Source organism: Gopherus flavomarginatus, chromosome 2, assembly GCF_025201925.1.
Source record: "Gopherus flavomarginatus isolate rGopFla2 chromosome 2, rGopFla2.mat.asm, whole genome shotgun sequence".
Classification (NCBI taxonomy): domain Eukaryota; kingdom Metazoa; phylum Chordata; order Testudines; family Testudinidae; genus Gopherus; species Gopherus flavomarginatus.
In genome coordinates this window covers 83,448,615-83,592,793 of record NC_066618.1, presented here as the reverse complement: position 1 = coordinate 83,592,793, position 144,179 = coordinate 83,448,615, and the positions used below count along the sequence as shown (strand labels likewise).

The 144,179-nt window shown below is 40.3% G+C and overlaps 1 protein-coding gene across 2 annotated transcripts; it reads left to right on the top strand.

Annotated features, from left to right (window-relative positions):
• The first annotated feature begins 24,812 nt into the window (after positions 1–24,812).
• Positions 24,813–133,751, top strand: LARS2 (leucyl-tRNA synthetase 2, mitochondrial). Of its 2 annotated transcripts, XM_050937928.1 has the most exons (21): positions 24,813–24,935; positions 27,150–27,396; positions 32,061–32,189; positions 48,570–48,661; positions 54,917–54,977; positions 66,240–66,329; positions 69,482–69,625; positions 80,715–80,822; positions 84,430–84,589; positions 87,988–88,092; positions 91,844–91,959; positions 92,877–93,160; positions 96,674–96,772; positions 99,877–100,014; positions 101,929–102,032; positions 103,756–103,938; positions 107,902–108,071; positions 108,657–108,734; positions 110,764–110,875; positions 121,342–121,469; positions 131,458–133,751. In XM_050937928.1, the coding sequence occupies exons 2-21, from the start codon at positions 27,172–27,174 to the stop codon at positions 131,635–131,637; spliced, it is 2,706 nt and encodes a 901-aa protein (XP_050793885.1). In that variant the 5' UTR covers positions 24,813–24,935; positions 27,150–27,171; the 3' UTR covers positions 131,638–133,751. The 2 variants fall into 2 exon arrangements, with proteins under 2 accessions (XP_050793885.1, XP_050793886.1); XM_050937929.1 differs by lacking the exons at positions 121,342–121,469; positions 131,458–133,751 and adding an exon at positions 112,989–113,559.
• Positions 133,752–144,179: the final 10,428 nt, after the last annotated feature.

The following is a 144,179-nucleotide window of genomic DNA, read 5'->3' as shown; positions in this document are numbered from 1 at the left end:
GCAATAGTGGACAATACCAACCACCAAGCCTGCAACAATGCTAACAGGGAAATGTCCTATGTATTTTCAACTGGATAGTGAGGCCTTCTGCAATGCGATTCCTCAGAGTGAATTGCACTTGAACACACTCATTACAAAGAGCAGACACAATCTAATGATGCACAATGAGAACATAATGCAGCCCATAGGAAAATGTGACTTTTTAGTAACTAACCTGAATAACAACAGATGGAACCAACTGAAGTTGGTGGAGGTGGACGGTAAGCACCATAGACCTCTCTTGGGGAATGCATTGATACAAGCCTGGGATGTGATCAAAGTGCAGCATCAGTAGGGTGACCATATTTCACAAAGGGAAAATGGGACACAGCATGGCACTGATCCAAGCCAGTTGCCCGAGCCCCCCTTCAGGCTCCCTGCGTGATGGTAGGATCTCTGGAACCCTTCCTGCTCCCTGCACGAGCACAGCCTCCCCACTACAAACTGCTGGTACCATGGCTGGCCCCCATGCACGTTCCTCCGCACTGCACTCCACTTTTTTACAAAAGTGGGCATTTGTCCCATTAGCTCTTGATCAGTTGGCAAGAGCAAACGGGACAAATGCCCACTTTTGTCAAAAAAGTTGGAACGGCAGAGACAGAGCTTTAAAAAGGGACTGTCCTGGTCAAAACAAGATGTATGGTCACCCTAAGAATCAGAATTTTATAGCTGCAGTGCAAGAAGCAAAATGGACAATGGAAACAATTTTAAAAGCATATGAGGATGTCACAGATGCCTCGAAGGAAAGCTGAGGCTGGAAGTAGATCTCACGGTGAAACCTGTGTGCTTACCATGAAGAAAAATTCCAGTGGCACTAAATAATCCAGTTTGCAAAGAGCTCAAAAGTCTGCGGAGTAGGGGTATCATAGCACCTGCAGAGGCCAGTGCAACCTGGGTAAGCAGCCTGGTGAGGTAAAGAAGGACAACAGGCACTTTACACATCTGTATAGACCCAAAGCCACTGATGCGGGCATTGAACAGCTACCACTATCAACTGCCCACAATTGATGACATCTTGCCTGAACTTTTCAAAGCCAGAGTCTTTACGGTCTGTGATGTGAGGAATGGGTTTGGGCACGTAAGCCTAGATAAAGAGTCCAGCGTGCTGACAACCTTTGCAACACCATTTGTTCGCTGCAGACGGCTGCACGTACTGATGGGCACAAGCCCAGCACCAAAGGTGTTCGAGAGAAGACTCGCCCAAGTACTGGAAGGACTGCCTTGGGTGAAAATAATGGCAGATGATATTCTCACTTTAGGTGAAGGGAGCAATGATACCAAAGCTGAACGAAACTATGACAGAAAACTGAAAGCTCTTCCACAGCAATGCAGGGACAATAACCCAAAACTCAGCCTGGAAAAAATTGTGATTCAAACAGTGTGAGGTGACACACACTGAATATCTGCTCACAGCACATCCCAACAAGATCAAGACAATCAAAGACATGCCAGCTCCAGTGGATGTGAAAGGGGTACAGCACTCAGGAATGAAACATTTTCCATCCCAATTCTGTCCACACCTGGCTGCACTAGTGAAACCCATACATCAGCTCACAAGGCAGGATGTGGCGTGGGTCTGGGCACGTCCCCAACAGCAAGCATTTGACAACAAATGATAATGATTGTCCCTGTCCTGAAGTACTACCGGCCAGGAGAGCCACTGACATGCCAGTGAGTTGCATCGGTGAAAGCACGGGGTATAGCTCTTTTGCAGGAGCAGCCAATTGCATATGCCATAAGAATCCTTTCAGAGACTGAATGGGGTATGTCCAAACAAGAAAAGAGCTTCTGGCTGTAGTATTTGGAGTGGACCGATTCCATCAGTACACATATGGCCACTCAGTAGCAGTGCAATCAGACCACAAACCCCTAGAGACAATCATAGCAAAGCCCCTTCTTAGCCTTCCAAAGAGATTGCAGCACATGTTGATGCATCTCCAGTGCTACCAGGTGGAGATCAGATCCAATCCAGGATGATTACTGGTGTTAGCTGACACTGTGAGTAAAGCACATGTACTCAGTATCAGCAAGTTGTGGGAAGGGAATCAGGACATTGAATCCATTAACATGTTGCACTATCTCCTGGTTTCAAGAGCAAAGCTGGTGGAACTCAAAGAGGCCACAGAAAAGGGCATCCCACTACAGCCATTTGAGAGCAATACTGTCTATGTGGCCAGAAGACAAGAGCCAACTACCAGTAGGAGCAAAGCCATATTTTTTAAACAAAGATTAGATGAGTGTGTAGGATGGAATCATATTTTGAGGTCAGAGAGATGTTATCCTCACCTCATTACACAAGGATGTCATGCAAAAATATGTGCTGCAGACTTGGGCATAGACAGCTGACTTAGATGGGCTCCAGTGCATGTTTACCGATCAAGAACGAATACACAGCTCTGCTCCCTGATAGAAAGGTGTGACACCAGCCAGTCATGTGATTACCGCCAGCAGAAAGAGACTCTGTTACCACATGAGCTGTCCACCTGACTGTGGGAAAAGGTGAGAGCAGACTTATTTACCTTCAAGGAAAAGCAGTATTTAATTACAGTGAATAACTACTCAAATTTCTGGGAGGTGGGTGCCCTGTCTGATACAAGAAGCAAGTCAGTGATTGGAAAATTGAAGGCACCAACAACAGACTCCAATTTGCCTCAGAAAAATTAAAGTAATTTGCTTGCAAATGGGAGTTTGACAACCACACCTCCTCCCCAGTATACCCACAGAGTAACGGTAAGGCTAAGGTAAATAGCTAAGAGATTGTTACACAATGCTGTTTCTTCTGGTTTTGATTCTTTGTTAGCATTCTGGCACCCAGAAATACCCCATTACAGGGATTCCAAAACAGTCTGGTGCAGGCACTGTTGGGACAAAGGGCCAACCCTGCTACCAACGAGGGGAGACTTGTTGCAGCCAGATGAATGGGGACACTGATGAGAGGAGATGGCCAACAGAGAAAGCAGGTGTTGTTAGTGCTGTGGAGTGTTGCTGATGCTACAGCATTGTTATTGCTGCTAGTGTTGCTGTTCTTGGAGCTCCAGTGTTAGCTGTGTTACCGAAATAGGGTCTGCCTAGCTGAGAGCCAATTAACAGCCTGACAGGGATAAGGAAAAATGCTTTATTCTGCAGAAAAAGGAGAGCCTGTACCTTGGTACAAAAGACTCTGTCTTACACAAATTTCACAAACCTTTTATACACATTTAGACAAAGACCCTTGCGTGTTAATACTTGATTGGTAAGTGTAAAATCTCATGTTCCCCTTATCTAAGTAGAACTAACTGGTTTCGAGCAGGATCTTCTTGCCTTGAGGCAGGGAAAAAGAGATAGTGCAAAAATGCAAGCTACTGTGTCCATGAGCAGTACTTACTCTCCCCCCCCCCACCTACTGGCTGCTTGTAATCTATTAACGGGGGTCAGCCAGCTTTCACAGCTGCACTCGGGTTCACAGCCTTTGAGTCACACTATTAGTTATACCTAGGGTTCCAGCAAGGCCTACAGCAGGTACTAGAATACAACAGGTCAGCCCTGGAGTCAGGCACTCCTGTGAGGATTCAGCCTTTAGAGAGTGGACTAAAGGAGTGGTGAGGGGTGGAGTGGCACCCAGGTCATTTGAAGTGACTGCAAGAGAGATAAGTGATCCAAAGGAGTGGAAGACACTTATGAGCCAGTGGACGCAACACTGAGAGAGAACTTACAGAGAGACAACCATCCAGAAACCAACCCCACAGGGAGAGAGAAGACTCCACAGAGAGATAGTTTGCTGGCCTCTGAGTCAGGTGACAGGAAGACACACATACAGGAGCGGCGCCAGGGTTTCTGGTGCCCTAGGCAGAATTCGGAGAGGCGGCATTTTGTGCTCTCCCCACGGGGCGCAGGGGAGCTTCCGGTTCCCCTCCCATCGCGCCGCCAAAGAAAGACCCTCCGCCGAAATGCCGCAGGCGACAGAGGCAGTCATTGAGCTGCTCAATTGCCTGCCACTGTTTTCCGCGGCACATCAGCAGAAGGTCCCGGTGGGGAGCGCACAAAATGCTGCCCCCCAAACCCTGGAGCCCTAGGCATCAAGCCCATCTTAATGAAAATAACACCTCATTCAGTTTATTTTTTTATCAACCAAACATCACTTGTAACATATGCAGTGTATTGAAAATTGTGTTAAAATTGTGATTCTGTCGCTTTAAATTAAGTGACATTTTCTTGCTTCTGCTTGCATATAGGAGGCTCTGTAGAGAAGCATATGGTCAGGGTCAGTCTGCAGATAGTCAGCTTCGAATGAGGTGGGACGAGTTGTGCCTTTCTGTTTTAGGAGAAGCCTGCTTCGTCTCTCTCTGTTATTGTGTTCTTGTGTGTTAGGATTCTGAATTCTATTGCAAGCTTCCAGCAAGAGGATTTTCTGATTTTATCTAATTCCTCTTTCTGTATGAAACATAGCCCTTCACAGTACTTTTGAGGATCTGGGCCTTAGTGTCTTCCATATTAAATCAATAACAGGAGTGAAGTCCTGAGCAATTATCATGGAATCTCTGGCACTTCTATTTTACAAGGTCAAAACTCTAGCTGGGGGTAGGGTTTTTGGTTTTTTACATTTATTTTATTAATTCATTTCCTTTTTTTAAAATACTTTTTACATCACTGCTTAATCGATCCTCTGATTACTTGCTTGACTTTGTGGGGTGAACAGAGGGAGAGAGAGCCAATAAATGTTTTATCCACATAGAAAACCGCAAAGGTCAGAAGTACGCACTATCCTAAAAGAGGTTAATGGAAAAGGCAAACTCCTTAAAGTCACCTGAAATAATTTTCCTGCTATAATTTGAAGTGGTGCGGGGTAGTGAATATTTTTTTTCCATTTCACATGCTGATTTTGTAAACTTATTCTTCTATGGTAGAGGAAACCCTAAACATGGTTTTTATATACTGGATCAGCAGACGATGCTAGGAGAGCAAAATGTAAGTATTTATGGTAACTATCAGCTGGGGCCAAATTATAAGACTGCACAGGTATTTTTAAAGCATGTCTGTTTCTGTGGCAGAATACAGGGGCACTTCAGCAAGATACTTCACAGTGGAAATAATGAATTTTTTACAAGCCTTGTGTAGATAAAAAAATGTTAATGAACAAATTAGTGTAAATTCTGTGTAATCTCAAAGAAAAAAGGCTAAAATTAGGCCCTGTGAAATAATTTACTACCAAACTTCTGACTCAGAGTGAAACTGCGTTATACCACTGCTTCCCTATAGGGAAAAAGGGGTCAAGCAAACAGCTTTGCAGCCTTGCATAACCTGAGAAAAATCATAAGAATGCACTTCCCTTTTTGAGCCACACAGCAGCTGACTAGGAACTCTAACATATTTCTTCTACTCAGTTTCAAAAAATTAAGGAATGGATCAGTAGCATATTGCCTGTACATTTTCCATAATGTCCCAGGCTCTCTACTATTTAAGTGTGTGTGTGTGTATTTTCCTTTTTTCCTGTTTTATGTGCTTTTGTTATATTATGCACGAAATGGGGTAACTTCATTTGTTTCTTGGCTAACTTTCCTTTCCATCAGAATCTGCAGGTAGTATGCAGGAGAAATCTTGCTCTAGGTACTGTTCTTTTTGGATGGGGAAATTGTGGCAGAGAGATTAAGTGATTAGCTGAAGCCTACAATGGAAGCTTGTATCACAGATGGGATTAGAACTCAGGAATGCCTAGGCCCCTGTTCTTAGACCCCACAGTGGTAACTGCTGTGGTGGTTATTCATGGGGTTCATTGCTGACAATGGATCTAAGTGGAAAAAATTTTAGTTTTGATGCAAAAGAATTGAAATGTTAAGTAGCTGGGGAATAAGTCCTGTAGCATTAAGTGGTGTTGTGCATGCCCAGCATAAAATAACAGTTAATATCTTGGATTTTCATGGATTAACATGCTACTCAATAATGTAATTGTCTCTAAGGTTAAAACAGGCTTTCATGAGAGAACTGTATTTCCTGTTATCTCTTGAAGTGTTTGTCTCTGAGTTGTCCTCGGTTCACCCATAGATTTAATTTGGGTTTTCAGATGATCTTGGTTAACTTCATTTGATCTTGTCTGGCCTTCCTTTTGTTACAATTTGCAGATAGTTAAATGGGCTAAAATAAGAATTGAACTAATGGATAATATAGAGGTTTATGCTGGGTTTAGGGATTGAGCTCTCTGTTAAGTCTCTATTGTTGATGAAAGATGTTCTCTATATTCTTGTATATGATATAATACCTATGTCATTGTAAGCCTATACTGAATGTTATTGGCTTGTTCTCAATTGCACTTAGTTAGAATCACACTGTCTGCAATGTCCCAATGATAGATGGTAGGGGGAAATATTCCTTGTTTCTTATTTTTACTGTTTTCTTTAAGGTATACAGTAGTGGTTGCCAGCTGGAAGTACATGGGCAAGACTTTGCAGCCTTGTGTGGTTATAAAAATGTTATACAGACAAAACTACACAGGATCTTTTTAGGGGGCAAGACAAAGATGCCACATTTATTATAATAACAACTTGATTTATGACCAATAACTAATATTTTAATCCTTATACACACACATTATACCTAATACCTATACACACACACACACACACACACATACACATCCATCAGATGTTCTGCAGCTGCTGCAGTAGTTACCAGTCCTGAAGATAGCTTGAGTTCATGGCTTTATTGTGCAGCTTGGGTTTGTAGCTTGTGGTGGCTAACTGGCCAGGAAAGCCAGGCACAAGGATAAGCTGGGTGTCTGTTGGGCATGCACCGATGCCCTTCCATGTTGGCAGCAGAATGTTACTCTCCAAATTCTTCCATCTCACCCATCCTTTTTGTAGGCTTTAATTTGAATCCAGAGTCTATAGGTCTTGCTATGTCATGCTGCCTCTGGGTTTGGTGATTGATCACCCATCAATATCAGGCATGACTTTCAGCCTGGGACCTGGCTTTGATCTTCCTTCTATTGTACCTTTTTTTTTTTGAGGGTGGACTCTTCTTACTTTGTTAGGGCTCTTGTCTTCATCTTCAGCCGATGGTGTTCGAACTCTATTTCATCCGGACAGGCTGGGGCTGGACGTTGATTCCATCATCCATACATACCTCATCCACACATCTAAACTAAACTAATAAGATTACAGCAGGGTTTGCAGAAATGAAGGTTGGAGGAAGCTTTTACAAATGGGGTGAGCGTTTTAAAATAGGGTTTGAATTACAATATGGCAAACAGTGAACAGAAGTTACAATATGTAGTGAATGGTAAACAGAAGTTACAATACTGAAACAGTGCAAGTCTCAGTGATCTAACCAGGAATTGGACTGATAATGAAACTTACAAAGGCAGCAAACTGAACAGCTATGGCTCTTAACAAGCATCTTCATTGTCAATTAGCTAGTTTTTGGGGTAACCGGTTTTATGAATGAATGTTGTTTCATTCATAAAGCTTTATTAATGAAGTTACATTAATAAAGTGAACAATTAGAAACAATTTAATTTATCAGTTCTACAAAAAGATATCCACCCTGTTCCTCAGCATCTTCCTTCCCACCACAGAGAAGAACTTGGAATCCAGCTGTGTCTGTGTCAGACACTGAAAGAAGCTTCTCCAGATGGCATTGTTGCATAGTGTGGTGAGAAGTGGAATCTTGGATGCTCCAATTGCAGTCCATTCCTCCAAACACTTTGGGCTGGATTCACAAAGAAACTTAGGCATGATGACATTCAACATCATCATGCCTAAGCCCTCGTCCAGACTAACCCGCGGCATCGGCGGGTTAAAATCGATTGCTCGGGGATCGATATATCGCGTCTAGTCTGGACGCGGTGTATCGATCCCCGAGCGCGCTTACATCGATTCCGGAACTCCATCAATCCGAACGGAGTTCCGGAATCGACGCGGAGAGCCGCGGACATCGATGCCGCGCCGTCCAGACTGGTGAGTACCTCGATTTTAGAAATTCGACTTCAGCTACGTTATTCACGTAGCTGAAGTTGCGTATCTAAAATCAATTTTAATTCCTAGTCTGGACGTGGCCTTACTCTTAGGTGCCTAGAACATCACTGGGATTCACAAAAGCCTGAGTTCATCACCTACGCTCCCTGTACAATGAATGGAGAGAGATAGGCACCTTCAGCCATGTCTACATCACCAGTGCACAGCTTCAGTTCTGCAGTTGTGCAGCTGTAGTGTAGATACTTCTCACATCTACAGGAAGTTTTTCTTCCATCAATGTAGTTAATCTACCTCTCCAAGAGGTGGTAGATAGGTTGATAAAATCCTTTCATCTACCTATCTGGTCTACACTGGGAGTTAGGTTGATTTAAATATGTTGCCCAGGGCGTGAAATTTTGTGCAGCCATGAGCAATGTAACTAAGTCGATCTAATTTTTAGGTGTAGACCAGACCATCAAATGGAATCACAAAAATCAGCATTGTACGAAGCACTTCACTGAGGTAGCCAATGAGTGGTGCCAAGCTGAGCAGTGTGTGCTAAGACCTGCCCTTCTCTCAGATATAGGTGCCTAAGTCTGGGCTGCAGGAAGGCACCTCCCTCTGCTTGAGATTCTGAGCTGAAAACCCTCTCTTGGCAGTGGAGGAGGCAGAAGTGCTCCCTCAGATCTCTTAGCCCAGTCTAGCAGTTATCACAACATTTCTTTTTTTTTGGTGGCCTCAGAGAGCACCACCAACTCTTGCTGGTGGCTGGTATGACAATTTTTCTGCCACTCTGGGGGCCTTGCCATCCCTGGAAAGGTGGGTCAGGAATTCACCAGCTTCCTGGAGTCCCAGGTTCCTCTGGCACTGTGCACACCAGCTCCATGTGTGTCCAGAGGTGGAGGCTGACTGGTGCAGGGCACTGATCCCTACTGGCAGTGCCAGCAAACACCAAAGTGGCACATGCAGGATTAACAGCTGGGTGCTTCAGGGAGGGGCCAATGATTTGACACCCCCCCCCCGCAATCTCTGCCCAGAACACTGTCGTGGGTGCAAAAGATCCGCTGGTAGCCTCATTTGAGAAACACTACTCACCTAGGATTTGGGAAACCCTGGTTCAAGTTCCCCTTCTGCTTGATGAGGCAAAAGGATTTGAACAGGGGTCTACTACCTCCCAGAAGAATGCTCTAACCACAGGGCTATGGGATAGTCAGATAGGGGTGGGGCCTCAGTCTTTTCTATTGAAGGTGTTCCAACAGTGAACAACTAATGAAAGAATCATTGGGGAAGACAGAGAAAGAGTTTGTAGCCTGGTAATTAGAGCACTCACCAGGGAGAGGGGAGGCTCGGGATCCAGTCACCCTGCTCCAAAGACTTTTAAAAATATATATTCGATGTGGGAACAGCTTCCACAGGAGAGACTGAGGGAGCCCTACATCAGAACATCCCATAGCTGAATGGTTAGGGTACTCCCCTGAGAATGGCAGATCCCAGTTCAATTCCCTTCTAGTCGGGGTGAGGGTCGACTTGACCCATAGGTCTCCCACATCCCAAGCAAATACCCTAAACACTTGCCTAAAAGTTATGAGAGAGCTTCTCCTCCACCCCACATCATTTAGTGTATAAACTCAGCTATAGAGGCCCAGCCTGAAAGGCAAACTCTGAGTATGCTTACCAGATTAGGCCCACAAGTGAGTTAGGCAGGGGAATGCCCATCTTTCCCCTGTTCATGATCACTCCAGGGCTTAGGTATCTGGATGCCTGCTGCTGCTGCCCAGTGGCAGAAACAGAGGTGCCTGGGCTCTGTGACTTGCAAGGGGCCTGATTCTGGGATTTAGATGCCTAAAGTGGCAGTTAGGTGCCTAAATCCTTTTGTGAATCTAACCCTTACTACAAAGCAAAGTTCTGATTGTAGTAAGCACCACTCACAGCAGTAAATGTTTGCAGGACTGGGCAATTGTGTGTGCAGAGTGTTTATCAGACTATCATCTGAAATTTAGATTATAAAGCAACAAATAATACTGCTGTGTTTTATTTTCACATCCTCCCCTAATAAACTAACAGAAGAGTTGTAATATATCTAACATAAAAGCATATTTGTAGAACCCTCGAAATATCTGCAAACCTTTTTCTGGATCAGATGTGGACACAAATTTTGTATCTGCACAGGGCTCTACATATTTGTTTAGCACGAAGCTCTTCCATAAGCATTTTAAAGGGCAATTCGATTAGTTCAGTGTTATTCCAGATTATCTCTTGCTATAAGCAAATGAAATATATAAGTAGATTTTCAGAAAGAAAAAAATGATTTTTCCTGCAGTGAATGGATTTAAAAAGATAAGACAAAAGTCTGTCTAAGTGATTGGCTGTAATCTTGATGACAAGCTTGGAAAAATATAGGTCAGTATATTTAAGGAAAAATACTTTAAAAAAACAGTTTTAAGTAATTAATGTATTTAAAAAATGCACCAAAATTCTGTATTTAATCTGGTTGTGGTTTGACGTATTTTTAATGTTTCTTATAGCTTAGTAGCACAGAAAACACCCTCTGAGTTAGAGAGAGATTTTGCCACCCTTACTCACTCTGAGTAGTGCCTTCCTGGGTAATCCTTTTAAAATTAATGAAACTACTCACATAGTAATGTTGTACTAAGTGTGAGCAAGGGAGGCAAAATCTGTCTCTCAGTTGCTGCTAATATATTAAGTTGAAAACCAAATAAAGAATCAGAGTTTAATAACTTTACACTGAATAGCACTTTACCTCACAAGTAATCTCATTGACTTTAGTGGAGTAAGGTCAATTAAGAGGATTGGAATCTGGACACAACTTTCATTCAGCTTACCTTCCTATTTAACATCGCCCCTCTTTAAACTAACACATTTGTCCTGCCCTACTCAATGTGATTATTTCTATGTATTTTTGCCCTTCTATAAGAGCCATTGTTTTCTGGTCATTCCCTCATTGGAGGGCTGCTTTTATAAATGACGAGTCTAGTACTGTATATCTAGTTGGCTACTCCTAATGACTTTGGGCCTCACACTGATAACAGTTACTGAGCTTCAATCTAGACAGCTATCTAGAAGATTAACATGAAAGTTCCTTGAAAGCTACACTTCCAAACCAACTTAAGCAGCAGTGGCCCCTACCGCTGGTGATTTTTCACAAAAAAAACCCAAATGTACATCATTTTAAGGTTTGCCCTGATGCTGGATCCCAATAGTGGAATGTGTCAACTGTTCCCAGACAGCTGATTGATACTTGACAATCTGCAGCTGATTTGAAAATTCACATAGCCACATTGTAACTTATTCCTGCAAAGATTTGGGATGGAAAAAGTTGTTGAGAAACTCCAGACATCATCACTTAAGAAGAGCCAGGAAGAGACAATGGAATCAGTTTGCTTCTCCTTACACTGTGATAAATCAGGCATAATTCCAATGGACTTTAATGTAATTACATTGAAGTAAGAAAGGGTAGAATCAGACCCGTGCTTATTTTATTTTCTGTGGCACAGAGGTTATAATTGAAGTATATTTGATAGATGTACACAGCAAAGCTGAAGGCTTATATCTGGTAAAAATTATTTTTAGTGATGTAAGACACACAGATGTACAAAGAAAAAATATATCACCCAGCTCTAGCCACTGTATTATATAACCAGAAGTTGTTCATTTCCACTTCACTTGAACACAAGGGTAAAAAACATCGCCCCTCTTTAAAGCAGCAAAAGGGTGTAATCAGCAGAAAAAAAGTATTTCATGTTCCCTGTGCAAACTCCTAGTAACTACAATTATTAACTGCATTCTTTAGACAACTGGATAAGATGTTATTTTCCAGCCAGAGGTATGCTGCTTGTAGATCGTCTTTATGGACTTGTAGCAGGGCAGTAACCCCACTCCTGCCCTGAAGGGCTTAAAACAGCCCTGGGAGAGGGCTGTGGTAGGGCAAAACTTGGGCTGATTGGGGAAGTAGCCACAGCTGGGCCACGCCCCAATCAGGCCGCAGCTGGCCCTTATAAGAGGGCAGTGGACTGGGAAGCTGTCAGTCTCTCTCTGCTTTCAGAGTGTGTCGGTGGGCCTGGGTGCTGGGAAGCTCAGGGTACCTAGAGTAAGGTAGGGCTGGGGAGCTCCAGGCTGGCATCTCCCCAGGCTGTAGGGCCTTGTCTAAGGCCCTATAGAGGTACTGGCTTGTAGAGAAAGGCAGCAGGTCCAAAAACCCCTTGCCTGTGATGAGTGGCTTATATTGCAGTCTGACCCAGGGAGGAGGGGCTAGTTGGTGACTGGCTGTAGCCTACAATTGAGGTAAGGTGGGGATAGTGGGTGGGGTTTCCGTGGGGAGGGAGACCCTGAGGGTGAGGGGTTACTGCCAGGGGCGGCACTCCACATAATGGGGCACTGGAGTCCAGGGAGGGATGTGGGGGCCTATCATAACCTAGTCCCAGATTTGGACCTTAGCGTCCAAAATATGGGGGTTAGCATGAAAACCTCCAAGCTTAGTTACCAGCTTGGACCTGGTAAAGCTGCCACCACTCAAAAAATTAGAGTGTTTTGGGGCACTCTGGTCCCCCCAAAAACCTTCCCTGGGGACCCCAAGACCCAAATCCCTTGAGTCTCACAACAAAGGGAAATAAACCTTTTCCCTTCCCCCCTCCCCCCTCCAGGTGTTCCTGGAGAGAGACACAGAAGCAAACTCCGTGAATCTAAACAGAGGGATTCCACCCTCTTTATTTCCAGTCCTGGAAACACAAGCACTTCCCTCTTCACCCAGAGGGAATGCAAAGTTAGGCTAGTAAATCTAACACACACAGATTTCCCCCTGACTTCTTCCTCCCACCAATTCCCTGGTGAGCTGCAGACTCAATTCCCTGGAGTTCCCCACTAAAGAAAAACTCCAACAGGTCTTAAAAGAAAGCTTTATATAAAAAGAAAGAAAAATACATAAAAATGGTCTCTCTGTATCAAGGTGACAAATACAGGGTCATTTGCTTAAAAGAATATTGAATAAACAGCCTTATTCAAAAAGAATACAATTCAAAGCACTCCAGCAACTATAGACATGTAAATACAAAAAGAAAAACAATAGAAACCTTACTGCCTTACTATATTGTACTTACAACTTGGAAACAGAAGATTAGAAAGCAGGAAACAGAAATCAGTTCTCATAGCCGAGAGAGTGCAGGCAGAAGACCCCAGAACAAAGGACTCACACACAAAAAACCCTCCACTCAGATTTGAAAAAGTCTTGTTTCCTGATTGGTCCTCTGGTCAGGTGTTTCAGATTACTTCTTTCCAGGTGTAAGAGACATTAACCCTTAGCTATCTGTTTATGACACGTCCCCCAAATCGCAGACAGTGGGGAAGCTCACTGGCGGCGATTTCCTTCTAAAACTTTAAAATAAACAGATTAATACAACACATGCCCCTTTACATATACCACTAAGTATATAACTAACAGACTTCTACAGTGTAAGAACACTTTTTAACTACTGGATTCTGGGAAACTCTCACAGGAGAGTGCATCAGCTACTTTGTTAGAAGCTCCTGAGATGTGCTGAATTTCAAAATCAAAATCTTGGAGAGCTAAACTCCAACGAAGAAGTTTCTTGTTGTTCCCCTTGGCAGTATGAAGCCACTTTAGTGCAGCATGGTCAGTTTGTAGCTGGAACTGCCGTTCCCAAACATATGGGCGTAGCTTTTCCAGGGCGTACACAATGGCATAGCATTCCTTTTCACTGACTGACCAGTGACTTTCCCTCTCAGACAGTTTCTTGCTGAGAAACACGACAGGATGGAAGTTGTGATCTGTTGCTTCCTGCATGAACACTGCTCCTATACCACGCTCAGATGCATCCGTGGTTACTAGGAATGGCTTGTCAAAGTCCGGGGCCCTGAGTACAGGGTCAGACATGAGCATCGCTTTAAGCTGGGTAAAGGCCTTTTGACACTCATCAGTCCACTTAACTGCATTTGGCTGGGTCTTTTTGGTCAGGTCGGTCAATGGGGCAGCGATTTGGCTGCAGTGTGGTACAAATCGCCTGTAGTATCCGGCCAAGCCTAAGAAGGATTGGACCTGTTTCTTTGACCTTGGGACAGGCCACTTTTGGATAGCATCCACCTTGGCCTGTAGGGGGTTTATGGTTCCTCGACCCACCTGGTGCCCCAGGTAAGTCACTCTGTTTTGGCCTATTTGACACTTTTTGGCCTTAACAGTTAGTCCGGCCTGCCTGATGCGCTCAAAGACCTTTTCCAGGTGTAGTAGGTGTTCGGGCCAGGAGTCTGAAAAAATGGCCACATCATCGAGGTAGGCAACTGCATATTCTCCCAGTCCTGCTAGTAGACCATCAATCAGCCTCTGGAAGGTGGCGGGTGCATTTCGAAGGCCGAAAGGAAGGACATTAAATTCATACACCCCCGCATGGGTGACGAATGCTGACCTCTCCTTGGCAGGTTCATCTAGCGGTACTTGCCAGTACCCCTTGGTTAAGTCTATTGTAGAGATGAACTGGGCCCGTCCCAACTTCTGCAATAGCTCATCGGTGTGTGGCATTGGATAGTTGTCTGGACGAGTTACCGCATTTAGCTTACGGTAGTCCACGCAAAAGCGTATTTCCCCATCTGGTTTGGGTACCAGAACCACTGGAGGTGCCCATGCACTGGTAGATGAGCAGATTATACCCATCTGTAGCATGTTCTGGATCTCTTGTTCTATAGCAGCTTGGGCATGAGGAGAAAGCCAGTAGGGTGGGGTTCTAATGGGGTGAGCATTACCTGTGTCAATGGAGTGGTATGCCCGTTCAGTCCGTCCTGGGGTGGCTGAGAACAATGGGGCGAAGCTAGTGCACAGCTCCTTGATTTGTCACCGCTGCAGACGTTCCAGGGTGGTTGAGAGGTTCACGTCTTCCACGCCACCGTCTTTTTTCCCGTCGTAGTAGACACCGTCAGGCCACTCAGCATCCTCTCCCTGGACTGTAAACTGACAAACCTGTAAGTCTCTGGAATAGAAAGGCTTGAGAGAATTAACATGGTATACTTTGGGCTTTAGTGAGGAATTGGGAAATGCTATGAGTTAGTTCACAGTTCCCAGGCGCTCTTGGACCGTGAATGGCCCTTCCCATGATGCTTCCATCTTATGGGCCTGTTGCGCCTTCAAGACCATAACCTGGTCTCCTACCTTGAAGGAACGTTCTCTGGCATGTCTGTCATACCAGGCCTTTTGCTCTTCCTGAGCATCCTTTAGGTTCTCTTTAGCAAGGGCTAAGGAGTGTCGGAGGGTGCTTTGTAGGTTGCTTACAGAGTCCAGAATGTTAGTCCCTGGAGAAGGGGTAAACTCTTCCCATTGCTGCTTCACCAACTGTAATGGCCCCTTAACCTCATGACCATACACAAGTTCAAACGGTGAAAACCCTAAACTGGGATGTGGTACAGCCCTGTAGGCAAACAGCAACTGCTGCAACACTAGGTCCCAATTATTGGAGTATTCGTTGATAAATTTACGTATCATGGCCCCCAAAGTTCCATTAAACCTTTCCACCAGGCCATTGGTTTGATGGTGGTACGGGGTGGCAACCAAGTGGTTCACCCCATGAGTTTCCCACAGTTTTTGCATGGTCCCTGCCAGGAAATTAGATCCTGAATCAGTAAGGATGTCGGAGGGCCAACCTACCCTGGCAAAAATGTCTGTTAGGGCCAGGCACACAGTGTTAGCCCTGGTGTTGCCTAGAGCTACTGCTTCCGGCCATCGGGTAGCAAAGTCCACGAAAGTCAGTACGTACTGCTTTTCTCTGGGTGTCTTTTTTGGAAAAGGACCCAGAATATCCACAGCTACTCGCTGAAATGGGACCTCAGTTATGGGGAGTGGCTGGAGAGGGGCCTTGACCTGGTCTTGGGGTTTTCCCACTCTTTGGCATAGCTCACAAGACCGGACATACTTGGCAACGTCCTTGCCCATCCCCTCCCAGTGGAAGGACTTCCCCAACCGGTCCTTGGTTCTGTTCACCCCAGCATGGCCACTGGGATGATCATGGGCTAAGCTTAAGAGCTTCCCCCGGTACTTAGTTGGAACCACCAACTGTTTTTGCGGCTGCCATTCTTCCCGGTGTCCACCAGAAAGAATCTCCTTGTATAAAAGTCCTTGGTCTATAACAAACTGGGATCGATTAGAAGAGCTGAGAGGCGGTGGGGTGCTCCGTGCCGCCGCCCAAGCTTTCTGAAGGCTGTCATCTGCTTCCTGCTCAGTCTGGAACTGTTCCCTTGAGGCTGGGGTCACCAGTTCTTCCTCAGACTGTGGACTTGGGCTTGGTCCCTCTGGAAGCGATGTAGGTGATGGGGTTGTTTCCGTTGCTGGTGAACCGCTCTCCGCTGGTGCACCTGAGGCTATTTCAGGCCCTAGCTGAGCCTTTTGGGTATGGCTGTCTGTTGCTTCTGCCAGTTTTGGCTCGCTGGCGCCCTCTGGCGTTGAGTTTGAAGATGTGGTTGCAATTGCTGGTGCTGGTTGCTGTTCCAGTTCCGGGCCTGGGACTGGAGGTGTTGTGGCTGTTTCAGTGGTTGGCATGGTATCCGGGTCCACTACCTCTGTCTGGGTCTCTGGTAACACAGACGGGGCGTCTGTGGACGGCTCAGGAACAGGAATGGGTCTGGAAGCTTGCCTGGTTTGGCTACGTGTAACCATTCCCACTCTCTTGGCTCGCTTCACCTGGTTGGCCAAGTCTTCCCCCAGTAGCATGGGGATAGGATAATTGTCATAGACTGCAAAAGTCCACATTCCTGACCAGCCTTTGTACTGGACAGGCAGTTCAGCTGTAGGCAAGTCTACAGCTTCTGACATGAAGGGGTAAATTGTCACTTGGGCCTTTGGGTTGATGAATTTGGGGTCTACGAAGGATTGGTGGATAGCTGACACTTGTGCCCCCGTGTCTCTCCACGCAGTAACCTTCTTTCCGCCCACTCTCAAATTTTCCCTTCGCTCCAAGGGTATTTGAGAGGCATCTGGGCCTGGGGATCCTTTGGGTGATGGTGGTGTAATGAACTGCACTCGGATGGCGTTCTTTGGACAGTTGGCCTTGATATGTCCCAGTTCATTAAACTTAAAGCATCTTCCATCTGATGGGTCACTGGGTCGAGGTGAGTTACTGGAGACTGGTGAGGTGGAAGAATAGGGCGTCTGTGGCTTTACTTGGGTTGTATGTGGGGTCTTTGGCTGTCCTCGGTTGTAGGGTTTATGGTCGGTGTGCCCTCTGGAGTATTCGTTCCCCTTGACAGTAGCTTTCTTGCTTTCTGCCACTTCCATCCATCTGGCTCCAATCTCCCCCGCCTCAGCAAGATTTTTGGGTTTTCCATCTTGTATGTACCGTGTTATGTCCTCAGGAACACCATCCAAGAACTGCTCCATTTGTATGAGGAGGTACAGTTCTTCCAAGGATTTAACATTGTGTCCTGATATCCAAGCCTCATAATTTTTCCCAACGTAGTAGGCGTGTTTGGGAAATGACACATCTGGTTTCCACTTTTGGGTTCTGAAACGCCGACGGGCATGATCCGGGGTTATCCCCATTCTGTATCTGGCCTTGGTTTGAAAAAGTTTATAGTCATTCATGTTCTCCTTAGGCATTTCAGCTGCCACCTCTGCTAAAGGTCCACTGAGCTGTGGCCTCAATTCTACCATGTACTGGTCTTCAGGGATGCTGTATCCAAGACAGGCTCTTTCAAAATTTTCCAAGAAGGCCTCAGTGTCATCACCTGCCTTGTAGGTGGGAAATTTTCTGTGATGTGGAACCATAATTGGCGAAGGGTTGTTAGGATTGGCTGGCGCATTTAGCCCAGCTTGCGCTAAGTCCAGTTCATGTTTTCTCTGTTTTTCCTTCTCTTCAGTTTCTTTTTCTTGTTTTTCCATTTCCCGGCGGTAGGCTACCTCTTCTTCTTGTAGTTTTCTGTGGTGGGCTGCATTTTTGGCTTCTTGTTTTTGTAGCCTTTCCATCTCTTGTTTGTGAGTTGCCTCATCTCTGGCCATCTGTGTTCTGAGCAGTTCTATCTGTTTTTCCATTGCTTCGAGCTGTACTGCCTCTGGTTTTCGTGACATCTTGTTTTCTTGTGTTGGGGTGCCCTCCGGTGTTTATCTTCTGAACTGCAGGCTCCGTTGCCTCCTGGGGTCTGCCTAGCAACAGTGCCTTTTTCCCTTTCTTCCTCTAGCTAATTTTTTCAATGTAAAGTAAACCAGAAAAACCACTTTATTTGCATGTATATAGTGCTGGTATTTGACTCCTAATGGGAGTGCTATTGTGTGACAAAAGACCCTTAATAGTCTCTTAATGGTTCCTTGCTTAATATGCAAGCCACAACTGCCAGAGAGAGCAGAAAAAAAATTCTCTCTGGTTCCCTTTTAAAACCAAACTGTTCCTCTCTGCTGAAAAGCCCCTAGCAGAGAAAAGAAAAATATAATATTCCTACTGGCTTCTGGATTCTATCTTTCCCACAACGCTGCACACTATATCATAACCTAGCCCCAGATTTGGACCTTAGCGTCCAAAATATGGGGTCAAGTATCAGAGGGTAGCCGTGTTAGTCTGGATCTGTAAAAGCAGCAAAGAATCCTGTGGCACCTTATAGACTAACAGACGTTTTGGAGCATGGAGCATGAGCTTTCGTGGGTGAATACCCACTTCCTCAGATGCATGCTCCAAAACGTCTGTTAGTCTATAAGGTGCCACAGGATTCTTTGCTGCTTTTACAAAATATGGGGGTTAGCATGAAAACCTCCAAGCTTAGTTACCAGCTTGGACCTGGTAAAGCTGCCACCACCCAAAAAATTAGAGTGTTTTGGGGCACTCTGGTCCCCCCAAAAACCTTCCCTGGGGACCCCAAGACCCAAATCCCTTGAGTCTCACAACAAAGGGAAATAAACCTTTTCCCTTCCCCCCTCCCCCCTCCAGGTGTTCCTGGAGAGAGACACAGAAGCAAACTCCATGAATCTAAACAGAGGGATTCCACCCTCTTTATTTCCAGTCCTGGAAACACAAGCACTTCCCTCTTCACCCAGAGGGAATGCAAAGTCAGGCTAGTAAATCTAACACACACAGATTTCCCCCTGACTTCTTCCTCCCACCAATTCCCTGGTGAGCTGCAGACTCAATTCCCTGGAGTTCCCCACTAAAGAAAAACTCCAACAGGTCTTAAAAGAAAGCTTTATATAAAAAGAAAGAAAAATACATAAAAATGGTCTCTCTGTATCAAGGTGACAAATACAGGGTCATTTGCTTAAAAGAATATTGAATAAACAGCCTTATTCAAAAAGAATACAATTCAAAGCACTCCAGCAACTATAGACATGTAAATACAAAAAGAAAAACAATAGAAACCTTACTGCCTTACTATATTGTACTTACAACTTGGAAACAGAAGATTAGAAAGCAGGAAACAGAAATCACTTCTCATAGCCGAGAGAGTGCAGGCAGAAGACCCCAGAACAAAGGACTCACACACAAAAAACCCTCCACCCAGATTTGAAAAAGTCTTGTTTCCTGATTGGTCCTCTGGTCAGGTGTTTCAGGTTACTTCTTTCCAGGTGTAAGAGACATTAACCCTTAGCTACCTGTTTATGACAGGGCCCAGCAGCAGTAGGACATTGGCATGCAGAGGGTGCTCCAAGGCTGGAAAATGAGCTAATTCCCAGGACACCAGCAGGAGGCACTGCAGGAGTGAGTTTGCACTGCTACCGGACTTTCGAGTTTTCCTCCTTAGTTCAGTTTTTTTAATAAAACAATTATTGGCCCTATTTCTGGGCTGATGCCAGGCAAACACAAAGGAGAAGTAGAAACATTATAAAATTCCAGCTGTGTATTGCATAGCTAGATGTGTTTTACATATGCTGTGATAGTGCCCATTTGGATTCCTAATAAATATGATGGTAGCTTAGTCACAGCAGTGCTTGAACTGTCCAAGCCCTGATCCTGAAAATGCTTTACGCATGTGCTTATCTTTACTCAGGTGAATAACTTACTTCCATGATACTACAAGTGTGTAATGTTAAACACTTGCAGAAATGTTTGTAAGAGTGGGACCTAAAGATTTAGCATGGTTTGGGGACATGGTTAGGGTCCCATTTCCACTACTAAAAGGAAGGATTGTATAACTATCCAGACAAGGTGGTAGTTTAGCTGGACTCTTAATGCCAGCATGTGTGATGGGTTGTGGACATAATGTGTGATTTGTTTTCAAAACTGTATTTAAAGCCACTAGTTACTAGGGTGATTGGTACTAAGCAAGATACTATATTTTTCAGTAATTTTCTGAAGATGCTTTTTTGCTCCTTCCCTTCTGTCACAGTTCAGGGCATCTACTCCTATATTCCCACTCAGCAGTCCAGCAAGGGCACCCACTCTAGGCTCCTCACCTATCACCTCTCTTGGGTTTTTCCAGGTTCAACAGTTCCCTGTTGTGAAGCTCTTGGGGCAACCAGGGCAGTAAGTCATCTTGTCAACTGCCTTCAGCATGAGGGAGTCTTGCCTGTGCCAGCTAGCTGTTAGCTCACTAACACAACCAGCCTGTCAGCCACGCAACCACTCTTCTCTGAATGATAGCAGATATTGGTTGACAATAGATACACCTGAGTCCCTTCAAAATGTCCCCTCTTTGTATCATTAGATACCTGCAGAAATCCCAGATCCTCCGTTCCCAAAGGAACAGTGTACCCCCATTTACCAGTTTTACCTTAGACCACCAGTCTTGTATCTCACCCGGCACCTGAGTTTAACTGTAGTGAAAACAAGAGCATTAAAAAAAGTATAAGGTTCAAGAAAGATTCAAATAGAATCAAGTGAGAGCAATGGAAACAAATGGTTACATACAAAACACAATCATAAAATGCAAACTTGGGATTACACTTATTAATAGGTATCTTTCCTATTTCGTACAGTAGATTCTCACCACAAAGTTCAGTCTTTCTGCAGCATTTGGTAGTGCCAGAAGCCAGGACCAAATTTTTTATGAAGCACCTCCCTCTCATCAAGGTACCTACCCTGCTAGTGAATGGATTACTTTTGGGGGAATTCTGCACCAAAAAAATTAAAAATTCTGCACACAATATTCTAAAATTCTGCATATTTTATTTGTTAAAATAAGACAATATAATCATGCTGTAGTAAGTAGAGGCTCTGAGATATAAACCTTGGTATCAAAGGCCCGGTATGAGGCCTGAGGCCTGAACTAAAGTAATGGTCAAGACTTTGCTAACATAAAGCAAAGTTAAGCTGTGAGCCAGAGGCAGGCCCTGCTCACAGAAGCTGGCAAGGAAAGGGCTGATGCTGCAAGAAGATACATACCTAAAAGGTACTGAACACTAGATATCAGAACATTCACATACTTGCACATTCCACACAGATAACAAGGAACAGGCTGACCCATCCCAATAACAGGGCCAAAAGGGTAATATGATGGATAGAGTTGTTTTGTTCGAACCAACATGTACAAGGTGAAAGGTGGCACCTTACTATGTAGAGGGGTTGTACCTTGCTATGTAGAGGGGTTGCACCTCAATACGTCAGGAGTGTTGTATAACTTGTTTGTACCTGTGTATAAGAATGCATCCCTGGGGCAGTGTCTTTGTCCAGCCGAGGGGGCAGTGGAAAGTCCTGCCACTGACTGAGCTGAGTCCATTGTCAGAGAGCACATATGTACTGGCTAGTTGCACCTTAGCAGCACCTTGGACTACGTTTGCTGGGGAGCTGGAGGTTGTGTTTCTATTCAACAATAAACCTGGCCGACATGCCTTCGTACCTTACTAGAGTCTGTGGTTACTGGGGGTTCCTTTCGGGTCTGCTGTGTCAGCTATCTTCGAAGAGCTGGGACAGCACACAGAGGGAACACACGCACGCAGCCAAGTGATATCAACATTGAACACAGCAGAGCACCACACCGGTAGCATCTGACAACACATGCCAGTTTCAATTATTTTGATAATTTATTTCAAAATATGTGTCAGCAAATATGTCTGTAACAATACAGACAAAAAAGATTCAGGAAATGTTTTTTGACAAATAGATTCCTTACTAGGCATATTAATACAGAATGTTGAGTAATTCATTTAAACTACAATACAGAAACCTATTTCCCACATCCCTCAGAAGCGGTGCAAAGGTTTGGGGGAGTCGGGGTAACGGAGGAGCTGAGGTAGAGGGAAGTAATTGCTGGGAAGGAGCCTAGGTGTGAACTTGGGGTGTGTGGGTGGGAGAAGTATGGAACAGAGTTTTTTGTTTTTTGGCAGGATGGATTGTTAGGGAGCTTCCCCCAAGCAGATCCTACTTGACCCCTAGCCTCTCTTTCAGTCTGGCACATCTGCCCCAATCCCCTGCATTCTGGCTCCTCCCCATGTGTTCCTGCATCCTCCCCAGCCACCCGCTCATCCGCAGGTGGCCCTGCACCCCCCCTCAGCCACCCTTCCTCTCCATCCCTAAGTATCCTTGCACCGTCCACTCAGCCCCTGCCCCAATCTGTCCCCCCATTAGGCCTTCTGAACCCCAGTCTGTGACCCCCCCCAACAGCTCCATGCAGTTGGTCCCCCTCCATATCCTGTGCCTTCTGATCTGGCCCCACGGGCAGGGCACTATGAGGAACCTTTTCTCTTCCCTATCCGCTTTGGGGTTGCTCCCACCTAGGAGCAGCTGCTCTCTTCTGGTACCACAGTAGCCTGATGGGTGAAAGGTATAACTGTAACACCTCTCCAGCAGAATACATTTTCTGCAGAGAAAAAAAATTATACACAAGCGATTAATTCTGCACATGCGCAGTGGTGCAGAATTCCCCCAGGAGTAATGGATGCAGTGTCTTTCTCTATCATGTGATATACTGAATCAGTCTTTTGTCTTTATTCACAGACAGGGTGACCCCCCCTTTTCACTTCCAACTAGTTTCAATGCTTATGCTTTGTAGTTGATGGTTTTCCATTGACTTTTCTGGGTTGATGAAACTGGACAATTGAGTAATACATTATGTAATCAGCTATTGGGGGTGGGGGGTGATAACTCCCTCCTGTCTGAATACGCCATAAGCAAGACATATGATTTCCTAGTGACACTCTTTCACTCCAAGACCATAAGGGCATAATTTTCTACATAGTTACATTAGTCTTTAAATATTACCTGTACACACATCTCACAATAAGTTACAAGCTTTCAGCACAGATCTCACATGCTATCCTTTATGGATAAATACCATGAAAGTGGTATATTGGGTGTAGGAGTCGCTTGCAAGAACAGTAAACCCTTTGCCAGTTGGCACTAATTGGCCTTTGTCACATCTTCCCTCACAATGAGTTCCCCAGCAAGCCAGTCTAAGTAGGCCAGCATCTGTACTTTGCTTACAATTCAGTGTAATTATCCACAGCTGTAAGTTACCACACAACCCTTTCTAAGCAAGCACATTTATTCCTAAGGTAAAAAGTATTATGGCAACAACATATTAAAAACAATAAAAGAACATACACAGATACTAATAAGCTTATTAGAGATCACCCCAGCTCCAGTCTTGAGCTCTGGTAGGATTCAGTCCTTCAAACCCTACCAAGGGGGTTTTCAGTGGTCACAAGTTCATAACCGCTTTTGCTCAGAACAAGAAGTTCTATGCCTTTCCATTATACAGCTGGGGGAGCGGGGGTTGATATCCAGAGACTGAATAGGTAATCAGTCAGACAATGGTTGTCTCCTTCAGAAAGCTGGGTCTGGAAGTGGAAATTTGCATTTACCTCACCCCAGCTATTTCATAGGAAGCTTGCTTCTTTGCCTCAAAAATTCATTCTTGTCTGGCACATTATTTAAAATAGTCCTTTGATGCTCATAACACTTTCCAGAATTTACTTTGGCCACATATCTGCTTGAGAGAAGTTATGTACAATTCCACATTAATACGCAAACTTTGCAAATGAGACAAGGGACTCCACAGCTATTTAAACTTCATTCAGTAAGAGCTCCCAAAGATAGGCCCATTTCCTGCAGTCTCTCTCACAACTAGATTTTGGATTCAAAATCTCTAGCCAACTTTGTGGGTAAAGTTTTGGGTGAAGGCTGAGGCTGGATCTTATTTTATTTAAGCATTCTGCCCCTGCATGGGTAAAAGAGTGATGGGAGCGGGGCTTTTAAGTGCTGTGCTTTCTCCACGTCCCACCCCGCACTCTGAGGCCCCAGCATTTATTTTTAGAAAATAAATACAAGTACAAAATAAGGATCAGGGTTTGTTTCAGTAGCTGAGGTTGACCATTAAACGCCAAACGCAGTTGGATGAAGGGCTGCCTTGTAAGATTGTTTTGCTCCAGTCCCACACCCCTCCCCGGTGCCCTGGCTGCGATGCGAGACGAGGGGGCTTTGCACAGGTGCTGAGAACACACGCCCCACGCTCCAGTCGCACGGCTGCAGCCCTGTTCTGCAAGGGATCAGCGTCCCCGGAGTTTACACCTCCGGAGCTGGCTGCGGGCACCGAGCTTCCCGCCCAGGAAGCCCGGAGCAGCCCACGGGACGGTGACGCGGGTTAGGCTGCAGGTTCACTAGCTGGGGATGGGGCGCGGCTGCCAGCGAGTGAGGCGCCTGGGGCCAGGCAGCACCTCACTCCCCGCTCCCGTCACAGCCCGGGCCCCGCCCCGGCCGGCGCGCCAACGGCATCGGGATCCGGGCACGTGGGGGAGGGAGGCGGCCGGCGCACCGCGGGGGCTCCTGAGCGCCCGCCCCATGGCTTGGCGCGAGCGTGTTCCGAGCGGGGCCGTGCCGCGGGATGCGGTGGCTGGAGCGACCACAGTGACAGGGGAACCCCCCCCCCCCCGGCCGCCCAGAACCCCGCCCCTTCACCGTGGCCCCGCCCTTCGGCCCGCCTCTTCCCGGGGGCGGGGGTATCTGCGGTGGAGGCGGTAAAAACATGGCGGCGCCCAGCGCGAAAGCGGAAGGTGGCCAGAGCGCGTGAGAGGGGGCGGACGCAGCAGCCGGGGCTCGCGCGCAGGTAACACGATCCTTCCCTCCTCCCTCCGGCCCCCGCGCACAGACGTGGCTCGCGCCGACCCCCTGCTTCAGCATCGGCATAACGGCCCCGAGTCCCTACCGCCCCCACGCGACCTTCCCCGTAACATCCCCAACCGTCCCTGAGCACCCAGCTCCCTCCATAATGGCTCCCTGCCCAAACCGTCCCCCAGCCTGTAGGAGCTCCCTCTCCAGCACTGCAGCGAGTACCGCTCCCCCGCCAAGCACCCTCTGCCCAAAGCACCCCCACCCATAACCTCGACCCCTATAAGTACCCGTTCACCAAAGCATCTAACCCCAACACTGCTGCTCCAACCTGGAACCCCCATAACTACCTTGCAGAGTGTCCTCTTCCCAGAACTTCTACCCCACCCTAGAATCCCCATAACTACTCCCCAAAGCACCCCCATCCCAGAACCTTCCACCTGTAACCTAGAACCCCCAACCCTACCTTAGAACCCCCTTAACTACCACCTAAGGCATGTCCAAGCCCCCATCCTAACCTAGAACCTCCTGTAACTACTTCGTCTCTAAAGCATCCCATGTCCCCTTCCATCACCACACTGGTGACAAGCACTGGTGTGTAGTTAACTCCTCTCTCCCAAGCTGCTCACTCAGTACAATGTGCTTTCCCACATCTGTGCACCACCCGAGGCGTGGCTCCACAAGGTTTTATCCTTTTTTGTTCAGAACTGAATAAAGAGAAAATGAGTGTGTCAGTGATTTATTAATCATTATTATTTGTATTGCACTGCAATACAATTATTCAATTGGTGGGGCGGGACTTCTGTTTTTATCCCAATTAAAGATTTAGAGACCACACTGTAAATTAAATCTTTCAGGGTCTTGATTCCATTCATTCCACACGAATGGTTTTGTCTCTTCTGAGTGAAGGATTCAACTGCAATAGGTTCAATGGGAGGAACAAACCTGTGAAGCAGTAATGCTGAAGAAGACCACCTTTGGGGACAAGAGGAGAAAATAGTTTGCAGTTCAACAGAGCAGCAAAAGTGGTCAGTGTAGTTTTGAGCTGCAGCGGTAGAGACATCACATCATGGAATGAGGTGGTGGTAATATACCACCTGGCTTTTATATAGCACTTTACGAAGGAAGGCATTATCATTATACCCATTTTATAGATGGGAAAGCTGAGGTGAAATATGTCCACAGTCATCCAGAAGGTCAGGAGAACCCAGATCTCTTGAGTCCAGTGCTCCCTAGCCATTTTCTATATTAAAAAAACCTACACCTTTTACTGAATTGTTATACCACTACAACTTTAAAGGGCAAACTAGGCCTAAGGATGGAGAAGAATTGGCATGGTGCAAGGGATATCAGCAAGAGTAATGGGATGAGATTAAAAAGGGAAATTTAGGATGAATCTCAGGAAAATCTTCCTACCAGTGAGACACTCTATTTATTTATTTAAAGGCTGTGTAATATTCTCCTAATAAAAGTAGGAAAAGTTGTTAGCACGAGCAACAATCCTACATTGTCAAAGAGATAGACTAATAGGTCTTTATCGTCTCTGACTTCTTTTTGTGGTAACTGGATTGAGACTTCCAAAAGTGTGTGAAGAGAAGTTTCCATAACTTACCCATTGTCTGAGCAAATTGGGGCTCATCATTATTATCTTTCTCTTGACTTGTTGAACCACATCTGAAACTGAAGAGTTTAGTAGTAAGTTTTCCATCTAATCCGTGCAGGGGAGTAACCAGAGGCGAATGTCAATCTGAAATCTAGTAACCATAGTCCACCCCCCCGGCTTTTCAGCAGTTACAAACTGACTATATTTGAGATTGTTTTGTAACTCCCACCTTCCCCTGTCCTCATCCCAAATAACTATTAAAAATTAATAGTCTTTTCCAAATTCTGTTAGTTCAAATATCTGTAATCTCAGGGGGTTGATACTGATTTTTCTGGGAGATTGTAGAATGATTTCATCCCTTTAGGAAATAATCTAATACTGCCAAACTAGTTTTATGTTGGTGCCCCTCCCAGGGCCAGAGCCAGTTCTTTAAAGTTGACTGCTTTAACAACCCACACTAGAAATAGAATGCAAGTACAATCTGAAATAAACAAATATTGTTTAAACCATGCTTAATGTATGTTTCATTACAATAAAATTCTAATACAGATTTCTGCTGTAGTATTCATTGCTTGACCTTAGATTAAAAATTGTTTTTGTATTTTTCAGAACAGCCATTGTATCCTAAAACATGCAGTCTGCTTGGCAGAGATTTGGAGTTTGTTCCTCATGTCTGAAAAGGCAGCTAAATGACTTCATTAAATGGCAAAAGGGATTGATTCCAGGATGGATCAGATCTATTTACAGTGAGACGGGGAAGTGGGAAGGAAACTATGGATTGGAAACAAGAAAGAAAGTTGAGAAGTGGTGGCTTCCAAGAATGAAGGAACAGTTTTGCAAAACTTCAGAAACAGATGTAAGCATTTTGAGAAACTTGAAAAATTCATATTTGATTTTTTTCTCAAGGTGAAGTATTTTTGAAAGCATCAGTCTGGAGTACTTAACACTGTTTAAAACATCTACATTATCCCCTACTTAGCAAAAATATATCCTATAATAAACTATTTGAAAAAGTTATAATAAGAAAAGTGAATAAGGACACAATATGGTTAACAACAGACAAATTAATTTATAAACGTATGGCTCCCATTTAATAGCTTGCTTCTAAATAAAATTCATTGGCAGTAAAACCAAAAATATTTTTTTGTTTTTTTTAAAAATATAACTTTCATGCTAGTAGCAATAAAAACTTTCCGTGGTGCGGTGTAGTGGAAGCAATAGGATACCAAGAGATAAATACCAATAAATCACTCTGGAAAGAAAAATGGATGACTTAAAATGACCAGCAATTAGAAGGACCTTGAGAACACAGCTTTCCTGATTATGGACAAGAAAAAGCAAATAAGTGTGGTAATTCATGCAACAAATTTCTTTCCCCAACTTCTTAATAAATAATTACTCATTTTATAAGTCTAAATATGTGTATTCAGACTATTCATGTTCAGATTTATTTAAATATATACAGATGTCATTCTAGGGTTTATGAAGTTAGTTTTTCATCACTTCTAGGATTAGTTTTACAGAGGAGGGGCGAGTAATATTTGTAAAGTAGTAAAGCTAAAGAGAATAAGATGATTGTGGGCAGAGAGTCATGTAGCTTGCAATTCACACAATGACCAAAAAAGCCCCTTTGGGATTTTTTTTTTTTTAAGGGGAAACTTCTCAGTACCATAAAGATGCCAATAAATTGGAGGGAAATCAGAAAAACAACACAAGTAATTACAGGGCTTGCAGAATTCATATGAGGAAAGATGTAAAAACTAAGGCTCGATTCTGTAATCCGAGAACATGAGTGCAGGAGTCCTCCCATGCAAAAGGACTTTCATTGACTTTAGAGGGACTCTACTTAGGAACAGGGGTTCACCCATGGTGATCGGATTTCTAGGTTAGGACTTAAATGTGTACACGTTAGTAAAATGATGACTAAAGCCCTGATTCTTGTAATTCCTACAGCATGTGCTTAATTTTATATACACAAGTAGTTCTGTTAATTTCACTGGGACTACTCACATATATAAAGGTGGGTACATGTGTGTATGTAAGTGTTGCTGGATTGGGGCTGAAAGGTGACTGGTATAGGATGACTAGATGTTCTGATAAAATCGGGACTGTCCCGATTTTTAGGCATTTTGTCCCGCATCCCGATCAATGTTTGGTCCTGACACAATTTGTCCTGATATTTCGCACTCCTAGTGTTTTTGGTTTTTTTCCTTTTGTTTTGTTTTGCTGGGTGGACTCTGCCTTTTTTTTTTTCTTCCCCTCTGCCAGCGGGACTCCGGGGTTTTTTGTTTGTTCGTTTGTTTTTTTTTTCTCTCTCTCTCTCTGCCAGCGGGACTCCATTTTTATTTTTGTTTTTGTTTTGTTTTGTTTGTTTCCTCTCTCTGCCAGCAGGACTCCGGGACTCTGGTTTTTTGTTTTTTTTTTTTCTTCGTTGCCGGCGGGACTCTGGGAATCCACACTTTTTTTTTTTTTTTTTTTTTCTCTGTGCTGGCAGGACTCCACTTCTTTTTTTTGCTCTGCTGATGGGCCTCTTCCCCCCCCCGCCCCCCCGCATGTCCCAATATTTTCTTCATCCCATCTGGTCACTCTACTGTGGTAACTGAATGCAACAGAAGATAGCCTCAGTGTTGGCAATGTCTATGCTTAAAATGCCATAGTAGTGCTTCAGTGTAGACACTCGCTGCAGTGAAGGGAGCAATTCTGTTGCCGCTGTAGTTAATCCACCTCCCTGAGAGGCAGTAGCTAGGTCGACAGAAGAATTGTCGACCTAGCGCTGTCTACACCGGGGATTAGGTTGGCATAGTTGTGTGTCTCAGGGGCGGGGATTTTTCTCAGCACTGAGAGACATAGCTATGTCAGTGTAAGTTTTCAGTGTAGAACAGCCCTAAACAGAGAGAGGAATTGCTTAGGGGGTACTAGTACAAGGTAAAATCAAATGAGTTATATTTTAGGCTGACTATGAGAGAGGTTTTCTTAAAAGTGCTATCTGTTCTGCTGAGAAATAATCACCCAAAGGAAAGAGCAGAAACTTCCATTGTTTGAGGGTTTTTTTTAAACTGGTTTGGACAAAGCACTTAAAAAATACTGGTAAGAATCAATCCTAGATTGTGAGCAGAATGGTTTAGGAAGCTAAGACCCTATTTTCCATAGCTCTGTGATTGGAAAATACTTGAGGGTCTCACCCATGAGGGAGCCATTTTTAAAGTAAATCATTTCCCCTGAATAGTTTTAAAGAAAATAACAAAAAATGGAAAAACCCCTTTGAGATTATAAAATTTGTAAGGAATCAGTTTTCAAAGAGCAGTTTGGTTTCACTGACCAACTGCTAAATCTGTTGTCCCACTAATGTGGCTTGTTACATTTATATTTAAGGAAGCTTGTTTCTCAGTGTTTTCTATAATTGAAAGCATCCCAGGAACAATTAATGACTTAAAAAAAAATCCTCCCCACACTGTGAAGATCTTTGAATAACAATTTTAGTATGCTCTGTCTCTAATACAATTCCATGCAGGGACGGCTTCAGGCACCAGTGCACCAAGTGCGTGCCTGGGGTGGCAAGCCGCAGCGGGCGGCAGTCAGGCTGCTTTCAGTGGCATGCCTGCAGAAGGTCCGCCGGTCTGCAGTTTCGGTGGCAATTCGGTGGCAGGTACGCCGAAGGCGCAGGACCGGTGGACCTCCTGCAGGCACGCCACCGAAAGCCGCCTGACTGCCGTGCTTGGGGTGGCAAAATACATAGAGCTGCCCCTGATTCCAGGTTTCTTTTTCACTCTTATCTATGTTCAGTCACGTACCTGTAATCTCTCATTCTTCCTTCTTATTTGCTTCTCTTCTCCCCCTACCTGTCCTTTCTCAGGCAGAAAATAGAAGTCATTATATTGTCACAAAGATAGAGAGATGACCTGACTTGCATGAAGAGGGAAAATAAGATGAGAATTGTGTGTGCATGCCAGGGAAAGAATTGGTTTAAATGCATGCCTTTTTAGTATGAGACAACAATCTAGAAAGCATTTATAAATATGCAAAACTCAGAATTATTTTTAATATTTTTGTTCCATTCCTGGTGTTAATGTGACATTTAATAAAATCCAGTGTTAATGTGCTAGTTGTCTGTACTACCCCATTTTGATTCTCTTTAGTTTTGCTGTTTCCTGGGGAAACAAAAAGGAAAATCTGTAGGGGAAAATATATTTGGAAGAGAGTGTTTGTTAAATAAGAATACAGAGTAATATTCATAGTACAATAGAACCACATAGTTACAAACACCAGCGTTACGAACTGACCGGTCAACTACACACCTCATTTGGAACTGGAAGTATGGAATTAGGCAGCAGCAGAGACAAAAATACTATGATAGCTTTTAAAAAAATACAGTAGAACCTCGGAGTTACAAACACCTTGGGAATGTCAAATATAGTACAGTACTGTGTTAAACAAACTGCTAAAAAAAAAAAGGGGGAAAGCAGCATTTTTCTTCTGCATAGTAAAGTTTCAAAGCTGTATTAAGTCACTGTTTAGTTGTAAACTTTAGAAAGAACAACCATAACATTTTGTTCAGAGTTGTGAGTATTTCAGACTTATGAACAACTTCCATTACCAAGCTGTTTGTAATGCCGAGGTTCTGCTGTATTTTTTTTAGAAGATATCAGTATTTTTGTAACACCAGCATTTAAAGAATAATGGACCAGCATGTAAATTGTTGAACAATGGATATAATCATCTATATAGTGACCAAAATTAGATTGTGAACAATTTGAAGGGAAGATTAAAGTTGCAAATAAAAAAATCATAATGTTACAAATATTACGTTATTAAAAAAAAATCAGAATTTAAGTATTTTCACGTACTGTTCACTCTTTAGGCTGCCTTTATGTATTTTTAGTTTTTGCAATAGGAATGTAGTGATCAATTTCACTTTAGTTTGTAGTTAGTTTTTAGTCACCTTAACTTTTCACATTCTCATGCAGCAGCTCAGTGCTTTAGTAATTGGTTTGGAGACCCTCTAGAGGCATGTTCATTTGCTTTTTAAAACTGTTTTTTAAAAAAATAATTGAAACACTTCTGTTACTCTGGGCTTGGATTTTTAAGAAACCTAAAATCTGGTACAATTCTGACCTGACTGTTTTAAAATATAGCACAAATTACAGTTTTAAATGAACAGTCAAATCTTTTCCCCCCATCTTTTGTTATCTTGTAAAAGAATCTTTTGTAAAAACAGGTATATGCAAAAACCCCATGAATGTTTGCAGTTAACTTTTGAGATAAAACACTAGGTTTCAAATTCTCTGTTAATATAGATTGGTACAACCCAATTGAAGTTTGGAGCTCTGCCAGTTCATACCACCAGCAAACTTAACTTGGATATTTTTGATTCAAACCCTATTTTTGCCCTGCTGTATCATGACTTTGTTTTGTTTAATAGGCCTTTTTAGAGATTGTGTAACCTATAAACTGCTTATTGATTTATTTTTTCAAAATTAAATGCTAACCTACTTGGGTTTAACCTTTTTTTATTCTTCCTAGAAATCAAGACAAAAGTTTTATGTGCTTTCAATGTTCCCATACCCGTCTGGAAAGCTGCACATGGGCCATGTTCGTGTCTATACCATCAGTGACACAATAGCACGGTTCCAGAAAATGAGAGGGATGCAGGTAAGGAAAGATTTGCTGTACAGTAAATCCTCAGAGATATGAACAGCTTGGGAATGAAGGTTGTTCGTAACTCTGAAGAAAATTTTATGGTTGTTCTTTCAAAAGTTTATAATTGAACAATGACTTAATACAGCTTTGAAGGAAAGAGAAATACTGGTTTTTAACGTCTTAATTTAAATGAAACCAGCACAGAAAGAGTTTCCTTACCTTGTCAAACCTTTTTTAAACTTTCCCTTTATTTTTTTTAGTCATTTATGTTAACACAGTACTGTACTGTAATTGCTGTTTTTTTGTTGTCTTTGCGGCTGCCTGCTTGCATACTTCTGGTTCCAAATGAGGTGTAGAATTGACTGGTTGATTTGTAACTCTAGTGTTCATAACTCTGAGGTTCTACTGTAATTCATAGGCTCAGGAGCACACCCAATCATATATATAAATGTATGGCAAGTGCTGTACAGTTCTTAGCAGCACCCAAAATTTCAGGCCCAGAAAACACACCAATAGAGAACAGCACTGTTGCTGACTGTTAAAGTGCTCTTTCAAAGTCTCTGTCAACTGCATAGCTCCACACTGAGCTCTAGTAATGACCCTCATGTCTGGCTGTTCAAACTCAGTAGACAGCTTTCCACCTTCTCCCTTCATCCTTGTGGCACCTTGTACTCCTTTGCCTCTCAGATATTGTGCAGGATGCAACAGGGAGCTATAACCATAACAATATTTTTCTCACCGAGATCCAGTCTAGTGAGTAAACTCCACCACCATCTCTTCAATCTACCAAAAGCACATTCAACAGTCATTCTGCACTTGCTAAGCTGGTAGTTGAATTTTGGAACTATCTACTGGCTGGTGTATGGCTTCATGAGCAAGGGATAGGCTCGGTCTCTATTGATATTTCAGTATCACCAATGGTAATCCACCAGTTGGGAAAGAATGTCCCTGCCTGTAGCTCTTTGAAGAGTCCTGAGTTTTTAAAAATGTGAGTGTCATGCATCTTCTCTGACCAGTCCACGTTGATAGAAGTGAAGTGTCCTCATTGATCCACCAGTGCTTGCATAACCATAGAAAAATAGCCTTTTTCTGTACTCTGTGTCAAGGTGGGCTGGTGTCAAAATAGGAATATGCATGCTGTCTAATGCCTCACCGCAGTTTGAGAACCCTATTGCTGTAAAACCATCCACTATGTCCTGCACATTGCCAAGAGCCACAGTCGTTTGTAGCAGGAAATGATTCATGGCTCTACACACTTTCTTGACAACAGTCTCAATTGTAGGTTTCCCACTGACCAGCAGCAATCTGGAATTGCAAGTTTCCACAGTGTGATCACCAGTCTCTTCTCCACTGTCAATGCAACTCTCATTCTGGTGTCCTTGTGCTGGAGAGCTGGGGCAAACTCATCACACAGATCCAGGATTGTGGCCTTTCACATCTGAAAGTTCTGCCGCCGCTGCTCATCATCCCAAACCTGCATTATGATGTGATCCCAGCAGTCAGTGCTCGTTTCTCAGGCCCAGAAGCAGTGTTCCATCACTTGCAGCTGCTCCATGAACACCACCAACAACTTTGAATTATTTTTTGCTATGTCCTTTAAAAAACTGTCCTCGAAGAAACCATCAAGTCCCCCATTGTTGTGGTACGTCCTGTGGGTCTGCCAGTACAGAATAATCATGTGTCCTGTATGTGCAGTGTTCATGAGAATAGTGTAGAGCTCTGCAGGCTCCATGTGTCTGTCACACATGGTGGACAGCAACAAGTGCCACACGAGTTTGTGGGATATTTTTTAAAAGCATGAAAATTAGGGCATATAGATGGCGTTATGGGATGGAGAAAGTTGCGTGCTGTGCACTTAAGCTCCTAGGTCTCAGAAATCCTGAGTCATTTCTGCTCCACAAGAGGTGAAAATTTCCCCAAAGGCGTTGCACTGGACAGTGGCAGGTGGCACTTGGAATATTTACTTATGTTATACTGCACTTTGCATTGACACAAGCGCTCCATGTGATTGTACACTGCACTGATGCAAGCAGCCAAGTATGCATATGCCTGAGCAATATACAAATGCTGATGGTAGAAGATGAAGTTACTTGCATCAACCAAAGTTTGTAGTGTAGACACAGGTTGCTTCACTTTCATTATCTGAGGAGTTCTGAAAGGCTTTCCTCCCAACCAGTTTTTGTATGAGATAAAGTTTTTCAGACTGTGCATTCAACTTCTTTTTACCTTTTATGTGAGAAAAGACTATGTGAAGTGTATTAGAAGCAGTGGTTGCAGAACACTCTGAATTTCCTATGGATCTATAAATAGGCATATCTTTTCCTTTGTGTTAATCTGCTTGAAGATCTATTTATGACTAATGATGGGCAGCCAAAGAATTCAACCTTCACATACCAGAACAGACACAAAAGGTCTCTCAAATGATTTTCATTGTCTGTCAAACTCAGAGCTGTTGTGTCATGATGAACTTTTATATGAAAAGAAAAGTTCTGAAGTCTTTTTGAAGTTACCAGCCTTGCTAATTCCTACGATGTAGGAATCAATGTCTTTATTCCTGAATTTCTCATTCAGATTAATTTCTTGTCTGTTTTTTCAAGAGGCTGTCTCAGCTTCTAAACTTCTACAGATTTGCTCTGTGTGGTGATTACAACAGACAAGGGGTTGAGGGTTTTATTATATGTGGAATTTGAAAACAAGAAAAATAGCTTCATTTCATTATTTGACTGGGTTTTACTGAATATGCAGTAAATGAATGACAATTGTTAAAAAATAACAAACCAAAATATATCTTTGAATGCATGAATTGGAAAGATTTTTTTGTACTTTATATAGTGAAAAAGCAAATTTGGGTTTTGCAGGGCTATACATTTTTAAATCTCTTATTTTCCAGATAGAAATTCGTAACTTTTAATATTCAAAGCAAGTCTTATTTTGAAATGTTTTTCTTGGTGCAAATTTTAAAGTTAGAGAGCAATGCCATTTATACTTGGTTGCTTTCCTTAAGAAATGGATACAGTAGAAAGGAGAATCTTTGAAACAATGTCACATTTAAGGACTCTGCATAAAGATCATAGAATATCAGGGTTGGAAGGGACCTCAGGAGGTCACCTAGTCCAACCCCCTGCTCAAAGCAGGACCGATCCCCAACTAAATCATCCCAGCCAGGGCTTTGTCAAGCCTGACCTTAAAAACCTTTAAGGAAGGAGATTCCATCACCTCCCTAGGTAACCCATTCCAGTGCTTTACCACCCTCCTTGTATAAAAGTTTTTCCTAATATCCAACCTAAACCTCTCCCACTGCAACTTGAGACCATTATTCCTTGTTCTGTCATCTGCTACCACTGCAAACGATCTAGATCCAGCCTCTTTGGAACTCTCTTTTAGGTAGCTGAAAGCAGCTATCAAATCCCCCTTCATTCTTCTCTTCTGCAGACTAAATAATCCCAGTTCCCTCAGCCTCTCCTCATAAGTCATGTGCTCCATCCCCCTTATCATTTTTGTTGCCCTCCACTGGACTTTTTCCAATTTTTTCACATCCTTCTTGTAGTGTGGGGCCAAAAACTGGACAAGGTACTCCAGATGAGGCCTCACCAATGCCGAATAGAGGGGAATGATCATGTCCCTCGATCTGCTGGCAATGCTCCTACTTATACAGCCCAAAATGCCATTAGCCTTCTTAGCAACAAGGGCACACTTTTGATTCATATCCAGCTTCTTGTCCACCCCCTAGGTGCTTTCCTGCAGAACTGCTGTCTAGCCACTTGGTCCCTAATCTGTAGCAGTGCATGGGATTCTTCCGTCCTAAGTGCAGGACTCTGCACTTGTCCTTGTTGAACCTCATCAGATTTCTTCTGGCCCGATCCTCTAATTTGTCTAGGTCCCTCTGTATCCTATCCCTACCCTCCAGCCTATATACTGCTCCTCCCGGTTTAGTATCATCTGCAAACTTGCTGAGGGTGCACTCCACACCATCCTCCAGATCATTAATGAAGATATTGAACAAAACTGGCCCCAGGATCGACCTCTTGATATCGGCTGCCAACTAGACATGGAGCCATTGATCACTACTCGTTGAGCCTGATGATCTAGCCAGCTTTCTCTCCACCTTATAGTCCGTCCATCTACTTCTTTAACTTTCTGGCAAGAACACTGTGGGAGACTGTATCGAAAGCTTTGCTAAAGTCAAGGAATAACACATCCACTGCTTTCCCCTCATCCATAGAGCCAGTTATCTCATCATGGAAGGCAATTAGTTTAGTCAGGCATGACTTGCCCTTGGTGAATCCATGCTGACTGTTCCTGATCACTTTCCTCTCCTCAAAGTGCTTAAAAATTGATTCCTTGAGGACCTGCTCCATGATTTTTCCAGGGACTGAGGTGAGGCTGACTGGTCTGTAGTTCCCTGTATCCTCCTCCTTCCCTTTTTGAAGATGGGAACTACATTAGTCTTTTTCCAGTCATCCAGGATCTCCCCTGCTCGCCACGAGTTTTCAAAGATAATGGCCAATGATTCTGCAATCACATCTGCCAACTCCTTTAGCACCCTCAGATGCAGTGCATCTGGCCCCATGGACTTGTAGAACTATTCTTCTGTCTGATCCTGTCAGACAAGCCAGATACGCCACTAGTTCTAACCCAGAATATAAAAGAGATGAGTCTCTTTCTTAGGTAAAAAGGGGACTTGGGGGAGTGCCAGTGTGGTTTACAATGAGAAATCCTAAGCATGGCCATGCTTGGGGGGAAGCTGAGGCTGATATTTATGTTGTTCAACTTCTCAATAAAGGAAAACTCAAAAAACTACTGTTAGTTTGGACATTATATTGAGTTAGGAGCAGAGTCGGAATGCTGCTTGCTTATATAGGCATTATCTACTGGAGAAAGTTTTACTAATTTAAATAAATTGGTCTTATATTGACTTAGCTTAAATTGGAGAGGAGTTGACTTAAGTTAGCTCAATGTAATGCTTAACTAAGAGTGTCTACACAAGGGAATTACACGTATTTAACTAAATTAGTTTCTAAACCAATTTCTGTAAATACATCTGTATAATTTGGTCAGGTAGGTTGTGGGCTGGTATCTCTATGGGGACAGAGTTAAGCAGTTGGGGTACTATTTTGGATAAGTGCAACTTTAGTGTTTCATCTTTCCAGATTGCCAAAGTTTGATTTTTTTAAAATTTAAACACTAATGTAAACCAGTAATATTTGCCTGAAACCTTAATTTCATTTTAACAACTTTTTTTTTGGGGGGGGGGGAGTGGTTGGGAGGGGAATGTGTATTTGCTGCTTTCTTTCTTTCTCTGTTGCTTTGGGATTTCACTTTGATAGAGCACCAGTTGATGCAAATACCGTGTTGCACTTAATATGAACAAGCAGGGCTTCACTAGCAAGAGTCTTTGTCTTATTGCAGTACAGTAACACTAGCAACTTACTTCCATGTGTTTTTTCCAAGTGTAATGTCATATGAATATATAGTCACATTTGAACATATGGATGAATGATGTAATAACAAGGTTTCATTATATTACTTATCAAAAAGTATTTTTGTAGTGTATGAGGAGTCATTTGTGAGACCTGCATAGACAAGTCCTCAGCTCGTGTAAACTGGCATAGCCCTATTGAAGTCCATTTTATGTCCCCTGAGTCTCTGGCCCACAATCTTTGAGAATGGCTCCACTTATCCACAGTTCTCTCACTGGACTGTATGTAAACCTAAAGCCCTATCATGCACCTGGAATAGGTTGTTGAATAAATGACTTCTGGTGTAACATATCTGTAGGACAAGTTGTTTACTTTTTAATTATCGAAGACAAAATTTGAAGACAAAAATCTTAGCACAAACACCACAAACTGTGCTATTTCTAAAAATGTGTGCTTAAAGTAATACGGTAATACTGATGTTTCCCAGGTACAAGTACAGTTAAAATAGATCTTCAGATATGTAGTGTTAATTACAAATCTTGTTACAAAACTTAATTTAAAAATATGCTATGGAAAATCAATTTGTAGATTTAAACTTACAAGAAAAGCACTCTCTGAATAAACTAACTTCAAACCAAAATAAATTTAAGTTACTGCTTTATCTTCATTTCTCTCTGAATTTACACATACTCTTATGTGAGTTCAAAGAGAGAAGCTTTGCGGCAACCTCTGACATTTTCCTTTCTATATTTTTTAAAATATTGTTTTCTTTATTTTGAGGGTGTTGTGTCCTTTAGAAACCTTAGAATTACTCTTGACATTTTTTCAAAGTCATCCAACCTGCCTCCATTTGAGGAAAAAAATTCTATTGCACCATGCTATTGTTATCAAGGCAATTTAAATTATGATTTAATTCGCCACGTGAATAAGTAATTGATTTTAATCCACCTTTCCGTATGTACTATTTCTATTTTCTAAAGAGAGGTGCATTCTCATTGGTTGATATAGCCATTTAAACATGTTTATTTACAACTAAATAAAGTCTTTACACTGTAGTTATTTGCTACCTGGGAGGTATACAGTAACTATATACATTTATTTAAGCAATTATAAATCTTAATTGTCATGGTATAATTCCCCACTCTGAACCTTAGCGTCCAAAAGATGGGGTACCAGCATGAATTCCTCTAAGCTCAATTACCAGCTTAGTACTTATAGCGCTGCCACCAATCAGGAATTCCAGTGCCTGGTACACTCCGGTCCCCCCCAAAACCTGGCCCGGGGACCCCAAGACCCAGTCCCTCTGGATCTTAACACAAGGAAAGTAAACCTTTCCCTCACCGTTGCCTCTCCCAGACTTCCCCTCCCTGGGTTACCCTGGAAGATCACTGTGATTCAAACTCCTTGAATCTTAAAACAGAGAGGAAAATTCACCTTCCTCCCTCCTTCTCTCTCCCTGAGAGAGAAAGTAACCCTAACACTTAGCCCACGTCCAGACTAACCCGTGGCATTGGCGGGTTAAAATCGATCCCCGAGCGCACTTACATTGATTCCGGAACTCCATCAACCCGAACGGAGTTCCGGAATCGACACGGAGAGCCGCGGACATCGATGCCGCGCCGTCTGGACGGGTGAGTACCTCGATTTTAGAAATTCGACTTCAGCTACGTTATTCACGTAGCTGAAGTTGCGTATCTAAAATTAATTTTAATACCCTAGTCTGGACGTGGCCAGAGAGAAATTAACCTTTCTCTCCCCCCTTCCTTCCTTTCTCCCCCCAATTCCCTGGTGGATCCAGACTCAGTCCCCTGGGATCTCACCAGAATAAAAAAACAATCAGGTTCTTAAACAAGAAAAAGCTTTTAATAAAAGAAAATTTTTACTGTTTTTTCTATCTTTGTAAATTTAAGATGGAATATGTTACAGGGTCTTTCAGCTATAGACACTGGGAATACCCTCCCAGCCTAAGTATACAAGCACAAATTAAAATCTTTTCAGCAAAATACAAATTTGAACTCCTCCCAGCCAAATACACATTTGCAAATAAAGAAAACAAACATAAGCCTAACTCGCCTTATTTACCTAGTACTTACTATTCTGAGTACATAAGAGCCTGTATCAGAGAGATTGGAGAGAAACTTGGTTGCACATCTGGTCACTCTCAGAACCCAGAGAGAACAACCACCAAATACTAATAGCACACACACAAACTTCCCTCCCTCAAGATTTGAAAGTATCCTGCCCCCTGATTGGTCCTCTGGTCAGGTGACAGCCAGGCTTACTGATCTTGTTAACCCTTTACAGGCAAAAGAGATATGAAGTACTTCTGTTCTATTAACTCTTAACTATCCGTTTATGACATTAATATTTTCAGATTCTTATTTATTGTACAATTTTAGTATATTAGAAGATGTGAATGATGTATTGCTTATTTAGTAGATAATTAACTTTTTGTTCATAATATGTCTCAAGCTATATTAGGATGATAACTGGACTTTAAATACAGAAAACAGCATATAACAATTGTTTTTATTACCCAAAACAACCTTAAATGTTTTGGATACATAAACTTCTCATATCAAAATATGTTTCACATTAGTAACCAAATAATTTTTTAAACAGAGGGATTAACTGTAGCAAATGAATTAAATTGATTATTTCTGGTCAGTCTGGGACAATTTTCAAATATGCCTAAGTGAAAGTGACTGGAGCTTAAGTTTTTACTTGCATAAGTCTCTTGAAAATGTTGCATTCTCCTAACTTACATAGGCTGACCTATTGTGCCATGTTTTAAAGCCCTAGTTTGACCTCAAAAGTAATGTTTTCCCTCTGATTCTTTCTTTATACAGAAAAGAGCTGTAACGCTAACTTTTTTTTTTCGAGAAAGGCTCATGGATTAAGCCTATTTATTTTTATTGAAATGTTTTAAGAGTTTATAAAAAGTTATGGCTTTAACATATTTTATGTAAAATCAGATTTTATTTTAAACAGGTTTATTTTTAAAAACAAGAACTTATAATTTAAATAAATTAAAAATTCTGATTTAAATAAAAATATTTTTAAATTTTTTTTTCAAGAAATCAGTGATTTCTATCTACAGTGTTTCTAACAAATTCTTACACAGATTGATCATTTTTGTCCTTCCCGGGCCTGAGAATAATTCTCTTAAGAATCAGTAAACAGAGAGAGATCCAGTTTATTTGTTCACATGGTGTTATTTTAATAGAATCATAGACTGAAATTAATACAAGTGAGATTCAGTCATTTACAGGAAAACTGGAAATCATACTGTAGGAATAGTCTGAAAATTATTATAAGATTGGATTAGATGTCACTTCCAAACTAAACATTCCTCTGCATTGTGGCTGGATTTATTTTATTTGTACTTAAAACAAGTCCTAATAGATGGGATTCAGACTAACTGAACATTTCTAGTATCATTTCCACAACATCCCAAGGGAATTTGAAAATATTTTTTTCTCTTAACCACATCACAACTTCCTCCTTTTGAAATGACTTGAGTTTTTTGTCTTCCTTATGCCAGTGCTTTTGGAAATGTAGGCAGTTGATGGTATTGAAGAGGGATAAGCATATCTGTCTAAGTCTTATAATGGACTTGTCACCATGACATGTTATACCAGTGCACTTCAATTCTGATCTTCATTAGCCTTTATTTCTACTAGCTTCTCCTGAGGAAATGTTGCCCATTTTGTTAAATTGTTAGATGGTTCCTGTGTTTCAGATTAAGTGAATAGCACCATGTATATCTCATGTGAACTGAGTCAAATTTGAATCCAGTTTTCCAAAGGCAGATAACTAAGATGTTAATTAGCTGACTGACTCTTTCACATTAAAAAAAGAGAAATCGTTGGGGATGCAATTAAACATAAGAACATAAAAGATTAAGGATGTGAGACCTCTTTGTGTTGTCTAAGCAATTTTGGTTGTGTGCAGACATAGAATAAGACAGAATAATTTTGCATTTTTTATTTCTTTTGAGAACAAATATAGAAATAAATGAGAGCATTACATAAGCAGAGTTATTATGATGATAGAAGCCTGTGGGTTGATTTTTTTTTTTTAATTGGGCACTAGATTAGCAGAATGTTAATAGGCAACACTGTTGCAGAGAATTATTGAAATAGTGCTGCTTGCTAGATCATATATAGTAGTCAAATATTCACAATTTTAATGTTACCAGTTGTTCCTTGCCTGCCTGATTTTTAACTGTTACATATCTGCTTCTGTTAACTGGTAAATTTAAAAGGCAATTTGGAGACATGCTCAGAAAGAAAGCTTGTTTTTAAAATTTCATTCTCTCCCTAATGTGTAGGCAAATAGAGGAATGTAGGATTTGTCTTAACCTAGTAGACTATTGGTCCTTCAAATTCTTTACTGCTTAAACAAGACCCTTTGTTTTTGCCTGATGTTGTCTTCTCCTGCCAGCTTTAAAATAAATAAAAACAACATATAAAGTTTATTAAATGGATGTATTTTTGGCACTTATTGTAGTATCTGAGCACTTTAAGAAATTTCAGTCTTCATAATGGAATGCAGCACACCATATTACAGTGCTGTGACACGCTATTCCTTAGATACCAAAGACTTTAATAATGGAAACAAGCTCTTTGTTTCCTTTTAGCAATTAAGCAAAGGTCTTTGAATAGCTTTTCATGCCTTCTGTAGTCAGATTGATAGAGACATTAAGTTGAATATTGTTAATCTTGTATCATGAAGCACTTCTTGATTTCACCCAGTGGTCTCACACAGACATGAAATACAGTGTCTGACAAGACAGAACGTAAAGAGATTGCGCAGTTGAAAACCTTCTGAGAGAAGGGGCCTGAGAGATCTGTGAGAGGAATGGAGGGGACTATTTTAAATCTTCCTTGTCCAGTTCTGTAGTCATGTTAACAGGGCCTCCTGGTTAACAGTGACAAGTCACTGATAGAAGTGGTAGTATGAACCTGAGCATCTGACTTCTGCCCATTGTCCTGAGAACATGGACCACATCATGGGACTAGCACAGTTGCTGTGCCATGACCTAATGTTAAGCTTGATTCTTTGAAATCTAAAATATTTCAAGATATCACTTTCTCTTGGAATTGGCCCAACTGCACCCTTCTCAGGGATCTTTTCTAGAAAGAAGAGGCTTGAGACTATGTGGGGTAATAGTCAAGAACATGGTATGAAGTAACCGTTTTATTGTTGTAACTTCATGGGCCTTATATAAAATATCAAATGCAGATTACAAAATACCAGTCTCTGAATAGCTGTTGCTTCCTAATAATATGACTCTTTCACCATCAGATTAGTAAGTGTTAGGCATCCTGAGACTTGCAGAGAAGAGCCTGAGCTAGGAGAGAGATCGATTGTTTGTTTTCTCTTTACCTTGTGAGTAGGGAACAACTATCATCTGTGCTGAGAAGCCTTGTTAGGAAGGGGTTGTTGCTGTACTGAATGATCTCCCAAGTGAGCAGAGTTGGTCTGTTGGTTGTATAACCACAAGAAGTAGTGACCTTTGTCTTAAGTCAGCGTCAAGTCAAAGTATAAGAAAGTGATTGACTTTCTTGCATTTCATTTGTTTATCTGTAATGCTGGGGAAAATAGTGTGTTTTCTGACGGTGCCTGAATCACTATCTGTAGCTAAGGAACTGATGTGCATACACATGTGTTATAAACTGTTTTCTTCCTGTCCTAGTTTTTGTTTTTCCTTCTTTTTGTAAAATGAGGGGTCCTTATATTCTTTTCAGTATTATTTGAATTTGATGTATCTTCTGATATACAAGTAATGTGTCTATTTCATGCATTCTTCCCTGATTTCTACCCAGTATTTCACTACTGTAGAAATCATACTCAGCTGAATAGGCAGCTTTCTATTATGCTTTATCCATGTTAACTGAGTAGACCTTAAGTATAGTATTGAGAGCTGTGTGGAGACTGCTGCATTTTATCTGTAGATTCATATCCCTGAGTATGGTCAGAAGAAACAGACATATTACCATTCAGACAATTGCATTTCACAAACCTTTCAAATCCATTCTCACTATAGAGGTAAAAGCCAGTGAACTTGAAATTATTTTCTCTAATATATTGTGTGTGCTACATTAGTCTCTATGGCAACTATATAGATAGATCTATTCTGGAGTTTCACTTGTGGATATTTTTAATCTCTTTAAACTAAGGTTCCAGTTGGAAACCTCTAATGTAAATATTTCTTTGTTCTTTAATTTTAGGATCACCTTAGATAGCTGTTAGAGCAAATTATCTTTTATTGGTGAAATTCTTAAATTGATTTCCTAATGACTAGACATTCCAGAGGTTGATTTAAAAAAACCTGTGTGAGGAGATAGCAATACTGTACCATCTTCAGAAAGGTAAATATTAAACTCCCCCAAAAGTTGATGGACTTAATAGGAAGACACAGAGTACAGTGATTGCATGTTTGTTATTGTAATGAGAGAGACAAAGTGAGTGGGGTAATATCTCTTATTGGACCGACTTCTGTTGGTGAAAAAGACAAGCTTTCAAACTACACAGAGTTCTTCAGTCTGAAAAAGGTAATTGGAATGTCTCAGCTAAATACGAAGTGGGACAGATTGTTAAGCATTAGGAGTAAATGCATGTTGCAAGAGACCATTTAAGGTGCCGTGAGCAATTAGAACAAGCATAGGACAAGGAAGGGTTAGTTGGTTACAGATTGTTGTAATGAATCATAACAACAGTATCTTTGAGTCCATGATTTTTAGAGCCCAGCTGAGTTGTGAATTCAAGTTCCTAGGCTCATCTTTTGAAGATGGTGTGTGGATTTCCTTTGAGGATGAGGACTGATAGGTCAGATATAGAATGATTGCTTTGTGAAAAGAGTTTGCACATGGGTAATAGCATGTTTTTGTCTTTTATCATTCTTCTGTGAGTTCGTTCAAGAATGTAGTGATTGTCTAGTTTCATGCGCATAGTTGTTAAGGCATTTGATGAGGCATATCATGTTGTGATAGGCATGTATAGGACCCATGGACCTTGAAAGATGTGTTGTGAGGAGTATTAATCATTGTAGTGGTAGAGATATATCTGGAGGTTTTGCATCTGCTGTTATTGCAAAGTCTGATGCTGCTTTGAGTTCATCTCCTGTTGGGAGCTTACTTCTGATGATGAGCTGGCAAGGCTGAGAATTTGTTTGAAGGCCAAAAAAGGGAGTTCAGGAAAGATTTCTTTCAGGATGTGGTCTCCATCAAGTATGGGAAGTAATTGTTCAATGATACCCTGTGTGGGTTCCAGTGTGGGATGGTAGATGAGGACTAGGTGTGTGTGTGGTCAGTGGTTTTGTTTTGTTTTGTTTTCTGTGTTTTAAGCATGCTAAGTTATATATACCAGACTTTCTCCTTGGAGCATATTCTGTGGGATCTGAGTGCTGGGCTTTAGATAACAGGTTTCTTGGTGTGTCTGGGGTGGTTACTTGATCTGTGGAGGTGAGTGTGGTGATCTGTGGGTTTCTTGTATATAGCTGTATGTAGGATTCCATTGTTGGAAGCTGATCATGCTATCCAGGAAGTTGATGCTGGTGTGGGGGTATTCTAGAGAGAGTTTGATGGATGGGCGGTGGCAGTTGAAGTTGTGTGGAAATCTATGAGGGAGTTTAAATTGTCCAGAGGATGAAAATGTCATTGATGTATCTCAGGTATATCATTGGTTTCCTGCCACATTTTTTCAGAAATTCTTCCCTTAATGAAGTTAGCATATTTGAGAGCCATCCTACTGCTCGTGGCTGTTCTCATGGTTTGGACAAAGTGTTTATTGTGAAATGTAAAGTTGTTAGTGAGGATGAAATGGATGAGTTTGGCAATGTTTGGAGTGGATATCTGAGCGCTGTCCATTGTCTTGTTGATATTTGAGACAGACAGTGATGCTGTCCTGGTGAGGGATGTTGATATATTGTTGTAATGAAAATGTAGGGTTATGCTGTGGCTGTTAAGCAAGCTATATAAGGAGGGGGCTCCATGCTAGCTTGGGCAAACTGTTTCTGGGGCCACTGGGAAAAACACATGAAAGAACAACGACTGTGACCCCCTTTAATAGAATGTAGTATGTACTCCCTCTTCCTGCACTGGTCAGGAACATCACCCAGCTGCTCTGGGGGATCTAGCCAACAGAGGAGCTAAATTTTCCTGGTTCTTGCACTTGGGGATCATGAGGACTGAGGCTTTGGGCTGCTCAGCTGAGCAAAGAGTGGAAGGTTCATTGTTCCCAGATACAGATTGTCCCTTAATGTTTACAAAAAGGAACCCAGAGCAGTTATTCAGAAGTGTATTGTAGGCACATTTCTAGTTGTATATAATGATGGAGATTATAATGATGGGTGTGGGAAAATTGTAGAATAAAAGGCTATCTCACCAAATGTAGCGGCTCTTTCCATTGCAAATTCCTCAACATTTAAACAACAGTCAGGACTAAATGATGAGAGGACGCTTATCTTTAAGTGTCCCATTTAAAAAAAAGAAACCCCATTAAAAATCATTTAACAGAATTTTTAGTTAAGCAAAATTTTCATTTAATCTATTTTATACTAGCCATTTTTATTTTTTGAATGGCCCCAGCATGCTTAAAGGGCTGTTGTCACGTGGTGTCGGCCAAAAATGTGTACTGACATCAAATGGTTGTAATCTCAGGGAAGTGGAGAATGTATTTTTGTTACTAGGTACACCGCTACCCCGATATAACACTGTTCTCGGGAGTCAAAAAATCTTACCGTGTTATAGGTGAAACCGCATTATATCAAACTTGCTTTGATCCACCGGAGTGTGCAGTCCTGCCCTCCCGGAGTGCTGCTTTACCACGTTATATCCGAATTCGTGTTATATCGGGTGGCGTTGTATCGGGGTAGAGATGTATGTTTGAAAATCTGCTTGGTAACTGGAAAAGGCTACAACAAAAAATACAATATCTCTTGATTTGTTAGTGCATTGATTTTGTGTAAATCTATGCTCTGGAACTCCCTATGCTGTCTTGAGTCACAGTTAATCAACAAATATTCTTCCCAGAGCTGAGCACATTGCTTCTAATGTCATTGATGGAACTGGTGCACCAACAGAGGAATAAAATAGAGCAATATTAGTTTTTAATCAGTGTTTAAAACACGGGATGTTGGGGAGACAATATCGGTTAGATGCTGATGCTTACATACTGAGGTGGTGCTGCAGCCACCATGTAAATATCTAAGGGGAGTGCCTTTTGTTTTTGTTTGTGTTTCAAATGGGAAAGAACCACAGCTGAAGTCAGGGGATCATTTTTTGTTCACATGTTTGGTGGATTATGTCAAATTAAGAGTAAAAATAATTCAGAATAATAAGAAAAGGAGTGCTTGCACCTAAGAAATTAGTTCATTTTTCCGGATGGAGGTATTAGCATTTGTCTTCATATTCAACTTCTGATATTACTATTGCTGAGCTCCTAAGTCACTTCACTAGGCATTTACACTACTGGCTTGTTTGTCTAACTGTTCCTCTTTCTTTTTTTTACAGAGTTCTAAAATAACACAGGGAGATATTTACGTAATGATTATTTAGGTGGGAGGTCAAATTTTATGTCTTGCAAACCTTTTAAATACTATTCCTATGCCACAGGAATTGGCAGCCTTTGGCACGCTGCCTGCGAGGGTAAGCACCCTGGTGGGCCGGGCCAGTTTGTTTACCTGCCGCGTCCGCGGGTTCGGCTGATCGTGGCTCTCACTGGCCGCGGTTCGCCGCTCCAGGCCAATGGGGTCTGCGGGATGTGGTGCGGGCTGAGGGATGTGCTGGCCGCTGCTTCCCGCCGCCCCCATTGGCCTGGAGTGGCGAACCACAGCCAGTGGGAGCCACGATCAGCCGAACCCGCGGACGTGGTAGGTAAACAAACCGGCCCGGCCCACCAGGAGGCTTACCCTCATGGGCTGCGTGCCAAAGGTTGCCGATCCCTGTTATATCACCTGCTGCTGCTAATCTTTTATACGTAATAGGTCAGAGTTACTGAATTTGGTAACCTATTTAAAATAGTAAGAAACTCGGTCTCTTTTACAAAGCACATATCACTATACCATCCAGGCACATTTAACGGCAACATTACTGAAGTGTTAAGTTAAACCATTTTTACACTATTGTCATATATTCAGGAAAAGAAAAAAGCTTCTTGAATATACCGTGCTGCTGGCTAACTAATCAATTAGTTATCAGTAGGAAAGCTGTGTACAGATTGCACCACTTCAAATCAATATTTTTGTTTCTATAGTAAACTTTTTTTTTCAGTTGTCATTTAATTGTCATCTTTCTAAAATAATGTGCATAAAAGTCTTCAGCCAAAATTCCCAAGGTTGTTTTCACAAAATGTACTGAAAACTTTTTAGGGTCTCTGTGTATGTCTTGTGTTGCCTGTATTATATGGGGCTATTGGAAACTCTTTTCCTTCCCCCATTTCCCACTTAAACCAAAATAAAAAAATTGGATAAACAGGCATGCTCCAGTTTGGATCTGACCTAGAGCTATGCAAGAGTTTCTCAGATGTGGGAATTTGTGTCCAAACACACTTGTTCATCTTTTCACCCTTTTCTGGCACAAAGATTTGTAATACAACAGCTTCTTGCGACTCAGAATGTCAGTTGCTTTGTGTTTTGGCATAGTCAGACCATTAGACAAATTACAGAGGGTTGATATTGTCATTGTTAACCCATTACTGAAATAGTGACTGTGATGCACTATGAGTGATCTATAGATTAACTACTACTACTGCATTCATGCTCCGTATGTCACCAAACTACAGCAGGCAGACATAGCTCATATTTCCATTGAAGCTGAACTAGTCCCAGTGGGCACTTTTTGGAGTGACTCAAATCAGGGAAAGCAAATGCTGAAGTGTGAAACAGTTCATTATTTTGAGCCCTGAAGGTGTTACTAACGCCATTCCAGAACGTGACAAAGGATAACCTTTTTCATTATTGTTACAGGTGATAAATCCAATGGGATGGGATGCGTTTGGGTTACCTGCAGAAAATGCTGCAATTGAACATGGACTGCACCCAGCAAACTGGACACAAAGGTATTTTTTATCTACTTAGGTACTTATCAAATTCACAGTATAAATAATGAACTGTACTGTTGGTTAAATTTTAAAAGCTAAAGTATATCACTGTGATTTTATAAACTCAGGATGTGAACTACTCCAAATAGCAAGTTGTAGAAGACATATTAGCTGCATATTATAAATAGGACCCTACCAAATTCACAGTCCATTTTGGTCAATTTCACAGTCATAGGATTTTAAAAATTGTAAATTTCATGATTTCACTTATTTAAATCTGAAATTTCATGATGGTGTAATTGTAGGGGTCCTGACTCAAAAAAGGAGTTGTGTGTGTGGAGGGGGGAGAGGAGGTTGCAAGGTTACTGTAGCAGGGATTGCAGTACTGCTACCCTTACTTATGCGCTGCTGCCTTCAGAGCTAGGCAGCTGGAGAGCGATGGCTGCTGGCCAGGAGCCCCGCTCTGAAGGCAGAATCATCGCCAGCAGCAGCACAGAAGCAAGGATGGTATGGTATGATATTGAAACCCTTGCTTCTGCATTGCTATCTACAGGGCTGAGTCCTTAGTAAGCAGCTGCTGCTCTCCAGCCACCCAGCTCTGAAGGCAGCAGCACAGGAGTAAGGGTGTCGTGGTATGGTATTGGCACCTTTACTTCTGCAGTGCTGCTGGCAGTGGTGTTGCCTTCAAAGCTGGGCACACAACCAGCAGCCGCCGCTCTCCAGCCACCAAGCCTGAAGGCAGTGCAGAAGTAAGGGTAACGAAAGCACAACCCCCTTGCAACTCCCTTTTGGGTCAGGACCTCCATTTTGAGAAATGCTGGTCTCCCCCCTGAAATCTGTATAGTATAGAGTAAAAGCACACAAAAGACCAAATTTCACGGAGGGAGACCAGATTTCACGGTCAGTGACGCCTTTTTCATGGCCGTGAATTTGATAGGGCTCTAACTATAAATATGACATTTCCCAAACTCTGAAATCAGAGATAAGAATAAATACAAACCTGTTTATGCTGGAGAAAACTGTTAGTGTAGAGTTCATAACTGAGGGAGATGACTTCCCTGGCTGGATTTGCTGACATTTTCACTATCAAATTGGGGTTGGGAGATGATTGATCCTTTGTTTGGGCCTGACCCTGGGAAGTGACAAGCACCTATATTTCCTACTAAGTTCAGTGAGGGTTATGAATGTTCAGAACCTCTCAAAATTGGGCTCTCCTTCTCCTATTACTTATTGTTTGTTTGTTTTAATAATACTGACTAGAACTTTCTCTGACTAAATAAACATTAATTTTTGTAGATGATATGTCTACAAATCGCCTATCTGCAATTATTTTGTTTACCACCTAGAGCAGAGGTGGGTAAACTTTTTGGCCCGAGGGCCACATCTGGGTAGGGGAATTGCGTGCAGGGCCATGAATGTAGGGCTGGGGCAGGGGGTTGGGGTACAGGAGGGAGTGTGGGGTATGGGAGGGATGCAGTATGCAGGAAGGGGCTCAGGGCAAGGGATTGGACCACAAGAGGGGTGCGAGGTGTACGAGGGGGCTCAGGGCAGGGGGTTGAGATGCAGGAGGGATGCAGAGTGTGGGACAGGGCTCAGGGAAGGGAGTTGGGGTGCAGGAGGGGTTCATGGTGCAGTAGGGGGCTCAGAGGAGGGGGTTGGGGTGCAGGGTGCAGGAGGCATTCGGAGTGCAGGCTCCAGGGTGGCAGCGGTTTGCACTGGGTTCAGGGCAGGCTTCCTGCCTGCCTTGGCCCTGCGCCGCTCCCGGAAGCGGCCGGCACCATGTCCCTGAGGTCCCTGGGGGAGAGGAGGGCAGAGGGCTCCGCGTGCTGCCCTTGAATGCGGGTACCTCCCCCAAAGCTCCTATTAACCGCAGTTCCCCATTCCCGGCCAACGAAAGCTGCAGGGGGTGGTGCTGTAGGCGAGGGCAGCGTACGGAGCCCTCTCTCCCCCTAAAACCCTCCCCAGGGGCTGCAGGGATGTGGTGCCGGCTGCTTCTGCGAGCAGCCCGGGGCTCACGGCGGCATGGATGAGGCAGTCCCGCCGGCTGGATCGAAAGCCCTGATGGGCTGGATTTGGCCCGTGAGCCGTAGTTTGCCCACCCTGACCTAGAGGGTGTGGTGGACTTAACCATGTTTTCATTTTCTACTTTGATCTATTCCCTTCTCTGAAAACGTCTTCTGCGTGTACCTTTTCACATTCCTTGGACAAATACTGAGATTGTTTGATTCCTTACCCACTAAATATTAGAGGAGGCAGTGAAGAGTAATTGATTTTGTTAGAAATAACTAATACTATGCATTGGTAATTTATGATATTTGCATTATATTTATTGCTTGCATTTTCTTTCTACATTGTCTAGAGTAAAATATAGAAGAAAACAGATTGCCATCTAGCAGAACACTAGGCACTGGCTTTTGTTCTTTTTACTCTCCAGAGATGGAACAAAAGAAGGCCTTATACGTAATGCATGGCAGACAGTCAATTATGTACTACATAAAGATAGTTCAGAGGAAGTTATAGACTGCTGAACTCATAGAACATTGCACATACACTTGACTTTACTACATCTGCCCAGTGTATCCCCTCTGGCCAAATGTATATCTATTATTACCATAGATTGCTTATTGTGTTATCTCTGAGGAAGCTGGGCAGTAAATTGGTGATCACTATCTTCTTCCCACCCCCTCCACTAAACCTACTGTAGCCTGAATACGAAACAAGTCTGTCTAAGGTACTTGTATGACATCCATCATGGTAGTATCTGAGTACCCACAATCTTTAATGTACAATACCCTTGTTGAGGTAGGGAAGTTGTTGTTATCCCCATTTTACAGATGGGAAACTGAGGCAGAAAGAGGCTAAGTAATTTGCCCAACATTACACAGGAAGTCTATGATGGATCAGAGAATTGAACCTGGACGTCTTCTATTTTTGCTGCCCTCTTATTTTTAGATGTCCCTCTTCCCTAATAACTCAGCCTGGGCAGTTTTTGTTTCTCTTTTCCTTTAAGAGTAAACTGCTAATGAAGCATTTTATATTTATGTAGTTGAGTCCATACATCTCAGAAAAAAATACAGTGAAGCCTCTCATAACATTAATTTGCCCACACTCTGTATACTATCTGTCTATACATTTAAAATAACTGCACATATTTGTATTTATTAGTTAATGTGAGAGCCCTAGTATTGTTATGGAAGCCTTATCTTTAGCATTTCCTCATTTATTTCCCCTTCCCCCTTGATATGCTAATAGTTTCTGTTGACAAAGTAGTCAATCCTGTAAATCTCTTTAATACTGAAACGTGTAACATTAACTTGTTTAATATTTAAACACACTAGGACTATTATAACAGAACTATTTTTAAACAAATTAACAATTTGTAACCTGTCCTTTAAATCAGCTTTGGTACCCAATGACTGGAAGTTAGCTAATGTAACGCCAATATTTAAAAAGGGCTCTAGAGGTGATCCTGGCAATTACAGACCGGTAAGTCTAATGTCAGTACCGAGCAAATTAGTCGAAACAATAGTTAAGAATAAAATTGTCAGACACATAGAAAAACATAAACTGTTGAGCAATAGTCAACATGGTTTCTGTAAACGGAAATCATGTCTTACTAATCTATTAGAGTTCTTTGAAGGGGTCAACAAACATGTGGACAAGGGGGATCCAGTGGACATAGTGTACTTAGATTTCCAGAAAGCCTTTGACAAGGTCCCTCACCAAAGGCTGTTATGTAAATTAAACTGTCGTGGGATAAAAGGGAAGGTCCTTTCATGGATTGAGAACTGGTTAAAAGAGAGGGAACAAAGGGTAGGAATTAATGGTAAATTCTCAGAATGGAGAGGGGTAACTAGTGGTGTTCCCCAAGGGTCAGTCCTAGGACCAATTCTATTCAATTTATTCATAAATGATCTGGAGAAAGGGGTAAACAGTGAGGTGGCAAAGTTTGCAGATGATACTAAACTACTCAAGATAGTTAAGACCAAAACGGATTGTGAAGAACTTCAAAAAGATCTCACAAAGCTAAGTGATTGGGCAACAAAATGGCAAATGAAATTTAATGTGGCTAAATGTAAAGTAATGCACATTGGAAAAAATAACCCCAACTATACATACAATATGATGGGGGCTAATTTAGCTACAACGAGTCAGGAAAAAGATCTTGGCGTCATTGTGGATAGTTCTCTGAAGATGTCCACGCAGTGTGCAGAGGCGGTCAAAAAAGCAAACAGGATGTTAGGAATCATTAAAAAGGGGATAGAGAATAAGACTGAGAATATATTATTGCCCTTATATAAATCCATGGTACGCCCACATCTCGAATATTGTGTACAGATGTGGTCTCCTCACCTCAAAAAAGATATTCTAGCACTAGAAAAGGTTCAGAAAAGGGCAACTAAAATGATTAGGGGTTTGGAGAGGGTCCCATATGAGGAAAGATTAAAGAGGCTAGGCCTCTTCAGCTTGGAAAAGAGGAGACTAAGGGGGGATATGATAGAGGTATATAAAATCATGAGTGATGTGGAGAAAGTGGATAAGGAAAAGTTATTTACTTATTCCCATAATACAAGAACTAAGGGTCACCAAATGAAACTAATAGGTATCAGGTTTAAAACAAATAAAAGGAAGTTCTTCTTCACACAGCGCACAGTCAACTTGTGGAACTCCTTACCTGAGGAGGTTGTGAAGGCTGGGACTATAACAGCGTTTAAAAGGGAACTGGATAAATTCATGGTGGCTAAGTCCATAAATGGCTATTAGCCAGGAAGGGTAAAGAATGGTGTCCCTAGCCTCTGTTCATCAGAGGATGGAGATGGATGGCAGGAGAGAGATCATTTAATCATTGCCTGTTAGCTTCACTCCCTCTGGGGCACCTGGCGTTGGTCACTGTTGGTAGACAGATACTGGGCTAGATGGACCTTTGATCTGACCCGGTACGGCTGTTCTTATGTTCATGTTTATTGTTGAAACTGCTTACAGTAATACACTGAAACTAAACCCACATTTGCATTTCCTATTATTTTTATTTGTACTACATCATAAAACTACTAAATGTAAATAATTAATAATGAACCTCAGTTAAGTTGTCTATTGTGTGCCTCTTTTCCTCTTTTAAAAAAAACAGCAAACTAAGGCCAGGTCTACACTGGAAACTTTTGTATATAGGTCGGTTGTGGTGTAATTTTTTTAATGATACTTTTATACCAGCAAATGGCCTGGTATGGATGCAGTGGATGTCTCCCAAGCCCTAGGTGTGTGCCCTAGCCACTGGACCATCCTTTCTCTCTAACTAAACTGGAGTATTTCCTAACCAAAATAAAAAGTTAAGCATTTCCAGAATGTTAATTCTTACCTTTAATTTCCATAGAAATGTAAACATTTATGACCATCCTATTACGTTCCACATTGTTATGCCACGTAGGAGGTGCATATTTGGGAATACTCCTTCAATTCCCTCTGCCAGGATTGGTGGAGAGCTGGTGTGCAGGCCTCCATGCATTGGGAGGAGTGTACTGACCACTATCAAAGGGAAGATATTGTGGTGATTCTCTTCAGTGAAGAGACTTGAGAGCAAATAATGCCAATATTAGTTACATTTTTAAAGAAATTCCTTTGCAGTTTCTTGCATGCTACTCCTAGGAAATGGGAGGGGCTGCCTGTAAATATCCACAAAGCCACTGCGTTATCCACCTTCAAATCTCTTCTTAAACTGTGACTGCCATGATGCCTACAAATCACTCAGCAATGGTAAGGCAGTTGTTAAGATGATGTCACAACACATTATATTTATCACTGTCCTCTCAGTGTTACCTGGTGCTCCCTCTGTCTGTTTCGTGTACCCTCCTGATAGGTCTTGTCCTATATTTTGATTCAGTAATTTGAGGTAGGGACTATCTTATTGTAAGGTATGTGTACAGTCTGTAGCACTATGAAGCTGGAGTCTCTAGGTTCTACTGCAATACATATACTAAATAATAATGGGAAAGCATGTTCTCCAAAACTAAAAGTTGTCCTCTTCTCTTCAGTTACACTCAAGGTAATGGCAAAAATCAGGAGGCCTTTAAAGTGGTCACATACGAAGGATTTGCCTATTAGACAACTACTTCAGTTGGACTGCATGTGTAGGATAATGATATTTAGCAGTTCTGTAAGTGCCTTTGAGGGTCAAAGGGCTTTACAGGCATCTGATAACAAATGTATTACATAATCAACAATAGTTAGGAATATTCTTTAATACTCTTAATTGTTCCATATTTTTCTTTTTTGCAGTAATATTAAACACATGAGAGAACAGCTTGATGCACTAGGTCTGTCTTTTAGCTGGGAACGGGTAAGCTTTTTTCTCTTTAAGTGTCTGTTTTGTTTATGTATGAATATTATGCAAAATTGAATCTGTATAATTTTAAGTAAAATAGAAACTGTAAGACATAATCTGGGATGGTCACTGCTTCAGACTGTTACACAGCATAATTATACTTGAAACACATTTGGAAAACTTCATTGCCAAACTTTCCCCACTTTTGAGATACTCATTGACACCACTCTTTTCCACATAATGTGGGGGATGAAGGAAACACTCTTTTTCTTTTAGCATTCATCTCAGTTTTGCATTAGAATAATTCTTCCCTTTGGTTTTTTGCCTGTCTACAGTAGAACTTCACAATGCCATAATTAAGGCATTGTATCAATGGTTTTTATAAGCCCTATGTTTGTGTGCCCTAAAATATTACCTGTAAGCAAAAATTTGCCATATTTGCACTCCCTCTGTCCCCGCCTCACACCTTTTCTGTGGTTGTGGTTATCAGAAAGTAAATAAAAAGGTTAAACTTGTTTAAAAGACATGCTATCTAAATTTTTTAAATGGCTTTGGTTTATAAAGTAAAGAGTGCTAAGTGAATTCCCTACTATGATATGACACTATGGAAGAAAAGGATAAAATAGCTAATACATACATTGGCTGTTAGTCCATGTATGGTAAGAAATTGTTATAAGGACTGTACTACATCTATCAGTAAATATGTTAAAATTAGTCTAAAAAGTAAACCTAAGTGCTCTTAGGAACCTTTTCTGTTTGTTGGATAAATGGTTTTCCATTTAAATATTTTTCCAATATTGATTTATGTGGTAGTTTGTGGTATGAAATTCCTTATAGGAATTAATATGTGTTTAATTTTTAAAAGGATGTAAAGATATGATAGATCAGAGATGGAAAGGAAAAATTAGAAAGAATTTTTTGCTTATTAACCCTGCCTCTTCTCTCTTGTCTTAGGTGTGTGCATTGGAAATGTACACTATAGGATGTATGTATGGCCTTGCACAATATATAAAATATATCAGTCCAGTTCACAGAGTTGTGTATGGCCCAATGCATGCTTCATAAAGTGTGCATTGAATGAGGCAGGGCTGCTGTGCATTGTAAGATGTATATTTTCAGATGTGCTTTTTTAATATGCACATATTTATCATGTGCAGAGAGTGAAGAAACTGTTCAAAAACAATTTTTTTAAATGCTGGATTATTCTGTTGTTTAAGAGACTGTAAAGCACTAGCCTGTATTATCGTAGTTGTCTATATCACCACTGGAGCGAGAGTAGGAGGGAAGCACATTGGAAGCTGGAAGATCTGTTTAAAACAGAAGTGCTTGAGAAGCAGCTGTTACCAAGGCTTTTAAAGTAAAGAAAATCAGACAAAAGACTGTGCCATTATGGAGATAAGAATGAAAATTTTTTTATTTCTGAAGCACCATACATTGCAGGGTTATTGCATTTACCAATAGATTGAAGTTATTCACTACCTTTGAATTCTCAGTGGTAAACTTTAATTATTACTTTAGTATGATTCTGCATAGAAAGGCAGAGATGTTAATCTTGGGTTTTCATAGCAGGACTATAGCTCGGAAAAGAGAGAGGATTTGTTTTCAGCATGCCAGTATAAGACCTGCCCTCGATTTCCATTAGCCTTAGAGGTAAGGATGCTTAGTTACATGGATAAAGTCTCAGAATCGTGGCACCACATGTTGCAATGAGATCCTTGTTGCTGTTTTAGTGAGATTACAGTTCCCCTGCATAGCCAAGAAGTTGCTTTGGGAAGAACAGGCTAGGAGAGGAAAGTTCACCCAACACATGGTTCACATCTAAATGTTTCCATGCATTTGTAAGCTTTTTCATGTCCGAGAGAGATTTTCTATACATGTAATGAGGAAACTTTTCAAATCATTAAACCTTTGTGTGCCTACTGTAGTGTATCCTAAAGGGCTAAGTATACTATTGCAGATAGTCTTTCAGGAGAGGTAAGAACGTCCATCTACTATTTAGATCTTTTACATAACTTGAAGACATTGGCTAATAGATAAAACTGGCTATTTCTGGGATGTTGGAAACTGAAATGGGAAGGGTATACGGCTGTTGTGAGACAGGGTTGTCAAACTGAGTAAAGTGAGTCACACCTAATGTTCTTGTTATGGCCAGTTTGTGAGCTTTGCCCTCACCTTCCTAGGACAGCTTATTTAAATATATGCCCCCTTGTTAATTGCTGATGCTTCAGAGGTCTCTAAATATTTGTGGCAGGGTTTGTGACACAACCCTTGCATTGATGGGGTGATTTAAAATGTTTTAGGGACATTTTAGTTTATTGGTTTTTATGGAACATTTTCTGTAACAGGCTAAAAAGAATTAATTGAAATTCATAGAGAAGTTGTTACATAGAAGAAAGCAAGCTGATGAGTTGAGTATTTTGTTTTACTTAATTTCAGATGGCTGGCCCTTTGCAAATATTTAACTAGGATGTTAATGGCCTGAACAGCTGCTTAGAAATGAAGATACATACTTATTTAATGGAAAAATCAGCTGACATTGACAGAGACTCATCTCCTGAAAATGATGGGAAAAGAATCTTTATCATGGGTTGATCAAGCTACCCATGGCTCTTTGTCAAAACAGGAGTTTTCATTTTTTAGTGGAAATTTATTGATTTTGCTTAAATATGTACCTACTTTAATTTCAATAAAGCATGACACATAACAAATATACAGTAGACGAGCATGATAAAAAAGAAGTTAATAAAAGTGGAATTTTAATACTTAGTATATATGGCTGTGCTTAAAAAGCTGACTAAATATAAAATTATCTTTGGCTTTGCTGCAAACTCCTGTCCAAGACTAGTGGAACCCAGATGTGGTTTTATTACTGAACAGAGCTATGAAGTAGATAAGGAGATTTCCTATTGTGACTAGCTGCCTGAGGTCAGGCTCTTGTATCCTTGTTTTTATTAGTTTCTGTCAAAACTTGAAAGATACCTTTTAATGTTTCGGTTTTCATGTTGTAGTCAGCAAAATTGCACAGATAGAATACAGAAGGATCTCATGGCAAGCATTATAACATTATCAAAATTTAGCAACTTTATTTCAGAGAGCCAATAACTCAGATCTCGTAGTATCAGGGCCGGCTCCAGGCACCAGCCGAGCAAGCTGGTGCTTGGGGCGGCAGATTCCAAGAGGCGGCATTCCGCCCAAACCTTTTTTTTTTTTTTTTTTTTTTGCACTTTGTCGCTTCTGCTGCCCCTGCAGGATTTTTTCTTTTGGTTTGCTGCTCCTGCCGCCCTGTAGGGGGTGGCGGCGCAGAGGAGGGGAGCTGCTGGGTGCAGTGCCAGTTCTGCAGCAAGCCCGGCACGGCAGCCCGCATCCCTCCCTGCCCCCCAGAGCGGTGCGGAGCCCTGCCAGCAGGCGGCACGGCAGGAGGGGCTGTGTGGTGAGCGCCTTGCTTAAGGAAGCCCTGGCCGCCCCTTTCTTTCTCTCCCCCTCCCTCCCGTTAGCTGGGGTGTGCACTCTGCTGCCTGGGGTCTGCAGGGCTGGGTGTCCCCCTGCACCCGCGCTCCCGTCGCCCCGCAGGTATTTTTTTTTCTTTTTTGATTTTTTGTTTTTCTTCCCTTTGCTGCTCCAGCCAGGCGGCAGGTTGGTTTCCCGCAAACCCCACCCCCCCCCCCCCCCGGCCCTTTTGCTGCTCCAGCCGGGTGGCAGGTTGGTTTCTGCCCCCCGTTTGCTGCTCTGGCTGGCAGGTTGGTTTCGCGCCCCCTCTACCCCCTTCGCTGTTCTGGCCGCTGCGCAGGTTTGTGGGGGGGTTTTTTGTTGTTGTTTTTTTTGCTTGGGGTGGCAAAAAAGATAGAGCCAGCCCTGCTTAGTATATTTCCTGTATTTTAAACAAAATATTTAATGGAATTAGTGGAATACTGATTTTCAGAGATATTGAGCACCTGCCCTCTGAAAATCAAGCTCCTTTAAGATGTTGCAAGCAGGGCACCCAAAATCACTAGTCATTTTGGAAATATAGGTCATTATATAAAGTTGATGGTACTTTAAAGCTCAAAATTTTAGAAGACATTCGGATATTAGAAATTTAGATCTAGAGTGCCCTTTGGTAGGTAGGGACCTACCAAATTCAGGAAATTTTGGTCAATTTCATGGCCAGAGTTTTTAAAATTATTCAATTTCATTATTTTCAGATGTTTACATCTGAAATTTCATGGTGTTGTAACCATGTGGGTCCCAACTCGGGTGATCAGACAGCAAGTATGAAAAACTGGGACAGGGTGAGGGGTAATAGGCACCTATATAAGACAAAGCCCCAAATATTGGGACTGTCCCTATAAAATCGGATATCTGGTCACCCTAGTCCCAACCCGAAAGGCAGTCAGGCTGTTGCGTGGAGCGGGGGAAGGGGGATACTTCTGCCCCGCTGCTGGTAAGGGCACTGCCTTCAAAGCTCAGCAATAATGAGAGAAAATACTCTGAAAACCTATGCAGAGCATTCCATTTCTCAGTCTGTCAGAGTACTAAGTGTTCAAAAGCTGCATGTTTGAAAAACACACTCTAAGAGACTTTACAGATATTTAAAGAGTCAAAAGCATTCTAGTCATGCTTACCTGTTGTTGTCAAGGAAACCAGAGTTTTGGGATTCCTGGCAATAGGATTCTTCCAAAATACCATTATACTAGACAACTACCTCCCACTGTATAGACAACTTTCTGCCACTGTATAAACTGGCTTTTTAAAAAATTTCTTTTTAAGAACTAGTCAATAAAATTTTCACAGAGAAACACATCACCACCAACAAAAGATACAGACTTTGACATAACTCCCTCTCTTTCCATTTTGGGTTCCATCGAAATGAATGCACATTCTCATCAAGCCACCAATTCACAACTAGACAAATTATCGAATTGTAACTCTCTTCATCCTACAGTACAGTCTTCACTCAAACTTATTTGTGAACCATTTCAACCTGTTCATGTAAATTTTCATATAATTTTCATGTAAAAATAATATTCCTTTCTTCCTCATAGTAATTTTTAAAATATAGTAATTCTTTGATATTTTTCTGTAGTTTGATCATTTTAAAATAACCTTTAGTTTACTGCCTGGTTAAGAGTTTAACAGTATATGCAGTACCTACTAATTTTCTTCTCCATCATGGTCATTACTTGTGTCTTTATATCCATCTTAAAGATTTAGAGTCACATCTTTAGCTAAGTCAGCACAATTCCTTTGATTTCAGCTGAAGATCTGGCCTTTATTACTCAAACTGGGCTACTTACAGCTATTGGGTTTGTAATGTAAATACAATTTTATGAGGTTGTAAATCATTTTGGGAAGTGGATGAAATGCTGCTGTAGAAATGTTGGTTTGATAACAATTATGCTATATATGGTTGAATAGAAAAGGAAAATCTTGACATTGCACAGCTTTTAGTATGGAAATAAAATAGCTCAGAGAGTTACATTCTTCATTAACTTTGCATACAATGTAAACAACACATGAAAAAGGAGCTTGCAAGTCCTTCAGTAACAAATATTTAACTGCTAGGTAGGAAATGTACTTTGGTCCATCTCTAAAGATCTATGAAAACCAGGAAATTATTTTACTTCCAGCAATCTAGTTTCTACTTGGGTGTCAGAAAACCCATATGATGCCCAAATGGACAGGTCATGTATTAAAAACTGTTTATTTTTTAAAAACGTTTTGGAGAAATGCATCCAGATTTTTTTTGTTTGTTTCCCCTTAATAAGAGGAATTGCAAGTTCAGTGAAACTGTCTTGGTATCTGGATGTGCTAGGAAAGAGTGATTACTAATAAATTAAGAAATGGGTTCCCTCTAATTGAGTTATATATTATTCACAGAACTTAGCTGGGCTCACAGCAGGAACAGTTCTCTCTCTCTCAGGCTCCATATATTGCTGATATTAAAAAATAATACCCATGGAAATAGACTCATAGACTCATAGGTCAGAAGGGACCAATATGATCATCTAAACCAATATGATCATCTAAGGTAAACTTCAAAAGTGTTCTCTCTTTTTTTTTTTTAAATGCAAACTGCTTACGTTCATGGTTCAGTAATAGGAAATGGCATGTGTATAGCAGACTTTAAAATCACAGATGATTACATTATAAATTAAGGCACTTGAAAATCTGTTCATCCTTTACTTATAAACTGAATCTTGCATCAGAATTCTTTAGATCCTTGCATATTCAGCAACCTTAAATATGGATTTCCTCTTCTTCCCACGATACCTGAAAGCGGGCCAGAGTTTTGACCTGGGCTGGACTTTAAGCATATGTCTACGCAAGGATAAAAGACCCCCGGCAGGCCTAGGTCAACTAGCTAAGCCTGTGGGGATAAAAATTGCTGTGTAGATATTTGAGCTTCAGGATCCCACGTAGGATTCCAGAGCTTGAGCTCCAGCCCAAATTCGAAGATCTGCACAGCATTTTTGAGTTCTGCCAGACTGAGTAGGCTGACTCGGGCCAGCTGTGGCGATGCCATGGGTCTTTTATTCCTGTGCAGACAAACCCTAAGTCTCCTCTTGGAAATCCTAACCAGAGTCGATAGCTTCCAAAGCTGCACCCCACTCAACTTTAAATTAGCAATGCTGTTTATTCATTTAAATTGAGAATTTGTTTGCAACAGAACCTTTAACTGAACTTCAGACAATAGTGGTAAGGTGCCAATTAACTGATTGTACTAATTCCTCCAGCATAATTCTCCCTGGGTGGGAGAAGATACTGGGCATGAAGGGCCTAAGAAAGGAAATTCCTGGATAAGAATGCATTTTTCCTTTCCATGTCCAGCAGTCTGAACAGTGATATATTTCTAGCATTGAGTGTCATCCCTGAGATAGTACATTAACATTAACTATAAACAATGGTAAAGATACTTCTTGGTGAAAGTAACAGATATATTTGTGGCTAGCCAGTGGACAAAAGGGGGAACGGAAAACTGAGAGGGAGGAAAAAAGAAGAGGGGAGGATCTCTCCCCTCAAAAAACTCGTCAAACAACCTGGTGGATATTTGTCTCTAAATCTGTCACAGACACTGAGCAACACATGCAGTAGGCAAATAAAAAGAATATTTCATTTTTTGTAAATATGGTGGTGTTTTTAACATATATTCTGTCTCAGAAGCAAAAATGCTAGTCTTCTAATAGGTCAAAACACATTCACCTGAACTGCTTTGTGTTATGGCATTTTTTTTTGCCTTACCCCACCCCCAAACAAATGATTGTATGTATGTATTATATATTGGAGGACTGTGCTCACAAGCAGAGGAGCTAAATTTGATAGACTGCAGGAAGAATCCTGTCCTGTAGTTTTGCAGACTCATTTTATGAAAGCTTTTCTGGCTTTTTGTGTCAGAACAGCTGAAGACTTTCAAATCTGTGTTGGGATCATTTGAGGCAGCACAGATAAAACCTTTATTACACGTCTGTCTTTAATTAAAAATGTTAACAAACTAACAAAAGGATATTTCCAAATATAATTTTAGAGTTTTATAACTGGGGAATATGAGAATTTTATTTTCTCTAGAAGTCTTAATGTGCTAAACTAAAGGCAGAAGGATCGTATTTTCACATTGTCTTTGGGAGTGGTTCTTGGCTTGTCATCATCTGCAGTGACACAAATTCTTGCTGATCTCAAACCTTGTTCATTTTTTAGAAAGTCTCTTAATGATTGACTCTGTAATAATGTTGTTGCTCTACCTTTTTTATTCATGACATATAACTTCAGTCCTTCATGGTTATGATGTTAAATAAATTATGGGTTTGACTGATCTCTTTGCTGTTTGGTGATATGAGAGCACATCTGTTTCAGTAATGTATTCTCCTTCATCTCCTCATGAATGGCAAGCCAGGTCACCACCTACAGGAGAAAGTTCAAATGAGATTTTGTTTGCACCAGTTGAGTTTGTATTGTGTAGTTCTAAGTATGTTCACTATACCATTTTAAATTGAGAATGTCATCTCCTATAGTTTCAAATGATAACCTGCCCATCAGGATCAGATGGCCTCTGTCCATTTTATTACTTTTATCTTGACCTTTTTTGATAGCTTGTTTCAGTTAGTTTATGGGTATGAGGCTACTATCCTATCCTGATGTACAAAAAAAAAAGAAAATGTTCAGTTGGGACCGATTCTCCACTCTCTTGCATCACTGGTATTTACATGGACATAAGTACATTGACTTCACTGGAGTTATGCCAGTATAAAACTGGCATCACAGAATGGAGAACCAGGCTAAATTAATTGAATATGCAAATAATACCAAATGTGTACTGTATTGTCTGAGACATGGAAGTCAGGCTTTTCATCAAGTGGTCCATTTTCAGCACAGACTATGGAGTTTGTGGTGTTAAATCTTCACACACTGCTGGAAACTTACCATTAAATGTCTCTCTTCGGTCTTCAAAGCCTTATTTTTGGTGCTGAGACATATTTGCACAAAATGTATTAATTGTTCGTAGCTGTATGTCAATACTGAAATGTTAAAATTGTAGAAAATCAATAAAATTATTAGGCAGAGGTATTTCAAAGGCCTTTGAATGTCAACTGATGTTACACACGTCATGCCGCAACAACTATAACAGGGAGAAAAAAGGCATTATGTGGTCCATGCTTGTTGACATTTTTAAGAGTTTCTTGATCACATTTGCTCAGTTTAAAAGTGAAAAGTTGCTAGTGTTTTTCTAATTGCCAACCATGGAATCTGATAAGTCAAAATATGTTCTTTTTGGCTTCGTGACCGCTATGAGAGGCTGAATAGAATCCAGCTCACACTTCCATTGTTTTGCTGTTTTTGCAAGGCTAACAAAAAGAAAAGTAGTAGAAATGTATTTGTCCCTTAAGCAAGCACACATGAATCTAAAAGCACCCAGGCAGCAGATCTGTTGTGCAAGAAGTTGCCATTTGTATATAGTTACACTTTTCTGATCCTGATTCAGAGTTTGACAGAGTTCTTTTGCTCTTTTCATTTTGGCCCAAACTTGAAAAACTGGCCATGCCCATGAAAATTGCACTCATCATCCATTGCACCGAAAACTGGGATTTGCATGCACAGCAAATCTTTTTCCAACAACAATTTGGACTTTTAGTCCATGTTACTGAAACACTTTTTTATCTTTAAAGTTTTTTTAGAACTAGTGTTTTACAAAATATTGGACCCTATAAAGCATTTGGTTCTGTTGACTAAAGAGTTCTTGCATAAATATGTTTAAGTTTAAATTTTAAACTTTTATTTTCCAACACCATATTCCAGCAGGAGAAAGATTTATAGCTCTATTAGCCTTGCTTCATAGCACAAACATTGAGGTCTGAGTTGCATACCTATCAAGGTATTTGTTTGTATAACATATTAAAAGTACAGTGTGCTTTTCCTAACATTTCTGTTAATTTTAAACTATATTTCTTCCAATGTTTCAAAGGCACTAATCCTGAATGAGGCAAATTTGTGGCTAATTAAAAGTAGACTGTTTTTATTCAGTGGAGTGCAAAAAGTTTCTGAAAATTGTCTTAGGTGTAAAAAATGCTGTCCATGATATAGTCATCTGTCCTCCTCTTAACTTCTGCCCCTCTCCTATCTTTTTATGACATGTGGCTCTCAATCTCACTTTCCTCACAATCCCCCAGCACTGTGATTTCCTATCTGATCCCTTCATCTCACTTCTGCTTACTGTCACCTTCTTACACAACTTTCAATCTTAGATCACTTTGCCAACTAACCAAAATGACCACTTATTTGACCTTATCTTCACTAAGTATTGCTCCATCTTTGATTTCTAAATATGAGATCTCCTCAGCAGCTATCCTATCTCCTTCAACGAACGTTGCATGCTTATCCCCTTTTACCACCTCTCCGCCATATTCTTCCAGTCTGTCAACATGCACAACTTCTCAGCCTTTTCCTGTTCTCTTTCCCTCACTTCCGTGGTTCCCTTCAGTCCACTTTCTCCTCTACCCTCAACTTTTACCCTTCTCTTCAAAAGTAAAGTCCACTTGTCACCTCCCAGGGTGCAGTCCAGACCAGTGAATGGTTTCCACCACCTGCCATGCAACCTTGGGTGTCTCACGTTGCTTTGTTGTTGTAGCTCCCAACTTGGGCTACTCACAAACAGCCAAATAGCATGCAGGGGTCATCCCCTGAGTATCTGGTTGCTGTCCTGGTTAGCAAACACAAGCCATCCTCTGGCTTCCAGCAGCCTTGGTTAATACTTACAGGGTGACCCCAACACACTCCCCATCCCCAGTTTTCCCCAAAATGTGTGTTCTGCGCTGTCCAGCGCTCTCCTGGACAGTTCAGATATTATAGGTCTGTTGCCCCTGTAGGGGGTCAGTATGCAACAGTTTGCTACTCTAACTGGAGTTACCAAACAGTTCAGTTTAACCACCACACTGCATTAGTTCAGATTTATAAAATAAGTTTATTTAACTATAAAGTGAGAGATTAAGTGAGTACAAGTATAATGTGTTAGACAGAAATAGTTACAAGAGAAATAAATATAAAACATTTTCTAGTAGCTAAAACTTAACAAACTAGACTTGATTCAAGGTAAAATCCTTACCACAGGTTCCCAGCACCATTGCTGACCAAATTCTCAGAACAGGAACTCCTCCAAAGTCAGTGGCTGGTTCCTGTGTCATCTTAGGAGAAAGAGAGAGAGAACCTGATATGGTTTTGCTCCTCACTTTTATAGTCCAGTCACCCTTTGAAATGCATCTTCCTGAGTCTTACCCCTAGATAAATTTCCTTCTTGCTGTGAGAATGGAGATATGGAGTCTCGTGATGAAAGAGGTTCCATGTTGTTGTTTGTTAAAATTCAGATCGATCTGTTCCTGCCCACCCAAGAACAGCCGCTTGATGGATGATTGGCAATCTACATTGATAACACCTGGCTAGAGGTGTCGGCTTGTCCTTTGTCTTTGAGAAACTGATTTACCCCCTCTTGCTGCCAACTTCTTCAAGAAAAATCAACCAGATCCTTCCCATCCCACCCTATGGGCTGGAATAGCAGCATTGTATAAACTGTGTTGCAGCTCCCTGGGTTGGCTGTGGCTTGGTGTACTGAAGGGCCTTTCCCCACAAACCATGATTTCTCTGACTTTACACATGTGCGCTTTTCAGTCATGGTGCACATTTTCTAAATTAATTTAATACAGTACATATTTTCCCTACAGGTTGCAATTATTCATATGGTCTATTAAGTAAATCACTTGAGTTATGATGTAGCAGAAAGATAATAGAATGTTTTTTTTTTCCTTCTCTTTACAGGAAATAACCACTTGTTTGCCAGAGTACTATAAATGGACACAGTACCTCTTTATTAAGTTATTTGAAGCTGGGTTAGTCTATCAAAAGGAGGTAAGTGCAAACATTGACCTATACAATTATGTATATACCTTAAACTTAATGTCCTGAGTCACTCATACTATAGATAACATCTTTCAGGCTCTTCATTTCACATTCATTAAGGGGACAGATATCTGCATTACTGTGTTTTTGCTTTTGTATATCACTGTAAAAGATAAAATGTTAATGGGTAACTATCTTCCACTGCTAAGTATAATGGCAAGGCAAATCAATGATCTTTATTATCAAACTGGTGTACAGTGGCCATACGTGCAATATTGGCATGCCAAATTAATTATGTAGATTGAATTTGTTTATTTCTTGGCTCTTGATGTCATAAAACGACTCCTGCTTACTTAGGGTGTTCTCCTCCTCCTAGCAAAGTCATTGGAAGATTTGCCATTGACTTAAAAGGGATCAGGATTGATCTTAGCAGCAGTAAGACTCTTCAATCTGTGCTGACACCAGTTAATGCACATCTTCATCTCTGCCTCCAGAGATGCCTTAAACAGTCTGAAGTATCATTTATTGCAGTTATAAATGGAGTATTAGAGGAGTAACTGTGACTTTGCTAAGGCTATAAGGGTAGCCTTGAACGAAGATGGATGTAGAGCTCCATTCCATGACTGTGAATGCCAGGCCAGTAATTACCAGTTTACACATTGTTGAATTAGTCTGGGAACTGGAGTCAGTGAAAATTAACAGAGTCTGTCTCTGTCTTTCAGCCTCAGTAAAGAACCCAGTTTGTATTCATCACAACAGACTCCTGTCTCTTCTCTAAAGTAAGAGACTGCATGAGTTCTGAACACTAGTGGAAAGGATGCAGTAGTGAGACAGAAGGGACAAAACACAGCTTTAAATCACTGTTTATAACTTTCAACTACTGACTTACATGTGTTACTGCTCTATTTTTTCTTCATTGATTGTGATGGAGTTATCTGTTTGAAAAGTTCTGGATTGTGTAGTAGTGCTAATTAACACCACCGTCTCATGGCTAGTTTAATCATAATCCAAGATTTCAACATATATGCTTCTCCTCAATATCAGCAAACTAAAATCATCTCATTTCTTCTCAGCTTTGGATTGTAGGTATTTAACAAAAGAAAACTAGTTCATAATGATACTGCTTCATTTTGGCTTTTTAGCATGTTATTTTTTTTTTAATATGTCTGTTTTGTGTTCATCAATGTTTTGTTTTAACTTTGCAGTGGTCTAGGCATCTTGTTAGGGAGCGCTTTATAAATAAAACGGTCACTGTTTTTAGAGCCACTTTTACAATGTGCTGTACCATTATTGAAGATATGTATTTTGCTTGGCTTTGAAAATGGATTGTAATAAATTAATCTCGCATGGTATGATATTAAGTATCTTTTTAATTTCAAAAAAGTTTGACATTATTAGTAGGTTAGCGATAAAAGGTAGCTGAATCACATTAAGAATGAATTCCCATGGAATACTTGTATTCATGTGAGCTTGATTTGTAGATAGGAATTTAAATTTTTCATCAAAAATATCTATATTTAATTAATTCTGTCATTTATATTGTATAAATCAATGCAGGCAATCAGATGATGCATAAAAGTCACTGTTAATAACAATTGTATTCCTAAAGAGAAGGGAATCAAGCAGCTACATACTACAGTATTTCCCTTCACACAATTTGTGAAGTGGTTTTTGCTTTTTCCCAAGCACAGGCATTGTGTTTAAGAAGAAGAAAAAAAAAGTTTGGAAATGGGGATATTTTGAAAGGAGAATGATGATAAATACACAAAATGTAGTAACATGACAAAGAAAACCCTTATTTAGTTAAATTCTGAAATTTTGAGTCTTCCCCCTATATAATAGGTTTATTTAATTTATTTCAGATAATGTGTTAATGTGTAAAACATTGTGGAGCAGAGCTATTTTTCATTTTGACCGTAAGTCACTTTGAATAGCTCAGCCAAAGTTACTAAATGATGCGCTATATGGTGGATTGATTTTCACAGTTGTTATTATTCTTTTCTTGATATTTAAATTTCCGTTCATGTTTTTTTAAATAAACACCTGTTAGCATATCTCTTTCATTTACCATGCCATAAAATTCCTTCAATCTCTTATTATAAACAGTAGAGGTTCTAATCTTTCAAAATTACGCATGTCTTTTTCTGCTGTATGTAACATGCACTATTTGTGATTTAGGCTGAAACACAAATTGCATACTTGTGATTAGGGCTGGACTTGCACACAGATATTTTCTCCACTATACCATTTTGTACTTTCTAGTTTACTTGGATTGATATAAATAGGAGAGAGTGATATCTAAAATAGCATATATTGAGTAGTCAAATTCAGTGCAGGAAATTGTAATTCTGTTTAACTTTACAGCTGACCAGTATTACTTGAACATTTTTACATGTGATTCCTTATCTCCGGGATAGGCAACCTGTGGCACGGGTGCCGAAGGCAGCACGCGAGCTGATTTTCAGTGGCACTCACACTGCCTGGGTCCTGGCCACTGGTCCGGGGTGCTCTGCATTTTATTTAATTTTAAATGAAGCTGCTTAAACATTTAAAAAACCTTATTTACTTTACATATGACAATAGTTTAGTTATATATTATAGACTTATAGAAAGAGGCCTTCTAAGAACGTTAAAATGTATTACTGGCACGCAAAACCTCAAATTAGAGTGAATGAATGAAGACTCGGCACACCACTTCTGAACAGTTGCCGACCTCTGCCTTATCCTCTCAGGTTAGAGCTCTTTAGCTATAAATTATCCTCATACTTACCCCCAGAGCTTTTGGATCAGTACCAGCCTATTTAACTATATTCTTGCTCTGTAAAGCCAATAGTGTTTTTACTTCATTATTGAAGATAACAAATGTCCTTAGGTCAGTATACCCCCCGTTCATACAATCAATCCAAGTATGCATGTCTTAACTCTGTAGAAAGGTAGCAGGCTTCATTGTTGGGCTTTGAGTTCTGAAGAGCATAGTGCCCAATAGATCCCTAGTTGAATCTCAATTCATGGAGATGACTCTAACGGACATTTTTATGCAGAGATCACGGGAGCCTTGGAAACTATCTTTATACTGAGTACTGTCAATATCTGAGAAGTTAGATCCATTTTTTGTGACACACATACTAAAACTAGTACTTTGTTTCCTGAAACATTTTTAGGCCATGGTTAATTGGGACCCTGTGGATCAGACTGTTCTAGCAAACGAACAAGTGGATGAAAATGGCTGTTCATGGCGTTCAGGAGCAAAAGTGGAACAGAAGTACCTCAGACAGTGGTTTATCAAAACTACTGTTTATGCAAAGGTGTGAGTATGAGGGTTTTGGACATCACCCCATAAAATATCTCTTCAGGTCTTCATCAGGTTAGCAGGAGAATGTGTTATGCATGCGTGCATGCACACATTATTATTCTTATTTGCCTTTCTCCTCCTCCTCTGAAGTAAGAGATCTGAATACCTGGTTTAGGATTCAGCAGTGGAGAAGTCAAAAATAGGAATGGTTTGTTCTCATCAATAGATACTATTTGTTTATATCCTGTGTTTTATTTTTTTCTCATATATGGCCAGTCAGGAAGGTTAGATTTGCCTTTCACACGTGCTTCTTATAGATAAGGATCAGTGTTTTAAAATATATTTGAGTTGAATAACCCTGTCAGAGTCTCTTCTCCCTTCACTTGTCATGTGAATCTTCAGCTAACAGGGACTGAATAATCATTAATTATTTTTTTAAAATTCTTTTTCCTCCTTGAAGCTTCTATAAAATGTTTGATCATTACCCATGAATATTAACAGCCAAGGCAGATACTGTAGGTACACAGTCTTTCTGTTTATCTACATTCCTATTTTATATCCACTTTCCTTCTCTGCCTTACTATGTTTCTCCCTTTTTTCTCCTGGCTACTACTTTTGCTTAACCTCCAAGTATGTGCTTAAGTAACCCACCAAATAGCAATCATGCACAAAGGGTCAATGTGTTATGCAGTCCTCTTGGCTGTTGCATTGATCAAGTGTACCTTGTTTATGCACATAACATTTTTTAGCCTTCCAGTATGTCAAGAGAGATTTTTTGGTTTGTTTTTAGAATTGGTTATTGTTACTGCACCTGTATTAATTTATTTCTTAAAATAAAGAAAACAAAAATTGAACAAAAATGCTGTTTGCTCATATGGCACTTCACCAATGATGACACATTTTAAAGGGTAGAAAGAGTGACAATGCTTTAAATTTGTAGCAGGAACCCTTATATGTTGACTATGCAGATACTATTTTAGGTAATCATGACCATATTGTCTCATTTTTCAAAACTATCAGTAAACTTAAGATACTGTCAAGTAACTTTTATAGATTCTTTTTTTTTTAAAAAAGTAAATTTTAATTAGCTTTTTTGTTTTGACAAATTTCTCTGGTAAAAGTATAATGGGCTTAACTGATGGCATTGTTATTCAAACTGTTATCTGTGCATTTTAGAATCTTATTCTGAAATATTTAGTTACTATGGTTACTCAGCTAGGACTGTATGCAGATTCATTGAAAGAGCTATCTGTTAGTTATTTCTGACTACAAGTGTAAAATGGTACAGTTATTTTTTATGCACAGCTAGCTAAGTCTTCAAATAATGATACGTAAGGATGGCGTTTGTTAGCCCTACCCTCTCCTGAAGGGGTGCTATGAAAATTTCAATAACATTTTGATATTTGGTTTTAAAAACTCATCACTGAAGAGCAGAAAATAGATAAATTTCAAATGTTGCAAAACAGAAAACTTTGAAATTTAACTTTTTTTTCATGAATTCATAACCTTCTTTTTTGTCCAACTCTAGGGTGGTATATTTATACTTCATTTTAAAAATGTGGAAATTGGCAGGAACCACAAAATCCTGCCGTGGTTAGTTTATAACCAACTCTGAGAATTGCTCTCTCTGAGTGCATGTTTTTTAAACAAATGTTTAGAGGCACATCCTTCCCGTGGTACACAGGTTGAGTAGCTGGATAGTACATTACGAAGTTTTAGGCATAGCTTCCTACCCAACCCACGGATGGAGAAATGGTCAGTGAAGGGACCTCCCAGCTCGGCTGCAGCTTTTCCCTTGACTTGCCCTTACACCTAACAGTCACTTTCTCAGCATTGTAGGAAAACCCCCTCAAAGAAGGATTCCAGCACACAGGAGTTTGTATCTTCTAAACAGGGGTTAGGCATTCAGCCCTTCCAACATCCACAAACTGTGGAATCATGGGAGTTCCACTGGTGTCCCTCCATTTGTCACTTTTTGAGGTAGAGAGCTAAGTGGATGTCACTGTGAATGTATTCATGGATGCATATGGTTTGTTAAAGTGCATAAATTAAACCTCAGATATGAAGAAAAAGACAGCTGAGGAGCTGTCTAATTTGAGTGAGGCAACTGAAGGAAATATTTCAATGTTATTAAATACCAGATTGATTTGCCTTTAGAGTTAGAAATCTGTGCTCTGTGGTAAACTTATGATTGTGCTGTTAATACCAAGGACAAAAGAAATCTTAAAAAATATCACAGATTTTTTTTTAAAAATTGAATGCTTATTTCCTACTGTATGATTTTGTCTGCCAGTATTTAGAACAGCATTTCATGCTGAAAAAAGTGAAATTTGTGTGTGATGAGCACAAGTGGAATTAATAAAATCCTTGCAAGGAGAGAATGCTCAGATTAAAAGCAAATTCTGATTAACTTGTATTAATGGTTTGTTATGCCATAGAAAAGTATTGCAGTAATTTATTTGTCAGCAGTAGGGGTGACATCAAGAATGGACGTATAGGTCCAAATATAACTAGTCTTGTGTGTCCTGATTTCATGTTTCTTGAATATTTTTCTTGTTTTATTTCTGTGGTACTGTGCAGAATGGCTGCCTCTTTACTCCACAATAAAATAAAACCAAATACTGCCTTTTAGCGGAGAATGGATCTTGACAGTATCTCAGTTAAAGTGCATAATGTAAAGTAAAGGCTTAGTTGTGAGGAGAATAAAAATGTTGCCTTTAATTTTTCAGACTTTGGGATTTTATGCTTCCCACACTCAAGGTTCTGTGTCAGACTTACCATCCCTCTGGCTGAATGGGGCTGATACAAATCTCTTTGGAGCCCCTTACTCTTGAGTCATGTAAAGTACTATCTCCTGCACAGGGGCCCAGAGCACTGTCTCCACAGATCTCTTGGCACTTGTTAATGCAAGGAGTGAACCCATATCCCCCACATGGCAACACAGGAATTACTTGTAGGCATCCAGGCCAGGCTGTACTTTCAGGCTTAATATAAATAAAGTATAGCATTAAATGCTACAATATTATAGATCTAAATTCCTATTATACAATAGTAACTAAAGCAATGGACTTTAGGGTTACTGTTTTTAAATAGAAATGACTAATCTATTGCAGTGCTTGGAGTCAGATTAGCAAAATGAATATGACGTTTTTTCAGTTTTCTCCAAGTGGTACATTTTAGTATGTTTGTGACTAAAGAATATGGGGAAAAATTCGCTTCAGTGACATAAACAGAGAGAAAGCTGAATATTTTAGGAACTCTATTATCCTGTCTTTTGTAACTCAGTTGTTTATCTCAGTTGTATTTGGTCAGGCAGCAGTGTTTATTGACAATGAGTTACAGAATATAGAAAGAAGCAAAAACTGCTGAGAATTGAGGCCCTTGCTAGTGAGAGTTTGAAGCAGATACAGTACCAATGTTATTGCTCCTTGTGTGTGTGTGTATATATATATATTTTCAGGATACTTCACACTTGGTAAATAAGATTTAAGTGTGACCTCTTGTAGAGTAGAAAGAGGCAATTGAAGGTAGAGGAATAAAATAATAAGAGATTGGAGGGGGAGATTAAAAATCCAGTTCTGTAAGAAAAAAAATACATGAGTTGGAAATACTTCAGTAGAGCACTAAATAGATGAGATATGTGTAATATTATCTTTGTTTGCCAAAATATTGTTATATGTTAAATTTTAGCAAATGACTTTCTGTAGCATCATAATACTTGAATTATATTTAGTTCTCTATTGGGAGTATGGGTAAATATAGGTAGGAACTTAAATTTACCAGCTTAAATTTAACAGATCTTGAGTATACCCATGGCTTTCTGCTCATGTGATTTCAAACCCAGCACTTTTCCCCACTATTTTGTGTTTAAGTGTAAGACATTTTTGTTTATTAATAAACTGAATACTTTTGAAGTAAAATCATTTGCCCACTTCTTTCTGTTATCCTCTCTTATATTAGTGGAGCAGTTCAATCAGCCAATTTCATAAGTGTCAGCTGTAAATAGAATAAAAAGCTGGGAAGCTATTGGGAAAACCTTAGTTTTAAGTCCTCTGTACCCTGAATTTATTTGACTAGATTGCTATGTATAGGCTCTATTACCGTATAATACTTGGCTAGACTACCAAAATTTGACCTGGCTTTACTTTGACTTTGTTTCTGTTGAAAATTGTTGTTCATGCCTTGCATTTCCCCTGTCAATTATTACAATTCTTTCTTTTAGATATGCTTAAAATTGGTACTTTTTAACCTTCAGAAAGTCACAGAATGGTGCTACTCTCTTACTTGAAAGTGGGGCCATCTCAAGTTGATCATATTCTCACTGTCTTTAAATCTGCCCTTCTGATTTCCATAACCTTCCTTAGACTTGCACTATTCTAACTTTTTGATCTCATTTACCTTCCATTTTACTCACATCTCATTTACTGTACTCTTTCTTCCTGGTGTTAGAGAATTATTTTTCTTGTGGTGCAGTAGAGTTTCTATACTCCCAAAGTTTAGGAAAAAAAAAAAAGATTAAAAAATCTGAAAGGGGAAAAAAAAGGGGCACACAATCCAGGAGGTCTGAGTCCTCCAAATCCTCCCCTGCGGGAGGCGAGCTGTCTGGCTCTGATGCCAAACAGGCTGGGGGAAAAGGTTAGCAAAGGCTTTTTCCCCTGGAGAAATGTCAAGCCATGTACAGCAAGGTTATCTGCACGATTCAAACACAACCTCTGTAGGCTCCTAAGAGTGAGCCTCGCAGTCAATTTGTTCCCTCAAAACCCTCCCCAGTGGCAGTGATACCCCTTCATTCCTCCTTCCAGGGACTGAGTAGGGTGAATGGGGTAAGCTAGGTAAGGGCCAGCACATTAACAAGAACGATGTCAAGCTCCATAATGTTTCAGACCCAAAAGGCTCCATTGCTGAGATACCAAAGGCTGATGCTGCTGCAGCATCCCTCCCCAGGGATACGGTTAGCCCCTCAGAAGGGGAGTTCTGTCTCCGGACTTCACAGATAGGAAGATGGAGGCCGTTCTCAAACAAAACTTTGAAGCCTCCTCTACCGCCTACCGAATGTCCCTGGGAGCAGCTGCCTGCTTTGCAAGAGTATCTCTTCTGGCTGGGAGATCACAAACCCCTAAAGGAGAGAGTTCACCCTGACTTTGGCTCCATTTTAATGACTGTCTCTCTAGCAACAGTTTTGCTAGTGGGGCCGGTTTTGTCCAGTGTCAAAATTAATGATCTGGAGGATGGCGTGGATTGCCCCCTCAGCAAGTTTGCAGATGACACTAAACTGGGAGGAGTGATAGATACACTGGAGGTAGGGATAGGATACAGGGAGACCTAGCCATATTAGAGGATTGGGCCAAAATAAATCTGATGAGGTTCAACAAGAACAAGTGCAGAGTCCTGCACTTAAGATGGAAGAATCCCATGCACTGCTACAGACTAGAGACTGAGTGGCTAGGCAGCAGTTCTGCAGAAAAGGATCTAGGGGTTACAGTGGATGAGAAGCTGAAAATGAGTCAACAGTGTGCCCTTGTTGCCAAGAAGGCTAACTGCATTTTGGGCTGTATGAGTAGGAGCATTGCCAGCAGATCAAGGGACATGATCATTGCCAGGAGGGATAGGTCAGTGGTTTGCGCATCGGCCTATTAAACCAGGGTTGTAAGTTCAATCCTTGAGGGGGCAATTTGGGGCAAAAATCTATCTGGGAATTGGTCCTGCTTTGGGCAGTGGGTTGGACTAGATGACCTCCTGAGGTCCCTTCCAACCCTGATATTCTATGATTCTATTTATATTGTAAATTTCCTTCCTTCTTGACCAACCAAAGGGAGGAGAGTTCCATCTGGACAGAGGTACGCAGACTTTTTGCCCTGAGGGCCACATCAAGTTTCCAAAATTGCATGGAGGACCGGTTGGGCAGGCTGTGCATCCCCAAACAGCCAGGCTTGGCCCAGCCTTTGCCCCCATCCGACCCGCCCTGCTTCTCACCCCCTGATGGCCCCCCAGGACTCCCACGCCATCTATCCCTCCCTCCCTGTCCCGCTGAATCCCCTCGGACTCCTCACCCCTGATTGCCCTTGTCGCCCCATTCAACCCCTCCTCTCATTCCTGACTGCCCCTGCAGACCCCTGCCCCATCCAACCACCCCCAAACCCCTGCCCCTGAGTGCCCTCCCATCCTATCCAACCCCCACCTCCTTTCTGACTGCCCCCTGGGGACCGCTGCCCCCATTCAACCCCCCTATTTCCCACCCTCTGGCTGCCCTGACCCCTATCCACACTCCTGCCCCCAACCACCACCCCGAACATAGGCGCTGACTCTGTGGGTGCTCTGCACCCACCGGCAGCCAAGCTCCTCGCCCCAGCTCACCTCCGCCTCTGCCTCCTCCCCTGAGCGCACCCATCCCTGCTTCTCCTCCCAGCACTTGCCACCACAAAACAGCTGTTTCGCACTGTAACAAGCTCTGGGAGGGAGTGGGCAGCGCGGGTTCGTGGCGCGCTCAGGGGAGGAAGTGGGGAAGAGTCGGGGCTGGGGTGAGGATTTGGGGAGAGAGTTCAATGAGGCAGGGAGGGGGTGGAGTTGGGGTGGGAACTTTGGGGAAAGAGTTTGAATGGGGGTGGGGCAGGGGTGGAGTGGAGGAGGGGAGGGAGTAGAGCACGCACCAGCACCAGGGGAAGTTGGCGCCTGTGACCCCAAACTCCCCTGCCCTCTATCCAACCCCTCCTGCCCCCTTAAGTCACTGCCTGGAGCACCAGCAGCATTTCTATTGTAGACATGGCCTGACTTTTGATTTGTATTTCTTTGTTCATTTTGTTAGTGTGTGTATTGCCTGAGCGCAGTGTAAACTTTTATTCCTCCCTTATTTGTCTTAGGTCACTTAACCTTTCTCCTTGTGTCCATTCTCTTTGTCACTTTATCGCATTTGATTTTATTCAGTTCTTTGTTCCAGACTTTATTCTGCCAGTGGATGCCTTTATTTTCCCTGCTATTTCTGGTGTCTTATCTAATTACAGAACTAGCTTTTGGCCACATTTATTTATATTTTCTCTATGGTTCCAAACTGTATCTCCTCTGTTTGAAAACAAAGTGAGGGACAGAATTTCCCTTGGGTGCCCGAAGTTAGACTCCGAAATCCGTATTTCAGGCACCCAAATAAGTGTCTTGATTTTCAGTGGTGCTGAGCACCCCCATTTACTTAATCAGGAGAATGAAAAAACTAGTATTACACTTGCTACTGACACTTTTTTCAGCAGCCGGTCCATCTTAATTTTATTTGGTGATGAAAATTTCAGAAAACATTTTTCTTTGAACATTTTACAAAAATGTCTTCATTTACTCAAATGATTTTTTAAAAGTGAGCATATTAAATGAGAGAGAACTGATGAGTATCCAGTTTGAGATTGTTGTACAGTTACCTATTAAATATCGAGTAACATTTATTAACGTTAGTAATATATCTCCAATGCACATTTTCCCCTTTGTAATACTGTTTAAAATGTTTTAACAGTTGTTGTTTTTTTACTAAATTTCCCAGTGTAGGCCTCTCAAGTTATTAGAGCAATGCCTTAAGTGCGAAGAACTGGGATTGGGGATTATCTGTTCAGAAATGTTGAGGGCATTTATTTTGTCTTTTCACTGTGTACTATGCAGGCACATACTTATGTGAAGAAGTTTCTGTGCTTACAAAGTGTATTAGGCTATGTATTCACTGCAGAGTTAACTCTAGTTGTTTAAACTCAAGTTAATCTAGGTTGAGTGAGAGGGTATGTCTATACTGCAGTGCAAGCCAGAGCTCAGATTTATGCTCAAGCCCTAATCCCCCTTCGGTCTACACACAAATATCTCAGACTCTGGCTCAGACTCAGGGCCCTAGGACCTTGCAAGAGTGGAGGTCCAAGCTCCCACGTCAATGCAGGACCCAGGGTTTGAGCCCTAATGCTTTGCAGGGTAGTGGTCTATGTAGGGGGGCATCAGTGGCTATACTGAGTGTCATGAGCAGCATCACCCACTTCAAGTCTGCCATGTCTGTCATTGTCCTCCTCCTCCTGCTGCTGCTGCATCATTAGTTCTGTCAGGTGCCTTTGGTGGGTCAGAAAACGCTGCCAAACTGACCAGCAACATCACTTGGAAGCGCTGCCCACATCCTGAAACAGGAGCAAAAGCCCAAGCAAGAGACGTTTCTGAAATGGCGATATCTCCATATTGCTGGCTCCGTTGGTTGGGAGTACACAGACCAAAATGACAACTCATCAGGAGGTGTTGGCGGGCTGTTCAAACTTCTTGTAACGTGCGGTGTGGACAGTCAAGATTTTCTCACACTGCCCCATGACAAGGGGCTAGAGCAGCCACATTTCAGGAGGACATTGGGATGTCCGGGATACAGTAGCTTGGAGTCAGGTCTGTGTACTGCAATGTGAACACTGGAACCCCAGGTTTGGGCTTCGGTTAAAAAAACTTTTAACCTGTTGTTGGCAATCAGTGTAGACGCTCAAGGACGGGGTTCTCAAACCCAGGCTCCGCTGATTTGAGTCCCGCTAACCCGGAGCTTACATTGCAGTGTAGACATACCACAGAGTACGTTTACACTGCAATAAAAACCCCACAGCACTGAGTCTCAGAGCCCAGGTTAGATGACTTGGGCACACAGGCCTCAGGCTGCAGGGCTATAAAATTGCAGTGTAGATGTTCAGGCTTGGGTTGAATCCCAGGCTTTAAGACCCTGTGAGAGGGGAAGGTCTCAGAGCGCAGGCTTCAGCCTGAAACATCTACACAGCCGTTGTATAGTCTGGAGGACAAGTCCTGCAAGCCCAAGTCAGTTGACCTGGGCCAGCTGTGTTCATGCCACAGGTCTTTTATTGCAGTGTAGATGTACCCACAGAGGCCTTCTACACTGCAAAATAACAATCAGGCTGCACAGAGTGATTGGATTAGCTGCACAAAGTGATTATCAGATGAGGAATTGTGCTAACCTGATCTGTAGGTTATATTTTCTGATGGGCCAGCCAACTCAGGTTAAAAGTACTACCACACTCAAGTTGAGTGTGTGTGTGTGTGTGTGTGTGTGTGTGTGTGTGTGTGTGTGTGTGTGTGTGTGTGTGTGTAATGGACGTGAGTTAGGGGCAACACTCGAATTATAAAAAAAATCCTAGTAGTCACACAGTGGATTTTGAACAGAACAGTATCTGACTAGCCAGTCAGGTGTCTATTGACCTACTTGCACACTCTTAAAATGTATTTATATAAAATATATATAATTATTAAAAAAAAATCCACTCATTGGTTTGTCCTCTGCATTTCTTGCATTGGGTTATTATATGTAAGCACTCAGGATTCACCGTAGATAGAGCCCAGTACTCAATGGAACAGGATACCAAGCAAGGTAAATAATCTTAACATGAACATTTAGAACAGAACATGGAACAATAAAGGGAATTGTTGGTTCATATTCCACTAAAGTCATTACATTATTGTTTTAAAAAGCAGCGGCAGCAGCTTGGCATTCTTATATCTATAGATCAGCAGAAAAGGAAGTGGTTAGTTGAGGATGTAAAAGAAGGTTAATCTAATAAGGAATAATAATCCAAAACAGTATGTAGCTATGGGGTGTGGATGACAAAAATGTATTATATTGTGAATCATAGAGTGAATCATAGGAAAAACATCAGTAGCCAGCAACTAGCATTTGTAACATGTTTTAAATATATAATTTTGGATATTTTTAGTATAATTAAAATATAATAATTGAAAAGAGCAAATAGTGTGTTCAGTAATTATATTCTGTGAAGTGGGGCCTAATTAGTGACATATAGTATGAATGATCCATGCTCCCTGGCAATTGTAAATTAACAAAATAATAAAAGGCTTTCATGTTTCATGTTGGAGCTGTGCAACTTAAGGACAAGTGATACAGCATATGGACTTCCTCTGCTTAGAAATTAACTACTGAACATTGTATCAGCTATCTTTCTGTCTGACTCATGCCTCCAGCTGTATTTCTGCCAAGGTAAAAGGTAAAAGTTTTGGACAGTGCTGGAATATTCCTAGCAAAAATGTCAAATCTTATGAAGTATAGATTGAGATGGGGTTTCCATTATACCCCCTCCCCTAAAATTCTTTGTTTAAATTCTTTGTGTTTCTTTAATTTAAAAAAAAATACTTTTCAAATTATGTAGACAAAGTGAGTGGATTTAAAGCAATGCTTCCAACAGCAATCATAATGCTCCATGCTGTTTGTGTGCCTGAGTGCGCAAATTAAGAAAGCAATATGTTTATAACTCTCTATATAAATGTACACAGACTACATACAAGTTACAGTAATGCAAACTGCTATGTTATGGGTGGGAAGAAAATAATGGATAATGTGGGAACCATTACTGTGAATTTCTTCTTTGTTGTGTGGGTAGAATCTTATCCGTAATATTGTATTAACATAACATTTTACATTTAATATACACCATTATTGTCAATTAATATTATTTGTATTGCAATAGCAACCAGAGGTCCCATTCAGAATTGGGCCTATTGTGCTAGGTAAAATATAAATAAAATTATAAAAATCTCATAAGGTATGTAAAACTGATGGACAGTATCAGCCTCATTGTTATAGTATGACAACTAATTGAGTTTGAAAAATCTTGGATAAATAAATGTGACCTATCTGTATACAGTTTCCAGGCTATTGGCCAGAGAACTAGTCCAAAAATAGCATTCACTCCTGCAAACACATATGTATATAAACAGTCCCTGTTGTGGCTCAACAGGACCAATCACATGCACGTTTTTCAGGATCAGGACTACAATTAACACAGATTTAAAATGATATCTTTCCTTGTTTACTTTTTCTTCCTAGTCTTCCTGTTTTCACTGTTTAAGACTGTGCCCATGAGGAAGCTATGTCTCAAACAATAGGATGCACCACTTTTCTGGTCTTTGCCATGTTCCACTAGTTCTTGAAAGATATGAAATTGGGGGAGCTATAGTAGAAGAACACCTTGTTCATGTTTTTACTCCTGCAGCTCTACTGCTTTGCCCCTTTATGTAACTAAATTTGAAAGTGTTAATGTATATGGTTTTATATATACGTTAGAGTTGCTGACACCTCCTTTATATTGTGCCAGGCCATGCTTGATTCTTTGTCTGATCTCCCTGAGTGGTATGGTATAAAGGAAATGCAAGCAAACTGGATAGGTGATTGTGTTGGATGTTATCTTGACTTCGCGTTAAAGGTGAGTCAGAAATTTGACCATCCCTTTCTTTGTGTGGATTATGCAAAATGACTGAAATGCATAATGGGATTTCTCTTAATATCTAGAAGACTTTTGAAAGTTAAGGATAATATTACATATTGTTTTACAAATATATATATATATATATATATATATATATATATATATATATATATATATATATATATAGTTTATTAAATGTAACATTTTGCATTATTTTTATTGTTATTGCACTATAACTTTCAAAGCTCATTGAAGATTTCCTGCAGAAAGATTGTGGCAGACCTTAGTATTTTTGTAAGTGAACTTTTACTTAATAACCCAAATCTGTGGCTGATCAGAATTCACAATTCTAATCCAAAGCAAATTAAGATGTGAGATTACTTAAATATATCAGGTTTAGTGGGAAGCTAACGTTATGAGACTACGTTTAATCACTGGATGGAGTAAAAAACAGCTATGTAGGGTTAAGATAAAACAAAGAGGACAGGTATGTTGAGCTGTGTTTCTGAGTGTTCTCATAATGATCATATAAGCTTCATGCATCACATTTAAAAGCTCCAGTTCTTCATTGTACTGGAATTTATTCATGGGACAAAGGTAGTAAAATTTTAGTAGCTTCTCATTAGTATAAAAAGCAAGAAACTGAAATCCTCATCCAAAATTTGTTGTATGAGTTCAGCAGTTTGGAACCCTGTAGCTGTTCAGTTCTGTCTGTGTCGCCTAGGGTCCACAAAGTCCACAGACGAGTGCTGAGAAGTTAACGTAGTAGTTCTTTCATCTCCAACCATTCCCAAGAAAAGCCAGCTGCATCAAGTATGAGTATTTTTGCTAGAGTGATTATTAGCTCTTGGGACAAAAATCACATGAAACTATTATTAATTCTTAGTAGGACTAAAGAAAAGCCAGTAGTATTTTGCTGTTGAGTCTTTAAAACTATTTTTGGTTAAATGCTTTGGGTACAGAATCTTCCTTTGCTCAATATTTGTTTTCCTTCCTAACATTGAGTCCTGCCAACCTGCATGACCACAGAAATTTTTGAAAGCAACAGAGTTGTTGAGGATGCACACATATACCTCTCAACCCCGTAGATATCAGTGTAGAGCAACAGGAGTAAGAGATTCGTTGTTTTTTTTCTTTTCCTCCACTGGAAATGAAGAACTCCCCTCTTGGGAAATCTATGCTAAATTGAGCCTATTTATATTGATAGTACTATTTATTGTAAATACTACATTTTAATGCAAACTAGAAAACTAGATACGGAGGAACCTAAAGAAAAGTGCTGGATAAAAGAGGAAGGTAGGTAAGGAGAACTTAAGAAAAGTACAGATACACTTTGCCCTGTGCTCTGTCCACAGAACAAAGAGAATATGACATCGTTTTGGAAAGATGCAAAAGTGAAATGACTTTTGATGATGATCAAGTGAGAGATTTTCAAAGGTACAAATGGTGTTAGGCACCTAGCTCCCAACTACTTTCAGTGAGAGTTAGGTGCCTAATTGCTTTGGCTTAATGACTAATGACTTTAGGTGTTTTAATTTCTGGGAGCCTAAATTGAAATACCTTAAAGGGGCTCTGCACATCTGAAAAACAGGCCACCTTAGTCAGAGGCTTCTGTAAATATATGCCTAGATGTGCACTTGAAAATTTCCTCTGAGGGCTCCATGTGGTAAAGCATTTAACTGGACCAAAATTCTGTAGCAATTCTGCAATAGCTTAATTGAAATGTTAAAAAATAGATTTTTAATTAATAAAATATTAAAATAAATATCAGTGTACAGTGTTCCCAGTGTTAGTCATATATTACACTTAATTTATTTCATATTGTGCCATCTTTTCCAGTTTTCATTATGTGTTGTAAGTACAAAATCTGCAGCATTTAACTTCACTGTAGAAATGTCAGTGGGGAGGCTGGAGATGGAAACAGTTTAAAGTTCTGTTTAGATTTCAGATTCAGCACCTCATTTAGATGAATAATGGGACAATTTCTGTCAGAACTATTGTCACAGGATGACTGCAGACTCCGAAAAATAAGATTATTTTCACTACCACTAGGGCCATAGCCATAATTTTTTTTAAATGAAAGTTTAGATTCTGGATCACAAGTCTGTGGCAAGGGATAGATTTTCATGGTAAATTCTGTAGCCACAGAATACACCAGTCCCTGAATAATGCTTACTGTGCATAAAGTCATTTAGTCATTTACTTATAATACATTAAAGTGATTTGCAAACATTAACTGTGATATTCAACCAATAGGTCTGATATAGTGCTTATTGCAGTGAATGGAAAGGCTCCCATTGACTTGTGTAGGCACTGGATAAGACTAAATACCCAAAGAGGTTCTTAAGTATGATTATCCCTATTTTATAGATGGGGAAACAGAGGCAAGAAAATTCTCTTTTCCAGAGCCACAGAGAGAGATGGTGTCTTAGTCAGGATTAGAGCTCTGGAGAGTTAACTTCTAAGGCTGCCTCAAATACACAGCTGACTGTGATATTGGGAGTTATCCTTGTGTATCTGATGGATTAATTGGGCCTTTAATGTGAATAGAAAGGAAGGTGTGGTATTGTATTAAGTTAGATAGACTATATAGGCCAAAAGTGTTCACATAACCCCAGTCCCTGTCCAACAATAAACAGTGTTAAACAAGGTCCTGGGTTTGGTACACGGAGACCACGGCCAACTTACTACCACAGCAACCATTAAAAATCCTTGTAACCTTTTATTAAAGATACAGAAAAGAAGGAAAAATAGCTAAAGCATTTGAAATCTGAAGTATTATGTAAGGCTTTCATTTTAACAATATCCCTTATTTTCTTTAGCTAGAGAGAGTTTTTAAATGGAAAAAAACCCCTTGTTTGACAATGTCCTACGTGGTGTTAATAACTATCCTTTTGGGTAAAAGAGAAGTTAGTTGTGATGGGCTGGAGTTGTTGCTTCTGCTGCTACTACTGTTAAAGTCCAATCTCTTTCATCCTAAGTGGTGTTTGGGAGTCAGCTGGAGCCAGCAGAGGTGGCGATGTTATCTGGGTCCCTTTCTCTAGCTCAGTCTGGTCAGGACATCTCAGAATTAGGGTAATGAAGGCCTGGGGTCCCAAGAGATTGTAGGGGTGGAAGCCATGAAGGTGAAGTTTACTTCAGTAGCCACCATTTCTGTTATTTCATATTGTCAATTCTTTCTCTATTTTCTCCCCCCCCCCACCCCCGCAAGTCTGTTTCTTTTAGCAAGGAGTGATTGATGGAATAGCCCAACCCCACATGATTTGTACACCATTAGGCCTAATATCTGATGCAGCAGTTTTGGTGCACTAACTTCCAGCTCCATACCATATGCTTTTAACAAACATAATTTGAACAGTCCTTGGATTATATCAATATGTGTGTGAGTTTCTGTTTGGACTAATTTAGTCTGTCTGTCTGTTTCTCTTGCACCTGTTTATAACATTCTTTATTGAAAACAATTTGACCTACTTTCCATGATATATTCCTAAACAGGCAAAAGTTATAGACCAATTGTCACAGCAGAAGGAAATATTAAAAACGGCATTTTAATGGAGAAAATTAGTAATAAAACTGCTCTGGAATACTTTCTGCTCTTTATCAGGTTAATGGCAAAGAAACAGGAGAGAAGCTAGCTGCCTATACCTATACACCTGAAGCCATTTATGGAGCTTCCCACTTATATGTTTTACCTGATCATAGACTACTGCATGCAAATAGTAGTCTGAAGGAAGTGTTGCAGAGTGAGTTTATCCCAGGCAAAGGTGAGTTTTTGGTCAGTTTTTATTTTATTCTGGAACTGTGATAGTTTTAGAGACTAATGTTAAAAAAAGGGAAGCATGAACATGAAAATTCCTGTTGAGAAACAATTCCTTTGATTCTTTGTACATGTCAAGTAGTATCATTTTACCTCGCCCTGACTTCAAGGACGGTGAGATGACAATGTCTGGAATATTAGTCTTAGTATTATAATGGTTGATAAACCTTTAAAGAATACAATTGGTTGCATGAAAATAGTGGGCCAGACCCCCTGTTTCTGTTCTGGGTCCTTTCTACCATGTCCAGATTCTGGTTGTAGTTGCCCAGTGGAAAATTGTCCTGGTGGATTGTTGCCTCCTCATTGTAATAAAGCTGGCAGAGTTAGCCATACATATCTCCCCATTCTGCCCTACCCCATCCCTGGGGTGTATAGGGCATGTGGGAAAAGATAGGAGTGTGGAGGGAGCAGGCTAAGATATGCTTTGTCACACTGATCGTCAGCTGGCATAACATCCCAGTGGAGTAAGTTAGAGCAGCCCCATGGCTGGCCTTGACTTACTCTGGAGCTGGCACAGACTGTTCTCCAGAGTAAGAGAGTTGTAACTGACTTCTTAACAGACACCACACTCACCTGGGCTAAGTAGAGGTATGGCCTGTTCTTTTGTTACATTTGGAAACTCACAATCAGGATGCCTTAAAAAGCAAATTAAGTACAAAATATACGTATTTTATTTCTACTTCATTCTGCTAATACTTGTATTTTTATTAAGTTGAAAAAATCTTATCTTGTGCACATGTGTTTATAATATAAGGTCAAATCCTCTGCTTTGCTCCTCTCGTGCTCATTGGAACAGATAAGGGAGAACCAGTTATATCTCCCTGACTCTCTTCCCAATGTCTGGCCTGAGTATAGATTTAGGGCTACTCTAAGTTCTCACACCTCACAATAGTCCCTAAGGGGCCATCTGCCTTCTATGGGTAGTTGGAGCACAGTGCATTTCAGCTACTCTTCCCCACCTGTGACATGCTCGCTGCACTGAGAGCTGTAGGGAGGGTGATATAGGAACTGGCTATGCCAGGTTTACAGCTGTTGGAGACTTGCCCACATGGGAGAGATCCCCAACAGGAAAGATAAGCCTGATTCCATCCCCTTTGCACCACTGTGCAAAGGTCAGAGCTGGCCAGAGAATCTTGCTCTGTGCCTTTAATATCATAATTGCATACTACTTTTTCCACCTCATTCAGTGACAGAATACCTGGCTCAGAGAATGAGGTAGCTGTTCAAGAATTATTTTTATCTTTGCTGCTCAATGTGTGGCCCACTGCCTCATTAACTTCATACTCTCCAACTTCTGCAAGGAATGAGGAAGGAATCCTACAGTGGAAAAAAAATAAGGTGAACATGTAATTAAAGATGATGCCATAATGTAAATGCGCAGGGAGCAGAGTTAAAGTACTTCCTGATTTGAATGGTTCATTTTTACAACCTTGATATTTTTCATATTGAATCAGAAGAAACGGGGGCTGAAAGGTATTGGTTATCCCGAGCCTCTTCCATGGGAGCCAGGAGAAACTGGAGCTGGGATATCAGAGGGATTCTATTGTATGATTAAAAACCACTATGCCTGTGAGAAATGCATGTTAAGCTCTTATAACTCAGCTAAATCAAAACAGATTTTCACTGGCCCAGAGAAAGGCACAGCTGCATCCTAGGGATTACATCCTTACCAACTTTTATATTCCTATGCCAGACGACTGGAGCGCAAAAGCTGTGCAGTAAAGATCACGTGTTATTTTTTTATAATGGCAAAAGTGTATTTTTTACACATTTCCTACACAAAAATAGTTGAACCATTGTTGCTTCAAGTTGCCTAAAGGAATTCACCCTCCTGTGAGACCAGATCTAGAAAATTTCAGCCAGAATGATGAAAGTTTGAGAAAGTTATAAGCAATTGAAAAGAACCTTTAAAATGGAAATAGTTACACACCTTGTGATGCACCCTCGGGGTACAGTCTGGACTGTGAGACCACTGTGTCCCATTAATTCTCCTCCCTGGGCTGTATCTTACAGTGTGCTAGTGACAAGCAGTAAAACCCCTCCAGGTGCTGTGCTCACTCAGTCAACAACATGCAGGGACACACCCAGCTAAGTTGCATGAATGCTCTGTAAGACACTCATGAATTATACAGTGAGAGGCCCCAGCGAATTTCCCCAGACTTGCACCCCAGAAATGTACCGTTTTATACAGCTCAAGACCTCTTCTTGAACAGCACGAGCGCATCAATTAGTTCACCACTTAGTCAAAGGAAAGTGGACATGCACCAGCCTTTGTGACATGGGGGGGGGCTAGGTAAACCCCATTCGGCACATGCCCTCTCTGAGGAGTCTCTGGGACAGTTGATTCTTATTGATGGGCCATCAACACATGTCTGGTAGGTCCTGATGTAAATCTGTCATATCAGTTCTTTATTGTCACTGAAAAGCTACTTGTGGGTGTTTCCCACTTACCACATATTTCAGTAACAAACACATAGCAATACTTCATAGAATATCAGTCCAACCCCCTGCTCCAAGCAGAACCAATCCCCAGACAGATTTTTAGCCCCAGATCCCTAAATGGCCCCCTCAAGGATTGAGCTCACAAGCCTGGATTTAACAGGCCAATGCTCAAACCACTGAGCTATCCCTCTCCCCCATTATCAAAAATAATAATATAAAGTGAACACTGTGCACTTTGTATTCTGTGTTGTAATTTAAATCAATATTGAAAATGTAGAAAAATATCCAAAATATTTAATAAATTTCAATTGGTATTCTATTGTTATAAGTCCAATTAATCACAATTTTTTTTTTTTTAGTTAATAGCATGAGTTAACTCAGATTAATTGACAGCCCTAGAATTTACTATTTTAAAGGGTCATTGTCAGCCAAAATAATGCGTTGGTCTGAAATTGTTGTACTAGCTGTTGTTTCAATTAATTTCTAAAATGAGTAAACCTGAAAGAAATTGGAGAACAATAATGTATTTCACTTGGTTTACTTTGTACATTTATCAGTTCTTTGCACATTGTCTGTTCCTCTGTTTCTACTATATAGTGAGTTAGTTTCTTTTATTTGTGGGGATCTTTCACATGCCATCAGGGAACAAAAAAACAGTTTTTTAAATCACAAAATTTGGCAGTGGGACTTACAGAAGCTTTTAACAGCTTTAAATTCATATTTTGAAATTGACTAGATTCTAAATTGAGCCTCTCCCTTTAAACAAAGAAAGTACTTTGATTCAGTGGGTTACTTCATAAGAAATTAGGATGCAAAGCACAGAAATTTGCATATTAATAAGTGAAATTCTTAGCACTGTTGGTGTCATATTTTAATTATTGTGATCTTTACATGTATTTGCAGACTGCCTTACGTCAGTGACAGCAGTGAACTTACTTACCAACCAGGAGGTTCCTATAGTCATCTCTGCAAAATCAGCTTTTGAGGGCTATATTGATACTAAAATAGGTAAGTGACATTTAAAAATACAAGAGCAACATTGAAGTTTTTCAGTTACCATTTTGGAACACTAGAACTGCTGCTGTAAACCTTGGAAGATAATGGCTGTCTTAGGGCCTTTAGAGGCAATATTCTTCCTAATTAAGGGAAAGGGAAAGGAAAGGTAGCTACGCAGAATTTGTTACAGGTCTGAATACAAAGAGACAGGGTAATATATTGTAATGAAAGAGAAAAATATTATAAAAAATTAATAAAATTAAAAGTTGACTGTAGTGAGACCCCAAGCTTGAAGACCTCCACATTTTCTCTTAAGAATTATAATACAAGACGTGAATATGAGTGTGTCTCTTTCTCACACATACCAAAACAGAACAGCATCAATGCTTGACAAAAAAAATATTTGCCAAAGATCAGACTCGTAGCAGTGTAGTTTTGCTATGCCTACCATACAATAGAACGTCCCAAAAGAAGATATCTTAAAAATTGCCTTACTTCAATAAATGTATCAAACTATCAATCCAAATTTGGCTTTATCTAGTTGTATTTGTTTTGATATCAATAAAATAATACAGAATGTACAATAATTGTGTTTGATCATGGTCAGTGATCTCAAAGCTGGGAACCTGAATGTACCATCCACAGGGCTCTGAGCTCTGTCTTGCCTTGCTACCTCTCCTAGACTCTCTTCTGCTTCTTTCTTTGCACCTTTCTGCTTTTATGTCCTGGGGAGGATGAGCCTATGTATGCTACCCTATAGGGCATGACCAGGCTGAGTGGCAAATGTGGAATATTAGCCCAAATGTGCAGCTTTCTGGAAAACAGGGGCCACTTCAGAGTTCTGATTGAACAAAAAGTCAATAATAAAATACAGAGTTCCTCTTGGTGGGTTCTTGTTAAATCAGTTTTTAAGTTCATTATGTTCTTATAAGTTGCTGAATTTTCTTAGAAATTCTTTATTAACAGTTATTAGAAAAATGGATGAATAAATCAAGTGATGTGACTAGCCTGCTAGCTGTGGTATTATGAGTTTCACAGCATGGGTTGGAACTCGTTAGCCCAATCATATAATAAACTGTATTATTATGCCCAGTTTAGAATCAGTAAAATGTAGGCGAGTGATATGAATTGTTAAAGTGAGAGATTTTTTTTAGGTTGTTTTTACCTTCATCTTATTCATCTTATTTTCCTTCACAAAAAAATTTTTTAGGTAGTCTTAAAAAGTGTAAAAGGTTAATACAGGTTAGGAAGATGCATCTGAACAAGTGTAGGGGAGGACATTGAGGAGGAAAGACAGAAGGGAACAAAAAAAAGTGTGTTTTGAATCTTTTCAATTTCTTTTAGAGATTTAAAAAACAAACAAAAAAACCTAACTCAGCTTAGTCCAAAAAAGTGTTTTTTAAAATTTTAAAGATTCCATGTATTGTCTTTCTCCTGTGTTTTCTCTGTCTTTCTCACTGAGTCAATCAATGCCTTCCTTTCTGGCATCCCCCTCTCAGCCTTTGCAAAGCCAGCCAGAGTTACACAGCCTTGTAACTTTTTAAAGGTATTCATCTTCTTCAAGATGTTAAACAAACTTGGCTGTTTTATTAGGAGGAGTCCAGATTTTCAAGAGTCTCCAAATTTGCATGTTCAGAATTTTAGCACATGCTTGTTTGTGTATGTATTGAGTTGCTTTGTATACACAAATTGCTTCAAACAGACATTTTTAAATGAATAGGTTATCTTGAAATTTACTTTCTTTGCACCTTTCTGCTTTTATGTCCTGGGGAGGATTAGGCTGTTAATCTGGAACTTTTGATAAGAACTAAATTCAATTAAAAATATTTTTAAAATATTGTATGAGTATTGATAGGATATTTTACTGCATCTTTATTAGTTTGAGGGTGGTATACCATTGGTATTAATATGACTTCCATGTGTCATATTCTTTATTGACTCCTAGTGAAGATTTGATATAACACAGTTCCGTTCAACATTTTTGTCCTGTACTTCCACTTTAATCTCCAAGGAGTAAATAACTAATACATCATTGTATTTTTGGGAGCCAAAGAATATCAAAGCAATTTCTGGAATAGGAGAGGCCAAATAATTGAGTTTCCCTAATATTACTTTTCATGACAAGCCTTTGTTTTGTTCACTGGCACGTACTTTGGTCTTATGTATGCTGGATACCTCCCAGATCTTCCCAGGAAATGCTGGATGCCAACTGTTGAGTTTTAATAGAGGACAGTAGCATCGTCATCTTCTCTAAAGAAAAATAGACTAAAATGTGGGAGCTGCTTTCCTCTATTTGTGCAGCATATGGTAAAACCACCTGTGGTGGATTGCAGGGGATTCTTTGACTTAGTAAGATACCGATATACCATGCTTTAATAGGGGTTTAAGAATGGCAATAGGGAGCTTCTGCTGTGGAGTTTCATATGATCCCACATTTTGGTTTCTTTTTCGTTTGTTCTTTTGTTTTGCAATTAGCTATCTGCTTATGTATTTCCATATATCGACACAGTTGAAATATTTAACATAATGGGTAGTTCCGTGGCTGAGTAAGGGTGTATGTGATTTTTTAATTCAAGTTTGTATTGCGATAATTCTAAGGTGGCTGGGTTTTTTAAATCATTTTTTGAGAGCCTCTAGATCTGAAAGATCAACAGTTGTTTCCAAGAATAGGAAGGAAAAAAGCCAGCCTCACATTTGGATTGGTCAATATATCTACTGTTCTGGCTGATGGAGGCCAACCTATTAATGCAGACTTATTTAAAAAATAGAACTGACCCCCCCAAAATGAAAACAAATTAACGTAGAAGGATATACATCATCGTGTTATATAGTATGTCAAACAACATATAATTAATATTTGAATATAAATATGTATAATAAAAATGAGGATTTTTTAGCTAACCACCAGAATGCTGTCCTTGTAGGTGAAACACAGCAGCTGCTGAACAGATTGCAGCTGTCAGGCAGTAGCATTGTGAACAAGGGTTATTTTAAAATAATACATCACTTTTTGATATTGGTAAGTGGCAGCAATAAAAAGAATTCTGTGTGGGTTAGAAAAGACTTGTATTCAAAATGTGTGAATGTCCCAGGTAATAAGGCATAGTGGGAAAAGGTGTCATCGGTGGCCTTAAATATTCTGATAGAATGGCTTATTCTGGCAGCAGTAAGAAATGCTTTCTCTAGCTTTATTCTGAATGTAAGGTTGACATTACTTTGAATTGGAATTACTGGAGATGACTTTGTCATAGCAAAGGATGAGATTTTAAAAAGAAGGGTCAGCAGTGTTGAAGGACATTGTCAAGTTAAGTCATTTTCTTTTTTTTAAAACCTTACCTTTGTTTTCAATAACACCTTCAGTTATTTTATAACAACTTACTATGTATTTTTGCTATTTGCTTAGCTTTTGCATTTCTCTCAATTTGGTAAATGAAAACAGATTAGTCAATTTCAGTTTTATTTTTAGTCAATTTCAGACCCAATCACTTTCAGGTTCTCCTGAGCTAGCACAGTAATAATGATTTTTGGGTTGTAAACACTATAAGAGAATGTTTTGTTTATAACGGTTGTCACTGAAATTTCACAAGCTTTTTATCAATTTTGTGAAATTTTGGCAACATTTTACTTGCCAATGTCTTTTTAAAGCCATTGGAAAGAAGTAAATACGTACCAATAGATGAAAATATTTTCCTCAAAAAAATTATGAGGAGCAGCCATGTGTTAGCCAATTATGGAACTGACTTTTTTCCTCTTCCATGGCTAGGAATTCCTAGTATTAATCCAGAAGATGCTGCTGTTGCTCAGAATCTGGGTCTCTCTTTCTCTGAAATCATTGAAACACTACCAGATGGTTTAGAGACCCTTGTCAACTCTGGAGAGGTTGGTGCACGTGTACTGCATTTCTTTCTAAAGTACAGTGATAGTGCATACTGAAACCCACTACTTGGAAAATGCCAAATATTTTGTTTTCAAGGCTTAGTCTTCAAAATTTTACATACCTGAAAGAACAAAAATGCTATAGTAGTGTAAATTTTACAATAGAGAACGAATAATAAATTCCATCATGAAAATGACTTGATGTTTTTTCCCGTTTTTCATTTACACATTTGTTGTTCTTTCAGGTAAAATGTTAATATATTAGTCTCCTTGGTTGTATTCACTGGAAATGTTATTACGGGCCATTTGATAGCTTCATGGCTGTGTAAGGATGTAACCCTAAACTAACGCTAAAGAGCTCTTGAGAGTCTGCATGTATTAATCTGAGGAAGAGGCGATTGTTGTTCAATAGGAGACAGGTTTTGTGTCTGTCTAACCTGGGAGGGATATTGAATGTTTAAAATATATGAAGAAGTGAAGTATAAAACCACCAAGAATGAATATGTGAGGGAAGGTCTGATTTACCACTCATACTCTTGCAATGTCTGCCTTGAAGTTCCAATATACTGGATGCATTGCAGTAAGGAGAAGCCACCTTAACTGCAGATATCTGGCCAACAGAGGCCAGGAGTGCTGAACAGGCCCTTCCTCAGCAATGACCCATTCAGCCTATCAAGGGAGTGATCTTGATAGGCTTTCAAGAGTGACCAGAAGGTTCGTGATTGACGTGTGGAAGACTGGAAGGTGGATGGGTGTAAACCAGAAAAAAAATGGGGAACCTCAAAAATGCTTGGAACCTCTGTCCCATCAGAGTTTGAGTGTTGGGTTTCTGTACTATGCATATGAAAAACAACATAATGGGGCTACTACAACATTGTCAATAGTAGCATATATTAATTATCAGTCTTTCTTTTTATCAGTTCACAGGCATGACTAGGCAGGAAGCTTTAAAAGCCCTAACTCAGCAGGCCAAAAATAAAGGAGTAGGTGGAGACCTAACAAGTGACAAGTTAAGAGATTGGTTAATATCTCGACAGCGGTACTGGGGAACACCTATTCCCATAATCCACTGCCAGACCTGTGGCACAGTCCCTGTGCCTTATGAGGACTTACCTGTGAAGTTGCCCAATATAACCACCTTTACAGGAAAGGGAGCCTCCCCTCTAGAAACTGTCCCAGAGTGGATGAACTGTTCATGTCCAAGGTGAGCAAATATATACTCTCCACTTGCTATAATTCTTCTTGCCATAATATGGCCTCTTACTGTTTCTTAATACAAGCTCTTTTTCTTAATAAATACCTACTGAAGGAAAAGCTCAGCTTTTTTAAGTGAGAGGAAAGAAAATGAGAAAAATAAAATAGTTTTTTCTCCTTCTTTCTCCACTTCTTTATAGTACTGCTTACTTCATCTGTTGCAAGATTTGTTTTCTCTTTCAACAGCAGAGTTAAAGCAAAGGTTGTAGGGTATATTGAGTTGTTTCATTTGCTTTTGTTAAGGAAACTAACATATTGATCAATTAATTAATAAGTCCGACAACAGAGATAAGATGGTGCTACTGCAGTAGAATCTTTTATAAAGGTTTACATGCCTGGTGCATTTTACATGGCAGCAAATAATTCAGGTTGAAGGAGTTAATAGGTGTATGATTCAGATTTTGGTCATACAGTTTGTTTCCCAGCTCTTTAAGAAGAAGCATGTAGTTCAGGTTTAGAAAGATATACATTCATTAGAGAAAACAAGATGTCTCCAGAGCTGGTTGAGTGTTGGGTACATTGGAGTTTGTGCTCACCTTCTGCAGGTGGAGAGAAGAGAACCCGAGGAATCCCTGATAGAAACCCTTTCCTTTCCAGGCATATAGTGAAACCCCGCTGTCAGCAGTGCTGGCCCAGCGACCAGGGCATTGTCAGTCTCTCATGCTTCATAACACAGAAACTGTAAATCTGTTGCTTTGGAAAGTTAGAGTATTAGCGTGATTCTCATTTGTAATTAGGTGGCTTATACAGGGCAGTTCTGTGGCTCACTGGAAACATGTTTGACTTGTTGATGATATACATTTTGAGTAAAGGAAAGACATACATCTGCATATTTCTGCAAAGAAAATGTCATTTCAGGTAGTCTTTTTTAAACACTGCACAGTAACTTGTTAAGGAATATGGATATTTCAAGGCAGTCTGACTAAATGAATTGTAATATTGAAGTAAAACTCTCAGCAATGTCTTTGTTGCCTGCACTCCAGGCTTCCCACTGATATAAATGTTGAAATGCCTTTGTTGTGAAGAGGGAACACTAGTTCTGATCTCCTCTAGACTATATACTCCATCTACATGCAGTATTTAATAGCTGGGATTAGGTGGATTAACAGGATGAATAGAGATAGGAAGCTGAGGTGACTCTGTCTGTGGACATAGAGATGTGTAGTTTTGAAGCTGTAACCAGTCATGTGTGGAAGGATGTGCATAATGACTTCACAGTAGTTAAGAATTATTCAGTGAATAGGCAAATGTCTGCCGTCTGCATGGCTAGCTGTAGGCTATCAGTAGCTGGAGTGTAGTGGCTTGCATGCTGTCACTATGTTAAGAACATAAGAAGGCCAAACTGGGTCAGACCATTGGTCCATCTAGCCCAATATCCTGTCTTCTGATAGCCAAATGCTTCAGAGGAATGAATGTTAGTCTGGATCTGTAAAAGCAGCAGAGAGTCCTGTGGCACCTTATAGACTAACAGACGTATTGGAGCATGAGTTTTCGTGGGATCCAACGAAGTGGTTATTCTATAAGGTGCCACAGTACTCTTTGCTGAGTAGAACAGGGTAACTTACCAAGTGATCCATCTCCTGTCATTCAGTCCCAACTTCTGGCCATCAGAGGTTTAGGGACACCCAGAGCATGGGGTTGTGTCCCTGACCATCTTGACCAATAACCATTGGGTGACCTGTCCTCCATGAATTTACCTAGTTAATGAGCCATAGCCAACTAGGGTGCAGGGAATTGCATAACTGCTATGTAAAGTATCCCAGAAGTTGATAGGCTGAGACAATTCTGTTATAGTATAATACAATATTTATTTATTTTGTAATAAACTTATTATTCTAGTCTCTGGGCACATGTACAGAATTTAATATAATTGACTCTTTAAACTAAAAAGTCAGCTAGAAACAAGATGCCTCCGCTGCAGTTATCAGGCTACAAGTAAAAGCTTGTTAAAAGAGATGGGCCTTGCACAGAGATCTGACTGGAGAAAAAATAAGCGGTGGTACTTCCCTAAGCTGTGCCTGCAACCCAAGCTCACCTACTCATGTTGCCAGAATGAGGCACCATTCAGGGTGAATTATGCAGATATTAATGTAATTGCCTCTCTCCTGTCTTATTTGTTTTGCTCAATTAAAAAAGTGTTGACACTGAATTATCATTGGTTTCAGAATTAGCATCCTATTGAGATGAATGTTTCAGACTGTTTGCAAACTCAGGCAGATGTGACTGTATCAACTCACATTTGGTTCACATTTTGAAGGTTAACTCCACAGTTGTAAAGGCTAGAGACTTTTTTTAATGGAAGTTTAGATTCTGGAGCATGAGATAGCAGTTATCAAGTAAAAATTCTGGGCTGCTAACCTGACATCACCACAGCAGTCCAACCCCCTGCCTTGTACCATGCATTTCAGGGTAGCAAACTTGGTTTAAGTAATCTGAGAAAGGAAAGAAAAGGCTTTCCACTAATCACACTCAGACATAAGTCCTCTGATACTTACCACTAAATACATGCATCTCACATGCCTCAGATGACCGGAAATTCTATAGCAAATATGCAGAGAGAGGGTGTCTTAGGTATTCAGGACCCCAGTCACATAAAGGTCTTATAGACCAAAGACTCACCATATCCCGCAGTGACTAGGAAGTTAGTGTTCCTGTTGAAGAGCTTATTTTATATGCTCTCTGTGGTTTACACTATCAAGCAGGCAGTCTCGTGTTGTGCTAGCTGAAGCTTCCAAGCACCGTAACAGGTTAGCGTTACAATTTTGTAAGTGTTAAACAGCCAGTTGACATTCTTTATATTATATATAGTGCACACAGGTTTGCAGCAGGTTGCAAAATTTCATTTGTGTTATAAATTTATCCTTATTTTAGCAGATACATACTTAAATACTGAGTAGTTGCAATAAATGCAAACCTACTTTTAAAAAAGTTTCCTCCTGCTGTTTGTTTCCATGATCAAATTATTTCTATTCATGGGGAAAGGAAAAACTATTCCAGCATTTAACTTCTCATTTTGAATCTGTTTTAGTCTGTACCTTCAATATAATACCTAGCAAATATTGATTTGTTCTAGCAGTAATCATGAATTAAAATATTACTATGACTGGGAAAGATTTGATCCTTCTCAATGAAAACTGGAATTAAACTAAATTTGTTTTTCCTGCAAATAAGTGGAATCCCAACTAATCAGGAAAAACAAACCATTTTATAAAACCAGAACCAGTGAAATGCAACCTACCATACTCTTTCTACTGGAAGTGGTCATGAATGATTTATCTGATAGTACCAGAAGAATGTACTGGTTTTTGAGTATCTTTCTATCCTTCTATTTCATGGCAAAATACTTTTTCCTTTCTCTTGGACTTTCATAGCATTTGTTTTATATCTTCAAGATGTGAAAAAAATCAGCATGTGATGTATTTTTTTTTCATCTAGGAGTGCTGAAAATGTTTCTATTCCCCAGGTGCAAAGGAACAGCAAAGAGGGAAACAGACACCATGGATACATTTGTTGATTCATCTTGGTATTACTTGAGATACACTGATCCTCATAACTCTGATAGGTAAGGCATCCAGGCAGCTTGCAGGCAGGACCATGGTCATATGGGTTTCATGTAACCTGGACCTGTTTTACATAGCAGAAGTAGAAAGAAAAGAAAAAACAAGCAGCCAGATGCTCTGGTAGTTCTACTGTCTGCTGGGTGCAGCAGGATGGGAGGCTGTCTGGGAACCCTTTTATGAGTTCCTGATTCTTTGCATGCTGACTGGCCGTACTCAAGCTAGAGTAGCCTTGGGAACTGTTCTGAACTGTGGAATAAGGCTATCAGCCCCTAATGGGACATGAAAGGGCCGAGACTACATGCAACTGGTGATCCACAGGTTTTACTCCTTAAGCTGATTACTTACTCTCCAGCAGTAGACCAAGTCTCTTATGTATGTGGTCATCAGGTGCTTTTCTGTCAACTAAGGCAGAAACAGCCTGTGTAACTTCTGTAATGTGGACAAAGCCTTTAATTTTCTCTTTGTTGTTACTGGTGTGCTTACATTCTGCCACTATCTAAGAATATAGCTAACCGGCTTCTGGGATTTATAGCAACGCATTCAGCTGGCAAGAGCTGATTGAGAAGGAAAGAAGTGAGAAATCAAGCAATTTTCCCCCAGAGACCGAAATTAAGAAAACCTCCAATCTAGGCTAGCCAAAGTCATGCTAATTTAGGTCCAGAGCTAAAATAAAGTATCATCATAGTGGCTAATTGCCATGTTACTACTTCAGTTAAATACAGTATTACAAAAGGAAACTCTCGATATGCTGTGCATTAGTGACTATAAAATAGGGCAGAGTGAGAGATAGACAAAGTTATTTATCTGTTTACTTACTCCATCTTCTATCGTACTAGCAAAGCTGATTGTGTCCTGGAGGTTCTGTCAAATCCAGCATTAAAGCAGGCTGCACAAAGACTGACTCAACAGTCCAAAATGTATTTTCTATACACTGTTCAGATTAGATTGCTGTCTGCAGTTGCTGGACAGTCAGCCTATGATTACTGCTTCTTGAATATTTTATGAGCTGTTCTGTAGGCAAAAGGCTAGCCATAAACTAGATAAGAAGTATCACTGTTTGGGTTACTAAGTCTTCACACAGATATATATGGAAAGTGTCTGATAGAATGGCTTCAGTGTGTCCAGTGAATTGTAGTATGTGATGATCCTATGATAGGCAAACCCTGCTGTTAGGGTCTGTCTTGTTTTACATGCCAAGGTTTCTGATTTAGAATCTGACCTCCATGGGGTGGGGGAGAGAGACATTTTGTTGAAAATTATTGCCTACTTTAAGAAAAATAAAAAATTAAAAGGATCCTGGTCAGTGGGTCTTTTTTTAAGACAAACTCCATCATTAAAACTATTTACATGTTTGTTTCGGTTATCTGCTTTTTATCTGACATGAGATACTAAGAAATCCACTTGCTTCTCTTGGTGGGGGAGGAAAAGGAGTTGATGAAGAGTTTTGATTATAAAGACTTGGGGATATGGAGAGGATTCCATTTATTGGTCCCAGTTGTCTTTCTGCTACAGGTGGTGCTTGTCCCCTGAGCACAGTCTGGGTGTGCACTGATGTACCATTAAGTAACATCCTTGGAATAAATTAATTAAATTATAGAAATAATATATTTTAAATAGAACTTGACCCAGAACAACATTCTGAACAGGATTCATAGCTCAAACTAAGGCCTTGACTATCCATGAACTTTTACTGGTTTAGTTAAACCAGTGCAAACCCCTGTGTAGACACACTCATTTCTCTTCAGCTTAAACGTGTTCTTAATGGACGTGATTTAAATCGAAATAAGCCTGGTTTATACTGAAATAAGAGTGCCCACATATCATTTTGCACAGGTTTAACTAAATCAGTTAAAATCATACCTTTAGGCCAGTTCTATGCTATACAAAGTTTTGTCAGCATAGCTGTGTCAGTCAGAGGTGTGAAAAAAAATACCACCCTAGCCAATGTAGCTGTGATGTGACAAAAAACCCAGTGTAGATGCAGCTGTGCCAACAGTAGAGTGTTTCTGTCAGCAGAGCTAGTATCATTCCTGGAAGTGGTGTTACTATGCCAACGGAAAGCCTCCTTCTGTCGGCATCTGCTGCATCTACACCAGGGGGCTAGGCTGATATAATTGTACACCCAACACATTTGTAGTTTAGATAAGGCCTTAGTTAAACAACATATAGAGAAGCCCTTATTTTTGTGGGTCAAACACCAAATCTGGACACAATGAACTTAAGAAAAGCTCAGATCTGCATTTTAGAACTTTGGGTTTGTGACTAGTTACATTATAGACATGTGAAGTCTTGATCCATGGTTTTATTCCAGGCTCATCTCTAATTAAGGAAGCATAACTAATGTATAACAAAATAAAATCACAGTTCTGATACAAGCTGAGGTAGTCCAATAGGTGCATTTGCTAAAGAGTGGGGCTATAAAACATGCCTTGAAGAGACATAGCTACTTGAAGTGGTGTAAACCAAAACAGTATCTTTAAAGTTTCAGTTTACGATGCCCTAAATGAATATTCGGAATATGCTTTTTAAACACTATAATAAATGTCATGCTGCCCTCTAATGGTGGCAACACAGACCTTCAATTTTAAATAAATAAATGAAATCATTCCAATATTTTTAAAATTGGTTTATTGTTATATATTTTGGAGAATAATATATAGCCATATATATACATTTTATATATTTTTCCCACAAAATATCAATTTGTAACCACAAAAGGCTAGAACAGATAACCACAACCCAGTTATGAAAGTTCCATAGAAATCGAGCACATATTTCCATAGCATTTTTTTAGTTTTTAGGTGGTACATGTGAACTGATAGTCATACATCTAAGATATTATCTGCAAATTATATTCTAGTGGATCTTTGTCTATAGCTTTTAAAAATTCTCACACGGATTTTTGTAATTTAACCAAGTCAAATACTGTTTTTTAAAAATAAGAATTTAAGCCATTAGCAAAATTAATAGAATGTAGTTTAAGATGCACATGCAGCTCACTGTGAACATTTATTTCCAGTCAAGTTTTATTGGAGATGTTCCAGTAAAGCTGTTTTTTCCTTTTGCTTTATACTTAATGTATGCTTTCTGTTACTTTGTGTTTTAGGCCTTTTAATAAAGCCTTGGCTGACTATTGGATGCCTGTGGATTTGTACATTGGGGGAAAGGAGCATGCAGTTATGCATTTATACTATGCTAGATTCTTGAGCCATTTTTGCTATGATCAAAAGATGACCAAACACAAGTAAGTATTATTAGATTTCTATGAAAAATAATTCAAGCATCAGTCTCAGACTGCATCTGACATCCACAGGCATTAATGAAATTTTATAAAGGTAGAAGAAGCAGAGGTACCAATATTATTTTCAAAGGTATATTTTACATTTCGTTCTCTGAGCCTGAATTTTCTTCCTCTTCAAGTTTAGCTAAGTGATCAGTTTCTTACAGTCTGTATTGCATTTGTTGTTTGTGTACGTATGTGTCTCATGAATATTTACTGGCTCAGGGCACTAGTAGTAAAATTTTGCCTCAGGCCCTCATCCTGCAGAGAATTACACTCGTTTAACTTTATGCACTGTGAGTAGAGCTATTAATTTGACCATGCTTAACTTTATGCACTGTGAGTAGTCTCATTAATTCAAATGTAACTATTCATTATGGAGAGTTAAGCACTTGCATAAGTCTTTGCAGAATTGGGGCAAAAGGTATAAATAGTTCCTGATAATGTAGTATTCTGCCTAAATCCTTTGGAAATGTTTTTTTAAAAAATCAAAGCAACTATTTTTACGATAGCAATTTTAAATTGTATTTCCTTTAACCAGCAGATGGAGTCATCCCAACATTGTTCCTAGGGTGAAACCCTTTTGAGCAACAGGAGAAATTCAGTACTGATTTGCATTTGTTTCTAAGCCCTGCCTTCTCCCCCAGTTCCTTTCACAGGCTGAGCATTTCTGATTTTGGGCATTTCTCCATCCTTCTGTAGTCTCCCACTTAAATCAAATATGTTTCCTTTTTACTTTTTCCCCGTATATGGTAAAGTATTTTATACTGCATCTTTGAGCCTCTCTCCATGTAAACAGAAATTGGAAATGCACATTCCTACTTTTAACTTTTATCAACATGGCATCTGACCTGAACTAACTCTCTGTTATGAAAAGACAAGCCTTCCCTGAAAAATTACCTGCAGTTGGGACAGTTACCCAGTTTTTGTTGCTCTGATTATTTAGTTAATGTTCCCATATTTGGTAAAATATGGTAGTTATTTAAATGCCTGTTTTAAATTCAAGAGAAAGGCATAAGTATTGGGGAAGAAAATTAATTGTTTTATTTTTCACCTTTTTTAATTTTTTTTTAACTGTTTTAATTAATGGTCTGGAAGGGCTTGCTCTCCTGAAATAAGGAGCAAACCCTCAGTTTATGAATTCTCATCTTATGATTACCTTGGAAAACAATTATTTTAGGATTGGATCACTTCTTTTTTAAGATGTTCTCTTGTTCCTGTGATGGCAGAATCCGGTTGCAGCTTTTGCATCTTTAAGTGCCTTTAATTTATAATAGGCAATTAAGCAATTGAGTTTGTCAGGTAGGTTATGAAATACTATTTGGAAAGTGCTCATAAAGACACTCAAAGTGTTACTCTGTTAAATTAGGTAGTTGTCAACACCAAGGTTAATAGTAGGGGTTATGTAACTAACATGTAGAAGTTTCTAAGTTTACCCTTATCCCACATCTTGCCTACTGTGGGATTCTTGTACCTTCCTCTGAGTTGACGAGTGCTGGCGACTGCTAGAAATAGGACACTGGACTCTGATCCACTACTGCAACTCCTGTGTTCCTGTGCTGTGGGAACACTCAGAAGGAGGCCCTAGGTTTGTAAAAGAGAAGCCATTTGTTCAAACATGAATATTTGAGTGACAGAAAGACGGATGCAGAAAATGAATGGTCAGATTGCTTTTTTCATAAATATTTTTCTCCCCCATTAAAGTTGCTCTTTAAAATATCCTTTGATTTTGCAGGTGACAGCTATTTCAGTTGTCAGTGTGACATTCTTCTTTCATTAAATAATTGTCTAATTTAGTTCAGCCTCTAAAGCTTAATGTAAAATGTGCTTTTGACAGCTGTTTTCAACAGACAGGTTTCCTTTTCCTTTCATCCTCAGGGAGCCTTTTTATAAACTCTTGGTTCAAGGTCTTATCAAGAGTCAGACATACAAACTAACAACAACAAGCCAATATCTGAAGAGAGAGGAAATTGATCTCACTGGTAAGAGACCATATGGGACAACCAGCGCAGGTGCATCCAGAAAAGTCAAGGGCTAGTTCAGTGAAAAAGGATGTACAAGTCATAGTGCATGGAAAATTCATCAGTGAGGAGTGAATTCTTGTAATCATTAAACCGGAGATTGACTTTTGTGTGTGTTCTGGACTCATATGCTTAATGCTGAATCCACATACAGAGAAAATACTATTCCAATTGCGTGTAACTATTACCAAACACAGTATTTCAGCTATATTTGTTTTTACTTAAGCCTGGTCTATGTCCAAAAATCACTAAAAGTGAGTATCTTATGGAGGCCATTCACTAGCCCATGTGAAAGGAGTTGGTGGTCTAAATTCCTTTCCTAGTAGACTGATGTCCACATTACAAAACCATTAGCACAGTCAACACCATTGTTGGCAATCTGAACAGATAAGATCTAGATAGAATGGGCATAGAATGAACTTCTCTCCAATGCTTACATGCAATTCTTGCAGAGCAGTTTAAGAAAACATATGTTTGCTACTGGCTGTGCTATACGTGTACCTTGTATAAAAGACAGAGTTTGTGTGCAGTCGGGAAATCTGCAAGTGGCATATTACTCCAGTACAGCACATACACGCAGGAGGTTTGCATTGAGATAGCTACACTAATGCAAAAATCCTAATACAATAGATTTAGCTTCCACAAGCGCTGGATTTAGCTTTACAAAATGGAAGAAAGACATTTTCTCCCCTGTGTGATGGAAACATCATAATGTTACTTCAGTAAAGTTAAGAATGTAAAAAAGGTTTCTGTCTTACTCTCATAATTGTTTTTTTTCTCTTTCAGTTATATGAGGGTGTCATAAACAGATAGCTAGGGGTTAATGTCTCTTTCACCTGAAGCACCTGACCAGAGGACCAATCAGGAAACCGGATTTTTTCAACTCTGGGTGGAGGGAAGTTTGTGTCTGAGTCTTTGTTTTCTGTCTGCCTGCTTTCTCTGAGCTTTGGAGAAGTAGTTTCTACTTTCTAATCTTCTGTTTCTAAGTGTAAGGACAAAGAGATCAGATAGTAAGTTATATGGTTTCTTTTCTTTGGTATTTGCATGAATATAAGTGCTGGAGTGCTTTGATTTGTATTCTTTTTGAATAAGGCTGTTTATTCAATATTCTTTTAAGCAATCGACCTTGTATTTCGTCACCTTAATACAGAGAGACCATTTGTATGTGTTTTTCTTTCTTTTTTTATATAAAGCTTTCTTTAAAAAAAAAAAAAAAAAAAAAGGTCTCTCTGTATTAAGGTGACGAAATACAGGGTCGATTGCTTAAAAGAATATTGAATAAACAGCCTTATTCAAAAAGAATACAAATCAAAGCACTCCAGCACTTATATTCATGCAAATACCAAAGAAAAGAAACCATATAACTTACTATCTGATCTCTTTGTCCTTACACTTAGAAACAGAAGATTAGAAAGTAGAAACTACTTCTCCAAAGCTCAGAGAAAGCAGGCAGACAGAAAACAAAGACTCAGACACAAACTTCCCTCCACCCAGAGTTGAAAAAATCCGGTTTCCTGATTGGTCCTCTGGTCAGGTGCTTCAGGTGAAAGAGACATTAACCCTTAGCTATCTGTTTATGACAGAGGGTATCAGAGAAAGGATTAGAAATAACCTAGTATTATGTTCTGCTGCTCCAGATGTTTGTAGAATCAAATTAGTTATTGTATATGTTCTATATATTTAGGGACTGAACCAGTTCACATAAAAACCAAAGAGAAGCTGCAGGTTACATGGGAAAAAATGAGTAAATCCAAGCATAACGGGATAGATCCTGAGGAATTAGTAGAGCAGTATGGTATAGACACTATGCGACTGTACATCCTGTTTGCTGCCCCTCCAGAACAAGACATTTTGTGGGATGCAAAAAGTAAGTCAAATTGTTTTGATTCTTTCCTCCTCTTGGTTTATTTCTGTTTGAAATACAGTTTGTTGTTTGGGATTTGGAGAATTGAATGTGAGCAGCTGATGTAATGAGAAGATTACACTGGCTGTCTTTCTAAAACGGGACCTTTGTTGGGATAAAATATACTTTTTGTTAGTTGTGTATATATTTAACGTTAATAATAGGAACATGGGTGGACCTCTGGTCTCATACGCTGGGTCACATTCCTCTCTCTCAGAGTGACCAGTACCAGATGCTTCAGAGGACATTGCAGTCTTCCCTTGGTTAGTGGTTGGCTTAAGTCCTAAAGCATGAGGGTTTATATTACTTCTCAAAAATATTATCTTACCTCATATAATTATAGATGTTCTCAATATCTATAGAGATGTCTAATCCTTTTCTGAATCCTGATAAGCTATTGGCTTCAGTATCTGGTAGCAGTAAGTTCCACAAGTTAATCATGCCATGTTTTGAAAAAGTATTTCTTTTAACCATCTTTACATATGTTGCCTTCAGTTTCACTAATGTTCTTCTGTTATGGGAACAGGTAAATAGGACCATCTGATTGACCTTTCTAAGAGTCATTAATTTCTGATAATGGGTTCTTCAGAGTTTCACATATAATCAAAAATTAGATTAGGTCATTCTGTTCCAGGCTTCATATTGAAAAGAATATTTTACATTGGGAAGGTTTCTACAGAACTGAAGAATCTTTTCATAAAGGGTGTTCCAACATGAGGCTATTGCAGGATCTGAAGCAATATTAAGGATGATGTTCCTATGTTAAAAGAATTTTGAAGTGGTTCTGTAATTTCTTCAGTAGTAATGATAGCCTCTGCCTCAGGCATTTTATCAGAGGCTAGAAATGATAAGTGTTTAGATGTATGCACTTGCTGTAGTGCCATCTTGGCTGAGAAGAATCTTAATTTTTTGCTCCTTGATACCAGGAAGATATAGGAAGTAGTGCAGCAGAACTAGATAGGAAACTTTACATACATCTCTCTAAGACCTTGAATGGTCCCTTAGAATATATGCTAACAGCTTATGCTAAACTATCTGTTCGACCTTGTATTTAGCTGTGTCACTCTGAGTACCTTTCCTAGACCTGAGGAAGAGCTCTGTGTAGCTCAAAAGCTTGTCTCTCACTAGCAGAAGTTGGTCTAATAAAAGATATTACCTCACCTATTTTGTGTCTCTGATATCCTCTGACAGACATGGCTGCAACACCACTGCATACATACATCTCTGTAAGGCTGTTGAAAGCAAGGGTCTACAATAATATGGCCTCTTCGCTGCACACTAGAATATGAGTCTTAGGCAGAAAAAAGTCTGCAGAAATTTTCCATTATTATGAAGACATCTTGTACACTATGGGAAATGGAAGGAGAGAGAAAAAAAACTAAGCAACCTTTTATAAGTATTTTCCTTCTGTTTTAGCTTATTTGAACTATGATCTTGTAGTTCATGAAAATAGTGATGCCACAGAACTAGGCTAATGTCCACTTTGTAAATTGAGAAAATTATCTTTAAGAAGCTAATTTTGCAAGACAGTGTTAATTAGGCTACAGACTTGTTTAGGAAGCACCTCTCTCCCTCCTTCCCTTACAAACCTCTTAAAAGCTAAGATCAGTTGTGTGTAAAAAATAGCTCCTTTGGTAGTAATTTCTTTATAAATGGTGAGAGGGTGCACCGCCCCAGTCTCTGAATCTCTCTTCTTACCAATGACTTAGAAAGCAGCTATTGTAAGATTAGATCACCTCCTCCTTTTTAATACAGTCTCTCTTCTTTTCCTGATGGGAGAATCCATTTGGAGTTTAAGCTACTTTAATTTATCATAGACAGTTATGCAACACAGCTTGTCAAACGGGCTCTGAATACCATTTGAAAGATGCTGATAAAGACACTTACATTGTATGCTGTTGAGTTACATAATTGATTAAACTAGGGTAAATAATGGATCCTACAAACACACAGAACATGTACAAGTGTCTGTCTAGTTTCACCCCTTAAATGTGACTTGCTTATGGGGCTCTGCCTTTTCTAAATGAATGCGCAGCCCCAATGCCATCTTAATTTTAAATTCCGTTTTATGTCTTTCTTGCTTCATAATAGTCGGTGTGCAAAGGAAAATGCATGCATTTTAAAGCAACTTTCTTGTCACACAGGACTTCAATAAAACATCTAACTACATTGTTTTGAAAAATAAATGGTTTTAAATGATTTGTTCTACCTCTTCATTCTTTGTTTGATCGACATCATCTTATAGTGCAGCATTACCAACTACAGTTCAGATTGGTCTGTATCATTACCATTTTTATTCACTATGTACCAAACTACCACATTTCTAACAACAAACTTTTGGGGGTGGAGTTGATAACATTTTTTATGTTAAGATTCCTATCACGATGCTTTCCTGAAAGCACAAGACTGAGAGTTAGTAGGTTCTATTTCTGCCTCTCGTGGATTCTCCTGCCCTTTGCTAACATTTAGTAGTGCCTTACTCTGTGAGTAATCTTACTGAAATCAGGCTCTAAGTGAGTCATCCAGTTGTTGTTGTTGGGGTTTTTTTTGCTGTTGTTTCCCCTTCTTGAAAATGAGAATAATGAAACTTTATCCCCTTTTTGTAAGTGCTATGCGATCCTTAGATAAAAGGTGTTATTTTGCAAAGTATTATTACAGTTTGGTGGTTATATTATACACACATTCTTTCATAAGTACAAGCACAGATATCTTATACAGTGCTAGGAGAAAAGCATTTTGCCACTCAGACAAGTCTCAAATACAGAGTAGTGTAAAGAAAGATATTTTTTGAGAGTCACCTCTTGTTGAGGGAATATTTGAAAAACAGTAAAGAAACAGTTAACAAGTTTTCAAAAAGAAAATGGGAAGGAAAGATAATGAAAACAGTTTAATAAACCTTCTGTAAACACTGGCTAAGGCCTGTCTTCTCCTTACAGTAACAAAATGTACATTCATCCTGAAGGAGCCACACTGGTAAACAGAGCATTGGCTTATTTTTGGCAAAAAACTGCACAATATTATGTAATAACACTGGGTCAGATACTTGGCCTCATTAAAGCTGCTTTACACTTTTCCAATGATGTAAAACAGCCTTAAATCTATTGTAAGCAGCCATTTGGGGATCACCTCAGAATAGGGAATCCCCAGGTGGTGTAGCAGCTCTGATGCCACCCACTCATCCCTCGCCTCTTCCCCCCCTCTTCCCTCCCCTCCACTGCTCTCAAGTATAGACGTGTCGCCTGAGCACTGTTGTACTCAAACAGTCCCCAGTTAGAGGAGCAGCCTCAGAGGCTGAGACAACTTTAGAGTCTGGACTGGTGACCTCAAGGATTAGAGAGGATATAAAGGTGGCTTATAGCCACCCTTTGCATTCCCTGCTCCCCAAGCTAAGCTGGGTGCTAAATAGATGATCCCAAGTAATCTGGCCCTTCATCTTTCATTACCATGGCAGCCACTATATATTGATATGTCAGTATATATACATGTGTATATATGTAATTTCTGTCATCAATATAGAATAAAGTTTAAAAGGAAAATCTCCATTCAGGAGTTTGTCTCATCTTTCTTGCAGTTGAAAGCATATGAAAAAAGACTGTTTTCCTGAGTAGTTGACAGGTCATCTGTGGTTTTTCTTACATTAGCTTGATAGTGGATTGTATTATACAGTTAGGAAAATACACTGAAATGCTACTTAGAAAATATTCTTGATTTCCAGTAGTGTTCATTTGTCTTCGTTAAAGCAACCTAACAATTTTAAAAATGTATTTTCATTACACTGAGGTTTTTCTTGCAACATGTAATTTCCCCTTCAATGTTCAATGGTATGGAACTCTGTGGTACAATTTTCTTTCTGTTTCTTTTTGATGTGTTGGCTTCATTCATTACAACTCAAGTCTTCCTCTTTCTGAAATCTGTCATTAAACTCAGCTGATGCTGTCCCTGGTGTACGAAGATGGCAGTCACGCCTTTGGTCCCTAGTAACCAAACTTATAGAAGCCAGGACTTCCAGCACTGTGCCCAGTCCTCAGCTGTTGAACAAGAAGGAGAAGGCTGAAGCCAAAAAGATCTGGGAGCAGAAGAACCTTGTGGTCTCTGAGGTTAAAAGGAACTCTTAACTATTTTGAAAATGACTAGATAGATAGCTAATGTTGTTATATCATGCACCAGCAGTATGCCTGACTTCTTGTGTTATCGGATCAAAAAGTTTGTCTTAAGATTTTTCCATCATAAACTATTTTCATTGGGAAACTTTCTCTGCATAAGTTGGGAGAGAGTGGGAGTCCATAATTACAAGTGACTTCACTTACCTAAAACCACATGGGGCATTACTCTTCTGTAGATAATTGAGGTCTGAATAAACACGTTTTTTCATAATGTAATTTATTACAGGAATATCACCTCCACAGATTGCACATGGTGTGCACACATATATGTGTGTGTGTGTATATGTGATATATGTGATACTGTTTTGAGAGAAAGGTAATACTTAGTCCTGTCACAAGTGCAGGGGTCTGGACTAGGTGACCTTTCGAGGTCCCTTCCAGTTCTATGATTCTATGTGTATGCACATTGCAATTTTTAGCTTATTGTTAATGTTGTTGTTGTTTTTTCTAAAAAGCAAAACGCTCAGTATATGGAAATTGTAAGTAACTAATGAAAGTGAACATTTTTTGTATATCTAGGTAACAAGTTACTTCACAAAAGATAACTTGTTTAATGCTGCAATCTCTCGACTGATGGGCCTCACTAACGTACTCTCAGTAAGTATGACATCTAAAAGAGCTTATGCAACAACTCCTTTTTCAATCTCTGAACTTAGAACTGTACAGCCAGAATAGAAGCATCCTTGGGGCCTTTGTCTATCTTATACCATACTTTAAATATTTACTACCATTATTACAACTATTGCTTTTATGGCCCCGTAAACTTGCATCATACAGCAATTCAAATAAAGTGCACACTAGTATCAGGTGTACTATATATTGCCATGAATAGCTTAAAGAGGAAGCTGACTAACATTAAAACTTTTTAACTAAGTGGGTTATTTAATTTTAATATCTTCCATTCCATTTGTGGGCCTATGCAAAGATATATACACACATACATGGAAAGGATCCAAACCACCTGATAGTTTTGTTGTTTACATCTGTGTCCAATAATGTCAAAGGAAGCCCCTTTGAGTTCTTCATTCAGTTTTGTTTTAAATTAGAAGTTAGTCTTTTTAAAGAAATTAATTACTGTAATCATTCCAATAAATAAAAAAGAAATATTGTTACTACTGACGGGCAAAATCACAAATCCCTTGCATTCCTCTGAGATCACTTTCAGCACTGGAGATTTTTGATGTTAAGAGAGCCTGGAAATACTCCTTTTTTTATAAAATAACTTTAATTTGGCACTCCTAGTTTGGACCATCATACTGCAGATCCGCCAAGTGGTGATAGGTCAGATATAATAACTGTTGCCTTTATTATTGTGCTATACTTGATGGAGAAATTAATTCTGTTTAATTTTACAGTGACCTAAATTAGAGGTCAAATTAAACATTGATATTTTTCATCTTTGATTTCAATTAATTGTAATTAGACTTTAACTTGTGATTCTAAGGCAGTTGTTGGTTAAATTACAACACTTAACACAAGTCCCCCTAAGACATATGCAAATATTGTATTGAAATAGCAAAAATTCTAGAGACTGCAGAGTTCATGTGGTTGAAAATGTGAGGTTTTTTCTCCAGATCAGAGATTCATATCACTTCAGACAAACATCCAAATATTTGAACACGGCTCTAAATTCTGTGGTCAAGAAATAAGGGTGGGTATCTTTCAAGCACAAGTTTCCGTGTAACATTTTAGTACTTCCTCTTTCAATCCCAGCTGAAACCAGGAAGTGTGGAGATATGTGAAAATTAAAATTTGAGAAAAAAAGAAATACTAAACTTAGTCAAGCCTTAGACAAAGATGAAGAATTAAATATACATAGAAGCTGAACTACCCTCATCATTGGAGATGGTTCCTCCAGCTCAGAGTGGAAGCATGCTGGTGGGGCAAAATAGAGGAAAGCTTGCATAGTTCTACCTTTTCTAGAGATAAATTATAAACAGGGGAATTCAGTTTCATATGCTGTCGGTCTGGCACCTTTCACAAGAACTTATAAAGAACTGTTAGAAAAACAACAAAGACTTGAACCACAAAAGATTTTCCTGTTTTTCACTCACATTTTTTTTAGATCTCTTTAACGCTATACCAACTTTATCTAGATCAGGCCAGGATCCTATTCTAATGAGCCCTATCTCAGTAAACCACATGCCATGCTTACGTTCCTGGTCTGGCTTAATATTCTGACATGTTTTTTTTAAATGAATTGTGAATGTATTGGGCACTGCACTTCTGGAGGTGTGTGGGAAAACACATTCCAGTACCCAGAATTCTCTTCAAGGTCCCAATCCTACAAAGGCTCCCATATGAGCAGACCCCCTACGCCCACAGGGTCCAGTCACACTGATCTTTTTTCAGGGTCCAGGTTTGTAGCCTTTTTATAAGAGTGCTGGTGCCTGAACTCTGTGTAAGGGTCCTCTGTGCACAGCTCTTTCCAGTGGTGCACTTTGGGAGCAAGAATTTTCATCCTCCGTGCCTTTTTTAAGCTTCTCATTCATTGTATAATGGGACTTTTTCTGGACTTAGGCACTGATTTATGTTTTTATTATTTCATTCTCTCCATTACAAACTGCATTTTATAAGAATATTTATACTTACAATTTCTGTTTCTTTTTTTTCCCCTTTTCCATAGCAAGCCTCTCAACCTCTCATTCTCCACAGTGCAGAATTTGAAGATGCTTTGGCTACTCTTTGTATTATGGTTGCACCTATGGCCCCACACATAGCCTCAGAGCTATGGAAAGGTATTTGCATAAAATTATTTTTATTACTCCTGCAGAAAAAATAAGGTTGGGGAAATAATTTCCAAGGAAGTTACACAATAATAACTAGATAAGTTTGGAAGAAGCATCTTAAAAACAATACACCTCCTAGTCACTTAATAACCCACAGATCAAGACCTGTCCTCTCCTCAGTCAGTCACCATAACCCCCAAACGGTTATGTTTCTTTGGGTGAGAGGAAAAAGGATCAGCCACACCTAGAAGGGCTTGTACAGGCTGTCATAGAGGGAAAAGCTGACAGCTGGGCCTAGGGAAGGAAACAGACCTTTTAAAAGAAGGGTTTGTACCATAGGAGTGGTCCCTACTCTCTGTGAAGAGTTTGAGCTAAGAGGACTCCTGTCTACAGGGCTGTGTGTCAAGCAACATGCAGGGTTGTGGATTCATAGTACTACTTTTGCAGCATTCCCTGGACAACTTGGGACATGCTGATGTGAGTTAACTCCTTTAGGGGATTTGAGATAAAACCTTGCTTAAGACTTAGATCAGCTTCGTAGGGTACGTCTACACTATCCGCTGGATCAGCAGATAGCGATCGATCTATCTGTCGGGGATCGATTTATTGCGTGTAGTGTAAATGTGATAAATCGGTCCCCGATCGCTCTCCTGTCGACTGCTGAACTCCAGCTCGGCAAGAGGCGGAAGCAGAGTCGACAGGGGAGCGGCGGCCATTGATCCCGCGCTGCGAGGACGCAAAGTAAGTGATTCTAAGTCAATCTAAGATACGTCGACTTCAGCTACGCTATTATAGCTGAAAATGCGTATCTTAGATCAATCCTCCCCCCCACCAGCATAGACCAGGTCCTAATATCTGAACCCGTAAGCTGGCCAAATCTTACAACCCTGCTAGGGTTGCCATCAGTAGGGTGAGGAATGTACATACCAGAATTCAGAAGTCAACAGCAATCATGTTCATGGTTTGTTGATAGAAATGCCAAGATATATGTGAGAAAATGAGAATATATTCCCTTTTAAAGTTGGCCACGATAGACTGTGTTACCTTGGGCATTGCGTTTTATGAAGCAACATTCAGAAGCAAAGATATTCATGCTGTAATTGTTTGACTCGGCGGAGCTACTACAATAGATCCTCAAGAGCTAAGAACAGCTCAGGAATGGAGGGAATGGAGGTTGTTCGTAACTCTGAAATGTTCATAACTCTGAACAAAACGTTAGAGTTGTTCTTTCAAAAGTTTACAACTGATCAGTGACTTAATACAGTTTTGAAACTTTGCAAGGCAGGAAAAAAATGCTGCTTTTAACCATCTTAATTTAAATGAAACAAGAACAGAAACTATTTTATTACCTTGTCAAACTTTTTTTTTAAACTCTCTCTTCATATTTTTAGTAGTTTACATTTAACACAGTATTGTGCTGTATTTGCTTTTTTTTTTGGTCTCTGCTGTTCCTTGATTATGTACTTCCAGTTCCAAATGAGGTGTGTGGTTGACTGGTCAGTCTGTAACTCTGGTGTTCACAGCTCTGAGGTGCTACTGTAAATAGCTTATTTTTCAGAGCCATCTATAGCATTGGAATACTAACTGCTAGAGGAAAGGATTCTTGAGGAGAAATATTAATTTTAGTTGATGGTTTACAGGTAATAGATATTGGAATATTTGTTTATGTGGAAGTTTTCTCTTGCTTGTAAACCATCAACCAAAACTCATTTTTCTCTTTGTTTGCACAGAAATTACTATAATTGCCACAATCTGATCTTCCAGCTGTTTGGAGTTTTTATTACATCTGCATACAGTGCCCCTAGCATAATGGGGGTGGGAACACTAACTGAGGCCTCTAGGCACTGCTGAAATACAAATAATATTAATGAATAGAGAATTATGGAATATGTTTAGTAAACTGACAAAAACTACCAACATGTCTTGGCTCAGATCTCTCTCTGGTCAAACATAGGACCTGAGCCTGCAAAATATGGAATGCGCTCTGTTCTCATTTAAAGTCTTTGGGAGTTGTGGATGCTCAGCATTTTTCAGGATCTGGCCTATATGTGATATGAGAATACAGAGCAAGAACACTAATTAATGGACTTGTGCTCTCTTCTCTTGCTACATGTATTTGAAGATGCAGTTGTGTTGTCCAGAGACTCCACCTCGTGCACAAATGAGGTTAGCCTACAACTACAAAAACAGTTTGTTTAGATTGCTAAACTTAGAAGCGTATGGATTGAACATGAGAAGCTTTCTTTATCATCTTGATCATCATTACACTCTAGTTAAGCTATTTTATCACAAGAGAGATCAAGTGTGTGTTAATATTGTCTGCTTTATATAGTATAAAAATTGTGTTGCTTGGAGAGGATCCAACATTTGTCATTACTCAGTCAAGACATCTGTGAAAAGTATCCATCTAGAGCCAAGTTATTCAATAACAGGGAAGCAGGTTAATGTTCTCAAACATATGAGTCTGCATTCCTGATCTTCTAACCCTTGGTAATCAGCAATTTAGGCATGTTCTTCAGTCCCGTTGTATACCGAGGTACATTCTTGGATTATTTCAAGAACTATAGCTTTAAGATTTTAAAGACAGTCTCACTGTGTCACTTGTATATGAGCATAATTTGTGAAGTTATAAGTGATTTGTGTCGACTGTACCTTTTACCTGATATTTGTACACCTTATCATTACAGTTATAATCAGACCTACTGGAAAATAAATGTTTAATATGATTTTGGACTTGACAGTTAAACAATCTTTTCACTGTTTTTAAAAAGATAAAAAACATTAAAATTAAGATTTTTAAATCCTCCACTTAATCTCTGTCTGTGCTTGAGTTCTCTATGTGTAAAATAGGAGTAATTCTCTCTGTGCCTTGGTTTCACACCTATAAAATAGAGATGTTAGTATTTCCTTTCTCAACTCTTTCTGTCTCCTGTATTTTGCTTGTATTCTCTTCAAGGCATGGTCTGTGTCTCTTGCTTTGTGTTTGTACAGTACCTACCACAGCTGAGCCCCAATCTTTGTTGGAGGTGCTACAGTGCTAGAAATAATAATAAGACTATATATTTGCTATCTAAATTTTGGCCCTAAAATATCTGATACAGTCCCTTTAATTTACTTTTTGTTTTAAGTCAAATTTTCTTTCTAAAGATGGAATCAGACAAGTCTTACTAATTAAATAGATATTTTTCCTGTAGGCTAAGAACAACATTGAACAGGAAAATGGATTCTTCTGTTTACCCTGCATCATGTTACACCCTTTCTTTATTTGAACTATCCTTGAGAAGAAAGGATTTTGCTGTGTTAATAGTATTTTGTAACTGGGGAGTGTTTATTGGGTAATTGAACATACCTAGCATTTATTGCATTACAGCCTTTAAAAAAGAGAGAGAGCACAGTTTGAGTGTTTTGCATAGTACTTTGCAGTGTAAATAAGCCGCCTTCTAGACTGTGTTACATTTTAGTAGCATAATCTCTAATCTTTTCAGCCGCTTCTCCTCACTGATATAGGTAAGCTTGGCAAAATCACTTTTTATATATAATTTCAAAAGATATTGTTTATTTTTAAGCATTTTTTTCTACTTTTATCTATTTAAATTTTCACAGTTGCAGGAAGTTATGAGGGTCAGACAATAATTATTTAATGACAGTAGACATTGAGATTCCAAACATTAAAGCCTTAAAAAGTTATAACTTTGTCAAGATCAGACATCAAAATATACAAAGTAAATATGCTTAAATCAATAATCCACTAATAATTTCTATAGCAGCATTTTTCTTTCTTTACCTATCTGTAAATTTCTATCATTTATGCAAATTATTTTTTGTCTTGGTATACAGTAAAATTGATGTTTTCCAACATTTACCAATACAAATTTAATTCTTCCAAGACCATGGGCAAGAATGAAGTGTGTAAGAAGATATTGTAGCAGACAAATTCTGCTTAAACTAACATCATTTTTGTATTTCAGTAGCACCAAGACTCCCCAATCAGGGCCCCATTGTGCTTGGCACTGTATACACACATCATGAAAAGACAGTCCCTGCCCCCAAAGCTCTTACAATCTAAGTACATGACAAAAGACAACAGGAAAAAACAACAAACGGGCAGGGAGAACACAAGCTAACATTGAAACAGTTGTGAATAGTGCGATGAGACATCAGCTGCCTAGCTATTATCAAGGGTTTTTTTGGCATCACAATAGAGGTGATTTATAATGTAGCTTTTAGTCCACCACCTTCCGGTTCTTATTGTCCAATGACAAAGCACTCAAAATCACCACTCTGGATTTAATGCCACAGCATCCCTCTAGTGTAATATTTAGCCTTGTATTATAACCCTTCTTTTTTATAGATTTTTTTAAAAATAGAATCAAAACTCAATAATTTCTGCACATCAGTGATTGAAAACTGGTTTATTTGTTTGGTTTATATGTGACCATTTTGTTTATATATTTCAAGCAGAACTTTGGATAAGCAGAGAAATCTACTTAGGCCTGAGCAGTACATTTTTCCAGTTCGAGTATAGGGAAAGGCTATTTGAATGCTGTCTGATAAATGTATTACCTTTCAGCAGTTGAACAATAATAACTGAGTAGTTATGGTACTTTGATATTTTTGTATCTTACTTTTTTGGGAAGTGGCCCTTTCTCCAGCTTAGCGCAGGAACTGTTTCCAGTGTCTTTGTGTCAGCTTAATTCTGTTACGCAGTGTACAGTACGCTATAGTGTAACCAAAAAAAACCCAAACCAACAACAGTTAATATAGTCTCTCAGAGTGGGAAGAGTTCATCGGGCTGACATACATTTTTGGCAGTCTGTGAACACTAACAGGATGAGGAAATCTATTTCCTTCCTGAAACCTTGTATCTGAGGAATATACGTGCACCACTGCTAAATTTGAGACTCTTTGTATGTGTTTGTGCTTACCCAGTAGTTTCTCATCCAGGCAAGGATGTGTAGCTGCTCATTTTCAGAAGTTTCATTTGTGCTAGACCTACTTTTGTCATGAAAAGATGAAAGTGCCATGTGATATGTGTTAAACAAGCATGGTCACTTCATCCATTTTTCATGATTTGTTGAAATTTAGCATAATTACTGGTATTTATGATGCCGTAATTGTCTTGGCAACAAATTAACAGTCATTACAATAGTCTCATTCCTGAAATCTTGATTCAGTTTTTACTCAGTCCTTCCTCAGGGAAAACCTCCACTGGCTGCTGTCAGAGTTTTATCTGAAGAATAAGGGCTAAATAAAAATTCTGTTAAAGTTACTAAAAGGACAGGTAATTTTGCTTTGTCCTTGCACAAACCACATATTTACCATTGATATATTTGGTCTTCATCTGAACTATGCTCCTTTTAGAGCTTTCTTACCAGATTTTGACCCTTTATAAATGCCCTGAAAGAGTCTCAGAGAAGTACAGGACACCGTTCCACCCCACCAAGAGAGAGTAGAGTGGAGTGGAGTTCTAGTGCTGGAGCAGAGGATTCCTGAGTCATTTATCCTGTGCAGGAAAGAATGACTCAGCATGGCCTAGGATAATGTACCTTACAAGCTAGGTCAGTAATAGTAACTGTGCAAAGCTAGTTTAAGTGCCGTGTTTGAAATGTTTTTTGTTTAGCGATACACTTGTATTTTCATGGCTCACAAAACCCAAAGGCCTTTGAGTGCATTATCAAAGTCCCCACAAAAATCTAAAAGCAGAAATTTCAATAAGCAACATGGCCAAATATCAAAAGAACTCTTATCCAATATAAAAACTTGCCACCAGTTTCTTGTCAAATAAAAGATGATGTTTCTGTGTGAATTGAGGAGGAAAAACCATGGTCAGCCTTATTCAGAAGGATGCAGTTGGAGGAAACTAAATGGGAGAACATTCTAGAACTCTGGCTCTAGAAATCTAGGCCTGCATCCCATAAAGTTGTTTGACGTTAATTGTTTCCTGCTATGAGACATACAAAATGAGCCCCCATGGGATTGTATTCAGCTAAGTGTAAGTTGAGCCTTGGGTACCCACTTGTGTGATACGAGTAACATTGCACAACTTTCCTCCCAGCTGTTTGGAAACAGCTATGATAGTATTGACTTAATTGCTCTGCTGTTGCAATGCATAGCACGTGTACTCTGCAGACATATACCTCCTGTACTGCCAAACATGCATCCTGATATTCCTCTGGTTTGATTTTATTTAATGGGAAGGTCCATTTAAAACCCCAGTACAGAAATATACCAAAGAGCAAAGTAGAGTGATGACAGTATACTTGGAATTGATTGCAGAGGCAAATAGAATACTAATCAAACATGAAAATCTACTAAATACTGTAAATGGCTCTACAGAGCTGCTTGAGAGCACTTCATTTGTCTGTGTGTTGGTATTTTTACTCAATGCAGACTCTCACTGTTTTGTCTCTGCCAAACCCAGAGATTGCTAAAATACCCCTTGAATAACAAATACTTGCACCACATTCATATAGGATCATTCTGCACTGCCCTTTTCTAATATTTCCTTATCTCTGCCTAAAACCCTTGCCTTAAACTCTGGTCACAGCCACTTCAAATCCCTCCACTGGCTTCCTCTCACCTCCCTCGTCACATTCAGTCACCCCTCTTCCTTGCCTTCACAGCGCTACCATCTGCCTACCTGTGCAAACGTCTTTTGACTTTTCCTTCTCCCCGATCCCAAGCTACATGCCTCGTTGCCCTCTTTGCCCTATATACACTAGAAACATTTGTACTCATATTCCAGCACCAGTGCAGCTGTACTACTGCTGGAAAAGTACAGGTACAATTTTTTCTAGCATAGTTGCATCCATTGTTTCATTCTACCATGCTTGTCTCTGTACCTTCTTTCATGTGACCCTGTAAGCTTGGGAGCACCGTGCTAATGTGGTCTGTGAGCTGCCTTGCTTCCCCCTCCCTTTTTAGCCCTTCCTCAAAACAAATTTTCCATGTGGCTAATAATCTGTATTTTCTCCACCAAAATCAGTATTTTATGGGAAGTATTATTCTTATGAAATTCTCATGACTCTCACACTACCAATCAAAGTATTCGCATGATTTTGCTGCTTTAAACCATGTCCTCCCTTCCCTATCACCTACTCTTTCACGCTCACCAGTGTTTGTTTCCGCCTTTTACAATGTTGTGTTTTAGCTTGAACCCTGATCCTGTAATTAGAGCTGCAGGGCTGGATCCTGGTGCCTGCGTGGCTGTGTATGAGGTAAGAGCGCGTACCACCCAGGCGGATCCAGAGGCAGGATCAGGGCCTTGGGCATCCCTTAGACAAGGATATTGCCTTTTGTCAGCCTAGAAAGATCTGTGTACATTTATAGCCCTACATAAATAATTACTAAATAGGTCAGTTGGGATTTAGACTGCATAGCCAAAACAACAAGACAGGCTATGAAAATATAAGCAAAATACGTTTCTTTGTAATGTGTATTTCATCAAGTAACTTCTCCCCCTATGAGAACCCAACATAAGCAAGACCAAAGATGTGTTAAAATTAATAATTTCAAAAGATAAGTCTGCTAGAAATGCCAAATGATTGGTTAAAATCATATTTTTTAATATCGTACAGCAGAATGAGTTATTTCAAAAGGAGACTGGATAGCCATCTGTCCTGGGTGGTTTAGACACAACAAGTCCTGCATCATGGCAAGGGGTTACACTAGATGACCCTTGCAGTCTCTCCTAAACCTATAATTCTGTATTTCTATTTTTGATGGCTAGTTTTGTAAAATGTACAAGCAATTCCAGATTGTGACAGATGAAAGCTCCATTCTTATTTGTTTTGTTCTGAAATTATGTAACAAAATGATTCTTGCATTTTCTGTCTTCTGGAGCTTATAGAATGTGAATTAAGACAGGAAACCAAGCAGGCAAGGTAAATGAAACCTTCATGTTGGTTTCCTGTCTAGCTGCATTTTCGGAAACCAGCCCTGTTGATTTTTTTCACATTTTTTTAAATATAGACAAGCTCAATCTTTCTAAATGGTGATATATCTTGTGAAAGGATCTATTTAAAAAGAGTGACGTTTCTTTTGCGGTATTAATATTCTGTATCTGCTGAAGAATCTTTTCCTTTTGCTTATTTTATGAGGACTGACAGCCTCTGCAGGGATTATGGGTGACCCAGTTTCTGCCTCTTTAGGTCTTGTCTCAGATCTTTTGAAGGTATTTTTGCAATAGAATGAAGAAGCCATTTAAACAGGAAAATAAGGAGTGGCCTGTCCTGTATGCATGTTTTTCTGCAAGGCATGTGATCCTTTGGAAAGAAGAGAGAACATCTGTACCTGCAAAAGCCAAAAAGAGATGAATCTGTAGCAGCTATCTTCTTTAAAGACCAATGAGAAAATGAATCATCACCATGAAGATTTCTACTGTTTGATTTCTTTCATTTTGCTTTCTTGGTTTCAGTACACCTGTTACAGAAAAATCCATTCTTGTTTTGCCCCCAATGAAGTATTTTGTCAGATATTTACTTAACAAGATTGGAGCCTCCATTGTCATACTTAGGAAATACTTGCATGTTCTTATTGCCTTCAGAAATAACACCCACCAATCCACCCCCCTTCTGAGTCATTAAGAAAATAGCTAGAGTATTTCTGTCACTTAGAGAAGTGGCTTGTCCGCAACTTTTTTCTGATAGACTTTAATTTTGGTAGAGTTAAACTCTCGCTCTCCTTTCATTTGCTCTTATTCAGTACATTTACCTTACCTAACCACTATGATAAATGTGTCTGTTATGCATGGAATACCATGGATTCTGTCTTTGTCTCTGTGAAGTATTTTTTTTTAATTACTTCATAAACAACAACAAATCTCGTGGGGCAATGCATCTTAGACTATTGTTTTCCCTTACTCTATTGTTTTCCCTTACTCTATTGTTTGAGTCACTGAAGACATACTTGTCTTTGACCTCTTTTTCACCTTGAGTTTGTAAGTCTGTGTTGACAAGATATGCGCATTTTCAACTACATGTCTGATCAGTTGCTATGGATTTGCAATTCTGATTGGAGTTTTAGTTTAAGAAAACATTTAGAATTATGTTATCTCGTTGAAATACATGATGTATATTTAATCTGAAAATTCCTTGATTTTATGAGAGAAACAAATAATTACAATGGCAGCTGGAAGCATCAGTTTCATGTTCAGATATTTTTGTAGATATTCAAGTTCACTGAAATTGGTGTTTTTATTTCATCCTGCAACAGGAGTAAATTAAATCATTTTATTTCCATATTAAATGTTCATTCCATGAAAGAGTGATTTCAGTACTGTTTCCTTCTATCTACTGATGACTTACACTGAAGAGCTGGAATTAGTTGTCTTGTATTTTGTGAGAGAGTGAAGTCTGATAAAAAGGGAAGCATTTGTAGAAAGCTAGCCTGTAGCAGTAGACAAAATCAAAATGTAACACATTTCAGGGAGTGTGAAAGAGTGCAATAATGTTTAAACTTACATTCTGTAGAGCCTTTCATTTGAGAGTCTCAAACCACTTTACAGAAATTTGTTACGTAGCCTTGCAAATAATGGTATAAAGCATTTTACAGATGGGGAAACAGAGCCACAGTGAGGGTTAGTGACTTAAATGTGAAAAGTATCATTGAATATGTTGTGAGATTGAGATTAAGCAATGATTTAAACAAGAAGTAGTTGCAGTTGTGAAGAGTTTAGAGTTGACTGGCTATAAATAGGGCCCTACCAAATTCACAGTCCATTATGGTCAATTTCACAACCACAGGATTTGTAAATAGGTAGATTTCACGTTTTCAGATGTTTAAATGAGAAATTTCACTTTGTTGTAACCCTGGGGGTCCTGACCCAAAAAGGGATTGTGTGGGGGTCGCAAACCTGTTGTCAGTGGGTCACAGGATTGTCACCCTCACTTCTGTGCTGCCTGCAAAACTGGACTCTGAAAGCAGCAACCGCGGAGCTTCTGAGCTTCCCCCGAGAGCGGCAGTGCAGGGAATGGGCAGAACTAGGAGCCCGCGGCTCAGGTGCTCAGAGCAGCAGGGGAAGATCGGCTTTCACGGGGAAGGGCTTATTTCATGATCCACGATGCACTTTTCATGGCTGTGAAATTGGTAGGGCCCTAGCTATAAGATTAAAGATTAAAGTTTTTTGTGTATAACAATGTAGCATCAATTTAAATTAAAACAGAGTAAGTTTTGGCCTTCTATATCTGTGCTTTATGGCAAAGTAGCAAAGGTTTTGGAGCTCTAACCATAATCTGAAAAGCAGTCACATTTGAATCCCTGTACATTATATAAGAAAATCCCCTTCAAAGCACTGAATGCTATGTATCTTTCTGTTTATAGTATGCTGTATGCTAAACTAAACCATATTATTTCCTCCCAGTGCATTTGCTTTAGACAAGATTTAAATTAAGCAGTCTTTTGACATATTTATGAAGTCAAAAGATTTAATGTTCTAGTTAAAGTATTATCAGCAATGTATCAATTTTATATTGTAGGTTTGGCACATGTGCAGAATAAACTTTGTACGTATCATAAATGGGATGATGATGTGCTGCATCAGTCCTGGCCCAAAGTGGACCCAGAATACCTCCAGCAGCCAGATATCATAGAGATGTCTGTTCTGGTAAGAGTTTACAACCTGAGTTCCAGTAGTGGTCAATGTATGCATTATTAGCTGCTAGTTTTGTTCTTGAGGACGACAGATGAGGTTTTACATTGCTGATTGACTCAATGCTAGGTTAGAAAGAATGAAAGCTAAAGTTAGAATTTTGCTGGTTAATTTGGAAGACTGCTCAGATGAATAAGTGAAGTGGTCTTGCAAGAGAAACCAAGAATAAAAAAGTATAGAGATAACTGTATGATTGTGGATAGCACTACTCTAAGAGGTTTGACTTATGCACAGTTGAGGACAGGGACTGCAGAGCAAAGCTGAGTGAGTCCAAAGCAGAAATTATGAACATATCAGCTAAGGGACTCCTACATATTTTTAATCTGTTAATCCATTGATGATGAGGTATCTATACAAAAGTGTATATTTATAGGCAAAACTGGCTGCTCTGCCTATCATTAAGGTTACCTAACACTTACCATTTTAAGACCCTGTTTTGAGTTGCTTGTAATTTAGCCAGACTTTGTCTGGGCTAAAGTTTTCCATGTTTGGTCTCTACCTCAGGCTGACATATTTTGGCAGATCTCAGCAAAACATGATTAACTGTTTTCAGGAATGAGGACATAAAGTAGTTCTGCCAATGTTCAATTTTTTGTCCAGTTGTGTTTTGCAGACCTATAGCACCTTCATGCTTTGCAGCAAGACCTTGGAATTTCGTAAGGAAGTAGGTCCAGGGTCAGAGAGAGAGATGCCTTTTGCTGTCCCCATGAAAGTCCATCCAGAGTTGTCCAAATTATGAGCCTCTGGAAGTTGCCAGTTGCATGTGATCAATATAGCTTGTTACTAAAATCTCTGGAACCTCCTGACTGCACTCAGCATGCTCCCAGACCCAACAAAGTTTTAACTCCAGCTTGTGACACAGCAGTAGCAACTGCCTCTTTAGCCTTTAGGGGAACAGTTGCAGATCTTGGAGCCTGGAGGAGGGCATGCCATGAGTCCCCCAGGTTTAGCTCTTCTGGTGCCTGTGTAACTATAATTAGAACCATTTGTCCACATGCATTATGATAACTGTTAATTATATAGTCACAGACTATTTGGTCTACAGGACCCCTGCCTCTCTCAGTGCACGAAAGAGAGAATCTTTTTACATGATATACATACCCATAAACACACACACATTCTACATGTAAAGATGTTCTCTTGTGTTTCTGTCCATCCTGTGCACTGAAGAAGACAGGATCTGTAAAATAAATAGTATGTGATCAGATAATTAAAGATTTTATTTGGATGTGTGTGTAAAATAGAAAAACATTATGAAGGTGACATTAAGGTTTTACAACTATTTTCACCAAAAAATCAGGAAATGCACAAGTTAAAATTCTAACAAGAAGATTAACTTGGTCACATGGCACATCTTTCAGATTTTATGATATACATTTTGCAACCTGAACAATAATTTGTTCTTCTACACATTTAACCTGGACAACAGAATGAGAAAGTACTAGATATATTTACAGTGCAGCTAAGTTAATGTTACAGTTGGAATCTTAACTTCTGTAAAACACCTGTCGTTGACTGTACAGCCTTATGCTGGTATTAATTTGAGGGCTGGATTAAAAATTCTTGTTTATTTTCAAAAAAGGAGAAGGAGGAAAATTGCCAGAGTAGTGGTAGCATGTGAGTGAACATAAATATACTTAATCCCTCACCTCATATGGGTGAACAGGGTTTAGGATGCATGAGTTTCTCAGTTTTTGCCATTATAGTTTAGCAGTGGATAATTTTATTATCATTTTGCATTGTGACAACTGTATCTTCACATTGAAAAAGACAATGAAGACTTTGGTTATAGTCTTCCTTATGCAAATTGTTGTGTTAACAGACTGAGACCAAAATCTATTGTCCTTGCCTGAGCCCCTGGATGATCCAGATGGGCAGAATGTGATATGATGCCTTTAGTTCTGCTAAAATCCTTAGCAAAGGCTTAGAACAGAGGTGGGCAAAGTACAGCCCGCAGGCCACATCCAGCCCACAGGACCCTCTTGCCCAGCCCCTGAGCTCCTGCCCTGGGAGGCTAGCCCCCCAGACCCTTCCCTGCAGCCCGAGCTTGCTCCTCTGCCGGTGCAATACTCTGGGCAGCGGGCTGCAAGTTCCTGGGGCAGTGCAGCTGCAGAGCCCAGCCTACCCAGTGATCTGTGCTGCGTGGGCGCGGCTGCCTGTCCTGATGCTCTGAGCAGTGCGGCTGTAGCTCCGCCAGCCTCCGGTGCTCCAGGGAGTGGGGAGGTTGGATAGAGGGCAGGGGAATTTGAGGTGGTGGTCGGGGGCAGGGGTGTGGATAGGAGTTTGGGGTGGTCAAAGGGCAGGGAACGGGGGGGTTGAATGGGGGCAGGGGTCCCGAGGAGACAGTCAGGAATGAGAGGAAGGTTGGATGGGGTGGTGGGGGGCAGTCGGGCAGGTTCCGGGGGCAGTCAGGGGACAGGGAAAAGAGGTGGTTGTATGGGGCAGGGGTTCCAGGGGGCCGTCAGGGGGCGAGAAGCAGAAGGTGTCAGATAGAGGGCGGGGCTGGGCCACACCTGGCTGTTTGGGCAGGCACAGCCTCCGCTAACCAGCCCTCCATACAATTTTGGAAACCTGATGTGGCCCTCAGGCCAAAAAGTTTGCCCGCCCCGGCTTAGAAAAATCTTTCAGTTGCTTATGGTTTCTCATTTTGTTCTCTGAACAAAGGAAAGTCCATAATGCCAAGTGGGCAAAAACTTCAGACTACAATTTTTGCTGTAGTCTTATTTTAAAAAGAAATAATTAAAATGGTTTACAATGGCAAAAGTATGGCTCTTTCATCCATCCGTAACTCAAAAACAGTCAAAAAGACTTTGCTAAAAATTCCAAAAAAGATAAACAAATACACACCTCACCTTCAAGATCAGTACAAAGTACTTGATTTAGGATGAAAAAATGAAATGCACAACTACAAAATGGGAAATAACTGGTTAGGTGATGGTACTGCTGAAAATGATCTTGGGGTGATAGTGGATCACAAATTGAATATGAGTCGATGATGCAGCTGTGAAAAAGGCTAATATTCTGGGTGTATTTAGAGGAGTGAGGTATCTAAGACACGGGAGGTAATTGTCCTGCTGTATTTGGCACTGGTGAGACCCACAGCTGGAGTACTGTGTCTAATTCTGGGCACCATACTTTAAGAAAGATGTGGAAAAATTGGAGAGAGTCCAAAGGAGAGCAACAAAGATGCTAAACGATTTAGAAAATCTGACCTATGAGGAAAAGTTTTTAAAAAAAAAAAAGTCCATGTTTGGTTTAGAAAAGAAGCCTAAGGGAGGGACCTAAGGGACCATTACAACCTTTGTTTACCTTTCTCATTCTATTGTTTATGCTATCCAGCAAAATGCCAGGCTAGTCTTTTGTTTTCCAGGATGTTGTACAGTGAGTCCTTTTGTCAATGGTCAGCATTACTGAACTCTCTATATTCCATTTAAAAACAAATGAGGGTGTAAAAAATTCCCAGAGTGGGCCCAGTAAAATGTGCCCTCAGCCTAACCTGAATTCAGGTCTTTTAGAGAGACAGAACAGTCTGTGTGCCTGAGGCAACACACGTTGATTTACTGTCTCTTATGTTAAAGCCTTCTCTGAGCCAAGGGGAGTAAGTGAATTAGAAAACAGAAAGCAGCTCCTTTTAAGAGCCTGGCAAAAAGAAACAGTTGCTACACCTTAGATTACCTGCAGGAGAAGGGCTTAGATGCACTGTACAGTATGTGTGCATTTCTGCTGGCCCAGGCATTATTGTAGAGCTGCACTTTGCCCACCGTTACACTACATCATACTATTTGGCATTGTAAAAACGATCTGGAACTACCCACTGTGGTGTGTGTCAGCTCAATGAATTAGAAAGGAAAAGCAAAATGATTTATTTCTTTAGACACTTAGGCTCTAATTCTGCAAACACACACAAGTAGAGTTCCTCACATATCAGTGCCTGCAGAATTGTTCAGAATTCTAGTCTTGCAAAGGATTTTTTTTAAAGCTCGTTTATGACTTCTTTTTTTTTGCTGCTTATTGTACTGCTTTAGTGCAAGTGTTAATGGATTGGAGTCAGATGGGTGTTAAAAAAAAAAAGAAGTAGGGAAGTCTGACTTGAAGGTCTTCTCCCTCTAATTGCTCAGTTCAATCTTTTGCAGAATCATTGTTTCACTAGGCTTCAATCCCTGAAGAATCTTCCCAAGTAGATGACATCCAGAATGTCTAATGTAAAAAAGTAGCAGAAAGGAAATTGAAGCAAAAAAGGACACAAGCACAGTTTTTGTCCCCTCTTGAAGGTCACACTGAAGTAGATTTTGCAGTAACACAGGATGTACTTGGTGCACAGACAGAATATTTGCACCCTGGCTTTCTGGTCTGAACACTTCTACCTGGAGCAGATATGGGCTATATTAGCCCATTGAAGGCTAGAGAAAGGTGACTAATCATAGTAGTTGACAAGGGTACGGCTGACAATCTGATGTAATGTTTTTTATTTATTTTTTTTAAATGTGACTAGAGTGCTTGTTAAAGGTGGTGGATGTTCTGAAGGTTGTGTTTTAATAACAGAGTTAATACACAAGCCTTTCACATCAGGTGGTGAGGAAAACCATTTTGTAAATATTTGGTGACATCACAAAACCACACGGCAGTTTGGCATAATTTGCAAGCTCTGCCCCAGCCACAAATAGCAGGGATATGGCCGGTCAGGACTGACAGCGTTGGCAGCTGCAATGCAAGTTTGCCCGTGTTTCTCTGCCCTGACTGGAGGGACCACTTGTGGGAGTGAAAAGATAATCCATTTGTCATATTCATTCAGTCCTGTGGCTTCTCTACCAAGACTGGCACCAAGTATGCAGGTTGTGATAGTTTTTGCACTGTGGACATCTGCCCACTGGAAATGACACTGAGACTTGTTAACCGATTTCGCATAAGACAGTGAACAGCATCAGATGTTACCATCTCATAAGCCACTGCTAACCTGGGATAGATTTGAACTGTTGACCTAGTAATAAAAGGCTTTATATCCTATTAAGAATCTCATGAGCCATCCAGTCTCCCTATGTGTTTTTCAGCACTCTACTAATTTTGACATTATACTTTCTCTTTGGAATGTTTCATCAATGGACCATCTTTTGCAGCCCCCTGTCAAAAAGAAATAGTCTGATGAACAGCTTTTGCAGATTTTTTCATAAAAGCTACAATAAAGTGTTGTAGCGTATGGCTGGAATCTAATGGGGTGCATCATATAAGGAATTAGAGTAAGGTCTAATGTATAGACAAAGTCGGGTTGTGTTTTTTTTAACTTTGTCTTAATTTAGAAAGTGTCAACAGGTTTATAAATCTTAGTCATGTAAATAAGAGACAATACAATAATCATTACAACAGTGAGGTTTTGTTTAGAGCACATTATACAATAATATAATCATTGGATCTCTCTATTTAAAAGGATGTTATCATGTTACAGAATGAGCATCTTTACACTACCCATGGTATGTCGTTTCTAGTAACTTTGTTAATGGGAGTGAGTTCTCTGATTACGCATTTAACAAAGTAGGCATGTGCAGACAGGTTTTTATGACCCGTAAAATCTGTAATAGAGAGATGAATGTGTGTTGTTGTTCTTATTCTTCGGGTACTGGTCCCTGTGTGTGTGTCGCAGGTGGGTAAGTATGTGCACCCTGCACCTGAGTTTGAAAACTCTTCAGAGCAGTGTTCATTGGCTCTGTCGCACATGTGAAGTAGTTCTCCTAATGCTCCTGACCAAAGATATACGAGGCAGTGCGGGTCAGCGCCTCGCCAGTTCCTTCTTACCACCACATGGACCGAGTCACAGTCATGTCCTCCTTCAGTAAGTTATAGGCAAAGAAAGACAATATTTGTAAATGGTTATGAATTTTAGCTTAGTAGTTAAAGTTATAGTTAGCCTAGGATATATCTTTTCCCCAGCTGGGCAACCCCTCCCCAGCTCTAAGACTATGTCCAAAGTCCCAAGATTCAAGAATTGTTTCTCCTGCCCTCGCTCTGTCTCCATCAGTGATGATCAACAGTGCTTATACTGTCTAGGTGAGGCACGTGGGCAGTGAGTGGAGCACCCCTTTGGGATGGCTAGCATCGGCTCTGCTCCTTTTGCCCACGTGCCCCCCACCCCCATGGCCAGAGCCCCCCACCTGACCCCCATTCCCGCGTGGAGAAGCCCCAAGCGCCCCCTCAGCCAGAGGAGCCCCAGGCCAGCCGGAGGCCTGAGCGCCTCTTCCCTCCCCACCCCCCCAGCCAAAGATGTTCAAACAATGGGGTACTCCCCTATGGGACCTCTTTGCGTCCCACGTGCACTGAAAGACCCTGCTATATTGTTCCAGAGGAGCCATGGGACGTGACTCCCCAGGTGAGGCTCTCGTACTGTCTTAGATGAACCGCCTCAGATATGCCTTTCCTCTCATTTTCCTGCTCTCATAAATCATGGGGAAGCTATGTCAAGACAGAGCCAACATCTTTTTCCTAGCATCCTACTGACCCAGACAGTTCTGCTTTCACAGAACTTCTAACAATGTCTGTCCAGCCACCAAACAGGATCCACCCCATTCTAACATATGATCTAACACAGGACGGGAGGAGGAAATCAAGCATCTCAGTCCAGACTCACTCCATCTCACAGCCTGGTGTTTGGATGGGCATTGAAAATAGAACATTCATGTTTGTTCCCCATTCAGAAGTTCCTTAACCAAAGCACAAAGAAATTTACTAGACCCTACTATGTGGCCAAATGGAGATGCTTTTCAACTTGGGCACAACTCCACCAACACTCTACAGACACCTTAAGCATCCCGGTTGTCCTAGACTATCTCCTGTCCCTGAAGACTTCAAGTCTCACTCACTGTGAGTACACCTACCAGCAGTAAGTGCCTTCCTCCTCTGGTGGAAAGATGCTCCATCTTTACTCACCCTGCTACAGTCTGATTTATGAAAGATCTGCTCTTTTGCACCAGGCCTTAAACTTACACCTCAACGGGACCTTTACCTTGTCCTCTTGACACTCTCAGATCCATCCTATGGCATCATGCCATGACCGACCTATCCATGAAGGTGGCATTGTTAGTGGCTATCACTTCGACCAGGAGAGTCCGCGAGTTCAGAGCCATCATGGCAGATCCTCCTTATACAGTGTTTCACAAAGAAAAGGTTTTTCTCCATCTATACCCCATATTTCTTCCCAAGGTTGTTTGAGTTCCAGATCAATCAAATGATACACTTAACTATATTTTTTTCAAAACCCCATGCTTCCTCTGAAGACAAGAGACTTCACTCCCTGGATGTTCCGCATGCCCTGGTGTTCTACCTGCAAAGAACCAAACCCTTTAGGAAATCACTGAGACTGTTTATCACCATAGCAGAGAGATTGCTTGGGCAAGCCATATCCTCCCAGAGGGTTTCTAAGTGGGTTTCGCGATACATCTTAGAGCATTACAAGATGGCAAAACTGCTTCATTCAGGGGTGAAACAGCTCATGCCACACAAGCACAAGCTGCCTCCACAGCATCCTTATCTGATGTCCTGCTGCAGGACCTCTGCAGGATGACCACCTGGAGTTTTGTCAACATGTTCACAACACACTATGCTGTAGTTCATGTTTCAGTTGTGAATGCAGCTGTATGATCAGTATTGTGAGCATCTTTGATACCTGCTTCCTCACACCCACCTTCAATCTGAACAGTGCTTGCAAATCGCCCACATGTGGAATACACATAGGGACCAGCACTCAAAGAAGTAGTGGAGTTTGCTTACTGTAACTTTGAGATTCTTTGAGATTTGTGGTCCCTATCTGTATTCGACTACCTACCCTCCATCCCCTAGATCTTGTTGGATTTGCAGTAAGAAGAGGAACTAGAGAGGTGTCGACCCACACTACCTCCTATATCCTCAGTCAGGAGCACAAGAAGAAATGTACTGGGGGGAGGGATAGCTCAGTGATTTGAGCATTGGCCTGCTAAATCCAGGGTTGTGAGTTCAATCCTTGAGGGGGCCACCTAGGGATCTGAGGCAAAATCAGTACTTCATCCTGCTAGTGAAAGCAGGAGGCTGGACTTAATGACCTTTCAGGGTCCCTTCCAGTTCTATGAGATAGGTATATCTCTATACATTTATACATTTGTGTGCCAAAGGATACTACTTTGAAGAATTTCTGGACTCAGGCATATGATGCACATGCATACCCACATGTGGAATACAGATAGAGACCACACATTTCTAAGCACCTCCAATTACAGTTAAGTATCCCCTACTTCTGTCATTAAGTATTGCACAAATAATTTCCTTTTACCAAATCTGGGACCCACCTCTCCCCCTCCTCCTGGTTTGCAGTAGCTGTACTGTATACTAATATCCTTTATAAAATGCAGTGGCCAGAAAAGGTTTCACACAAGCTCCAGTCCAAACTCCATGGAAAATGTTACTTTTTGATCCAAAGGACAAAGATCTGTACCACCTACGCTGGCCTTCCACATTCCTACAGGGAAGTAATTTGGTTAAACTAAATAAAAATATCTAAAAACCTTATTTGATATAATTTAGGATTGGGGTTGATTTCATTAATTACATTAAAATGTCACATACAAATCTGATAGCTTTTGTGGTAACTAATCTCTTGGTTTTAAATTGGGAGGAGGAGCTCAGTAGGGATGTCCACTCTCCTTCCTTTATCTATTTTATTGGCTGAAATGATCTACAGTGATGAAAGGGGAAAGGCATCCCCAGAGGTGTCTTTTATAATTTTAAATAAATCTGTAGGTAGATGTTATTCTGCAGTAGTGTGTGATTTTTGCCATGCTGCTAGGGAGCCAGTCGGAGGTTGCTTTGTAAAGCAGTCAAACAAACGAAAGCATTACCTTCTTAGGGGATGTGTTCCTAGCAGTTGCCATTAGTTTTATGGATACTCATCTTGTTAATAAATGGATGTCATTTTTTAAAAATAGTTTGTGATTAATCTCTTTTGGAGGTATCTCCCCTGTCACAAGTTTTGTTTTAAACTAATCTGGTTTAATCTCTGTGGTTTATCATTCAAGTGCTTTAAAAGACAAAGCAAAAGTCTAAAGCAGACTGTGAAAAACTTCCATCTGCCAAACAGTTAGATTTGCTGTCTCCTTGTTCAGCTTGTGCAATTCTCAAACATTTAATATATCACCTAGTTGTAGATTCTGCTGATACTAGAAGCCTTCAAAAAGGAGAATTCACATTGCCATTCTTTCAAGTTTCCTTGAGCATATACTATGAATCAGAGACACTCTCCTTCTATATGGTACCTAGGGAACAGGAGTACTTGTGGCACCTTAGAGACTAACAAATTTATTTGAGCATAAGCTTTCGTGGGCTAAAACCCACTTCACTGGATGCATGCAGTGGAAAATACTGTAGGAAGATACATATACACAGAGAACATGAAACAATGGGTGTTACCATACACACTGTCATGAGAGTGATCAGTTAAGGTCAGCTATTACCAGCAGGGCGGGGGAGGGAAAGCTTTTTGTAGTGGTAATCAAAATGCCCATTTCCAGCAGTTGACAAGAAGGTGTGAGGAACAGTGTGTGGGTGGGGGGGGGGGGGAAATAAGCATGGGGAAATAGTTTTACTTTGTGTAATGACCATTGTTTCATGTTCTCTGTGTATATATATCTTCCTACTGTATTTTCCACTGCATGCATCTGATGAAGTGGGTTTTAGCCCATGAAAACTTATGCTGAAATAAATTTGTTAGTACTCCTGTTCTTTTTGCAGATACAGACTAACACAGCTGGTACTCTGGTACCTAGGGAGTTATTTGTTTTTTTCTTTCTAGTCAATAAAGAAAAAGAGAGAAGTTTGATATCATTGTTTCTTACAAGTGTAACTGGGTGGATTAGAGTGTAAATATGAAGTCCTTTGGGCCAATTTAGTGACTTCAGTCCTTTCTTGCTGTCATGTCTCTGTTTTCCAGATCAATAACAAAGCTTGTGGCAAAGTCAGTATGCCTCGCCAAGTAGCCCGGAATGCTGAGGAAGTCCATGAACTAATTCTTCAAAGTGAGCTGGGAATCAAACACCTCCAGGGACGTCCTATCAAAAAGGCCTTTCTGTCTCCAAGAACTGCCCTCATCAACTTCCTATTGCAAGAATAATGGGAATATGTGCTGTCTAAGGCTGCTAGCCTGTGAGTGACTGATGGAATGCTTCAAAATGAAGCCCATTAAAAATACCAATTATGCTTATTTAAATCTATTTCACAATGTAGAAAAAGGAAAAATCTTTATTGGCTAAAACTGTATTGCTGCTGATCCTTGTCAAGTCAGTCTTCATTTAAACATAAAGAAAAGCCAGGGTATTGGAGTTTCCTGTTTGATCAGTGAAGGAAGCTACTTCACCATATTGTCAGGCTGAGCAAGGATGCTACAGGAGGCAGCAGTGTAAGGAAAAGCAGGCAAAAGAAAAAGAGATTTGGGAGAGAGATCTGAAGGTGCAGTTAAGAAGGCATTAGAGATGGGCCCAACCTACAATGTCTGCATCAGTATTCAAGTGTCCTAAAGTTCATGGGTATCTGGGCCAATCTCTGGAATGTATCTTACTAGGAAATTGCCTTTGTTTCTATCAGTGTTTTTAGTAAATATAATTAAAGAGCCAAACTACTGTAGTGAATACTTGCTCCACAACAACATTCAAAAAACCATAACGTGTCACCAGTCACCTCTGCTTCCTAGATAGAGATCACATTTGGGTTTGCTAATATGAAATAGCATTATTCCTTATTCACAGTTTTGGTGCAACTTAGTGCTTATAGGAACCAATTAGCACTGGATTGTGGCTTGGGTAGTGTAGGCCAGTGGTTCTCAACCAGGGGTCCGGAGCCCCCTGGGGGGCCTCAAACAGGTTTCAGGGTGTCCACCAAGTAGGGCCAGTGTTAGACTCAATGAGGCCCAGTGCAGAAAGCTGAAGTCCCACTGCATGGGTCTGAAGCCCAGGGCTCTGAGCCCCGCCACTGGGGGTGGAGCCAAAGCCTGAGCAACTTAGCTTTGTGGGGGGCCCCTGTGGCATGGGGCTGCAGGCAAATGCCCTGCTTGCTCCTTCCCTACCGCAGGCCCTGGTTTTTATAAGCAGAAAACCAATGGAGTTTTTAAGAAAAAGGTTGAGAACCCCTGGTGAAGGCCATCAGGATGGATGTTTCCTTACACAGCTCTGACAGTGCACTTCGGACCTGTTTGACAGACAAATTAAGAATATAAAAAAAATACTTTTCATACATTCTGGTTTAATCTGTGTCCTTTTTTGCTTGTTTTCCATCTCCTTACATGTATCTTCTTCAGATTTTAGAAACTACAGAAAGTCTCTTCTGAATAGAATAGAATTTGTTTTCACCAGATAGCACATCTCTGAGCACATCAAACGCATTGTACAAAAGAATTACTTAGACACTAGTAATGCAGGGCTGGTGAAGGCAAACATAGCATCCTTTCTTGGTTCAAGGTGAGCTCTCACGTGAGAACCCAAATAGCAACTCTTCTTTTTTTGGTGGATTTCATTATGTGCAAACAAACAATTGTGTTCCTAAGGGAATTTGAAGTCAATGAGATTGTTTCATAAAATACAGAGTAATTCTCATGCACCAGTGCAGCCATTTTTGTGTACAATATGCCACTGTTATATGCACAAAGAGATGTTTACACTGTTTAACAAAAGGAAGAGAGGGAATTTGAATCCTCAAGTCTGCACTGCAGTCATTTGGAATGGTTTTCTTAAAAAAGAAAATTACAGGGTTTACTGTACGATGACCTTTGTTCTTTACAGGCAGTGAATCAAATGGCCTTTTAAACCAGCTATGCAGGGGGTATCTTTGCAGCTAGGAAACCAGCCAAAAAAATCAGCTAACTGTCTAAAAAGGTCTTTTAAGCCTGGAGCCAACCCATCAACCAGACAGCCTGTCTCCTAAATGGAAAAGAAATCAGAAAAATCATCCTGTTTAATAGTCATAAACAAGTTTGTTATCTAGTCAGTCACCCAAGCAGCTAGAATCCAGTTAAAATCCCACACTAGTTCCAACCTTAGCAAACAGGATTTGAGTCTCTGATTTTTTAATTCCAGAAACTAACTCTCCTAGTTCCCAGCTGCTTGCCCTGCCCACTGGAACATACTGATGTATGCTTTCTCTTTCAACAGTCCTTTTCAACAGAGAAACACCAAGGGAATTTGGCAAACTTGGCATATTTACGACGACGATCTGCTCTTTGTAATATAATACATTTATTTATGGCTAGGATTTTTAAAGAATCCAGCCAGACAGTCACATAGGCATCAGCTGAAAATTAAAACCAGTTTAATTCCAGTGTCTGTCTGATATACACGTTGTTATAAATTCTTAAAACTCAGATGCCTCTATAAGGACTAATAAAGAAGCCTTTTAAACTATCATTTGGAACTCACAGTAGTCTTACTTTTTCTGTGTAAACATTTACAAAATCCTTAGGCAACAGTTTTGAAGAGTTTTTCATGTATGTGGGAGGTGTTATAATTCTGTAAATAGAAACCCTCATTTACTAGGAGGAAGAAAAATGCAATAAGATCAACAAATCTGATGCCTTTTAACGAGGGCTGCAGTAACTGCCAGTTTCAGCAGCAGACAACAATATTTATTGCTGTTAGCACAGGAGTGTATTTGCTCTTCCAGGATGAAGAAGTGAACTGTATATTTTACGTTGCAATGCATACACTTATAATAAGGAACAATTTTTGTTCTATCTTGAAAAAGAAAAGTCATTATAGCCAATTGTGCAAGAAATACGTCAAGTCACGGCTGCATTTTTACAATGAGTCACAACTTGGTTTCTAGTGTGGGCTCAATGGTGGAATCAAGTTCTGAAAAAATAAGCAGGGGAGAGATGAAGATATGGAAAGCTTGACATAGCCTAATCCCATATTGGATTATATATTTGAAAGATGTATGGCTGTCAACTGAAGTGTTTTGGCTTTAGCCTATGACAGCTGTTGAAACTTTTTATAAAGTTAACATGCTTCTAACCAGCACCATTTTATTTGTCTTATGACAGTTGTGTATCACAAGTTTGTTTCTATATTAATATGCCTAGACTGGACTGATATTGACAACACAGACTGCCAAGTGGTATCTTACTTGTCTAAAGTAACTCTGTGTGGTATTTATTTATTTATTAGCCTTTCCTAATCCACCTCTTCTACATTTCTTTAGAAATTATTTGTTTTGCAGTAGCAAATAGATACCCCAACTGAGTCCCATTGGTCTAGGCCCTGTACAAAACAGGCAGTCCCTGCCCCAAAGCTTACAGTCTTAAATAGTTAGAGATTTTGAAATCTATTCTTCTCAATGGTGGAACATGTGAATGGCATTATGCTAGTCATACATACTTAAATGGTTATGGTATCCCTATCATTATTCCATGCAAGTGATGATCAAGAGAAAGCTTGGTCATTGGGAGACTAGCTGTACCCAGTGAGAGAGACATCCAGTACAGTCCATAACAATCAAATAGAAAAGTGATACTGCAAGGAAAATTTCCAGTATCCTACTGCTTAATGAGAAACCTGTACAAGAACAAGTGGACATTCAGTGACATTAGAAGACAGCATATTTTAAAACTGTTTTATGCAATGTTTTTATCAATGTAAAATTAGACAGTGGAACTTATTGCCCCAAAATATCACTGAGGTCAAGAATTCAGTAGAATTAAAAAATTCTGGACATTTATATGGATAAGGAGTTACTTTACTAAGGATTGAAAACAAAAGTTTGAAAGTGATACAATCATAGAAATGTAGGGCTAGAAGGGTCCTCAAGAAGTCATCTAGTCCATTCACCAGCACTGAGATAGGATTAAGTATACCTATACCTAGTCTCTGATGATTAAAGGTATAAGACAACTTCTAACTGAGGGGGTAGGAAGAAATGTCCCCGATGGGTAAATTATCCATAACAATGTTTCTTGCACCTTCCTCTGAAGTATCTGCAGCTGGTCACTGTCAGCTGATAGAGGTCAAGATGGACCATGGTCTGATCCCATCGGACAGTTCCTATATTTCTAAAGTTAACTTTTGAGTTTTAAAAAAGTTAAACATTGATACCTCCTTATACCTAAAATCCCCAACATGCCCCCCCAACCCCTACCCCAAGTTGAGTTTTTACCCCCAAAAGGGAGAAGTGTCAGAGATTTCATGAAGTCCACCAGGGCCTTTGCTGTTGATTTCACATGGAAGGGGCTCAGATACTGCAGTTATGGGTGGCTGTATAAAACCTATAGATAGATTAAATAATGTTAAAGCATACTTATTAAACATGGCTGTCTGGCTAGCATGATCAAGGGATTTGAATACTTGATTTTAACATGTGGCTGAGGCAACATGGTTTTAAAACCATGTTGGAGAAGGCTGTTACAGCCTAGGTCATGTGCTAACACCATTCTATAAACATATCTCAGCCATACTTCAAACAAAAATCTATGCTAGAACACTCTTAAGAACGCACTTATTTTTCCAGGCCTCTCAGCTGACTCCAAAAAGGAGATCTGATTGAAAAGCAAATGCAGTTAACTCTTGTTTATTAGCTTTTTAAACAATGCCTCAGAACCAAAACACCTGGCTAACACCATTTTTTATTTGCCTTTATAAAGAACTTGGGGGGGGGGGGTTCCTCCCCATAGGAGGAATTCTGCCCATAATGAAGCTCATAAAGTGTAAGCCTTTGTGTCTTCTCTTTTCAGTGTAAAGCCTCCCAGAAGGCCATGGTCTTTCTCTAAACCTTTTACAATCAACATGAACTGGAAAGAATGTTAAGTAGCACTTTGCCAATTGTTCATTCCAAGAGAGATTTGCAATGTATAGTGCTTTAGTGAGAGCTTCATTGTATCTTACACTAGGGCTGTTTCTGGTTAGTTAGAGACTGTGGAAAAAAATCACATGTCATTTTATGTCTATTTTAGGGTAACCTATAGAAGGGAGTCAACACCCTTCATTTTATTTTTACCTATTTTGAGTTTTATGCACAGATTTTCAGGATAGATGCTTTTTCTTCCACTCTCTTTGGTGCCTCCCACCAATTGCCATACCTAATTTTATATCAAAGGTCTGTACTGTAGCAGAAGTGTTGGCCAATGACAGTATTGAAACAAAATGAGAACCCATAGAAGGCAGATGCACCCTCCCATTAGCTCATAGGCCCTTTGTTAGCTCAGGATCTGATCATCCCTCTTCACAGAAATACCCATGACCTACCACCACATTTTTTGGTCAGGCAGCCGGGTTTGGCAGGCCCCTCAGAAGAAACATGGGGACCAGCCCCTGATCCCAGTTGATCCAGCAAATGCAGAGGAACTCAAAAAACACATTCTGCTGTGTACAGCAGTCAGAGCAGAACTGGAATTACACATGTGTAAGGGGAGCAGAATATCAGTTACGATCCACAGTGCAGACCAGAGAAGAGAATTTTGCCTGGCGCATGTCACATGTGAAAGAGAGAGTTGGACTCATCCTCTGATCTTCATGGTGGTGATTTTCCTTTTAGAATGTTTTGGAAAGTGACTTTCTAGTATTGTATAACATGGCGCTCCACTAGCCTCATTCTCCTCTGAGGTGAGCTAACATTTTACAGATGTGGAATCTAAGACGCAGAGAAATTAAGGCCAATATTTTCTAGTGACTACTGAGTTTTGGTGCCTCAGTTTTGGATACCCAGCACCCAGAGGACCCGTTCACTCCCTCTGGAATTGAATTTCTTGAGGGATTCTGAAAATCTGACCTTGGATATCTCAAGTTCAGCACCATTTAGCGGATGCTTTTGATAGTGTGGGCATAAGTGACTTGTGGAAAAAGACGCAGCAAGTCAGTGACAGAATTGTTCTTCCACGTCCTTAGCATTAGCAATTAAGTACTGGATGGAGTAAAAAGCTGAAGTTTTTGAAAATCTCTTGAATTTTTGTATTTATTTTAAATTGAATATAGCCTAAATCTGCCATAGAGACATTCAGACGACCTCATCAAAAGTAGCCTGTAGTAATGGGCAGCCATGAGACTCCTTTGCATGTTCTACTGATCTGCAGGCCATTGTAGGCAGCTTGATCTCTCACTCATCACAACAGCAAAGGAATGAAATACGCTTAGCTGTAATCAATTTAATCAGTATGTTCTTTCCAGCTGTGATCACCCAAACTCATTCTCAGCCTTTCTTGGTGCAAAGAATTCTACATTTTTTACTTTAAAGGCCTGCCCTTCAGTACAATTGCAGGCAGTCATTTACATACATCCAAATGCCTACCCCTGTTGTGCATGCACTACTAGATATGTGTGTGCAAGTCTCTGTTTTGCACACACAGCGAGTTGGACACTTTGCCGTGTGCAAATCTTCCATTTGCATGCATGCATCTAATAGTGTGTATCCAAAGCAAGGGCATGTGCTAAATTTGCATCTACCAATTTACTCAAAATCAGGCCTTGCATGCTATTCATTATTAGAAATAGACTCCAACCAAGCCACTGGATCCTGAGCTTTGGGGCAGGAGGACGGTCAAATCCAGATCTAAGGACCTGAATCTCCATTTTGCTGTATCTGGTCATTTACACCAGTCCAAAATGGGTGTAAAATGCTTCCATTCTGAGTTAGTAGAGTTCTACACCTACTTTTCACTGATGTAAATGACTGCACAAGGTTCAGAGCAATGGGGAATCAGACCCTGCAGTTGCAGCTGATCTCTGCTAATTATGCTTCATGCCAACAGTACCCAAAGTTACATGTTGTATAATCATGACATGACATGACAACTATAAACCATACAGTGTCAGAATCTGCAACTATAAACACACAGCACAAATAATGAGGCCAGAAAAGAGCAACGCAATAAAGCAATATGACGCATTACTGGCATTGGGCATTCTGGGTTTGTTTTGAGGGTAAGGCTAAAAGAAAAGGCCTTCAACAGGAAATTAAATTTTCTGTGACAAAAAAAAAAGGTGAGTAGCTTAAAATATCCAGCAGCAGCATTAGAGAATCTTACTGATTACTGCAAGATATACTTTTCAGAAACTAGTTATATTCCTGGAGTTGAGCAGCCAAAAAGTATTGTCAAAAGTTAGAAAGCTTTTTAGAAATATTTTTCTTGAGTATGTGTCATCCCTGGAAATCCATGTGGTCATATAAAATATCAAGGGTGTAATCAAAATGTTTGCTTTGCAATTTTCCCACGTGAAAGAGCATTTAAAAAACATCTGTTGGTCAGCAAGAGCCTTCTAGAACATACAGTGAAAGGATGGGTGGATGTGTTAGCCACATCTGTTATGTCCACTATAAGTCCACTATGTTGAATTAGTCCATTGATTAATGACAGGATGTCACATGACCTACAGAGTTATTTCAGACTAGGAATACCAAGAGGCATGTACAGTGTTTAAGCAGATCACAACACTGTATTTATTAATGCAAAGGGGAGGGAGTGGATTGGCATGTTTTCCAGATTTATTCTCCTGAAAAGCAGGATCTTTTTAACAGAAAAGAGAAAATATTGAGCCTGATTCTCTATTCATTCACATTGGTGTAAATCAAGAAAAATGCAACTGTCACCAACTGACTTACACTCGTGGAAATCTGGAGTAACTGAGAGCAAGAGTTTAGACTTACAAGGATGTGAGATCAGAACCACGCCAAATGCCACAGATGGTACATACATAGATGAGAAAGAGAAACTCCAACAATGTGTCTGCTGAGTAAAGGCAGGAAAGCTAGAGAAGCTTCTTGCTTGGCACTTCTCACCCGGTCTCCCATGGGGAAGCACACAGCACCAGGCTCTACAGTTTACTGAACACAATAGAATTTGCCCCATATCACAATTAAGTAGCTATGTGATCTAGTGGCTGGGATCCCTGAGATTGTTCCCTTGCTCTGTCTCCCCAATGATTTGCTGTGGGGCCTGAGGCAAGCCACTTACCCAATCTGTGCCTCACTTTACCCCTCTGTAACAGAGATACATGATACTTGAATGGTGCTGTGCAATTTATTTACATAGCACTGTGTGAGCCAGAGCGCCACTGTTGTGGTGCCTTATAACTATAAAGGGCGAGGAAATTAGAAAAACAAACAAACCTTTACCACTGACTGTGTGTGAAGCTTTTCATTGGGCTGCATGATTTGTATTCCAGAGCAGGGATGTATCTCCAGCTGTGATGGTTTTAGCTGGACTTTGGTGGAACATTTTCTGTCTCTAAGTTACACTCAGTGAACTTTACTAGAAAAACAGAGGAAAAAGACAAAGCCGCATTTGGTAGGACCCATTTCTGTCCCGAGTTTGTGTGGGGAGGGGAAGGAATAATCCCCACAAGTGCTATGTGCAGATTTCTCCTCTCTTCTCAGGAAGGGGGGTCGGCACTGCCCCACTGTCATGGAGGGCTGACTATAGGCTGCATTACCTGTTGTGTGCCCCTTGCAAGCTGTGGTGCCTCTGGTGCAGGTGAGTTCCAGGGCAGCTGTAGCTGAAGGTGGGGAGAGACCCCCCAAAGCCAAGGCAGGGGTGAAGTGTCGGTGCCTCTGGTGCATCTGCAAGGACCTGTGGGGTTTGCAGGCCAAAGCCCTGTTCCCCAGATGGAAGTGTTCAGATAGGCAGCTGATGGAAACTTAAGTCCTGTCTGCAGTGAGGATTTTAGCTATTGCTGAAAGCTCTCCTGGTGTGGCTGCCCCAGTGCAAGTCACAATTGCACCAGTGCAGTGCATTAACTCCAGAGGGTTTGCACTGGTGCAGCTACACTGCTGGCTAAAATCCCCAGTTGTAGACGAGGGCGAGGCCTAAGATAAAGAGTAGCCCTAAGCAGCCTCTGCTGTAGTGTCTCAGCGGGTTAAACTGGAGCAAACGTGGGAGGAAGTGTCAGGCCTCCCAGAGGAATGCAGAGGCCTGGGGGGGAGATGGCATCTCCAAACATTTTCAATGCATTCTTGGAACCTATTTAAGGGAGGTCTAATGTGTGGCCTCCCAACCTTGGCAGTGTCTTTTTAAATGGCCAAGCGCCCAGCAGAATCTCCGAATGTGCCTGATTTGAATCTCCCTTTCTTTCCTGCCATCCATCCTCTCGCTCATCTCCTGCTCCTCTGCAAAGGCATCGAGAACTGCTGCTTTCAAAGGCTCTTTCCCTCCCTCCTCTGCTTGCTTTGCCCTGTAAACAAAGAAGTAGCTGCTCCAGCCCCTTGAGGAGTCAGAGGAAAAGAGAGGGAAAGCATCTCTTCCCTCCTCCTCTTCAGAACAGGGCCAGGCTTGTTTCTTTAAGGAAATGTAATGCTTCAAACACTTTGAGGGCATCCTTGAAGTTAGCATAAATTACTCACCCCTTTAAGGCCCCTTTACAAAGCCACAGGGTCCTAGATATTCTCCTTGCATAGGGGTGTTTTTTTTTCTCTCCCCAGTTTCTTTCTCAGCGACAGTGTCTATTATCTCTAGATTGGAGGGATCTGTTCACTTCTGCAACCTACATACCCAGCTTTGATCCTGGAAATATATTTTAAAGTGTTATTTTTAGTTTATTATTAGATTTAAAGTAGTTTATTGTTTTCCCACTAAAACAGTGTCTAGGTATTTCAGAGCACTTGCAGCATATGGCCCTGGGTGCAAGGCTGATATGTAAGTGTAAAGTATTCTTGTGGCTTTTATTTATGACAAGGATTGACTTTAGGGGACTGATTTTCTGTGATGGCCTGGTTCGGTAGGGTGTTTTTTGCAGGCCCAAACTATTGTGGCCATAGCTAATTACCAAAAATCCTTGCAGCTGTAGTGAATTGTGGGACACAAGCAATTAGACTTGCTTGTGTGCACAAACCAAATAAAAGGAGATTTGCAAAAGCATCTAAGTTGACCGGAATTGTGCTCCTAAATTCCTCAGGCATTTTGGAAAAGCTCCTTCATTCACAGCTAGATGTCTAGCTGTTATTTGCACCTGCAGTTTTGTGTAACGCAGTTATTGGCAGGTGAGGTCAAAGCTACAAATGAGCCCTTCTGTCCCTCCAGAGAGTTTAATTCTTAACATTTAAGACCAGAAAGGACCATTGGCTCATCTAGTCTGTCCTGTATATCACAGGGCATTAAAATTCAACTAGTTACCCCTGTATTGAGCTCAATGACTTCCCTGGCTAAACCATAACTTCCAAGAGATGGAGAATCCACCACCGTCCTTGATAGTGTGATCCAGTAATTAATCATGCTCGGTGTTAAACACGTGTGCCTAGTTTGAACTTGATTGGCTTCAGCTTCTAGCCATTGGTTCTTGTTATGCCTCTTTCCACTAGAATAAAGAGTCCTTTAGTACTCAAGTATTTTCTCCCCTTTAAGTTACTCACACACTGTAATTGTCACCTCTCAGTCTTTTTGATATGCTGAATAGATTGAGCTCTTTAAGGCTCTCCAGGGACGACATTTTTTCCAGCCATAAATCATTTTTGTGGCTATTTTTGCACCATCTCCAGTTTTTCACCCTCCTTTTTAAAACGTGGACACCAGAACTGTATGCAGCATTTCGGTAGTGATCTCCCCAGTGCCGTATACAGAGAGACAATCACCTCCCTGCTCCCCTGTTTATGCAGCCAAGGATCACCTTAGCCCTATTTGCCACCCTACCACACTGAGAGCGCCACCTCATTGTGTCTTATCCATATTGCTGTTTTCTAAGAACTGGTGGTAGTGTGAGACTAGCGAGGGTAATGTAGTTTGCTTGTATCTGTTGTAGTTATTAGGGTTATTTTCCAGTTACAAATACATGACTGAGTTTGTCAGATTACATTTGGAAAGGGTGTGTGCGCATATGTGGTTTTTTCCTATGAGTGGAGCATGCACGCTCACTTGCTGATCCTTTTTTCTTTTTAAGAGAAAGGGGAACATGTTATGCTGAGGTACTCACTTCAGTTTCCCTTGCTGGCAGCTGCTGCTGCTATGAAAGAGGGCTCAGATGTCCTTGAGGAAACCAGGGAAATTCCTCAGATTCCTTATTAGGAAAGGGTCACATTTGTTCACTGAGGGTTGAGATGTAACATTTCCCCTAACACTCTAAAGCCTTCTCTGTTTTGGAGTACTATTTTTTTTCTCTGTGTAGATTTCCACTGTACTTTACGTGATAGTGGTTTAATTCTTTGTAGTGAGGAAATGATTTCAAGTTGCAGGCTGTTGCTGTGGTAATGGGGAAACATTTCTTGCTCTTTTGATGCAATAAGTGTGAAGGGAAGAGGGGACTTATTAAAAGTGTTTTTAATTATGTCATCTTGGGCTATGCTGTCTACAGATCTCACAAGAAATGTAGGAGCCACTGATCCATACCTAGTTGGGAGATCCAGGATGCTGTAGTCATTATTGTTGGTGATTCAAAAGGTGGCACTCTTCCCTCTGAGGGCTTGGCTACACTGGAGAGTTGCAGCACTGGTGGTGGGTTTACAGCACTGCAACTTACTCACCGTCCACACTTGCAAGGCACATACAGCAGGGCATCTCCCTGGCTGCAGCGCTGGCTGTACTCCTGCTCTGCCTGGGGTATAAGGTTTGCAGCGCTGGTGATGCAGTGCTGCTCTGCAAGTGTGGCCACCAAAAGCACTGTAATTTGCCTCCCAGGTATTCGGAGGTATCCCAGAATGCCTGTTCAGCCACTCTGCTGTTTTGTTGTGAACTCCGGGCTCCCGGAGCTGCTTATCTAAAAAATAAACACAGCTCATTTGCTCGAGCAGAGGCAGGCAGGGGGATTTCTTTGGAATGTTCACAGTTTGCTTGAGGAGAGAAGCAACACGGCGGGGGGGAAGGGGGGAGTCCGTTTTGGAGCAGCTGCTTATCTGGTCTGAAGGCTATTTGCATTTAGTGAATAAGAGGGGTGGGGGAAGGGGTCGAAACTTTTAAAGTGATTGAAGGTTGGTGCTGTGTATCTTCTAGTCCTTAGAACTTGCAAGGCAGGGAGCTGACACAGTGTCAGCTCCAAAAATCCACTCTCTCTGTCTCCCCCACGCTCCCTGTCACACTCCACCCCACCCCGCTCTTTTGAAAAGCACGTTGCAGCCACTTGTATGCTGTGATAGCTGCCCATAATGCACCACTCCCAACAGCGCTGCAAATGCTGCAAATGTGGCCACACTGCAGCGCTGGTAGCTGTCAGTGTGGCCACACTGCAGCGCTTTCCTACATAGCTGTACGAAGACAGCTGTAACTCCCAGCGCTGTACAGCTGTAAGTGTAGCCATAGAAACTAAGCTCCCAGTACCATACTAGGCAGTGTTGTACAAGTAGAACAGGGGTAGTCAATAGATGGACCGTGGGCCAAATCTGGCCCACCAGACGCTTTTGAACAGCCCCCAAAATCTTTATTTACTTATTTTCATTATTGTTGGTTTTTGTTTTCTCTGAAATCTGGACCTTGACTCTACCTTCACCAAGAAATTTGGACCTTCACAAAAAATAATTGACTCCTCCGGTGTAGAGCCAGTGGGTAAAACTTTCACAGTCACTTAAGTGACTTAGGAGCCTTTGTCCCTTTTTTGAAAGTGCCTTCGCTCCTAAGTGACGTGGCCACTTTTGAAGAAGGGTCTTTGAAAATTTTACCTGCCATCTATAAACTAACGTGTGTGAGAAACCCGAGGACATTTCTTGCAAGAGTAAAGGCATCCTAACAAAATTCCAATTCGGGCAATAACTTTTTTCCCACCTAAA

Bases quoted from the DNA above. Each gene is read 5' to 3' on its own strand.
- LARS2 (XM_050937928.1), top strand. From the start codon at position 27,172: ATGCAGTCTGCTTGGCAGAGATTTGGAGTTTGTTCCTCATGTCTGAAA. The intron at 103,939-107,901 runs GTAAGTCAAATT...CATTAAACTCAG, and splicing joins CATTTTGTGGGATGCAAAAA to CTGATGCTGTCCCTGGTGTA. The intron at 108,072-108,656 runs GTTAAAAGGAAC...TTGTATATCTAG, and splicing joins AGAACCTTGTGGTCTCTGAG to GTAACAAGTTACTTCACAAA.